This window comes from Ambystoma mexicanum, chromosome 1q (assembly GCF_040938575.1).
Source record: "Ambystoma mexicanum isolate Mex_15411 chromosome 1q, UKY_AmexF1_1, whole genome shotgun sequence".
In the NCBI taxonomy this organism is placed as follows: Eukaryota; Metazoa; Chordata; class Amphibia; order Caudata; family Ambystomatidae; genus Ambystoma; species Ambystoma mexicanum.
The window spans coordinates 327,081,910-327,226,088 of NC_090922.1; positions in this window are offsets into that span (position 1 = coordinate 327,081,910).

Sequence of the window (144,179 nt, forward strand, 5' to 3'; positions counted from 1 at the left end):
GCCCATTGTGCACAGTGCTGACCTGAGATTGACCATTTAGCCCCAAGTGCACAGCGTAGTTCATATCACCAATTTATTTCAACTTATAATTGCATCTCTAAACATTAGTATTCCCTGTGTCATCCTTCTGATATTTTTTTAGATCCCTCTTATTGGCGACCCTACACGTCTGAAATCAATATGAAAACCTTTCTTTTCACCATGAGAGATGGATAGTTAATGCTTAACCAACCCTGCCAGAAACTGCCTGCCGCCCAAGTTAAGGGCCTGAGCGAAATGAGAGTCCCATAATGGGGGCAAACGTGGCTTTACCTGCAGGGTCGGCTTACCGCTGATGTGTATATTGCCATTAGCACCTGTGCATAAGGACAAGTGGATGATAAAGGGAGGAAAAAAAAACATATTAGCCGCACCTGCTATGTGGTGTGTGAGAGAGGGAGTCCGTTTTTGGTGTTTACCAATCAACACTGAAATGGACTCTGTCTTCTACATACCGAGTTGCAGGACTGACTGATGGTAATAATGTGTTTTTATTTTTATTTTCTATTAGCCTTTAGCACACATATGTGTTTACTTGTGGGTGCCAAAGGCGTTTGGTAGATGAGGGGAGAGCAAGGGAGACACAGGGCGAGGGGCACGCAGCTCTGGGGAGCTCGGAATGTGGTTTTATACCAGAGAACACTGCCCGCTGTCCTAGCTCCCTGATTGGCTAGCATCCACTCCAAGGGAGTTAATGAGGCAAAATGCCCAAAGGTGGCAGGACGACCCTCTCGGTAATGGCCTGTTGCCCAAGTTAAAGTGCCAGGCAAAGTGAGGGTCCCTTAACGAGGGCTGCGGTGCCGTTACCGACAGGGTCGACCTGCTGATTCGGGACAAATCACCATTAGCACCCATGTAGTTCCCTACACAGGTGCTAATGTTTTTTTTTTTTTAAATGTACCTTTGTTATGCAGCTCAGCACTACACAGTGCCACTGGAAGTGAAGTCTGTGGTCCATGTTGATGACTGTGACGCCATAAAATTAGGAAACGTACTTCGCAGATAGCAGCACTGTGCAACACCACAGCGTGCAATGAAGGTACGTTTCTTTTTTTTTTTTCGTTTACAAAAGAAAGACACAGTTTGCACCCGTGTAGGAAAATAAATGGGTGCTAAATGGTGAAGGGGAGCGGTGAAGGGAATGGGGAGCTAGCTGCCTAGATAGCTTGGAATGGAGGCTTGTACCATTAAGTACAGCCCGCTTTCTGAGCCTCCTGATAGGCCAGGGACCCCTCCCAGGGTGATAATGGCCTTTAGCTAGGACAGCAGGAATCAAGTCTTTGTAAATTACAGACTCCTTGACAAGGATCCTTCTGGAAGCTCCTGCCTCAGATGTATTCCAAAAACCTAATTGGCTGCCAATAAAGGGACACATACACTTTAAACCCCTTAATATGAGTCACAAGGCTTACTATCAATGGGTCCCTTTTTTTTAGAGAAAAAAAAAAACTAAAATGATTCACCCTCACCTTCTCCTTGATCTGCTGATCACAATTTTTAAATAATTCCCAAAAAAACATTATATTAAATGGGGTCAACATTGTTTTTTGCTCCAAATATTTGGAATTCTTTTTCTATTGCTATCAGGAAATGGGAAGATCACGTAACTTTTAGAAACAATCTTAAAGCATACAATTTCATGACTTAATTTCCTTTCGCTGTTCCTCTGAAAGTAGCATGTTGTAATTGTAGATCCAAGGTGCCCTTTGTGCAGAGGTTGTGCAGTTTGGATCCTTTAATAGCATATGCAAGAGGGTGGGCAAAGAAGTCACAACTTCCAGTTGGCCTTGGCCCTGCCGATATTCCAATTCCTCCATGGCCTTCTCCACTCCTCACTCGTGCCCATCTTCCCGCTCCACCCCACTTGGCATAGTCTTTCCACTTGACGTGTACATCCTCTTTGCATTAACTTTTGGGGTCTTCTCCTTTACTTAGGGCTCCACACTCGTACAAGGCTGCTTTCATACCACCTTCAAAATGCACCACTACAATTACCAATCGGGTAACATGCCCCAGTGCTAGTGATGGCACATTATACGGCTCTGCTTGAGCTCGAGGGCGCAAAGCACTGCAGCTGAAGATGGTGTGGATGGTGCTGACATTCAAATAAGATGCACCACAGCAAGCTGTTTAAGCCACTGCTGGGGAGGATGCAGAATAATGCAGCAATGGAGAATGTGGGATAACAGGATGGTGCACAATGACTGCTGCACATGGTGTAAACAGCATCTCCACTTTTCCCAGTGATTGGCATAATATGCCCCTCTGCTTCTGAAGATGTAGTGGACTGTAGTGATGAAGATGGCATCCCGCATCCCTTCCCCGAGCGTGTCCCTGCTCCCTCCCGCCTCCCAACCCGCCCACCGCCCATGATTGGTTACTGGGCTTCCGGGCCCAGGGTCTAGCGACCCGCGCTGCAGGCGCCCACTGCCTCCTAAAAAATCATCGGCAGGTGAGTGCTTGCGGCCCCGACCTCCATTTTGCCCCGCTGACCCCCCTTCCCACCGCATCCCGCATCCCTTCCCCGAGCGTGTCCCTGCTCCTTCCCGCCTCCCAACCCGCCCACCGCCCGTGATTGGTTACTGGGCTTCCGGGCCCAGGGTCTAGCGACCCGCGCTGCAGGCGCCCACTGCCTCCTAAAAAATCATCGGCAGGTGAGTGCTTGCGGCCCCCGACCTCCATTTTGCCCCGCTGACCCCCCTTCCCACCGCATCCCGCATCCCTTCCCCGAGCGTGGCCCTGCTCCCTCCCGCCTCCCAACCCGCCCACCGCCCGTGATTGGTTACTGGGCTTCCGGGCCCAGGGTCTAGCGACCCGCGCTGCAGGCGCCCACTGCCTCCTAAAAAATCATCGGCAGGTGAGTGCTTGCGGCCCCCGACCTCCATTTTGACCCGCTGACCCCCCTTCCCACCGCATCCCGCATCCCTTCTCCGAACGTGTCCCTGCTCCCTCCCGCCTCCCAACCCGCCCACCGCCCGTGATTGGTTACTGGGCTTCCGGGCCCAGGGTCTAGCGACCCGCGCTGCAGGCGCCCACTGCCTCCTAAAAAATCATCGGCAGGTGAGTGCTTGCGGCCCCCGACCTCCATTTTGCCCCGCTGACCCCCCTTCCCACCGCATCCCGCATCCCTTCCCCGAGCGTGTCCCTGCTCCCTCCCACCTCCCAACCCGCCCACCGCCCGTGATTGGTTTCTGGGCTTCCGGGCCCAGGGTCTAGCGACCCGCGCTGCAGGCGCCCACTGCCTCCTAAAAAATCATCGGCAGGTGAGTGCTTGCGGCCCCCGACCTCCATTTTGCCCCGCTGACCCCCCTTCCCACCGCATCCCGCATCCCTTCCCCGAGCGTGTCCCTGCTCCCTCCCGCCTCCCAACCCGCCCACCGCCCGTGATTGGTTACTGGGCTTCCGGGCCCAGGGTCTAGCGACCCGCGCTGCAGGCGCCCACTGCCTCCTAAAAAAAAAAAAAATCATCGGCAGGTGAGTGCTTTCGGCCCCCGACCTCCATTTTGCCCATTTTGCCCGGCAGCCCCCAGCGGCTAAGGGCCCCGAGGCCAAGGGCGACTCCAACAGAGGCAACTCCAGGAAGTGTCAGCAGGTGTCTACAGGGGAAGCCACCTCAGTGACCAGCCGTCAACCAGCGACTACAAGGACCAGTAAGGTAGGAGGGCCGGGGTTGGGAGAGGTACAGCTTTACACCAGATACCTAACCCCGTTGCCCCAAACTGCATTTGATAGAAGGGCCGCCGCGCCCAAATTGCATTGTCTATTCTCCAAACTGCATTGATGGGCTTTTCTCCCACTATACAGGTGTCTCAAACTTAGCAGGGCCGCCGTGCCCAAAGTGTATTGTCTGTTCTCCAAACTGCATTGATAGGCTTTTCTCCCACTATACAGGTGTCTCAAACTTAGCAGGGCCGCCGTACCCAAAGTGTATTGTCTGTTCTCCAAACTGCACTGATGGGCTTTTCTCCCACTATACAGGTGTCTCAAATTTAGCAGGGCCGCCGTGCCCAAAGTGTATTGTCTGTTCTCCAAACTGCACTGATGGGCTTTTCTCCCACTATACAGGTGTCTCAAACTTAGCAGGGCCGCCGTGCCCAAAGTGCATTGTCTGTTCTCCAAACTGCATTGATAGCCCACTCCCACACCGTACGGGTGTCTCAAACCTCGCAGGACCGCCGTGCCCAAATTGCATTGCCTGCTCTCCAAACTGCACTGATAGGCTTTTCTCCCACTATACAGGTGTCTCAAACTCAGCAGGGCCGCCGTGCCCAAAGTGTATTGTCTGTTTCTCCAAACTGCATTGATAGGCCTCTCTCCCACTATACAGGTGTCACTCAAACGTAACGTTAGATGGAATTGTGAAAGTTAGCATGTCCACTCTTAGATGGAAGTGTGAAAGTTAGCATGTCCGCACCTAGATGGAATTGTGAAAGTTAGCATGTCCTCACCTAGATAGAAATGTGAACTATTAGCATGTCCACTCTTAGATGGAATTGTGAATGTTAGCATGTCCGCACCTAGATGGAATTGAGAAATATTAGCATGTCCACTCTTAGATGGAATTGTGAATGTTAGCATGTCCGCACCTAGATGGAATTGAGAAATGTTAGCATGTCCACTCTTAGATGGAATTGTGAATGTTAGCATGTCCGCACCTAGACGGAATTGAGAAATGTTAGCATGTCCACTCTTAGATGGAATTGTGAAAGTTAGCATGTCCACTCTTAGATGGAATTGTGAAAGTTAGCATGTCCGCACCTAGATGGAATTGTGAAAGTTAGCATGTCCGCACCTAGATGGAATTGTGAAAATTAGCATGTCCTCACCTAGATAGAAATGTGAAATATTAGCATGTCCACTCCTAGATGGAATTGTGAATGTTAGCATGTCCGCACCTAGATGGAATTGAGAAATATTAGCATGTCCACTCTTAGATGGAATTGTGAATGTTAGCATGTCCGCACCTAGATGGAATTGAGAAATGTTAGCATGTCCACTCTTAGATGGAATTGTGAATGTTAGCATGTCCGCACCTAGACGGAATTGTGAAATGTTAGCATGTCCACTCTTAGATGGAATTGTGAATGTTAGCATGTCCGCACCTAGACGGAATTGAGAAATGTTAGCATGTCCACTCTTAGATGGAATTGTGAAAGTTAGCATGTCCACTCTTAGATGGAATTGTGAAAGTTAGCATGTCCGCACCTAGACGGAATTGAGAAATGTTAGCATGTCCACTCTTAGATGGAATTGTGAAAGTTAGCATGTCCACTCTTAGATGGAATTGTGAAAGTTAGCATGTCCGCACCTAGATGGAATTGTGAAAGTTAGCATGTCCACTCCTAGATGGAATTGTGAATATTGGCCTGCGCCGCATCTAGATAGAACTGTGAATGTTAGCATGTGAAAGTTGCATTTAGAAAGTGTGCCCTATAGCCTCTCCTTGAATTTTAGAAATGTGCCCAATAGCCTCTCTGGTAAATGGAATTTAGAAGTGTGCCCAAGATCCTCTGTGAAAGTTGCATTTAGAAGTGTGCCCAATACTCACTCTGTGAAACTGCATTAAGAAGTGTGCCCAATAGACACTCTGGAAAGTTGCATTTTGAAGTATGCCCAATAAGCTTGCTGTGAATTTAATAGTGTCCCCAATAACCACTCTGTGAAAGTTGCACTTAGAAGGGTGCCCAATACCCCCTCTGTGAAATTTAGAAGTGTACCCAATTACCCAATAACCTCTGTGAGAGTTACATTTAGAAGTGTGCCCAATAGCCCCTCTGGTAAATTGAATTTAGAAATGTTCCCAATAGCCTCGCTGGAAAATTGATTTTAATAGTGCGCCCAATAGCCTCTCTGTGGAAAACTGAATTTAGATATGGGCCCAATGTCCTCTGTGAAAGCTGCATTTAGAAGTATGCCCATTAGCCACGCTTTGAAAGTTGTATTTAGAAGTACTACCAATAGCATTCTGTGAGAGTTGATTATAGAAGTGTATCCAATAGACACTCTGGAAAGTTGCATTTAGAAGTTTGCCCAATAGCCTCTCTGGAAACTTGAATTTAGAAGTGTGCCCAGTAGATGCTCTGCGAAAATTGCATTTAGAAGTGTACCCAATAGCCTCTGTGAGAGTTACATTTGGAAGTGTGCCAAATAGCCTCTCTGATAAATTGAATTTGGAAGTGTACCCAATAGCCTCTGTGTGGAAAATCGTACTTAGAAGTTTCGCCCAGTAGCCTCTCTGGAAAGTTGCATTTAGAAGTTTGCACATTGAAAAAGCATATAACCCATCATATCACACCACCACGCTTACTCTCTCCTTTACATCACCACTCAACTAGAACACAGTGATACTATGACACCATTCGGTATAACTGTTCTCATACGAACATCCGCCGCTTACTCCACATCATTCTATGTAAACACTGCTGGTCTCACACCCCCAGCCAGGCGTTTTCCTCAGGCCTAACGCAGCCACATCCGTTCCGGATAAATCCTGCCAGAACGAACACATTCTCCTGATCTCTCAACCACCACACCTACCGATAAGAAGCAGCTATTACACAAGTGCCGCACGAGCTGCACACATATCCGGTGCTCACACGCACCTTTTTGACTCTCCCTACTCTCTCTACTGATCTGAACTGCGGTTCCCAAGGGCGTTCAACCTACCAGCGCCTTCAGACCATACCAATGGTATATAAGGCGCTATATAAGTGCAAAATAACATAACATAACATAACTACAATTAATTTGTCTTGGATTCTCTGACACGCTGCTAGAGAGCACAATAGCATATATAACAGTTCATTCAAAGGGACCATGCATAGAGCCTTCTGCAATGAAGGCCCTGAATACCCGCAGCAAAGGTTTACCTGCTACAGGTCAACAGAAGCCTCAGATCTGGCTCAGCACTTCTACTCGTAATTCTAGTGACCAGATCAACTTGTACTGGGGGCATTATCTTCTCAGTACAACCACCCACAATCTGGAACTCACTCCCTGTAAACATTTGCCGCATAGCGGACCACCTCCTCTTCAGGAAAGCACTACAAACATAGCTCTTGCCTTAGTCCTGCTCCCCTTGCATAACTAATTGGATCTTCCTACCCCAGCATGACAAACACCCCTCTCATATGCCTCAAACCACCTACCGAGACCCAACGCCTTCTCTCTGCTTCAAAACCGCCCTCCACACATAACCTTATAATCCATACATCAGCCTTCTTATTTTAACTAATTCAGATCTGGCCTGCTGTGACAAGAGACCTGCAAATTACATTTGAATAGAATCATGCTCTCCTAATATAAGCTATTCTAGCCCATCCCAGAACCCACATGTTACTTGAATTACCATTAATTTACCCCTAACAAGGAACCTCCGATCAAAGTCCAAATACATGACCACCCAGCATCATCGCCGAAGTACTCAGAGAAAATTCAAAAAAGCCAAAAATTGCGATTTGGAGATGTATCGAAACCATGGTCGAACTCAACGTGCACAAAAAGAATGGAACCAGTGCATAGAACAAGTACGAGCATTTGGAGAAACTCCCGACCCTCACCCGAGCCAGCACATCGCCGGCGAAACGAGTTGATGACTGACACAAAAACTTCAAACTCGAAGGTGAAAATGGGTCGCAGAAACGTAATCGCACATGTGCAACACTCCCTTCGGGTGGAATCGAATTCTAAAAGCACTAGAAGATCGGAACCTGAAAGACCCCCAAAAATGGAATCTAAGAAAATAGAAAGCGACTGTATTCTAAGATTGAAAAGCACAAACCCAAATCTGGGCAGAGTGACCATGAACAGAACTAACATCTTAAAAATCCTAATGCAAATTCCAAGCTTAAGACATATTCGAAATCAGGACCTCTGGATGGTGGAGCCAAGCACGTCAGGAAGACTCGATTATTCCTATATACATCTCAATTCCAAGAATATCGAATCTCAATTATTGAAGGAAACTGAAACCCTCCTGCGGTTGGGTTATGAACTAGCGGAAATAAAATGTTTGAATAAACAAACAGATTCCTCACTAGAAGTTGGTAGGGCAACACCCAACCCCAACACTTCTAAACCACCGAAAAGAGACATGCGTGTTCATTATATCAGCAGGATGGAACATATCCGTCCGGTTTATAAGGAGCAAAAAACAGACACGCACAGAACTCAAAAATCCAACCAGGGGGCAAGAAAAAAATCTAACAACGCCCCCGAAGGCGAAGGACGGATGGAACAGCATCAAACACGAAACGAAAGACATCCCTGTTCCCCAAGGAATGCACAAGCACCAAACAAGCATGGTGTAACAGAGGCAAATCAATCAATGCCCTGGTCCTGGTCCAACTCTAAGAGGACCCCGCGAGGTAACCAGTAGCCACGATCAGTGGTTGACGCAACCTATCATCCGTCAATCCATGAAGAACCAACTGATGGGAAAACACCACCAAAGAAGCTTCTAAAACTTGGCTGTTGGAACACAAGGGGCTTTTGGCATTTATCTAAAGCAACCGATGTGAACCTAGGGCATTTCGACATTATGTGTCTCCAAGAAACATGGCTGACCTCCAAACCGCAGCTGGATGGATATGAAATCATCTATATGGCTGCAAAGAAAGGGGCAGCAGGACGCCCGTACGCAGGACTCTTAACCATGGTTGGAGCGGGCTCCGGAGTTGATGTTGTGGAAACTCTCCCGTCACCATATTGGATCCAAGCATCAATCTTAAAATGTAAGACACTTTCCGCTGCTTCAAAAGTGGGTACAATCCTCTTGATAAACGTTTACTGGAACCCTGAGTCGACAACAACTGATGAATTCACCTCAGTCCTCCAGAACCTGATGGGAGAGGCATACGGAAAAAACCTGGATCACAGCACAATCATAAATGGCGATTTTAACGCGAAGTGTGAAGGGATTGGAAATTATCAAAAGCCTATAGACCATAACTCCCTGGCGAGAAAAAGAAGAAAACTCCTTGATGAGCTAATGAAAGCCAGAGACAAGTATAACCTTCACTGGTATCGTAAAGAGACTAATCTTGAGATCCCGTCATGGCAAAGAGGGGAGCAACAAGGGACGATCGACCATACATTTGTCTCAAGAGATCTCCTTCCTGAAATTCACTCTTTCAAGATTGTGCAAACAGCTTTCAGTGACCACAACCTTTTAGTCACAGAAGGTCTAGTGTCCATTGATCAATCTTCAAACTGCTCCTTACCAATAGAGACGTCGGAGAAGGGAAAACGTGTAAAAATCTCTGAAAAAGGCCTCTGTGAGATTGAAGCACGCTATTCTCGAATCGATCACAAGAACCCGCTATCTGCTAAAAGGAACAAGGAGGGTCTAGACTACACTCCTCTACTAACAAAGTTCCAGATGTCATCAGCCAAATTAACCAAACCACAGATTGGTCATCCACATTCATATAACAAAGATCTGGTAGAAAAAAGACGACTCCTTAGGAGACTGAAAAACATTTATCAAACGTCTCTTTCCAACGAAACTTTGGCGAACTGGACAAATGCTGTCAATAAATATAAGAGCTGGCTCATACACCATCGGCATAAACTATACCAGAACGACTCCGAACAGATGTTGCTTCCCATCTGTGGAAATAAGCCGAAGGACTTTTGGAACTTAATCATAGGCTCCGTAAACAAGACCAACGACAACATACAAAATAATGTAGGAGAGGGCCGTTGGATAAACCACTTCTCGGTATTGTTTGCACCGATTCCAACATCGAATATAAATCAAGTGGAAAACAGGCCGAGACCCAAAGCCAAAACTCCCTGGGAAATTCCAGACGACAAGGAATCAATCCTCATTAAATTAAGGAAATTGAACAATTCCAGAGCACCTGGGCCAGATGGCATAAGCAATCTAGAACTAAAAAAACATCTGAAGTTGTGGGCCATCATAATGAGTAAAATTTTCTCAAATTGCAACCTTTCCAATGAAGTTCCATCGTCCTGGAAGAAAGCTAACATCGTTCCAATATTCAAGAGAGATGCTACTGATGACCCTAATCAGTATAGACCAATTGCCCTCCTAGACGTGATGGGGGAGGTCTACGCATCCCTTGTATTAGACTTACTCCAAACCTTGATTCGAGTTAACAATCTTGCGGATCCTTTTCAGAATGGCTTCATAAAGAACTCAGGAACCACTACTAACATCTTGCTACTGAGCGCTTTGAAAGCCAAAGTCTTACAAGGTGGCTTTCCCATCTACGTTGTCTTTATCGACCTGGCCCATGCTTTTGACCAGGTCAATAGACAACGTCTCTGGACAAAACTTGAAGCCAAAGATTGCCCGGATTCAATTCTTGAACCAATAAAAGCACTACATCAAGGAACCTCCATCCGAGTACGTCTCAGCGCCGTGGGGCGCCTATCAGAAGAAATTGAGACTTCAAGAGGCGTAAAGCAGGGCTGTCCTCTGGCGCCTACGCTGTACAATTCTTATATCGCAGACTTCGGTGAATCAAGTGCAGCGATCCGACACTTTCCTCCATCATTAGGAGGCTCTAAGATAGAGCGATTACTCTACGCCGATGACATTATTCTGATGGATCTGACGCCTATTGGCTTAGAGCGCCAAATAGACAACATGGTGGCATTCATGGCAAAGAACAACTTAAGGCTAAACAAAGACAAAACGAAAATCCTCATTCTTGGACAGCCTGCAAAGAAAAAAACAAAAATTCACATGGCACTGTGAGGGGCAAAACCTGGAAACAGTAAAAGCATTTAAATATCTGGGAATTATGATAAGTAATGACAAAGAGGAAAAAACTATGCAAGAAGAACTATGGTCAAAACTGAAGAGCCTAACCGCGCAAGCCAAGGCTGCGGATAGAAAGTACGGTTGCTTCTCGATCGTTCCAACGTTGAGATTCTTCAATGCCAAGGTGGTGCCGGCACCTGATTTATGCCATGGACGCAATGCCATTGGCCCCGGATTTATCTGGGAGAAATATGAAAGCTACTTCTGGCGGTCAGTCCTAGGTCTGGCGAATTCCACCCCTATCGCCTTAATAAGAAGAGAACTGTGTTTACCATCTCTCTTAGTAACAAAAATGAGAGCAAGCCTTATATTGTACCGGAAAGTAATCAACGCGCCTGAAGCAAAAGTTCTGGACCTCATCAGAAAGGAAATCCAGAACGGCGACAATTTTATGCTCTCCATCTGGGAAGAACGAAATCTGACCATCCTAAAGGAACTGGACCTCAACGTGGAGACACTGATCCAAAACCCCAACAAAGTATCGAAAAAAATGCTTGAAGCGGACTGGATTAACACTCAAGAAGTAGCCAATACTTGCTTCTCTGACAGCAAATATTCCAAGTGTTCCAATGAAGCTAGACGCGGTACGAGGCTATCTTCAGAAATTCCCTGATAAGAGGTTAAGCCGGCTGTTCCTGAGGTTTAAATTAAATCAACTGAAAACAAATGAAATCCTGGCTATACACAAGCAAGCTGAAACGAATATCTGTCGCTTCTGCAAAACTGAGAACAAAATAGAAACCACGAAACACTTGATTCTCGAATGCGCAGGTCTGGTGACAGAACAACATCGATTCCTTGCAGATCCACTGAAGAACTACTCTACCTTAGACATGGAAGATCTATGGGCAATGCTGTCCGGTGGTAACAACAGGCGCTTTGTCACCGGAGTGACTTTGTTCTTTAAAGCTCTGAACTTGTAACAAATCGACCAAGCGAAGGGAAGTCCAACCCCCAAAGACATATAATAATCACATCACGTCGAAGTCCCTTCTTCTTCATCTGAGAATCGGGACTGAGGTCAAGTCAAGTAAAGGAACCAAATTAGGATATGAATTCAAGGTCATAAGGACTTTCTATCTTCCTTTTTTGTAAAAATTGTGATACAATTAAAAAAAAAAAATTACCATTAATTTAGGCCATCGTACATAAGCTGTTCCACACAAAGCCATTACCACATGTGGTAAATACTGCATGAAGTAATTATTGATCCCAATGCAGTTCAATGGGACACCAAAATAGGGAATAACTGAAGGGTCTGCTTGACTCCAAATCACAACATGTGTCTCTCAGATGTTGGGAAAATGACTCCCATGGTCCCTCACCATTGGCTGTGCTGGCAAGGAAGTGCTGGAGTTGTAGTCAACATCTGGAGAGGCAAAGGTTGCAGTCCCATGCTCTAAATCAGGGGTCTGCAACCTGTGTGTCTCTAGATGCTATTTACTATGACTCACATGATTTCACACATTTGACTATGCTGGATAGGGCTGAAGGGAATTGTAGTCCAAAACATCTGACAAGCCAAACGTTGCGGAGCCCGCCTCTAAATCCTGCAGACCCTTCATTTTAGCATATGCTTACTGCTTATGGAAACAGTATTTGCATTTGGAATACAGCCAAACTCTTAATGAGGCCCAGAGTTTTAATTATAAGGTTAATTGATGAGATTGGTGACCAGGGCCATTATATGTCCTCTTGGGTCCTGGCCTCCCACACCCAATCACCTACAGCCTCCACCCCTCCCAGCACTTTGCCTTGGTACCCGCTGGCCTTTGTCAGCACCGGCCTGCGCTTATTTATTGGCGGCTGACCACTCCACCTAGTCATTTACAGCTGCTCACTCCCTAGCACTTCCTTCTTGAGACACCTAGCACTTACCCCCTTCCCCCGGCCCCCACATCCTCATGCCTTCTCTCTCTCTGCACTTGCCGGTTCTGAACGCTCACAGGGCCTAGTAGGTCTGCCTCTATCTTTCATTGTTTTATTTGTTCGTCATTCCCATGTCCCCTCCCTGTTACCCTGTGGGCGCTTTGAAACACACTTTGCTTTATGTTTAAGCACCTTACAAATGCACAATAAATAAATAAATACATATTGAATTGTGTTGTGCTTGAAACAACTGTGCATATTTGGCAGAAACAATAATTTGAGGATTCTTTCTGCCTATTTTATCTTAAGACAGTGGAGACAAGAATGCATTTTTCATTGTTTTGCCCAGTCTTCAGCCATATCAAAGACCAGACTACAATTGTGTAAGTGAAACAACAGAGCTGTATGCACTGTCGCTCAGCGCTACTACTTTTGTTATGTGCCAGCTTTAACTTTCCTCCTATGCTAATGTTTTTTTTTTTTTTTTACAAAGGGCCCCGCTATGGAAGAAAAATACTGCCAACTTAATTGGGACCCTTCATAAGATGGGTTTATTACTTATTTAATTGTTTTCATTAACATGAGTTGATTATGATTATTAACTGGTGCTGCCTTTAGTACATGTTGAACATTTGATATCTGATTTATTTTAAATGCACTCTGACTTTATTGGATTGTATAATCCAAATTCAATGGAATGAATATCAATGGATGAGTGAGCTGATTGCTCACAAGTGTTCAGAGGATGAAGATAAGGGGCACTGATTGAAATTGGCCAAACTGAAACGGTTGCGCTCGTCTCACAATTTCTAAATATTGACAGTTGGTGCCCCTATTTGGTCTGTGAGCATTATCTGTGCCATTGGGCATGTAGGGGAGAGGTAAATACCTGCCAGTGATAGACCTGTAATTGCATGCGTTCTTTTCTAGCACAATCACTTACGCTGAAGACTGATGAGTGTCTCTGATTACACAATGTGAGCAAGTCTACAGAAGCAAACTGATGACCTCCACCATCAGATCTGGTGACCACTCGTGTAAATGCTACTGCATTAGTAATGAAATACAATCACAGGTGCAGAGATTATAGATACAGATTAAAACATTTTTGACATCATTCTTTAATATCTTGTACTGTGACTTCTTTACAATTTAAGTGGCGGAATCAGAAGCCAATGCATTTCGGACTTTGTGTCCATTGTCAAGGCTAACTCTACAAATATACACGTTTGCTGTCTTTTCTACAAACACTGTAAACACGTGTCATTGAGTTATACAAGGGCGGTCGCCAGATCTGATAGTGGATATCATCTCTTTAGTTCCATAGTCTAATTTTCCTGAACTGTGCATTCCGGGTCATAGTAGACACCAAATAGCGGTTTTCTTGCAAGTATACTTAATCCCTAAGGCTTAGTGCTGCCCGCTCACACACTGAACAATGTGAGAAATTGACATTTGGCAAGGGTGTAGGAACCCTGGCTTTTTTGCTTTTATTAAATCCATCGCAGAAAGGTAGCCTGCTAAGCAGGCCTCCCTTTCAAAGACTCGATATCAAAAGCATAGAATGCACCTGTGACATGCTGCATCAGTCTCCCGATCTGCAGCACCTGCTCTCCAGTGACAACGAGCAGGCTCAGATGTCCCAGGTAGCCTGCCTACCAGCTGCTGTGGCAGTCAAGTCACTCCAGTGAAGAAGTTGCATTTAAGTTTATATCTCTTTTCTAAATTCCATGATTGCGATAAACCCCACACTTGGTGGCAGGGTAATCTGAAAGTACAAGCCGTGCCCCATGTTTTATGGTGGTGGGCGGTTTCCATAGATATTCAGAGCAACTTCTGATTCACATCATGCATTTGTCAGCACCGTGAGAACAGCTCAGCTGTGGAAGGGTTATGTGAATTCTGGTCAGAATGCCTGTCTGTCACACCAAATGCCCTGACTGACCCACAGGACATTGGGAATGACCTGCTAGTGGAGCAAGAGCTGCCTCTCTGCCCGCTTCACCAGTTGCCAGGCTCTTACTGGATGTGGAGGACTCCTGCAGGTGTTTGCCAGACTTCCCCGTGTTTGGGAGAGTGAGATTAAATCTACAGACTTCCCTCTGGCTATATTATCACAAAAGGGGAAGGAGGTATGTATCTTAACTGTCACTGTTTCACCTTTAGATTGGGAACACTGTTGTTTGGTAGTAGTGTGAGGGCTGAGTAGGCAGTTTAGCCACTGTTCATCCTTTACTCCTGGGGGTAGATGTAATTGCCTGACAGGGACCTCTATTACTGTGATCTTGACTAGAAGGAGGATGCAAGTTCCCAGAATGGCAATCCCCTTAATCGTAAATGAGGGCAGATAAAAAACAATCCCTTGCCCGGAACCATGCAAGAAGTATGGAAGTGATGCCCCACGAATGGCTAGACATTCTAATTTGGTGAAAAGTAATATTGCATACTGTTTGTACCAATTAAAACATTTAGACAAGCCAATCCTGCACTATTTTGACTCTTGCTCAAAAGAAAAGAAGCAAAGAGGTTTTGCCCCGCAGCATATTACATACATAATGTTACACAAGGTGGGAAATGGTGAACATTGATTTTGTGATATGTTTGTGAATTGTAAAGTTTGTGTTACATTCTGTTATCTAATCTCTGTGAATACATGGGTGATTCTTACAATTACAACAATGGGCAAGTGAGTTATAATGATAAACAATGGGTATGGCAGTTTCCCAATAGAAAATGATACAGTAATACCTATAAATATTTAATAACATTTAATATTACATGGTATGCTATATGATATGATAGATATAATATGAAATGATATATTATATGATATGATATAACAGACATATAATACATACATGGCAGCCTGCAATAGCTGTATGAAAGCCTGGAAATAATGTTCTTATTACAGGTTGTCACATTACCTAAAATTATCCTAAGTTATTTCGCTTCAGTTGTGATATTACAATGCCTCCTGCGTGAGCCAGCAGAGAGCATGTCAGCTGTCACTAGGGGTAGCAAGGGAGACCATAGGGGTATTAAGGGAGACCTCAGGGGTCGCGGGTGTGACCTTTGGTGACCCCCAAATGACGTCCCTGTTGTCAATGCCAACAGTTTGGGCTTTTGTGTGACAGGCACTTGCCAGGTGCATCCGTAGTGATATTAACTATCCACTGATGGTAGCAAGCTGAAATTGGTTCGAGTATCCAGTCATCTAATAGCAGATCCTGGCAATTGCCTAATACTGATACACAAGCCAAAACTGTTGGCTTTGCCAATACTTGTTTTTAACAGGACTGCTGTGAAGGACACACGCAAAGTGCTTATAAATCGAGTGGCTGGAGCCAGACCTGGCTAAGACATCTTTATTACTTTAGTAGCAGGTTTACAACTCCAATTAAGCCATTAACTCTCAGAACACTAGCAGGCATTACGAGAATAAAGTTTGATGGTAAGGCTTGAAGAATGAGGAGGTGTTTTGGGTGGGGAGGGGTGGGAATGGCCATAGGGATTTGCATGGCCATGGGCAGTCAATGGGTGGGCAAGTAACTAAACATAACCTACATGTCCCTCCTCTCATGCCATGTCTCCCAATCTGTACTCTAATGCAATAGTTTCAGTAGTTTAGGTTTATAGGTGTCACAACACTTAATAGCCCAATCATAAAACGGTTAATGTTAACACATGAATAGTGGCATCCTAGCGCACTAAGATCCCACGTTTTACTGTCCCAGAAACTTCCTAGAATCTCCACAAAAACACAGATTTCATGTGCAATATTTTTCTTGAGCAATCAGATCTTCCTACAATTTATATTAGAATCGCCTTGTTTACAATTCTTGCATTTCCGTGAACAAGCCCAGCTTCATACGTCACCCTGTTTGATTACTACGAAGGATTTTAGCATATGCATCATTCCACATATTGCTTTAAGGATCTCATTTAAAATGCACCGTGTTAGATTCCAGTGATGTGCCTTGACATGTTCACAAATGTTCCTTCTATTTTAATGTAAGGTCCTGAGAAAATGCATCAAAAACAATATGTTGTCCTGAACTTTAGGACATTCTTTATTTAAACTGTAGCACAAATGTTATAGGAACAGCGGGTCAAGATTAGTGGCTCTGGAAAATATAAGTGTGTCTGGTAGTACTTTATATCTATACTACTTTAGATATCAAAGGCCGGATTTACAAAAAGTGTTTAAAATGGGAAAGTCCAATTGAAAACATTTTTGTAAATCAGGCCCCAAGACATTTTTTAGGGAATGTTTACAAAGTTGCTGGCAGGGTAATTGATGTGAGAGCTCAGTTCCATTGGCCACCAAGAATTTAGGAAACATGGGTGAACTCGCAGAATTGCCTATAAATTAGCAGGCTGTTTCCAAGCAGCTCACAATAACACCGGTATGCAAGCCAATACCAACCCCATAAAACATAAAAAAAGCATGGTTATTTATTTAATTTAATGATAGGACTTTAAGGTATTTCTTCCACTGTCAGAAATAAAGTAAAACAACTTCACAAAGAATATCTAGAGGATGAACTCAGGAGTAGGAAAGCTACCGCAAACAGAAAAACCACACAGAGCAAAGTGATGTTTCAGTATCACGCACTATAAAAAGGAGCAATATGCACATATAGTACATATTTTTATTTTTCTATTAAAATGTTTATTGGTTGAACTTATTAGTAAAATAATAAGACATTTAACCATTCACATTTAAAATCAACAATCAATTGTGGATACATCATCAGAGTTCATTACATGACATCATCCTTTTTCCCAACTTTCATAGTTACCCAGTTCAAATCAATCTTGTGTCCATGATCGTTTTATCTACAAGCTGGTTTATCTAAAGTCATTGTTTCCAATTTTTTTCATGTTTGATGGAATAAGGGCGGCTTCTATAAACTGCAAAATATAGGTCTATTCTCGCTCCCATAACTATCCATTGCCACCATTGGAGATTGAACGATGTTAGCGGATAGGCCTTATGAGATTGCAGGTAAACAACACGCAATCCAGCTAGCCCTGTGCAGGTGCAGGCAGTTACCAAATGATCGAGAGATTCAGGTTCCCCTTAGAGATCACAATGTCTACAGTAAGACTGTTCTTGCGTTATTTGTTTCCTGGCTAACTGCACTTCTTTGGTTGCCTGAATATTCTGTCACACTCTCAATAACAGATCTCTGCAGTGTGGAGAGGGGAACTTTAGTAAGTATTGAGGTGGGTTATTTAAACCCGTTTTCTCCAATTCTAGACACGGTTTTAAATTATCAAGATCTCTTTTTCGAATGGTTTCAATCCAATCTGACTCTCAGAGTTTTACTTTTATGGGATTAGTCATTCTTTCCTCCCTTTCTATGTTGTTCACTGCTAAGATTCTTTCAATCTTATCCCACCATGATCTCAGTGGATTATCAGTCAAATTATCCATTGTATTGAAGATTTCAAATGGAGAATCTTACATTTCGCCATCTTACATATTCTGTAGAGTGCAATGGACTTCCAGAGGGAGATTCACTCTAAAGACTCAAGTCTCAACTCATGTCGGATTGTTGCAATTGCCAGAGAGCCAGGCAGTTTTAGGATCTTTCTCCAGAATAGGCCCTCTAATGGAGCCCATATCTTCCAAGACAGATTTAACATCCCCTCTGACCCACCGTATAGTACATATAATACAATGAAAGTAAGTAGAAACAAGCAGAAGGTAAATAATTACCATTCATTCATGCAGCCCTTAGCCATACTTACATCTTGCAACATGGGTGTATGGGGTGTTTGTAAATGCCACCAAGAAGGAACATCATAAACACAACCTGTGTGGCGATTTGGTGAAACCAGTGAGCTCAGCCTATTTGGCGACACAGGGCTGGAAGCACATGCAAGTTGTGTGAATGCACAAGTATTTAAAAACATCCTTGCCCTGCCCATTCGTGTGCATGAGTAAATGCATCCATTCAGTTCTGCAGATGATGCCCACAAGTGCTATGATGGGAGGTAAGTGGTGTCCGAAAATATAGTGAATGTGTCTGCATATGGGGGCACTCGCAAGACTGAAGATGGGTATGTGGGTATGTTTATTGCTGGCATTGGGCATGCACAATATGGTTCCACAGAACAGGTGTCCATGACAGACTTCTGTACATCCAAGAATGTGCTATTTCGAAAGGCGCCCATTGTGTACCTGTTATATGGTTCTCTGTATGGCATCTGCATACATTGAGGGTGAATGCAGCGCATAGATTTGTACTGTGGGCTTCGGCAAATGCAGCACACAAAGAGCTACTGTGGCAACATGCAAATGCAGCACGTGTGTCCATAGTAGCTATGTTTAAATGCAGCACGTGTGTACTCACATTAGGTTCTTGGATGTGGTGCTTATGACTGACTCAGACAGTCAAAATGTGGTTTAAAGGCAACCCATATGGAGAACTCAAAACCTGCACTCAAAGTCTATATCAATGCGCAGACAATGTGGAGCTTCTCACCTCCTCCTTGCCATCTCTTCTGCACTGGCATCTGCTGCAGTTCGTCCTCCAACGCTCCAGTCGAGATATCCCATGCACAGGCCATCCGCAAGCGGTGTATACTGCAGTGAAGGTCCAATAGGTACAGCAAGGTTGCGACTGCCACCCCTCAGGTATCTGCCAAGCCCATGTCTGTGCATGGTAACCGCAGCTGCCACAAACGCCAGCCCGGGCAAACTGGTAAGCGGCCCTGTATCGGATCAGCGGATGACACTAAGCCCCCTCACGTTCCATCCGCCTCCATATTCCAACGATACCAACAACAATCTGCTTAGCCGCTGCATAGGCCTAAGCCAGCACCGAAACAGGTGGGCATGGGAAGTGTACCACAATTTAGAGAAGAGAAGCCCGCCCAATGTTGTGTGCGTATATGGAAAAGAGACTACTACTCCCAGGATGGATTGTGAGGCAAACTGCTTAGACAAAAAAGCTTTATAAATCGCTTGTTATACATTTGCATGCATGAACTTCTCGGCAGCCAGCATCTTACTCTGCATGTAAAACATGGCCACCAGCCTGGAAGAGTTTAGAGCTCAAAGAGTTCTGAGATGGACAGGAATTTGGGATTAGCCATAGGGATTAACAAGGCTAGGGCAGGGAATGCGAGGAATCAATAGCCAAACAAAACTAATACACTATGGGCCTCATCACGAGTGGGTGGTATCTGGCGGTAAATTCGCTTTGATACTGCACAATGCAAATAGTTACCGCAACTTGGTCCGGTGTTATTAGTGATGGATCCCAAGTTGCGGCAATGCTTTTTGTCCCAATTTTTTCTCGAGTCTGCAGGTCTCTATGGGGCATTTTCAGCGCATTTACCATGGTGCAATGCACCGGAAATGGACGGAATACTGGCGCATTCAATGGCAGCTCAAAGCTGGAGGTGAATGCTCTGACCTTCCCCAAAACTTGGTAACTCGGTAATGCGGCAGTAATAGCATTAGTGATGCATTTTTACCGCTCCACCCAACCCCTGATTAGGCCCTATGTGTCCCTTCTCAAATGCCATCTCCATTGAAAAGCATTACAGACCCTCATTCAGAGCCCTTATTGAAGCTCTTATGTTAAAGCTCTTATTTTATTGACAATAGTTTTGGCCTAAAGGTAGCACTTCAGCACCACCTAGTAGCACAAACTAAAAAGGATATTGAAAGTCACCTTGGAGTTCTGTGATATTATAAAGGAAACTAGGCCAGCAACAAATCTCCTGGGTGACTTGCAATAGCCTTATAATGTGCAGTAGGGCGAAAATATCCCATATATTATGTACAAATGGCTAGTAACAGGAGAGAAATAGTGTTCGGAAAGCAAGGTAAAGAGGCAAACCTCTTAGAGAAGGCATCAAAGCAAGCAAGACTCAAAGCCTTTTTCCTTGTACACTTTATGTTGTCATTTTACTGAAGGGTGACATTCAGTTATCTAGCCCTGCTACCCAAACAACACTGGACCACCAGCACGTGCCCAGTTTGCTTGTGTCTAATATTATTTCAAACAGAAAAAGCAAAGGAGGTGATTAACGGCAAACTATAAACACATGGGCACACACTTTTAACTCCTTGACTTATCAGTAAGCATTTTACAGAAGTGTAATTTCAGGAAAATGGGCCTGTAAAATTGTCATATATCTGAAGAAGGACCAATGTGAAGTTAATAGAAGCATTTTTCTATGAACAGATTTGGCATCAGCAGAGCCATGCACTTATACATTACTCCTGGTCTATATTTAACAGTGAGAAAATAAGACTAGTTAGTGCACAGGACGTGACTTCGGCTTTCTCCTATTTTCCATGCAAAAGAGTGCCCTTTCAGCAGTTGGCATGCATTGCGGAAGTGACCTCAGCCTTACCCTGCAGGCCTTGTGCTGTGTTTCTTTTACCCTGAGCCCTGAGTACAATGAGATAGCCTCTCAAAGATGGCTCACTGTCATCACCACGGTGGCCTCATGCCGCTGTTAAATCATGTGAATATGTGCTGTATAATCACATGTGGGGCTAGAGGCACGTGTCCATCAAAGCATTGATGGCTCTTAAATTGGTTGACATCGCAGACATGTATCCTTAAGTTCGGTGTCCCACGCGCAAATATTATTAGAAAGTGAAAACACAACCAATGCATACAGAGGCAGTTTCAAGTTTTGAAAATAGCATTAATGAATATCCTGCATTGGGTTATTATTGTACCAGGTGGGGCCCTGTAGGTCACTGCCGTGCACACATGACTCCAGAACACTCACTGATGTAGTAAATGGCCACGTCCAGCCTTCTTTATTTCCCCAGATGGTGACGCGGCACACTCCACGTCGGTAGCGCGGTCATGTCACTGAATCCCTCCTTAACCAAAACACGATGCAAAACGATCAACATTAACTTAGTTATCTAAAAGGATAGTGTCATAATGCTGTGTTATACCATCACATAGTCATGTAATCTCGCTGGCAGCCTTCTTGTAGTCCCGGCTGGATACCGTCTCTCTTCCGATGGGTTTTTCCTGATCTTCTCCCTCAGATCTCGCTGACCTCTGGCTACAAGCTCGCCTTGTGTTCCGTTCTTCTTCTTCGTCTTCTTCTCCTTGCTTCATGTCGTCATCTCTCTCTCTATCAGTGCCACTATCCTCTGGCTCATGGCATGTACTTCATGTGGTGCAACCCGCCTTAATCAGCTAGAGTTTCTTGTTACATTCTCCATATCCCTGCAAGCAGTCACCATAGATCCTTTTCTGGGCGTCACAGTTAGGAAAAGTTTGCATACAGTACCCTCTGGGACCACTACACACAACTATGACTACAGGTGTAAGCAAAACAAACCTTTGGTATAAGTCTTTACCACACAGTTTTTGGTAGCGAGCTGAGCAGCCAGGCTTATCTCAAGAGGGAATGTGAGCTTGTAAGGGTGTTACACAAATGTCTACAATGACAAATATTCAGATAGACACTTATACTTAAGGTTTTTTGGTAAAAACATTTATTAATTTATTAAACAATCATTTATAAATCCTTCACTAGAAGAGGCAACCAATATCACACAAAAATTATACTACAGTGCTGATTACTAAGCAGTTGAGCTCCCTTGAAGTAGGAGCAAAATAGCATTGAAGTAGGAGCAAAAAGGCATAAATTAATAAAACGAATATTACAGTTACTCTAAAACAGTGCAAATAGTTTGAGTTCACCACAGGAGTTGATTCAGTGCAATAGGTAGGCCAAAGTCAATGGGCTAGTGTCTTGTATAAGTAAAAACGGTTCTGGTATTTAAAATGGAAAAGTCTTTGCCACGGTTCTTAGAAGTAGTTCATGGAAGAAAGGCTCATATGTCGGGTCACAAGCTGACTAGGCCTGCAAGTGGCCGAAGTTCCATGAACTTTCGCAGTGAGAGGTAAGTTCTCTTGGTCGCGTTTTCACAGTACCTTATATTGAAGAAAAAGATGCAGCTGAAGACGTCGGTTCCTTGCAGTTCCTGCAGATCTCGCTGTTCCTGAGCCTCCTTTGTGGGAACAAGAGGGAGGACGTTGGGGGACACCTGCACTGCACAGGGACTTATCACAAAGCTTGCGAATTGGCAAATCTTTGATTCAGGTTGCTGTTCTTCCAGCACACAAGCTGGTGTCCTTCCCTCTGGTTAATCCTAACCAGCTCCGAGAATGGTATCCAGGTGGCTTACAAGTTGATTGGTCCCACCAACCCAAAGGAATAAGTCGTCCTTGAAGGGGCTTCTCTGTTTAGATCACCTTGGCGATTCGGACCTGCAGCAGGGCTCCACCGGGCAAACCAACGGTCCAGTAGTTGCAGCAGAGAATCGCCTTTTAAACAGTTTTCTCCCATTCCTTCCATCCTAGCTGCCACTCACCCAGCAGGGTGACTGTCCTTGCCGGACAGTCAGGCAGCCAATCACACCAGAGTGCATTTGGGTCTCTTAGGAGACTAAGCACAGGGCACCTCCCTCACTTCCTGCCCACCCCAGAGAATCGGGCGCCGGAGGTGTTCTTCAGTCCTGAAGCCTGCCCAAGGCATAGAAACAAAGGGACAAAACCTGGTTTGGCACGCAGAGACAAAGTTTAGAAGGACCTTTCCAAAAGGAAATTGCGAAAAAAGAAGACCGGGACCTCTTTAAACAAAGGGGGCTTAGGCGCCATCTTGAAAAACATGGCTCCTGCCATTTTTAGATACCGGTGTCCACAGTCGGGGAAAATCATGGTAGTTTGTTGTAAAACCACTGTCACCAGCCATTTCGATAGGAAAGGTAGCATTTGACTGCTACGTGAGTTTCTAGACATAGGGATACTAGGTAACCCCTCCAGCACTCTATTGTACGATAGTGTGTGCTTGGTCTAGGAATTTAAAAAGACTAGTAAAGTCAATTTAACTTTACATTCTCTGGGAAACAGCAGTTTATCCCAGAGAAGGTGTTAAAACTTTGGGGGAGCCTAAAAGGCTTCCCTGTGACACTGCACTGAGGGTGTTTTATGAAACACATGAAAAGATGATGCCTATGGTGTGAAAACATAAATGCAACTATGCCGTCTGATTATGTGTTGGCCAAAGCACACTTGCATCACTTTCGCATCATGAAACAATGTCTCAAGCTGTGAACTTGAAACCATTGCTCGAGGAGCCATTTTGTGTAAAGGGTGCCATTTTCCGTGCTGTTCTGCTCTCTGCTCATCATATATATTCTGGTTTTCAGCTTGAGCACAGTAACCAACCACTGCTTTGAACTTTGAGTTGCTTACATAGTTAGGAATGCCAGGCCGCCAAATGAATTGTTTGTCTTATAATGAGAGAACCTTGAAGCTGCACATGAGCACGACTAATCAGCAAACCCAGGTGCCATCCAGTCTTGTTAGGCCATTATAGCAGGCAGCTAGAAAGAATTATATATGGCTGTATGTGCTCCTCCGTGGGAGCTGTTATTCATTTCTGCTTCAGAACTGTCTGAGCTTAGCACAGAAAGATAACGTTAGCTGGTAAAGCAAGGAATGGCACTTCTTGATAGGGAGTATAAGATGCTTTCCTCCATCCAGATGCACCCAGTTCTCAGATAGTAAATTGTCTTGGCACTGGCCCGAAGAATGTATAATGTTTAATTATAATGAATTACGCAGTAGCCCCTTGAACCCTAGCCTGATGATGTCTGAATGAAGGGGGCAATGCCTTGTAATGCTGTGAAGTTTGCTATATATGTGACTGTTGTACTGATGCTCTCTCTCTCTCTCTCTCCCCTCACGGTGTCCTTACACGTCATGGGGTGCTGAGATCCATTTGATCAAATGCTGTTATTGAATAAATATATTTGACTTCGAATCCTCGTGGCTGGCGTGTCATTAGTATATGGTTGGATGCCTTAATTCTGGTTTTTGATCCGTTAATGGAGTTGTCTAAAACTCCACAACTAAAAGAAATAAACACAGAAAAGAAACAGAATTCAGTCAGTCAAAAAAGTTTATTTGGATGCAAAGATCCATTAAACATAAAAATACAAATAAAACAACATCACATTTTCCCATATTCATATTTTAAAATATTTTCCTTAAAGGTCAGGTACAAAAATCCATAAAATACAATGATAAATCTGTTCATACAGAGACATGACATTAATAAAACCAGTATTCCCTTCCTTAATAAGACAAATAATTAGTTAGTCACTGAGGAAGCACATCCCCTTCTATTCCACCATTACATTAAAAGCTTCCATCTCCCTGGAGCCTCATTAGCCCCTTTCTAAAAATACATTGCTCTTTTTAAAAAAGAGAGCAATGCCCAGGCAGTGTAGATGGTGTCCACACTCAAAAGAAAGATGAGTGCTGCCTTATAGTTACAGCTCTCTGCCTTCTTTAGGGCCAGTAACAATGTGGCTCTACGTATCCCAACATAATCAATACAAAACAATAATACATGTGCCAGATCTTCACATTGGTGTCCACACACCAGGCAACTAGCAAAGTCCGGAAACCCTTTCCATTTTACTGCAGAAGGAGGCAGTCAAACCTTGCCCTTGTGATTAACCACCAGTCTTTTTTATGGGAACCCCAGATTAGGTATGGTTGAAGGACAGAGGGCCTGCTAATCAATGTGTGTAATTGACCGGATTTGATTCCATACTCCAATAGTATTCTTTTCCACATGACAGCCTCACCCAGCACCAATTTATGGCTTTGTTATTAATACACCAGGTGGAAAAAGAGTACCAAGGTTGGCCTCCACAAGGGCTTTGGAAATATAGTCCAGCCAAGGGATTTTTTGACACCCCAACCCCCCTTCCCAATACAGATTGAATGATCAAGTGGCATAGGGAGGCAAATTAATTTGCCCATAACCGGACCCAGAACAAAATCGAGGCCAACGTCCACAGGTCTTCCCGAAACTCCATTCCCAGTTCGCGATGAATTGCAATACTTGCAGAGGAGTTTGGGAGCCCCAACAGTCTCCTGATGAATTTGTTGTCTTTTATTTGCATTTAGTCCGCCTTCTGAAAGCCCCATATTGGGGTGCCATACATTGTAACTGCCATTGTTTGGGCACTGTAAATCTTAGATATCACTTCTAGTGGTTCTCCCCCACACCTTGACATAAAACAAAAAATGCCCCCTATTTTATGACTCATTTTCGTAGATTGTTTAGCCAGATGTGCCTTTCCAGATAAAGCTTCTGAGAAGCTTATCCCCAGGTAATAGAAAACCTTTACCCTGGGTATCACTTCTCCAGCACATAAAATCGGTCTCATAGCCACAGGCCGCTTCCTGCCCATGCACGCCATCACAGCAGATTTTTTGGTGTTGGTTTTTAGACCCAAATCGCACATGAATGTTGTGTATGCATTGATCAGAGTCTGTAAAGCTCTTGGTGTTCTGGCAATCAATACTGTGTCATCAGCATATGCAAGGACAGGGAAGGCCCTTCCCCCAAGACTAAAAAGTCAGCCAAAATGTTGATGAGGACCCCAGAAAGACCATTAATGTGCAGGCAGAAACATATGGGGGCCAACACGCAGCCCTGCCGCACACCACATCCAACACTGAAGCATGCCGTGCAGTGACCCCCCGGTCCACTGCACATGCATGCCTCATTGTCTGTATGTATGTCAACCAACACCCTCAAGATGTCTCCCAAGCAACCCAGTGACCTGAGCACAGCCCAGAGCTTTACCCTGTCTACTTTGTCAAAGGCCGTGCTCAGGCCCATGAACGCTAAATACACCGCCTCACCCTTCCAAAAGACCGAGTTGGCCACTAGGAGGTAAAAATTAAGACTCTGTTCCATAGTACCAACTACTGGCCGAATCCCCAAATAGAATGTCTGATAGAACGGGTTGGTCAGTCAGCCAGGTTTCGATGCGGGCTAACAATACTCTTCCAAAAATTTTGAAGGAAGAGTCCAACAGTGAAATTGGCCTATAAACCCCAGGGCTGGCCATATCCCCCTTTGTAAATATGTGGAGGATCATGGCCCTTTTCCAGGAGCGGAGATAGTTACCGGATTTCATGCAAGCATTAAACCGTTAAAAGTGGTGCCCACAAATCCAAGGGGTCCTGAAACATATCTGCGGGAATCATACCCGGGCCCAGTGCCCGATTATGGGCTTGTTGATGAATAGCCTTCCTGACCTCCTCCACTTCAGATTTTAGGGATGATGCAGCTATATCTACATGCCCCTCAGTTGTAGCAACCCCAAAAAGGCTCCCAAAGTACTTTATCCATGCTCCTTCCTCCACATGGGTCCCGCTACCCGCATGTGTTCCACACCCAGCTGGACCACCCTTCACAAACTCCCAGAATGCCTTCTGGTCCCTTCTTTTAGTGGCATCCAGAAATACTTCCCAGGCCACCCCTTCAATTTCCTTTTTTCTTCGCCTGAGCTCACTCTGATAATGCGCCATCGCCTGAGTTAATGCTCTTCTACTGGATGCTGGGTTCTTCAGGGTCAATATAGTGCTCTCTTTGCCTCTTTACAAGCCTCATCAAACCAACCCTTCTGCAATGTTCTCCCCTTGGCCTTAATTGCTTATGTAAATTTGATAGTTAGAACACCCACTAGTTCTACAAATCTATCAAAAATTACCTTCGCAGGTAGAGTATCCCCCAAAATATCCACCAAAAGGGGTTTGTTCTCCATAATCGATTTGTAGTGCAATTCCTCCTCTGCGATGGTCCCCCATTTGATTCTTCTGGATCCACTCGTCACCCCTTTTATTGGGCAGGGTGCCACGTCCAGTGAGGCCCCAATCCCAACAGACCCACGAGAGACAAGCTGATGATCGCTATTCACATTGGGGATCACCTCAAATCGTGTAATACGTTACCATAGACCCACAGAAATAAAAAAAGTAATCAATTGTTGAGGAGCCCATATGGTTGTTGAAGGTCACCTTGCCCGGAATATCCAGGGCTAGGTGGCTGTTAACTGTACGCAAACCCCATTCCAACAACCACAAGCACATCTGCAATACCTTTGAGCACACTCTCTCAGCACTCATACCAGAACCGGGATATGCACTGACATGTCCTCCAGGGGATCTAGAGCATCCTTAGCCACATCCATCCAAATTATAATATTAAAATCTCCTCCCCAAACGTATAATTCATTTTTATGAATGCCCACAGACAGTAGGTCCTCCATGAACCCCTTCACTTTTGTCAATCTGTCCGCCTCCGAAATGTGTGGACTATTGTAAAAGTTAATGATGCAGATTGAATCCTCCTTCACTGTGGATAAGGAGACTACCTGCAGGAAATCCATCCCTGTGTCAATCACCATGATCCCACATTCTAGGGAGGACTTAATCAGGATGCACAAACCCCAAAACATCTACCTCTCGGCTTCTTCTTAACTGGGATTCCAAAGGAGACAACCCATCGAAATGTGGGGTATCTATCGCCCAGGTTTCCTGTAAAAGTACCACTTCATTTGCTTGGAGTAGTTCGACAATAGACCCATTGCTCATCTTACCCGATGAGCCTGCATGTTCCATGAGAGCAGGCAGAACTCAACCGGTTTGTATGCCAGAACACCTCTGGTTCGGATTGGGACATTCTGTTGCTCTCCCACACCACTTGCCAAGGCTTGGGAACTATCCAGTGCAACCGTCTGTCAATCCAGATCCTCACACGATGTCAGGATCTCAAATTGATTTGCCCGTTCAAAAGCACCAGAGGGGTCCCTTACCTTATCAGTAGAGTTCCCTTTCTTAGATGGAATCCTACTCCAGCCACCCACTATCTGGCAGTCTGGTTCCGGACAAGCTGAGGGATTTCCTTTCCCCTTGCCCTCCTCCCTTACCCTGCTCCCATGGGACTGACCCCACATCCCCTGCCCCCCCCCCCACCCTCACATAGAAATAATCCAGGGGAAGAAGCTTACTAAATAGTTGGCTTCCATTTGGCTTAAGTCCTCGAGCTAGGTTGGAATTTAAAAGGTAATTAGCCACAGTTGCATCCGAAAAGGTCACTACTACACAATCTCCTGACAGATTTTTGGGCCTGCTGCCAACCCAGCCCACTCTTCTGGCCATGCGAATAACCTCTAACAGTGGAGCAGCCTCTCTAGAGACTCGCTCAGCTGCATTCATGCATCTTACAATTTTGTTAGTCATTACATCCATATAGAAATCAAGGGATGTTTGTGAGGATGTGATGGTCACAGGGAGTTTTCCAACTTTAACTGCTTTTACAGTTTTAACATTTGTCGTTTTTTTTTTGCCACCCTCCCTGGGCCTCCACCCCCCTCCCCCCTCCCTGATCTTCCTTCATCCCCAGCTTTTCTTTTTCCCATAATTCAAATCTTAGTGGACTGGATTAAGTTTGGGAATAAAGGTCAGCCTATTAGCACACAATGGAAGCTAGTGGCCAATAAAAAAACAACCAGCAGATAAAAGGAGGAACAGTGGAACAAAAAGATTTTTAAAAAATCTAAAAATCAATGAGATGAAAACTTTCCACAACTATCAATAGCTAACAATTACCCAACCATACCTGAGGGGCTACCATAAAGCCCTACACAGAGAAATGGTGTAAAAACAGTTTGCTAGACACAATAAGCCATACACTAAAATGCTAAAATGCTAGTATGCATATGGTGCAAAAGCACAAAAGTTAATGTACTCATTACCAGTTCTGAAAACTATGGAAAAGTCAATGTGGCAAGTAGAGAAGAAAGGGGGGTGGAGGGGATTGACTCTCAGCCCCCAAACAACTTTCTCCAAAAAGAGGGGGGCGGGTGGACTACTTCGCAGCCCCCACTAATATCAGCATGGGTTGCAAGCTATGAGTGACAAAAAAAATCAAGCTCACAGTCTCAGACACTGCCATGAGAAAAAAGAATAATGTTTCCAATGACCCTGTAGTCCAGTACATCTAGTGCTTTCCAATGAGAGAGTCAGCTCTCAAAGCACATGCCCATACCACAACACCACACAAAAGTGTAAGGCATATGCAATACAGAGGGCGGGGAACGCCCGGCAGTTTAAGGAGCTGCCAGAGTCCGACTCTCCCCCCCACCCTCTGTTAGATCAGTTTTGAGATAAGTGCAGTATGACCCTGAGGAGACTGCTGGGTGTTTACAGTACCTTAAAGAGCCTTGAATAACACGCGGTCCGCGCGTCGTGCCTCCACAACACGCTAAATGCTGAGCCAAATCCAGAGCCCAGTGGAACCAGGAGTCCTCAAAGGAGACACACAATGACTGCAGGCTGCTACCTCTGCGCACCGAAGTGCAAAGGACGAAAAGGACTCAGCAGGACTCCAGGCAGAACTCAACCCGTTTGTCTAGCAGAACACCTCCGGTCGGATTGGGACATTCTGTTGCTCTCCCACACCACTTGCCAAGGCTTGGGAACCATCCGGTGCAACCGTCTGTCAATCCAGATCCTCACACAATGTCAGGATCTCAAATTGATTTGCCAGTTCGAAAGCACCAGAGGGTCCCTTACCTTATCAGTAGAGTTCCCTCTCTTAGATGGAATCCTACTCCAGCCACCCACTATCTGTCAGTCTGGTTCCGGACGAGCTGAGGGATTTCCTTTCCCCTTGCCCTCCTCCCTTACCCTGCTCCCATGGGACTGACCCCACGTCCCCTGCCCCCCTACCCTCACAAAGAAATAATCCAGGGGAAGAAGCTTACTAAATAGTTGGCTTCCAGTTGGCTTAAGTCCTTGAGCTAGCTTGGAATTTAAAAGGTAATTAGCCATAGTTGCATCCAAAAAGGTCACTACTACACAATCTCCTGACAGATTTTTGGGCCTGCTGCCAACCCAGCCCACTCTTCTGGCCATGCGAATAATGGCGGGGTCTATCTTGGGCCCCATCAGGTTAGTGTTAAACCAATGCGATGCCTTGATAATTCGGGAGAGAGTTGATTCATATCCGCCCTTTGGTAGACCGGCCAGGCCATTTATTATCCCCACATATGGAACCGCCTCGGGCGGAAGATTTAGAATTGTCTGATCCCCTACCCCTTCTGGAGGTGCTGTTGCTTGCATGGTTTTAACCATCTCTATGCTGCAATTAGGCCCCCTCCCCACCTTTTTGGCTGTTGGCCCTTCTTCCACTTCTACGTCCACTGTAACTGCAACCGGTGTTTGCTGCTGGCCCTGCTTTTCTACTGCCCTGTCATAGCTCCGAGGGCAGCCTCCCTTTTTTAGCTCACACAAGGTACAAGGCCCAACTTCAACCACCCCTTCCGACCCTCCTTTGGCTAGATCACATAACTTCAGTGATATGGCTCTTATGGAATCATCCATAATAGCTAACGTGTTTAGGACCCCCTTTTTCATCAAGAAGGGCTTCCAACCACTCCTTGTCTCCCTCACATGCTAGGGAGGAGTCCAGAGGCAGACTATCATGAGCCTCAAGTGTTGGGCTACTCACCCTTGAGATGCCCAACAAGGTCAATTCCTGGTCATACTCCCGACCTACTCCTAAACCCTCGATATCCCTCCCCTCCTCCCCAACCCCCAACCTCTTCTCAGGATGCGAGAGTTTGGGGCCAATAGCCCCATTATTTCCTTGACAAATGCCCTCAAACAGAATTAAAAAGTTCAAAGTGCCCAAGTTTAGCAAAAGAGCTGCAGGGCCCTAAGGTAGAGGAAATTAGCACATTTTTGAGAATTCTCCCTAACAACAGTCCATGGGGACACTTTGTATGGTAGGCACAGCTTGTGTGTAATGTGATGGTTTTTCACTAAGACCTCCTCTTCTACTTCAATGCCCGACTGTTGGAGAGATCTTGGTATTCCAGAGGTCTGGGGATTGCTCACCCGTTCCACTCCCAAGGGCCCAACAACCCTTTTCCCCAGAATAACAAATGACTCAGCCAAAGGCCAGTTAGAACTGTAGTGTATTACAAAAACCGACAGAGATCATACAGGACAGTCACAAGTATTTCCAGATTCTCTCCTCCCAAACCCATCTTGAACCTTTTTATGGCAGAGTAACAACACAACATGGGCCCTTCCCCTAAAAACCTATACCATTTTCTGTTTGGGTGCTCGGAGTGGTAGGTAGTATAGATTCCCCTATAAATCTTCGTTAATTGGCCCTATAATGTCAGGTGGCTAGCCTGCCCCTTCTCCATGAAACTATCTATTGCATTTTTGCAGGGTCCCAGGATTACAATTGGCCCTTGCCCCCTGCCATCCATCCCTGGATTTTTTATGTCCCCTGATTGGCTGAAACTTTTCTCCCCAGGCCTGGGACCCAGTTTGATTATCAGCCCTCTCTGCACCTCTTCAAGGTAATGTGAAATTAATATGTGCTCCTAAAGTATCTGTTAACAATAACACTTTTACTCTCCTTGTTGCAACATTGTCCACGTGTCTTTGTGTTGCTTCTCGTCTGGGTGGCTAAGAACAGTTCATCTTCGCACCACGGTTGAATACCTATTGTCTAGCTCATCTGTAGTTATGAGGATTTTATTATGTTTTTCTGCAGGTGGCTCGTTGTCATCTTGGAGTTGGAATGTGCTGATTATCTCTGACCTTGGATGTGAGCTGTGGCCCTCCTGCTCCGTTCAGCTTGGTTCTGCTCTTTTTCATCCCTTGTCGATTGAGGCCTTATGTGGTTTTCATTAGACTCATAATATGATTTCTAGACACTTATATTGTGCTATGTTTTCTATAGGTTAGTCGTACTTGGTTCTATCAGGCTCCTTATGTACTTCTGTAGTTCCATAGCGTTAGTTGCCATAAGCATCTGCAGGCTTGCTCTGTGTCTCTCAGTTGCTTTCTGCACTTGGCTAATGAGAAAATAATAAAAGCTTTGAAAGTTTGTATATGTATCGGTCGTCCACAGAACTGTGTAAGCATGTTCTTCCTGTATACGAGTATGTGTTTGTGTAAAGCTGTGTATGGTTGCAAGTGCACTTTGTGACTAACGCAGGTATGTCATGGTGTCAGTAATGACATCAGCACAGTGGGTTCTCGACACTTAGTCAATGTTGTCCATTATGGCATTTGGGTCCATAATCACTGTTGAGGCACCTGTATCCATGAAGACATTTACTGGATAAGGTTGGAATGGCTGTCTGAGGGAATACCTCTCTGCATACCTGTTAGTCACTGGTGCTCCCGGGGGCTGCCCGAATAATGAGTGGCTTTGTGCATTTTTGACTGTTCGGGCCATCATGTTCATGGAGATGAGGGGGCATTCCTGGTGCCCTCTCGTCACAACCCTACCAGCCTCTTTTCCATTGTTTCTTTGTCATTGTTTGCTTTTTGGGAAGTCTTCATCTTCTCTGAATCTACCACTGGGATCTCTCTGGAGCACTAATCGGAAATGACCAACCGTATCTTGTGGACCATGAGTGCTTCAGTGGGTGACACCCCTGTCACTGAATGTCAGGTAGTTCGGCAGGCCATTAAGAATGTCACCATAGCCGACCCTTCTTGCAGGGCGATGTGGAACACCTTGTTGAGGGTCCTCATAAAGCGTTCCACATCTCCATTCGCTCTGTGCCAGCAGGGCATGATTGAGATGTGTTTGATCCCTTGTGACTCCACAAATCCGTTAAACGGTTAACCCTGGAACGTTGCACCGTTGTCTGACCTGATCGAGTCCTGCAGTCCTTGCCTGTCAAATATGTCTTGCAAAACTGAAATCACGCAATTCGCAGCCGTGGATTGTATGAAATGCACTGAAATTTGGAAAACTCATCTAGTAGCACCATGAAGTGTTTGTCTTGTTGCATTGTTCCAAAGTCTATACTCACCACCTGCCATAGTGACATTGCGCTAGCCAGAGATTCGATGGGAGGTGCTTTTGCGGTATTAGGCCAAAATACCTTTTTTCTAAAAAACGGAAAAGAAGATTGAAAAAACCACCTTGCCTATATAAGTCAGTTTTATAGTCACTGCACACGCATATATGGAATAAGGTACCTCCTATGGTATGTTATACGGATATTGAAAGTTACTAAGGAGTTCTGTGAAAGAATGAGTCTGAAGACTGAGTTCCTTTACATGGTCCTGTAACTTTGCGGTGGCTGGCAATATCCTTTTTCCGTCTGATAGGGGGCATTTTATTCCTTATAATACCTGGGTATACACTGTTGTTCCCTTTAACCCCTAGCCTGTTTCTTAATGTAATGTAAGAGATCTGCCATTGGCTGATACATAAACTTAATGGAGAATCGGCATGAGGAAAAAATACAACTTTTCAAGTTTCAGAGAGATATTGTAAGTGGTTTAAAAAAATGCATCTAAAACGTGTTTGTTTTGGTAAAATAGATATTGAGATGCAGAATTGTGCTTTTATATGTTAATCCCAGCAGTGCATAAAATAAACTTACTACCATAAACAGCTACTTCTCAGTTATGTCTCTAAAGCTTTGCAGAATGACTTTTTGACAAGAACGAGATTCAAGAAGCTTGTCACGGCTATAATTAAATGATGCAGTGACAAATGAAATTCAGTTCTGTGCTGGCTCAAGCAGCAGGCACTATGACATCACAACAACTGTAATAACTGATTACAGAGTTGTGCTGTCATTTTCTTATTACAAGTCAGTAGTGATGTCACAAATATCCTGTAATATATGGGATAAAGTATCCCCTACCATACGTTCTAAGGATATGGAAAGTCACTGAGGAGCTCAATGACCAAACATGGGAATGAGTCCTTTATAATGTCATGGAACTTTTGTGGGTATTTTATTCCTTATACCACATGGCCACACACTGTCATCCCCTTTACTACCTGGCCTCTTGCTTAATCTAATGCAAGAGATATTCAATGTTCTATTTTATATACATAATTTAGAATGTGTTTGGATTTTAAAACGCCAACGTGGAGCTTGTAATGTGTTACAGAAATATAGTTTGAGCAGTGTAACAAAAGGAATTTAAGTAAAACGTTTTCATTTTGTGCTTTGAAATAAGGAAACACGTTCTGATTCTTGCTCATATGTTTAACTGCAGAAGTGCACACATTAAACAATCTACCCTTAACAGTTCTTTGCCAATTACTCGATAAACTGTAACAGAAAACTATTTTCCAAGCACAGAATTTGAAAAGCTTGCCAAGGCTTTAAGTGCAGCAGTGACCGCTGGAGTTCTGCTCTGTGCTGACTCAAGCAGTAGGCATTGTCACATCAAAACTGAAGCGTAATATTTGATTACAGAGCGGTTGTGATGTCATCTTCTAATTACAGGTCAATTGTGATGTGACAGGTAGCCTGCAATAAGAACATTATTTCCAGCCTTTATGCGGATATTGCAGGTGGATATGCATTATACAAACAATATTTAAAGACTTTTACAAGGTCATTGCTGGCTGGCAAGTCCTACAAACATTTATGCAACAAAAAGACAAATAAATATAAACCAGAGAGAGGGCTGAGGGTTCATAAATCCAACGAGACTCCATTTATTCCAGAAGTATCCAACCGTTTCTTAATGGTTGATTAGAGATGCCGTCTTGGGCAGATTCCAGCTCAGTATATTTGAGAGTATCTTGCCACAGTTTTTTCTTCAGTCCCAGTGGTTCTGTCCGTTCCATATTTATCCAATTTACATATCAACCAAAATAACTAAGTTTCGTTATGTGCAAACCCTATGCCAATCAGGAGAAAAGGAACTTAAAGGCAAATATTGCACCATTCATCATACATTTGAACTGCATACCAATACATTAAAGTTTTCTATAAGCTTGGAAAGGCCCGACATGGTGGCTGGTGTTATGGAAGCACCTATGGTGTCTGCAGTAGAGAGAGGTAGTATGAACCGGTATGGGAATGTCGGCCTGCAGGCTGAATTTTCGAACTCAATGAGGCTAACTCCAGTGCACCCTCAGTGGCTCCAGATGTAGGATCCACTATATGTACCCTGATTCACTTCGATAAGGTTAGAGATAGGTTAGAGTGCCCCAGAACCTCTTGTGTGTCTGTCTTAAGGCCTGCCAAGTGAACAGTATGAGTGATAAAAAAGCAGTATAGTAGGAGTATAATTAATTTGTTTTCTGACCTTCAATGTGAGAAGAAGATGAGCCCTGCAGCACCCATTGATGGACGATGGAAAGACTGGGATGGGAACAATAAACTACCATCCATTATGGATACAGGTAGTACCTATATAGGGTCCATCCAATCAGCCGTGCAGGTTTGTACTGTATGTATTGCATCATGTATGACAATGTTTTGCTTTATACGATTCTGCTTGTACTACTTTTCGGCACAACGTTGTTAGCAGCAGAGTACTTTGCTGTTGCTCTCATCTGTGTTTGAGATGAAATATTGTTATCCTTACAAGATCGATGTGGGCCTTTCTTCCCTAGCGGGTTGTATTCTCTCTGGTGTGAGTGTTCAGGGGCGTGCCTTCACTAATACTTGGTCAAACTGTCACCCCTTTATTTACATTTTAATTTCAACCTCTACCTTTAGGGTCGACTCAAATCATACGTTTCCTGCCTTCCGTTTTCAAGTCTGCAAACAACCTTACCTATGGAAAAGCAGCCAATTCCATTTCCACTATTCTTAAAATGTGTGCTTGGAGTAGGTCGTACAGCGCTGGGCAGAGAGAATGTTTAGGAATTATAGGTAAGCTCTGAACATTGATTTAAAGGCTCCACAGCTGGAAAAGACATTATAAAAACTGTGGGGCTAATTTTAATTTAAAAAGTAAATTAGACAGAGCAAATCACCTATGTTTGCAACCCTTTGTGATTTGGTCCAATCCGTGCAATTTGTAACACTTCTAACACCTAGGGCCTGATTCACAGGTATGTGTTATCATGGAAAAGTGCTGTATAGGAGTTGACAGACATTTTTGCATGAAGACATGTATACTGAAGTAATACCGGAGTGGCAGCAATAAACAAAGTCTGTCACTCCTGCAAAGCAGGCATTTACGGCATGGCAACAGCCTTGCCAACTGCCTCCGATGTAAAGGGCTTGCAAGGACTGTGGATTCAGAGGCCAGAATACCCTTCCTGCACCAGCCAAAAGTGGCATTCATTAACAGTACCCTAGGAGGTGTCGTTAAAGAATACACCACACTACTTCCTATTTTAAACATGGCATTTCTCAGATTGCAGCAACACTTTTCTAGTTTAATGAAAGTTAAAGAAAACTTTCTTCAATTAGAAAAGTGGCAGTCTTTTGGGAAATGCTCGCAATGCCACTGGCGCATATATTTCCCCCACAACGGGCCTCATTAGGACCCAGGCGGTAAGGGGTTTACTGCGGCGTAAACAGCGCCGACCCTTACCGCCTGATTCCGAGGTCCCTTAGCGCCATGGAGGATTTAACACCTGCTTTTAGCAGGTGTTAAAATCCATGGCGCTAAGGGACCTTGTTGTTAATTACGCCACCGTAATTTACGGTGGCGTAATTAACGCCTTCCCCACTCCCATTATGCCCTATGGGGCAAAAATGGGAATGGGGAAGGGTAAATGGGGATTGGGGACTTACCGCCCGCCAACCTGGGAATGGGGCGGTAAGTCCGCCAACCACCATGGCGTAAACATAGTTTACGCCATGGTGGTAAAGGTACGACCCAGGCGGTAACTTACCGCCTGGGTCGTAATGAGGCCCAACGTGTGATGTAGCTGCTTTTTGTGCTGGAAAGCACAAAATTTCCCCTCCAAAACTTCCACCCATCTAAGAATGGTGGTGCTGGAAACTGTAGGGGTGAATGTCGACTTTACACTCTATAATTAGCACAAGCTCTGTGCAATTAAACATATATTAAAACAGGCGGAATTGCTTCAACACCTTTGTTTCCCAAAAAGTGCTGGGAAAAGTGTAAGGGCCTGATTCATAGAAACCTTTCTTTTTTTTCTTTTTTTTCTTTGTAATTGTTTATATGCATAAAACCTTTAGAAACATCTCATCAGAACCTAAGTATCCACTCTTTCTCAAATGTAGAGTTTAAGCAAAATTCATAAGTACAATTGACCTTATTGGAAGTCACGAATGAATAAAGTGCAAAGCTCGCAGTTATGCAATATAAATTATGTACAAAAGCAAGTACTGATAAAACTTCCTAACAACAGCAGATGACATTTTTCATTAAAAGATGTAAAATATGTAACATCCATTGTCCTTGCTGGATATACAAGAACATCTTAATGGAAACAGATGTATGGACAAGAACACACGTAAGTTTCATTTCGATAGGCCAAAAGCTAAAACGTGTCTACAAATGATACTTTGAACATGAGATAGATTGATTTCTAGTAAAAAGACATTAGACATAACGATCACAACAAGGGAAATGTACACTGTTATATATTGCTGGGCAAGGGAAGTGAATCACTAATTCTGGTCAGCAACTGAGTAAGTGCTAATATCAAAGAGGTATTCTTCCCCCACATACATCGAGCCCACAGCAATTCTCTAGCGAAGGTAGTAGCACCAATGTTATGTTTGCAGAATAATATCATTCTTGCATTTTCAAAGTGTGAGCAGTAAAGAACTGAGTGCCCGATTCATGGAATTATTTGCATGGAAGATAGGGAGCTTGTACGCGAAATTGCACGTAATCGCCCGTTTGTGGATTCATGGAACACAATGTGCAGGGCTTACCAGGGACTTGCGAGGAATTTGCGTGGTTCAGCACGTCACTGCGACACCACGAACGCCTTGCGCGAGACTCCAAGCGAAGGCCCGTCTGTGTCTGTGCAGTCACCTAAAAAGGGGGCATAATCCGTGTAATGGGGAACAAGTGAAAATATGGACGTGACGAGGGAAGTACCACAGTAAAATCCTCGCAATGCGCAGAAAAATACATGTAAATTGTGAAACATGTCCGCCATGGGATAGCTGGCATAAACATCAATGCGCTCAAAAACAAATGCATAAAAATCCTGCATGATCAAACAATGCATGTATACAGCTACGATGAATGTACTATTTGTCGCAGCAGTGATTGTGGGAACCGTAGGAGGATGAGGATGGCCAGGGCCAGGACTTTTCCACCTAGAGCCAGCCTTTTTGGGATGCCTGATGACCAGGTCTATGGGAAGTATAGGTGTCCACCTCATATCATATTAGACCTGTTCACGGAGTGGGAAGATGACCTTACATCACCCACCCTGTGCTCCCAAGCACTGAGCCCCTTGGAAAATGTGCTCAATGTACTGCATTTTTTGGCCACTGGATCATTTCAGCAGACAACTGCCATAGTTGGGGGCATTTCACAGCCCACGCAGTCACGCTGCCTACACCAGGTGTTGGCAATAATGACTGCAGGCCCCTCAGTCCGCAGGCACATCTACATGCCCAGAACACCTGCAGAAAGGCAGGCCGTGGTCCAGGACTTTTATGGAGTGCTGCACTTCCCTAAAGTGCTTTGTACCATCGATTGCACCCATATGGCTCGATGTCCACCTAAGGATACAGAGCACATATATCGTAATCGCAAGCACTGGCATTCCATCAACGTGCCGGTTGTATGTAATGCTAAGGGCATCATTACTTCTGTATATGCAAACTATTCAGGGTCCACCCATGATAATTTCATATTCAGAATGTCACCCCTACACCAGGCCCTGGAAGCTGGGAGGCATGGCAACACATGGCTCATTGGTGAGTATAAAGGCCCCTGCACATGCATGCATGTTACAAACAGGCAAATACACACCAATGACAAACATTTCCACCTGTACAGTGGACAGTGCCTAACCTCTGAGCACCTACATGATGACGCCAATACGGAACCGTGGCACATCGGCCCAGGTAAGATACAACACAGCCCATATTGCAACTCGGGCCATAGTGGAGCGACATTCTGAGTGCTCAAGTCACGTTTCCGCTCCCTTGACCACTCTAGTGGTGAGTTGCTATATGCCCCACCACTAGTATGTAGGATCATTGTGGCAGCATGTGTCCTGCACAATGTTGCAACACAGTGTGGCATACCTGTTGACATGGTTGTGGCCCCACATCCCCAACCATATGCACACCGCTTGCGCATGGCAGGTCAAAGGGCATGGTGGGAGGCTGCCCGTATCCAGCTTGTGGCTGCATTTTTCACCTAAAATCCAACCTCTGTGGATTGCACACAGCCCTGGCACATTCCAGGTGCCATTCATCTGTGCCCACCGAAACCACCTTGAGAATGTGTCCCTGGAAGTGAAATATTGTGTGCTGTGATTTGTGAGGCCTGAGAACTAAAACTAATATAATTTTGGGTTTCCAAAAGAAGCACATAGAAAAGGGAGTATGCTACTACCACCATGCCAAAGTAGACATGAAATCGCCCATATGTCATGTAAAATCATCACCAGAGTATGCTATGGTATGTAATGTCAAAGGAGATAGATAAATGGCCAATACATAATATAAGTGTCTTAAAGCGCTGAACTATATATGGAACAAGTACAAAAATAACACCTGCTCATAGAGTTCCATAATATTCTGGAAAGGAACAGTAAATGCATACTATACTATACTATCAACAGTGGATGCAACAATGAATCTGTCGGACAGTGAATCATCATAATTTCACAAGTGCATCAATGTGCCATCATGCAGGGACCGAGGACAGGGTGGAACAGACAGAGACCTTACCTGCATGGTGCAATCAGAAGGAGCTAGTGCACAGATGTTCGGAGGGGTGTGGTATAAAGTTCAGGGGTGGTTCAAGTGTAACCAGTCATTGGATGCTCAGGTAAGTGCAGAGAGATGCAACTCTCGCGGGTCATTACCCAAGTGCAGTGATGATGACACTAGTTAATGTCACAGAGTCAACTGCCACACAAATTGCTGGGTTTGACAGGGGCGTGTGAGGCCTTGAGGCATATTGAGCAGACAGTCATGAAGAAGCAAGGACAAAAGGAATGGAGAGAGTGAGAGAGCAGAGGGATTGCTTAGCAGGTTAGAGGGAGAGAGAAGGAAGAGTAGAAGATAAAACACATGGGTAGTTCATGGAAAGTAAGGGAATGAGTCCCCATACACGGGGCAGCAGGACGGGTATCCCAGAGGTTGGGCCCTGCTGATGAGAAAGATCCCCTGGAAAAAATCTCCATCAATAACTGGTTCACCTGAAGAAAGGTCAGAGTAACATGATGAAATGACTCTGGAGGGACATCATTGAGTAATGAACATTAGCAGATAGGGAGTAAGCAGGCCTCACAAATCACAGTGCACAATGAAAAATTCCTATGGCTCAACGCTGTCTGCCATGGCTAGCCAGTGGAGGACAATCAGTGGCAGACAGATGTGGTCCCTGGCCTTGACATCAGGCATAATGCTTGTGCCCTTGTCCCGAATGATTTACACAAGGTGTGGATTACAAGCATGAAGCTGGTACGATGGGCAGTAGCACTAGTGTAGCCAGGAGAGTAACACAGCACATGTAACATTGCACCTCTGCGTGATGTTGTAGAAGTATACATTAATTGTGTACATCAAGAACTGCAAGTCGGACTCCTTCACAATCACATGAATATGTGGCAGTAATGGAAGGGGGTAGTTGAACATCAAGGCAACATTCCTGCCTGGGAATGAGTGTGCATGTCACTAGGAACAGTGCTGAAGAGTACTCTGTCCTCAACATAGCACATTAATCATAATGAAAATGTTCCAATTATGCGTAGCAGTAGGCAAATGTATATGTCAAAGATGCATGGTAAAGGAATGGACACCTGCATGATGCCACAGGTGGCGGCTGAAGTAGGGCAGAAGAAAAAACACAGTTTGGGGTTTTCATGGAATATATTATCAAGAATGACATAAGCAAGTCCACTGTCCGTTCATGGATCATCAAAATGAGGATGGAATGCATGACTGTGTGAAAAGCAGATGAGAAAGCAAGGACAATGAGGTCAGCAGGGCATAATGAATGGATAGATGCCTCCATTCATCATGTGACCCTAGTGACTGTTGCTCCTGACTGATACAATGCACACTGGTGTTCATGTACATCCACAAGAATGCCCTAATGGATGTACATTTTCGTGTGGACCAACTTCACTAGCAGTTTCTCCCGGAAGGCTAGCAAGCTATTCACCAGTTTGTTGGTGATCGGGAAGGTTGTGTATATGTCATATTAACAATGTTGTGCAGAAGTGAGTGCCTGATGGAGGATTGAAACTAAACACTAGTAAAGGAGATTATGCATGGATCAGCAAGAGCATTAGACCTAGAGGAGAAGTTTGCAATGATGTTTCTGTTGGAGCAACTGTACACCAATAGGGATGACACCTTCATGTACTTGTCAACTTGGTTGAGTACTATAGGGGAGACATGAGTGAATGAGGGGAATGAATAATGATGATGGTGAGTGTCAGGGTGCGTCGAAGTGCGGGGGTTGTGTATGAGGTGTCTCTCAGTAGCTGGTTCATTCAGTAACATGTATTATCAAGACATATTTCATGCGAGTGCACAACAAAGGTACTGTGAAGGTGGCCTATGAGAATATACAGTGGATGTCTCCACAATAAATAATCCACTCACCTATTGCTCCTCCTCCAGAAGCCAGATCGATGGCACAAAGTACTCCTTCACACCCACGGAGCATCAAGGGAAGATATAAGACAACAACAATAAGCAAACATATAAAATCCTACAAATCCTAATAATGGTCAAAGTACACTATAAACCACCAGATCATGGTCAATGCAGACTTCATTGTCACTGCATACCTATGGTGTAATGCTGCATCTATTCCAATGCTTCACCACCATGCACCCAGATACTTTGCACTAGAGGCTGCATACACCATGTTGCCACATGCCTGAGAAAAGGAATAAAACCCACTAACAATCCAAAACCTGATGTGTTGTAAGACCAAATAGCCCACTTACGAGCAGACATAGCCACATTTTTGTGGATTCACAATGCTGTAGCACACACTAATAGATGAATCATAAATTCGACCCGGCAAATCTGAGAAACATGCCTAATCCCACAAACCCTCATAGGGATCACATGTGCCACTCATTAGACTTGATATAAATTGAATGACCATGAAAGCCGGACACACAGTTAGAAAGCACAGTTATCATATTCAGTGAACAGTGGCCCCAGCAATCCATCAGATGAACGAGACCATAACCATCATTGGAACCACGCCTGGGTGAGTAATTCAACCCTCGAGCAATTGTGACAGAGCTAAAGGTTAGCAAATTCTGAGTGAACACACACAGTGCCCCACTCCCATGCAAACACGACCAAAGTGTTGGCAAATGCCATGCACTCACCTGTCCATGGAACTCACCTGCCTTGCATATGATGCACACCATCGGGAGATGCTTTACCTAAATGGAATGCAATGCAGAGTAACAGCACAAAGTACATGCACATACATGATCACAATTGACAACAGAAAGAAAATATGCATACAATGCAAAGTGCAGGAGCAACACAGTGTGGCACAGGGTGAATGGCCATTGATATTAATTTGTGCAGGAGTACAGTCTACCACACCAGAGAGAGGGAGAGAGAGAGTGGCTCAGAGAGTGAATAACAAGGAAATGACAGTTCAAGGAGTCTATGGCCTGGTTTACCGATGTACAATGACATGCTGCACAGCACAGTTGGTGCACCCATTGAGATATCCACATAGGTAGCTTACACAGTGACATGAGCTCTAATCAAATTACCACAACGCCATCTGAGCATGCAAATGACATATAAAACAACCGACACATGCAGCAAAAATGCCCAACAATGAAGCATGCCCAACATGCAAGACAGTGCAAACACTTACCAAATAACTGGGTCTGCATCTTGAAAATCCCACATGACCTTCACCAGTAAGTGTGTTTCCTAATTTGCCAAAGGAAGGACAGTGTCTGGTGGAGGGCATGAGGAGTGTGGACTTCGAATGGTGCAGGATGTCTCACCCGGGACAGCAGTCACCGCCACATCACAGATTACTGGAACAACATGGGAGAACATATTAAAACACCCATTGTGCAGTATCATTGACAAGGAACACACGTGCCATGGAACAACAAACCTATAATTACCTGCACATGCCATCCTGTGCACCCCCATGCAAACATGCTAGATGATTTCACTAGGCATGCCTACACGTACACCATTGCACATTTATAGTCCATGTGGAGTTAATGGCACACCTCAATGCCAATCAATACAAAAAATAAAAAACAGCACAACCAGTAAAGGGCAAAACAAAATATGACATACCAACATCTGACAAGAGTGGGTGGAAAAAAATAAAATAAAATGTCCATTCTGGGCCAGGGGGTGGAGGCATCCACCCAGGAGGGGGGACAGGCAGGGTGCACTTCAACACCCACATGGATGTTGAAAAATTAATTCCCTCCATGGGTTCATGGACCGAACGGCTATCTTTGATTGGGAAGGCTGTCGCTGCTGTCACCACCTTCCTGTGTATAATCCGAAGGTGTTAGTGGTAAGGAAGGTAGACCACGTAGAGCCCTGGTCTGGTCCTCCATGGCAGCAGCCAGGTAGGACTCAAATGTATGCATCTGCAACATGAAGCCTCGGAGGTCCGTATGCAATACCTCACAGGATGCATGGAGTTCCTCCGAAATGGTATGACTCAACAGTGGCCCCACCCTCTTCAAGCAGGGATGCCTGCAGAGACCTCAGTTCGGGCCATCGGCTCCTGATGCTAGCCTCCATGCGCAGCCTGTGTGAGCAGCATGTGGACCGCAATGCCTGCAGCTGGTGCTCTACCTGTTTTGCTGGGGGGATCATGGATTTGGATACCCTATACATGCCCTGAGCCAACATCTCATAGGAAGCACCCTGTTGTTGTGCAACACTATACATGGACTGCTCCCACACTGTCTCCCCAGCCGCAACACGTCCACCACGTGTGCAGGCCCCATGCCTCCCTGACCCAAGGGAGCACGGCCCTTGATGTGATGCCGCTGTCTGTGGCTGCAGGAATGCATCCCTCCCTTGGCCAACTGTCCCAGGACCAGAAACCAATAGTTTGGAGCGTGACCCTGCAGCAGTTACCACCACAGATGGACGTGACAAAACTCACTGTTCCGGTGAGGGGACGTGACCCTTTTGCAGATGCATGGGCTACACCAGCTCCAACACTTGATGCACTCACCTTCAACAGTTTAGAGGAATTGACATCCGGCTCGCCACCAGAGCTACTGGTTTCATTGGAGTCGGACTCATACTGAGTCATGCCTGGATGGCCGTAAGGACCAGTGGATTCTCATGGGCTGCCACAACATGTCCTCCACTGGTGCTCTGTTGGGGCTCAGGCTCCCGTTCCTCCTCAACCTCCTCCCCTGCATCCGGTAGCTCATCACCTGAACATGGACATATAAAGACATGAAGATCCATGTAAATTGCATTGCCTACATACATAGGCATCAGAACGCTGTCCTGCAACACATTGCCAAGCATGGTACCATGCCATCATTTACATACACACACTATGTACAAAAAGCTCACATATCATGGAGTATGCAGACTTGCCACTATATCCCATGTCCCTGACCATATAAGCACTGCACACATTGCCAACACACATGTATCTGTGTACGCAAATCCTGCCCCATGGCAAAGCAGCCAGTAGACTGGAATATGCTAATTCTGACACTAAACAAGGATGTGCTGCATGCCATTAGGGTACATGAGAACATGTACACACTTAATCACAGCCAAGTCCACTACAATTACATCTAACACCAGTGTACCACTGGCACAGGGAGAGCAAACAATGTGGAAATGCCGCGAGTGTGGTGTCCCAGGTGTGGGATGTGGTGAGTGATGACATGTGCTGGGAGATTGGAAGAGGGGACAGTGACACACAAGAGTGACAGGACCATGCACCCATGGGGGGTGTTTTGAGTGTGGCAGGTGAACATGGATTACTCCAGACAAATGTTTTACAAGGGGGTCGGTGCCATAGCTGTGGGTGGGACTTACACAGTGTAGTAAAATTTCATGTCACTCATAGCACAATGTCCCGCCCAATGCCAGTGTTCATGTAAGGTATGGGTAGCATGAAACCACCTATGGACATGTGTGGATGGACTTTCTACTACATGCAGTGCATGATGTGTAGCACATGCTTCAGACACAAGCACTTGACTGGCATAGTTCAGTCACTGATATCACTGATGTAAATACCCAGATGACACGCTGTGTTGGCATGCCGGAATTGTCTTTTAGTATCTGACAGTTGTTGATGACTACTGTCCCAAAGCCATGTTCAACCGATGTACAGCACATGCGTTGTATGCACTCTGCAGTACACTAAGCACGGGTCAGTACACCATAACATGGTTCACCCATGGCAGTCATACAAATGCAGGTAGAAGTGCTACACAATCATACACATTTATTTCATCTACATACACATATTCAAGATGCACACGCTTCATCACTCACTGCATGTTTCCTCGTAATCTGGCAGGCCTCCCACGCCTTGCCGCTGATCCACATGAATTAACTCGCTCATGGCCTCTTCATGTGGCATGAGATCCTGCTCCTGTGGTGACCCACCTCCAGTCACCAGAGCAGAAGCAAGGTTGGCACCCAGTTTCGATTTGGTTCAATGGTGGAGGTCATTCCACTGCTTCATGACCTCACGAGCGGTGCGCCTCTCATTTCCCAAGGTGTTGATACCATCCATGGTATCTAAGAGCTGGAACAAGACGGGAAAAGACAGCTCATCCACAATTGTTGTCAGCAACCCATTTTTAGAGGGACTCTTCACTTGAATAGGAGAGTTAGGGAGGAATGACTTGTGCTGTTGATCCTTTGCAACCTTAACCAAGTCAATATTTTCCAAGGGTACACCTACATTATTTATTCTGCCCAGTCCCATTTCAAAAAACATGTTTAGCATTGGCAAACATGATGCATCACATGTCCTGTTATTCTGTATGTCCGGTTGATGGAGCATTATTTCTGTCAGGTCCTGGGAATAAGTAGGTGACTCTGGGATTACCCACTGATGTGACTTGAAGTCCAAGGACAATCTAACACGTTTACCCCACTCATGAGAAATGACAGGAGCCAACATTGGCACATGCAACACTTAGCCCACTTCCTGCGTGACGTCTGCAGAAACCATATCCTGAATGTTTTCCTTGATTCTCGTCAGCGCCTGATGTAATTTTTGCTGTGAACTCTGAAACTATATCACCTACTCTGGGCGTAACAGCGTATATGACTCTGGAGAAAGGATTGTCCAGATGAACCTCTACAGAGGGCTCCTCATTTATTGGCACCCGGTGCCTGGAGATGGCAAATCCTTTTGGAGACTCTGTAGAGCTGTGTTAAAGCCACAATATTGTTGCTGGTCGCTAGACAGACCTTTATTTCCCCTTTGCTCATCCGGAACAATAATGCCCAGGGATGCCTTTGAGGTAGTGGCTCTAGGTGGCCCGGACAGGACCTCGTCAATAGTAGGCTTATTCATCTCAGCCAAGGCCCAGGCTCCCAAAATTCTTAAGGTGGCCACCATGGTTACACAAAAACCAAATGTGTACCTTTATGATCCGGGAATAGAAGAAACGTAGCGATACTCATGGTGCAGGCGGGAGGCAAGACTAAAATGACACCAAACAACTGTGCGGGGTGTTGAATGCACTTACTGCACTAGCACCAGAGATGATTGATGCATGTACAAGGAGCAGTGTCTGCGGGGGACTGTAATTCCACAGTATACAGTAAATCTTACCACAACTTACCAGAGCTGGATGCTGGGCACCTCCTTTGCCCTGTTTGCCCAACTCAAGGCGGTATGTTGGCGAGGGCAGTGAGGGTTGCGTGGAGGACCAGAGGACAACCCCGAAATGCTGCATCCAAGCTGTGTTTAGCGTCTGTAGTTTCTGGCCTGCCCTAGTGGACAACCGCAAATGGTGGGTCATAACTGCCAACAGACCTCCGCATGCTCACTCCAACTCCTACTCCATCTCTCAGTCCTGCTGTGTGAGCCCGGCAGCAGTCCCTGGCAGTGCTCCCAACAAACTCTATCCTCCTTCTGCTTCTGGGTTAGAGGAAAACACCTAGGAAAGATCCAATTTGTACAATAAATAATATTGGACCTTGATTTCAAGGCATTCAAGCCTCCCCATCCTCTCAAAAAGAAAAACAGAGTGTATACCAATGGCTGCCTTCCAGATCAGTAAACAGAACAAAATGCTTCACAAACAAAATGGTTTCCAGTTTTAGCAGCTCCAGTCAACTCATGTTCTGTCTCTTCTCCATGATGTGCCTAGGCCCAGCAAATCATTGCCCCTCTCCCTCAGTCTCCTCTTTTGTCCTTTATTTATAAGTACACTGTGCACGCACAAACAAATCATACATTGCAAAGACTAACTACAATTAAATCAGCATTTTTTAGGCCCTGGACTCCTCCGTCTCTACAATCCACCCTTCTAAAAAGGAAAAAGAAAGGTTTACCAACAATACTATTAGTTCTAATACATATAATTAGTTATTGCCTGTGTTTAGAATAAACAAAAAGTGTGAGGATCACACAACAGACTGAAGACTAAACCCATATTCTTCGTCACAAAATGTAGTCAAATTTACTGCCAGGGTAGCCAAGAGAGAAAACTGGAAGTGGAAGCTGGATACGCTCTAGACTGCTAGCGACCTTTCGACCTTTAAGGCATTTGTTAGTGAGAAATCATTTCAGCAGGCAATGTTGCAGGAATATTTCATTTCACCCATAGCCTTGGTTCAGCAGGTAATGCTTTAGCCAAATGAAGTCTTTAAGTTTACAACTGTTTACGATGGTGAAAAATTAAGTAGTGCTAGAGTAAAAGGTATTTAAAGGTATCCGCAGATTTGATCGAAAAATAAAAGAATGGTAAATGTGTTCGAATTTCGGCTGCATGAAAAAAAAACAGCCAAAAATTTCGAATAAAGTTACCATTCATTGCCTATATAGTGAACAAGGGGAGCAAGGGTTGCGTGGGTGTTAGGAAAAAAAGGACCCTGCAGCGCCGGTTCCCATGCATGAAAGTGCCGGGAACCGGCATCGCAGAGAGATGCAGGAGACGGCGGCACATGCCGCCCACAGGTAAGTAAGGGGGTGGGGAGAATCAGGTTATCAGAAATGTTCGGGGGAGTGAAGACCGAAAGCCATTTCTCCCTCGACCATTTCTAATTCGGTTAATTCATGGTAATCTGCACTGAAACGCTTGCAATAGACATTGTGCAGTCATTTAACTAGCTAATTCCCTGAAGTGCAATGATTGCAAGCATGAACAGCACAGCTGAGGTGGGGCTTTGTGGCTTCTTCCAACCAGACCTGAAGCCACATACAAGTTTGGTAGTCTGTAAAATAATTCTAGTAGTTATTTATTTATTACTTATTGCTTTTTAGTTTTTTATTATCTGTTCACAGATAGGCCCCGATTAAAAATCTTGGAAGATCCAAAATACATTGGCCTTTTGATGCTGTTCCTTCACATCACATTATGACCTAAGTTGAATTGAAGCTGTTATTGGAATTACACATTTACTGGTGTGAATATTGATGGTTCTGCGGTGCAAACTGTCTGTGTGCATGCTATATTATAGCCACTCCAATTTAATGCTCCTGTGATTGTACCCTTGACCCAGAACGCCACTGCGTTAATGGCAGTGCTCCTATTATACATTTCCTGAAATAATGTACTTAATGGTAGTAGACCTTTCACCTTTTACTGTATTGCTAAATTACATGAACTTGGAATGGATGAGAGCATGCGGGGGGTAAATACACTGCTTTACTGCCACAAAGTGGAATACTTACCTCCCAGGGCAATTTTGCCCAATCTCCAACAGAGAACTATGGACTTCAACGATGGGGATACACACAGCCATGCCAGCACTCATAGCCTGGAAGTAATTCCACCAAACGCAGTGGTAGTATTGGTAATCGAGTTGGGTAGTTTTTCTGTGGAGTTACCTCAGAATGATGCACAGAGTCATTTACCCATATGATTCCAGAAATATTGACAACATGTAAATGAATACATGCTTATAGTCTTCATGGCATGTAAGGAAGTTCCAGCCTGATTTAAGGAACACTGACCTGTCTGAGAATCTAACCCAGGGGAGTATCCACCATTGCAAGATTGTGAGGGTGAGGCACGAAAAAAGTCTGGTTAGGCCCCCCTCCAAATGCAGTGCGCGCAATTCCATATGGTCGCAATTGCACACACAAACCGGCCACCCCAGCCCCATCTACTTTTTTTGGTGAAATTAGTGGCAGATGGCATTTTAACAAAACAATAAAATACAACTGCCGCATCATTACAGATGCAGGGAACGCATCTATTAGAGCTCTGTCACTGCGTTCTTGGGCAAAACACATACAAACCTCCTAATTAGCATATGCACCATCAGAAATGACTTCGCAGAAAAGGACATCGCAAGGAGCATCATCAGTCTTTGGTACTTGGAGGAACCATGGAAGTGACTTTAGAATAAGTTGCCATAAGAAAGCCAAGTGGCAAATAACCTTGTGGTGCAAAATATCTACATTGCACGACTGTTAGATGGAGCAACTCTATAGTCAGGCTTTTTAAATATACCAGCACAATATATGAACATAAGCTATGAAGTGATTCACTGACAGAGCTGCAGATAAGACACAGTGTGATTAAATGATCTGCCCAGTATCACACACTTTGATTAAAGTGTGAAACCGGGATGGGGATAATTTAAGCAACTGAGCACATCTTTACAGGTTTAGTTGATATAGGGCCTCATTACACGGTAGGCGGTAAGGGTTTACCGGTACCGGTATTTTACCGGTACCGGTAAATCCTTACCGCCTTACTACGAGGTCCCTTTGCGGGTTGGGGATTTTAACACCTGCTTTTTGCAGGCGGTAAAAACCAACCCACAAAGGGACCCAGGGAGCTAATTACGGTACCACAATTTGCGGTGCCATAATTAGCGCCTTCCCCATTCCCATTATGCCCTATGGGACAAAAATGGGGAAGGGCAATGGTGCAAGGGGGAATTACCGCCCCTCCAACCTTGGAATGGGTCGGTAATTCCCCTTTCCACCAAGGCGGTGCCAGTATTTTACCGGCATGAACCATGGCGCTAATTGCGCCATGGTTCACCGCCTACCGTGTAATGAGGCCCATAGTTATTTATTAAAGTTTCCCTTTGCATTTCATGTGCTTAAATATTACTTTATTTATAGCAATGCCTTTGAAGCAAAGCTCATTAAATAATAAACTATCCGTTCACAATTAACTTTACCCTATATACATCATCAAAGAAATATGTTGAGCAATAAGAGGATGGCTTTAGTTTTATTCTCCACATCCTGCGTGCAAAGTCCCAATAGCATCATGCAGATGAATGTGAGCCTAACAAACCCTTCTTGGGTAAAGCCATAGTCATTATTTCATAAAGCCTGCAGCATTATGCACCCTTCTCACTCCCTCCCATGCACATTTCTAAAGTGACAAACGTCCCTGCTGTTAGTCCCCCCTCCTCCCATCAGTGCTTTATGGCTCATATTCTAATGCTCTGTTTACACAGAGCAACGTGATAGCACCTGCACTGCCATAGCTCCTCGAGACATTGTCCTGGCAGCAGTGCACCACTCCTGTTCAGAAAAGGTAAGGTGTCCTGCTGCTAGGACAATGAGCGTGCTGAGCAGGAATTGCTCAGCACACATTGTCCTCCCAGCGGGACACCTTTCCCGTTGGGCACCCCCATAGAGGTGCCGAAAGGGAGAGGTGTCCCACTGACAAAAGTATGGGTCAGGCTCTCAAAAGAGCCTGTGCGGGGGCAACTTGCCCCCCACTCACGCTCGGTCCGCCACTGACACAGCCCAAGGCTTAATGGGAGTGGTTGGTCCTTTCAGTGAAAGTTTGCTGTTCCCCAATAACATGATATTCCCTCACAGTGAGAACCGTATCGCCAGTAAGTGGCCCTTTAAGGCAACACAATTCTGTCATATGATACAGGTTGCAGGTAACCTCTCCCACAAAGTCCGCTACACCTCCAAAACATGTCACGGTTGTCTAAGCAGTCTCGATCAAATGCTTTGATGATAATCCGGAACTGGAATCTTTCTCCAAAAATGCTTCATAGAGTTCCTGCACAGCAGTTGCACAAACTGCCACTCTCTCCACAGCTGGCTTGAAAAGCTGGTGCCTTATAAAAACCCAGAACAGAATTCAGAATAGACCCCACTAAGCGAATCCAAAGCAGGAGGTAAAGCACTTTGACAATGTGCCAGCTCAGGGAGCAGTAAGCCTAGGAATGCTGCATTAATTCCTCTCCCATGCAGCCGGGTTGAAGGATGATAGGAAATTTGGCAATTGCAAAGTCTCTTCTCTCTTACAAAGACATATTACAAACCTTGAAGAGCTATGAAGTCCCATTGTAGGGCTAAGGCACAGCGAAGGTGTACAGAGGAGACCAGCTACACACAAGGGCAATCAGGGAATTCTAAGATGGCAGAAAGCCTTTATGAAAGTTTGTCTGGGCCTCCTTCACACTCAGTACTTTCATCTGAACTCATTAATGCCAACCAATCCTAGGAGCAAACAAATTTCCAGAGAAAGGTGCAAGCCCCCCCCTGGAGGCCCATCCAGGTACAGGGCCACTATCCTGAAAAGATGCACAACATTTGTCTGCTGGTTTTAGGGGTTTGGAGCAAAGAGTGCCAGGTAATTGAAGTGATTTGGGGAGGTTGGAGGAAGGAGTTTTGGGGAGATTGAAGGAAGAAGCTTGGAGGAGGTTGAATGAAGGTGTCTGGAGGAGGTTGGAAGATAGTGAAAGGCGGAAGATGGAGATTTGAGGAGGAGGAGGAGGTGGAATGAGAGCATCAGGAGGAGGTTATGGAAGTTAAGTGTCAGGAGGTGGAGGGAAAAGGACACCAGAAGGTGGGTGTAGAGGTAAAATATCAGAGGGATTTCAGGTAGAGGAGGCGGAAGTAAAGTGGAGAGCACATCAGGGGGAGCTGGAAGAAGTGAAGCATCAGGACGATTTGGGAGGTGAATAGCATCAGAAGGAGGTGAGGCCTCAGGTGGCGGAGATGTAACCCTTCACCCGGAGAGCTTAGGCAAAGCAGAGAAGTTCTGCCTTCACCAACAGCTGATACAGAAGATGTAAAGATGCCTGGTGCATTTATCCATTAGCAACAGAAGGAAGGTTGAGTACACTAAAAAGCCCAGAGCAACAGGGTATGGGAACCACTGGAAAGCCTTCCACATGAGACTTAGTGAGACAAAATAAATTGGAAGTTACAGGACTTTACAACAATTGTGACTACTTGTCCCCCAAGAATGGATTTCTAATCTTGAGGACTGTTTGTTGCCAGAATTAAGACTATTTGACCACCCGATACCACACGATCTGTGACTGGTATCTTTGTGTGCCACTCAGCGACATGGCAGTCAACAATTGCTGTTTCCGAAACAGGTGCATTCAGGAGACATGTTCCTTTCTACCACAGTTTATAGATGAGTGGACAGTGGAGGTGATTCAAGCTGCTTTATTCCAAGGAGGCAGAGCGGCACCAACAGAGAGACCAAATCTTGTCTTACTCAACCATCTGAGTATGCTGCCAGAGTTAGCAATACACATTCTAATATCCCTCTACACCACTAAATTCATAAGCATACAAACACTCTGACATAGCCACCGCTGCATTAACATACCTGCAGCCCACAGTCCAGCGCACTCACATTTGTATACAACATGCATACACACATATACGTAAACTCAGGAAACCAAAACCCCTCGTCTTGAAAGAATAAAAAGATGAAGGTGTAAAGAGGGATACAAATAGTTGTAAGGAACTCAGAACAGTTATTAGAGCACGGCACAATCCTTGAATCTTCCTGGAGGATGGTAGTGCTGAACCTCTTGCTACGACCTTGCGCACAGAAATTCAGGAGGCATACTCATAGATAACACTTGATTCTCCACGTGCGCAGTTGGCCTTGAGTGCTGCGGACAAAGAGTGCACCCCAAGCCAGTGCCTCTCTAACCCAGGCTTAACTCCACTGTAACGATTTCTCTTTCACCCCTATGGTCCTCATTGTATTAGGTGTTCTGTTATTCATTGGCGCAGCTCTTCTATTCCTTATTTCATACGGGCGAGAACCAAAATCCTCTTGGTAAATAGTAGCATCACTTATGCATATAGTCTTGCAGACTTCCAAATTAACTATGCACTTCACAGTCCATCAACATCCATCCTGCACCTTAACACAGTTTCCCCTGAAGCTATGCCCACCATAGCAGGGATAAATGCCCTTCACAATGTATCCTGCCAACAATGTTTAGTTTGGGCTATTAGATGGCACTTTAGCACTACCTACACAGTGAAATGATAGTTTTAGAGTACAGATAGGGAGAAATGGTGTATGGGGAGGAACACACAGCGCGTCAGTGTTGTTTGGCTATTTTCACAGCCCATGGCTATGCTATTCCCTATGGCCATTTCCACCCAGTACCTGACCCTCCTCGCCCAAAACACGTCCTCATGGGAACTCTTTAAGCTTGCTTTAATCAATCCTTACAATCAAACTTCGCAGTCAAAGTGCCTGCCAGTGTTTGTTCAAAGCTGTCTTCTGAAACAAAATGACTTTATTAGAGCTGTAAACGTGTTGCTGGTGTAATAGAAATGTCTTGATTTATAAGCCCTATGCTTGTACTTCACTGTTTAAAACAAGCAATGGCAAAGCTAACTCTCTGTCTTGCGTGTAAATCCTAGGCATTTGGCAGGCATTGCTATTAGATGGCCAGGTACTCACACACTTTGCACCTGCTACCATCGACAGTTAATACCACTACGGCAGGCCATGACAAGTGCCTTCCCCATGAATACACAAAAGGCCAAATTGTTGGCATTGCCAATGCTCGTTGACCAAGTATCATACCCTGAACAGTGGCACACGGTATTTCTTTTGTGTTCTGCTGTGGCCTTGTCTTGCGTTAGCTTGACCTTACTCTGCATTGATGCATGCACACCATGCCCAGGTCTGCTCTGGTTAACACCAGTAAACACATTTTGCCCCTGACTTTTCTTCTCTGCGTAAGTTCACAAGGGGTGACTCCAGTGACAACATGCAGGGTGGGCCCGTGAGCCCATCCCTCTCCTGTACAGCGAGCATAGCAGTGGCATTTCCTGCAAGGGCCCACTCTGCATACTCCTTAAGCACTGTATTGGACTTTTTCACCAATCCGCTGCCCTGGGTACAATAAATGACACGTCTGTGGTGTTCATTGTTACACTTCTGGGAGAACACTCGCATGTGCCCAGAAATTAATTACTCAACATTTTCACTAGTTAAAACATTTTGAAAACACTGACTTATAAATACCTTTCTCACAATGGCCAATTTAGTAGTACGTTCAAACTTCAATCCTACGTCTGCACATATGGACATATACTGAGTTAGTATAATGGCACAGTGTAATGTGTCCAAAACAAGTAAAGCGACCCTATTAGCAGGCATTACCGGGTGCCGCTATATGCATCAGTGGTGGTAGGATTTGCAGAGATTTGCCAATTTGACAAACACGCAGTGCGTGCCTGGATTCTCTTTAACCTCTCTACCATATGTGCCATGAATCATTCTCCTCGTATGTTCTTCTTCATTAATGCATGGCCTGAATAAGCAGTGGGAACCACAGTGGTTATTTTGTTTCTGATCTGTGAAGGGTGCACACTCTCTCCTCTCATTAAAACTCAATTCTGTTCAAACAGCTGTGAGTGCTATGATAGAAAGCATAAGGTTGATGTTGCCAACACCTTGGGTCAGATTTTTCTCACATACTCTACCATAGATTGCATTTCCCCGTCCGGCTCCATGTCTTTCATGCACTCCTTCTGATTAACTCAACTCTCACCCTTCCAACACTCACAGAACATGTCTTTCCACAGCTTTTTATCTGGCAAGGGTAGTTCTGATAAAGTGTTGCCCAACTCCAGGCCTCGAGGACCGGATCCACGCCAGGTTTTCCGGATGAAAATGAGGGATATTCTGTAAACCCGTCAGGATTCTGGCCCTCGAGGCCCAGAGTTGGACAACCCTATCTGCAAGGAACATGTTGGATGAAAAGTTATAGCCATACATTTTACCAACAATACTTGCCAAGCGTGAGGACACCTCAAATAATTCCCTTCCAGAGAGAATGTTTGAAAGAAACAAGGGGTTGATTGCCCAAATTCAGGTCGTCAACTTTTAAGTGGGGGGCCTTGACCAGGATGTACATTTAATTGTAGGCTACTGCAACTGCATCAATACAACCCCGATCTTTAGTCACTGGCATCCATATTTACTCTGCACTGCTGATAGTGGTTCAAACAATTTCAAGAGTGAGGCTGTAGAAGGTAGACTTTACCCATCTACATACCCAGTCTTCTGATCGTCTCTCCATCGGGGTGGTCACGTCCATCCTTAGGATCGCCCACATTGGCTGAGTGGCATCTGAGAAATTGACTATACATTGTGATCAATATTCACACATCTCCAGGCATGATGACACCTGCTCCTTGCTCTGTTGCCTGGGGGTCTGACTCACCATTCTGAGTAAGCCACCTCTGCACCTGACTCACTCCTTGGATAGCCAGTGGCTCTGGTACTCAATCTCCGGGCAATAGCACAGAGGCGCAAGAAAAAAAGATGGTCAAATGTCAATGATGAATGTTTTGCCACTATACCCCAAAGTCCTGTACTACAGAATTCCGACCGCAGGGATGAAGTGGATGATTCTACTCCAGCATATATAATCCTCCACTTCACCTTGAAAATTCATCAGATTTAGGGCCCGATTCATGGAATTATTTGCACAGTTCAAAGTGACTTTGACCGACTGAAAAATGACTTTGCGCTGCCGGCACAAACCTTCATTCATGGAACTTTGAACCATGCAAATAATTCCATGAACCAGGCCCTCAATGTGGAGGAATTACTGCGGGTGGTAAATCTGATGGAATTCCCATGGAGTCCTAAGAACTCCATAAAAGTGTAGTAACACTGCCGCTACCCCACTAGCAATTCCATGCAACTGATCGTTAGCTTGGGAGAAACCATAGACAAGCATAAAATCATGAAATGCCATACTCAACAATCCTCTGAAAAATAGTAGCTGCAGCGGCAAGCACACAGGGTATCCTTTGTATTGGATGTAATGAAATCGTTGAGCTTGCATGAATCTGGATGAAACTGCACTGGTTGTTAAGCACGCCATGAAGAAAGTGTCCTGCTCAGCCAGGAAATAACAGCGCCCGTAACCTGCACAGAAAAATCTGTTGATGATTGAAAGTCCCTCTTCTTGCACCGCTCACCCAGATTGCTGATTCGGCTTCCTCTCTCAAGCCGCCTTCTTGCATGTTCTGCAGGATGACCACCAACTCCTTCCGGCTGGTCACAGTAGAAGGCATCATGTGTTTGATCTGAGTTGCCTCTCTCTTCAGTTTGATGTTGTGCTTGAAATCCTAAGGCACCCTCGATTTGGGGGTGGTGGCAAACATTTTACTTTTTCTCTTTACGTCCTCCACCCTTTCTTCCCGCAGAACAGTGAATAATTGTTCAGTTGGAACACAGATCCAGTTTTATTCTGAGTTGGCACCATCCCAAAATCTCTGCCTATCCTGAATGCATAAAAGATATCATAAGCTTTTCTGTCTTTGAACTCTAGTTCAGCTCTGCTGTACCCTGTATTATCTAATATTTTAGCATCAGTGTAGTCTCCATGTTCAATGTTGTGGGAACCTTTCCTCGACACATGCAGTGTTCGGTCGGTTTCTGCCGAAGAGAAGATGAAGGTCGCTCCTGCATCAGCATGAAACATAATTATGACTTACCTTTCTGAGACTGTAGAGTGATGTACCTACCCAGGTATCTGCCCTTGTAGGCAGTTCCCATGCTACAGTTCTCCTTGTGCATCATCCTCCCCTTCTTCACCCATGACCACATCCACCCTTGTGAAATGTCTCCTCATGAACACTTTAGAGAAGTAACTCCACCTCTTACAGTCGCAGCAGTCCTTGCCAATGGCTCAACATGATCAACTTAATTGTGGTGAGTCATGGTACCTGGAACCACAATGGTAACACCACCCTTCATGTTATCCTCCATACCATGGTTCATATTTCTCTTCTCTTTCCCTCTGCCTTTCCACATTTCTAACCAGTGAACATTCACCTTCTCTTTCTGGTATACCTTCCGATTCTTTAATTGGCAATGTCAATTTCATCCTCCAGATTAAAGTTGAGGTAGGTGAGGAATCACTCCTTTCTTTACTTGCCATAGCAATGAACCTTGATTTAATCTAGAAATAAATGTTCAGTGAATACTTCAGAATCTCATTGGCCAAGCGCGATTTGTAGTACAGCCGCATGAACGAATTGCTGGTTCAACGTAGTGTTTCTCCACCCTTTATATACTGCTTCTCTGTCGAAATTGTCATTTGCCCTCTTCATCATTCATGCAAAGTTGGCAAATGTTTATATAGCCTCTATACGAAGACATGGTTGCATTAGGCCAGCTTCCAGTAAGGTCTGGAGTTCTGTCTTAAAATGCCAACACATTTTTTGGGGAGTTTTGTGTTCCATTTCTTTCCAGGGTATGAGTGAATTTTCAGGTGATTCCATGAGGTGTAAGGGCAACATCCGATTCTGATTCCCCAACAGGCTTTTGCCAGGTGCCCTTTTCCACAGCTACTCCACAGGTGGTCAGTCTTAAAAATGGGCAATGACATTGCCTTTTTTCATTTCTTTTGTGTTTATAAAACGTGTGAATTCTTACAGACAAGGACCCTCTTGGCTACTTTAAGGCTGCTCTTAAAGTTGATATTTGCAATGAAACAGTTTACCTTCAAATTATATATGGCACTGTAAAATAATGGATGCATGTCAGGCTGGAATAATCAAAGGGAATTTACTGATTTAATGAAATGGTCTTTTTCCAAAATGGACAGCTAGGCAGGTGTGACTTTAGATGGAGAGCAACCCTTTGATACAATTAATTGGCCTTCCTAATGTAAAGCAATATCTTGGCACAGGTGCAGCATATGTATCAATTTGGTGCAATTATTATGTTGATTTCCAAGGCAGGTATTTTTGCTAATGGATCCTACTCGCTTTGAGCTGAACAAATCAGGGGGTTATAGCATTAGAAGATAGGTAAGTACCATATAGAAAAAAAATCAAAATCATTAGACTATCGTGAACACTGGAACACATCTGAAAATGTCTTATTCAGTGTCTTCATTATCAGTAATTTACTGAATGCTCCTTTCATTGAAATAGTTTGTAAAGAGTTTTCCCCAAAATACTTTAAATGCTAACCTAATTTCACGAATTCTAGGGACATATGTCTAGATAATTTGGCATCATTGTACTCCCTTTTGGTTTGTCTTTCAAAAGCCCAGGCAGAGCAGAGAATTCAACCAACTTCAGGCAACATCGCCAGGCAAGCTCTACCTTTTATTCTGTCCACCTGCTCCCAAAACCCCTCTCAGGCAACCTGGCCCAGCCTTTGAAAAGTACTTTGCATTTAGTCCAATGTGGGAAAAGCCATTTTAAGGAGATTGTTTCCATCAGTTAATTCAGTTGAAACAGCAATCTCCTTCTCTCTGATCTGGCAGGTTCTCCTGACTTTCTGTTTTCCCAAAATGATCTCCCACTGAATTTACCTTGCAAGTTACCCCATTCAGCATGATAGGTTGCAGCATTTTTGCACTGGATAGACAATGTGGTAGGTGACCCTTCACTTACTCACAGCCACCAAGATCTTGATCTTTTTTTTTCAATTGCCCCATTGAATTTCCTTTGCCATAAAGGGATGTTTTAGTTGTTAGTAAACCTCCCCTATGAATGTGGAATGAAGAATAAACTGGAATATTAATTTTTCTCATAATTCCTGGTGTGGAGAAGTGATTTTAATAAGAATTGTGTATTCACATGCACAGGAATATTCAGAATCTGGATATATCCTTCAGGCTTTTTTAACCACAAACATAACAAAGTTATTCAAATATGAAAATGTGTGCATAATTCATGAATTTCAATGTAGCACGTGTTTATGGATGAATATATATTTTTGCTTTTCAAATTGGACAGATGGTCTGAAGTTACATCTAGAAATGTATTTCCGACTTGTCTTCAAAACCCATCATTTTGTGCAGCACATTTTGAAATAGGCTTTTGTTACATGTATTCATTTACTTGCATTTCCATTGCATGTGACCTACCCCCAGTATTGCATATATCTGCCGTTATGAAAAAACAACAATATTAACAGGCAGCTTAATGGAACAGACATAAGTTCTTCAGAGACTCGTATTGGTGAGCCAGTTCAGAGGTTAGGGTCTAGGTAAATATCTGCTCATTTGAAGTTGCAAATACTGACTGACATTGTGTTCATCAATACCTTACTACAGTGAGCTTTCTGGTAATCTTTTCAAAATAGGACAATTAAAACTTTGACATTTCAATTCATTTTGACTTGTTTTGCGTCTTTTGAAAACAGGTTCTGTCCTTGGCACACACAGATGTGCCTTTACCTTGGATCAACGTGATGGATAATGGATCTCTGAGTTCCTGGTTTTAATAAAACGGATACTTGTACAGACATCCCTTTGAGAATTCACACTAAGTTGATAATGTCAATGTTATATGTACAAGGAAAATGCTCTTTGTCCATTTTACTGGTAATGGTACTGTAATAAAGTGTAGGTCTATCGACACATCTAACGTCAAATGTCATATGATTTGCACTACACATTTTGTATGTCATTTCCTTGAAAAATATTCTAATACAATTTATAAAGTTGATCAGATTCTCTGTGCAGCACAAAAAAAAGCATATTTGAAATGACATTTTATTTAATTTCTTACTTGCAGCCTACAACATTGAATGCTTCCCTTTCTGTTATTTGTTTACATTTAGTTACATTTAAGTTTAAAGCTACTCTACATTTCTATTATATAATGGAGAACAATACATTTAATCATATAATACCTACAAGTGTTGAGCTCCTACTCTTAAGCAAGGATCGCATTGATGAGCAATATTTTCATCAGGAAGTCTAGAGGGATTCTGAGAGATGTTTTTCAAGATAATTTACATTAATGTCCATATGTTGTCTCGGGCAATTAGAGGATCTATTTGACTAAAACAGAAAATGATATTTGATGCCAAAGTATTGAACTAGTAAACTTGGATAAGTGAGGGGATATTGTGTACATGTGACATATTGATAAACAGCCATACCAATTGAGTTTGTAGATCTAGCCACAAAATGGGAAACATCAGAGAGATCCCAAATAGTATGACAATTATATTCTATGAGCTAATTCCAAAAAAGGGGTATTTTCATGTGAAACCTTGTCTTGACCTGGATTGGTAAGAGGAGTTGTGTTGCTTGCACCACTCTAAAGTGAACTGTGGATGACATGTTTTCTTTGGATGTATGTGTTTATTCCGTATACGAAAATGTCGACTTCTAAAATCACAAATTCAACATGCACATACCGAAATAATCACACACATCACCCCCCGTCCACTATGCCCCCACCCTCCACCCCCTACTATCCATACTTACCTCTGCAGCCGACGTACCTGCTGCTCCTGTGCACAGCTCTATTTCAGCGATGCGAGTTCAGCCTCCCCATTGAGAGACGGAACTTCTGCCAGAGGGTGCCTTTTTTTTCTCTTTTTTAAAACTGTGTTTGTCCCCCGCTTCCCTTTTTAGGGATGTGGGGGACATCCCCGGCACCTCTGAATTCCATTAATATTGAGTAAGAGGAGCAGGGGACACACCTGCAACCCCTGTTCCCCTTACACTCCATTTTGTTTAATGTGTTTTTCGACAGTGCCAAATTCAGCATTTTCTCGCATTCATTTTTTTTATCCGAGCTATCCTCCCCCCCCAATATCGTTTTCTTTGGCTAATGTTACACAATCACTTTCTTTCCTGCTGGATTCATAGGAACATTGTACGTACTGAATAAAACAAGGGTCCGGATGATAAAGTGATTGATTTACAAGCAGGCCAAAGCGTCGCAGAAAGAACATACCTCCTACTGTTAATTAGTGAAAATGATTATGAATCGATGTTCAGGAAATGATTGGAAACATTACAGCTCATAGAAGCTTGTATGTCATTCATTATGGTTTCTTTGAGACCATAATTGAGACCTGGAAATGTGTTAGCTCATGAGTTACACTTAGGACCTCATTTTTCAGAGACCACAAAATGGAACAGAAGTGGGAAAATATGTGTTTTTGCAAATCCGCTCCATTTTTGGACTGGAATCCGCTTTGGGCGTATTGACAGAAAATCCACTCTACATATTTTGCCACTAAATATAGCAAATCCCCTCACAACATCACATTACTGATGTCAGTAAAAGGGCACTGATTCATGCAGATTTTGCCATCTTTTTGCGTGTGAAAAATGCCCGCTGGGTCCGCCTGGGTGCGCATTGTTAAGCTTCCATAAGCCCGTTTGCTTCCCCTACTCTTGTGTAACGAGTTGGTTGATTTTGTTCAATGGAATGGTGGATGTTTTTCTCTTCTCTTTTGTATGTCTGCTACCATGACTATACATGTATGTTTGAACTTCACTTTGTCGTCTGTTCATACTGACTGGGATATGTTTGGTTTATCTAGACAGCTGGTATTTCAATAGGACTGCGGCCCGTGCATTGTTGTTACTGACTGTGTGAAGGCAGACTGCGTATGACATAATTGAACCCTACAGTACATGCGCTGTTTGCTGCACAAGTGCAAAGCAGATTTCTGTGCAAGCTAAAACAAACTGCATTTGACTTTACAAAAGTGCAGTAACCTGCACATGCGCTCTTCATTTCATTGACGTCCCTGACATTCTTTTTTTCTGGAAGAAACCGACCATAATACGAACCTATACGATTTGTCGACCATTGTATAGCTAGATGATCAGAAATCAATTTGATATTTTCATTCATTTCTTTGTAGAAGAAAAACATCCATGTGTTACTTTGTCATTTCCACTCGGCTGATTTTATGCAACATTCTAGTGGAACATGATATGAATACTGCTGCATCTGTTAAGCAAACGTAGCGTGCTTATTTGGCCTTTCCGAGACACCCGATATCATTTGTGAAAGAATAAAGATCCAGAAAAGAGCCCTTTTAAAATAAAGGTTCAGACATTTCCCGGTGTTCATGATAGCCTAATAATGTCTCCTCATAACATTCTGGAAAATGATTACATTTTGTTTTCAATCTTGCCCGTTTTTTGGGTTTGGTGTTGCAGTAAAAAAAATATGGGAAAGTGGCAGTAATTCCATTACCAAATTCGAGTGTGGAGGTCCATACCTAAAATAATCAGCAGATTTACTGCAAGGACTTACTGCTTGCTGTCCATCTGCAGAACCCAATCTATGGACTACACATAGCAATCCAATGTTAATGCCATAGGACTGAGAGACAGAACCGGTCAATGATTTTGGTGGAAAATTGGCAGATTTACAACCGATTTACCACCAAACCAATAATGTTGCCCTCCAAAGGGTACCTTTTTGCTAGCATCATTGTTCGATTTGCTCACCAGAAAACATACTTCTTATTTTAACCCATCAATTTCATTAGACTCCTATTTTTGTAGGATCTCTTTAACTCCCTCATTTCTGGAAAACTCCCTTGCCTTTTGGATTTGTAGCTAACAATTTGCTACAGATTCTGCAAAGTTCTACATGTGCTCTGCTTTTCCTTTCTTTACTCGGCTATATTTTATTACTGCATTTTGGAAAAATGTCTGCAACAATGCTCTTACTCTTCGTTTCCACCCTGCAGTTATGACATGTGATTTGGCTTTCTTTTTTTGGGGGAAACTGAAACAAGCACACACTTAGAGTTAAACTAAATTAACACAATGAACTTCCTTAAATTGTCTTGCACTTGCTGTGATACATCAAGTAAAAAAAAAAAAGATTCCCCACTCTTTCTTTCTTCCCTTGACTACTTCTTCTTTCATAGGTTAAAATTAGGTCCCTTTCACCAACTCACTGCTACATTTGGCAGAAAGTGTACACGTCTCCACAACTAAACCATGTACAAGAATGGAATCCCGACACAAACGGGCACAGAAGTCAAGAAACTCGATCAGGTGAAAGCATGAGCGATTACATCTTATGAATGTTGGGAGAGGATGGGTACCGTGTAGCGGAGCGTGGCCTAGGAGGGAATTTAAATCATGACAGCATGCTAGGAGACAACTGTGAGGCTGTCCAAACATACATGCAGAGCTGTCTTGAAATCAATTAAATGATGCCAAGCTCAAGGCCCATCTGCAGAGGTGGCCCACAAACCAGGTCAACGGTTTGCTGGTAATGGTAAGAAAGGCAATATTTAGCCAACACCACCATTTTTACTGCGAGCCCAATTCAGTGGTGAGCTGGGAAATACCTCTGGTAGTAGTCCAATGAAATACCACCAGAGCTAATACGAGGCGGACTTTCCGAATAGAAATATGCCAATGTTTACATCCAGGTGGAGGTATACATTTTAGTATTGTCCACAAAGTATCTTCAGCTTCTTTCACTGTATAGATGACAAGCACCAGTGTGTCCATTCATTACCGGGAACACACAGATTTTCAATGGGGCGTTTACAAAAGGGGGAGAAGGTGGTGCATCTCTGATACACCCCCATCTACATCTCATAAATGTAACGCAGAAAGTATAGTGCATGACTCTTTTGTGCATTAAGAAATGCAGAGTATTGGTATTACCACGTCAGTGCATTATTAATTTCCGCTATAAATAGAACGGTGGAAATGAATGAAAACAAATAAGATAAATGTTGGAATTGGTATTACTGGATTAACATTTCTGATACGACTGAGCCAAGTGGATTTGTATTAATACTACCAGTGGAGATGGTTATGCCCTACAGCATTATTCCTTTTAATAAATCCACCTAACACTTACTGATGAGGGGCTTAGTCTACTTTCAGTGACATCTGACAATATGTATTAAACTTAACCTAGAGCAAAGGGTATCGTCATTTTGTTTCCAGCTAGTGAGATTGTTAAGGCCTGTCCCCCAAGGCTGCCTGACTTTATCAATCCCCAGCCTGCTGCTGACATCACACAACCAAGAGCATAGCATTCTGGTCTCCAAGGAGAGACGATGCAGGAGTAATATGTGAGGGGTGATATGTTCTCTAGAAGCAAGTTGGTGAAGCGTTGATGGGAGGGCAATGAGGAGTTCTGTGCCCACCCCTGAGCTCCCTGTTAACCTCTTTATCCAGCTTGAAATAAAGTTCAAGTCTACGTGGACTAACAAAGCTGGTCTCGCTGCACAGTATGTGGGAGGAACATAACAATGGTAACAAGCTGGCTTTGGGGTGTCCCCCAGAACCAACTCTGTTGTTGGTGAGAACTGTCACAAAGTGTATACACAACATTTCAACAACTCAATCTTGCGAGTTGCACAGGCCAAAGCCTGAAAACCAAGGGTCCTCCGACAGTGCCCTGCAGAGACTCAAACTAGAATTCATGAGACCAGACTGCAAGTATCCAAAGCAAAATAGAATAGGTTCAGAGCCACAACAAACATGAGGGGCTCTAAAGGCTCACAGGGAACCACAAGCAAACCCTCCCAAAACTGTCCCTTCTACAACCAGTCTGGGTGAATATGCCTGAGAGAGAGAAGCGTAAGCACTGTTTACCTTTGAAACTGTGTGCCGGTTATTGCCAAAAGCACCTGCTGACCTTAGATTCCATTTTAACTTAGAGACTATGTGAGGCAAGATTCACACTGATTGGGCATTCAGATGCTCCAATCAATGGCCCCAAGTGAAGGCAGGGCCTTAAAGGGGGTCTATAATCCTACCCGGGTGCTAAGGCTATTAGCATTCATTTATGGGGAGCAGGCGTCCAAGCAAGTCCTTATTTCCCAAATTAAATGAAAGGCGTTGTGAAGGTACTGGTGCATTTTCATAGAGACACAGTACTGCACACTGAACAGGCAGGAGATGCACTGTGGAGGAAGGAATCGTTCACCACTGTACGACTAGTGGGGGGGCAGAGGTGGGGAATGGTGAAGAGGAGTGTGAAGGTGTCAGCAAGATCCTTGGGGCAGAGGGGAGTGAAGGCAGACCATGCTTGTGTGGTGCACTGTGGGATTGAGAGCGGAGGGCATGCGATTCTGCTGTATGTATCTGTTTTCAAATGTTATCTATCTTATTGATGAACGATGTGTTAATATCATTGCATTGTCCTGCAGACTCGGGGATTACAGGGTTGACCAGTGAGTTTAAGCAGCGTTTGACTGCTATGAAGAGACCTCTACTCCTGTTAACGGCCCCTGAGATAGTTGGTGAGTAATTTGCAGTTTTGGTTTTGATTATGAAAGACCGAGGCATACTGTACGAGTCCTTGAGGGTTAACAGTTCTTCATTCCTTTGTCGTTCACCCCAGGATTTTTTGAGTGACTGGGTAGCACGCTCATTTATGGTTAGTTGCTCTATGTATTGAGGGCAGAGGGTTTGACCCTGATGTGACGTAGTTTAAAGGGGGCATTTATATTAATAAGTTGCATTCTGGTTTGGTTGAGAATTGATATGAGAGCTTGAATGTTGAAGGCCTTGGCATTGATTAGAGTTGTGCTCTAGTATTTTCCAAGGCATGTCTTTAAGGGATCAACTCAAAGACACGATGGACTTACCCGGTCTATTGTTGGATGGTAGGGCATGGGTATGGAGGACGGGGATGGCAGCATAATCTGCCAGTCAAGTAGGATAGGACTACGACATTGTACTAGGGGAGGCTCCAGAGACAAAGATGAGTAAGTTGCCTTTGATGTGGATGGGGTTTAGTATGTGTTGTTCCATGTCCAGGGAATCAGCGAGTTGTTGGACTGAGTCCCTGATGCTTTTAGTGGCTTTGGTCCCTTACTGACTGTAGTCACCAAGAAAGGTTTTTGTTGAATTGCGACTGTTGCTGAGGTGTTGTCGGTAGAAATATCTTTGAGGCATGACCCACATCTGTGCGGTTGGCTGCAGATAAGATGGAATGTAGTGGTCTGTTTATGCGATCTTGAAAGGGGGAATGACAGAATATTTAAGAGGTTCATCACTGTTTTGCTGAGCGTGGTACAGATCCAGTTTTAATTATGGATAACTGCCACACCTCCCCCCGCCTTCCCTATGTGTTCAACAGTGTGGATGCCGTACCGGGGTGGGATTATGATGTCAAAGACGTGGATAAAGTTGGAGGAACCAAAGTTCTATGAACAACATGGCACTGAGTGTGGAGATGAGGTAAGTGATGGCTGACAACAGGGTGTGTGCTGATGACCAGTAGGCTGAGAAAGAAGTGGGGTGATGAAGATGGTGTGTTAATGAGGTGGATGTGGGTGGGAATGAGAGGATGTGTGGTGTGTTGGTGCAGCAAGTGTTTGTGAGTTTGTGTATTCATGACTGTGGGAGTGAACTGTGGCTGTATTATGTGCATTGTAATGTCTGCCTGATGTTGGAGAGGACAGGATTCTGCCCCTTGGTCCTGTCTAAGTCTTAATAGGCACACACAGCCAATGTCCTTATGTTCATCATTAGCTGAGGACACTGGCAATGTGGACACTTAGAGAAGGCTGTATATAAGTAGCACAGGTGATTGACTGCTGTTCTATAGGATGTGGAGTTGGTCACAATTTGTCATGAAAAGCTGAAAGAGGTGGACCTGGTTACCTAACCAAAGACACACCTCTGATCTGCTGGAAGAGCATGGCAAGGGAAGGAAAGAAAACAAGCCTTTCAGTAGTTAACTTTTGTCTGGAAAAGATGAAGGAGGTGGAGCTAGTCACTGAATGGCACAGACAACTGGAGGGGTTACAACAGGGTTAGAGGAGAAACCAGCTGGGACAGCGCTGCAAGATAAGGAATAAAACAAGCCCTAAGTAGTCACTTTTTGGTGGGAAAAGCCATAGGCATTGGGGCTGGTCACGTGCCCAGGGGAAATCCACTGAGCCTGGTGGAAGAGCACTGCAAGGGAAGGGGAAACAAACTCAAATAGTTACAGTTTGGCTGGAAAAGCTGGTAGAGGCAGAACTACTCAGCATTTGGTGTGAAATGATGGAGGAGGAAGAGTTGGTCACATGACCAGAGACATTCCACTAAGTCTGGTGGAAGTCCATACCATGGAAACAGATACATTGTTGCACAAAGCCATAGCTTCTGTCGGTCTAGAATAAATACAATTAACAGGGCATGTGCTGGTCGGCAGACAGGCAAGTGCTGACAAACTCCAAGACACCCCGGAGATGCCCAATGTTCTGGGTCCCTCCCTCTTTTTATCTAATCCCAGGAAGCAAATGGTGAAATAGAAGTGCTGGAAGCAGGGATTCAGGAAGTACATATTATCTGGGTAAGGTCCTTCATGTGGTGTGAAACAAACGATGCTCTATCATAACACTCCCTGAAACATAGGGGACAAAGAATGGACAAATGCAAACCTGACATTCCCAGAGGTGTGGAATGCAAATGCATTTGAGAAGAGCATTACACATCCTGACCATTATTTTCTACTCAAGACCAACAAAATACTACAATGCTGCTGAAGAGAAGTCTACAGAGAATAACTTAGGTTTCATGAACAGGTGGCATCCTCCTCAGTTGGAGAGAGCAATCAAAATTGGGGATTGTGTTGAATACAAAAAACTGTTGAGAAGGTTCTTGTGATCAATGTGGCCAGTACAACCTGCCAGGAATGTGAGACAGTGGAAACATTGGTCCCAACCATTTTTAGGTTTGCAATATGATGGTGGAATATGATGCCTGAACCCAAAAAGGTGGGTAGGAACTTAAAACAGTGCAAAGACTGTTATCAAAGAGATGGTTAATGCATCAAAATGGGTCAAAAGGGGTCAGACTCCTGGTTGTGGTTCGGGATACAAATGGGTCAGTGAGTGCATAAATCTCATAAATCTGAACAAGAACATAGTTACAGAATGTTTTCCCAAAATTCAACCAGGACCCAATACGCATTACAACCTTCCTGACATCAATCTGTCTTTTGTGATGCAAAGTAATGCTAATTTGTTTCATTACAGCTGCCAGTACCTTCCAGAAACTAATGCTCAGAATGTTTAGCAAGGAACAAGATGTTATCAGGTTGAAATCCTGATATGGGGTTCAAACAAGGATGTACTTGACAAAGTGGGCCAGGGATGTGCTGTGTAAGTTATAAAAAGTTGCTTTGACAACCAGTGTACAAAAAGGAAATATAAACAAAACATCGGAGATTGTTTTTGTCATGAGTTGTCGCAAAGTGGATGATACAGTGGCAACTATAACCAACATGCCCTAATCACAAACTAAGGCAGAAATAGGTCCCATCCTTGTCTAATAGAATTTTATGCACATTTTGAGGAAAAGTTCATTATTTAGGTAAAGGCCTTGTGTAGGATAATAATGAGGAGTGTGAAATTTGAGTGGATGGATGCATGTATGTAAGAGTTCTCAAATACTGAAGAGAAAATAGCCAGGTTTTATGTCCTGTCTAACTTTGAAGAGCGTTTCAGTTTATGGTATTTACAGATACAAGTGAAACTAGACAGGTTTTTGTATAAATACAAAACCTGAATGGAATAGACAAAACGCCCAGCATTTTTGTCTAGAACCTGAGAGGGGTAAAATCACACTACTATATCATAAAGATGGAAGATGTTCCCATAGTGTTAGTGGCTGGGTGATTTAAAGTATATGTATGGGGAGATTTTAAGATTATAGCTGATCATAAACATAGTGGTTATTTTTGATTGCAAGGAGATTGCCGGTGTATGACGAAGAATTGTCAGGTACGTGAATGGTATACAGTGATTTTAATCTTTGGTTAAGCTCAATGTAGTAGCAGACACCCTGCCATGAGTTCCAATTGAGCATAATCAGGGCACTAAGAGGAAAGGAAAGAACGTAGATGAAGAATTTGCTGAATCCAGGAGGGATGAATGAACAGTGTTTCTAGGACGATGAGGGTCTCCAGGTGGCCAAATGGTTCACCATAAATGGCCAGCCAGTAAATGATGAAGATGATGATTGTCAGGCCTTTAAAAAAGTAAACAATGAATCACCTTGTGATGGGAAGAAATTGATAAGTGGGCGTAGAGTTATAATCCAAGAAGAATTCAACCACATTATGTTAACACTTTCCCACCAAGAAAACCTCGGGGTATCAAACACCAAAGGCATAGTGTAGGCACGGGTAGTATAGCTCAGTGGCAATGCGCTCGTTTTGGAAGCAAGACGAATCCCGGGTCCGCGCTTAGAAGCCTCTTCGGTATTAAGTGTGTTATAAATACTTAATTATACTTATAGTGTGGGGTTACACCTGGTGGCATAAAATGGGGAGATAGAGAAACATATAGAAAGGTGTGTTGATTTCATGAAAATTGGGAAACTGGTGCCAAAAGTCCATCCATGACATGCTCAAGATGCCCACCTTACCATGGCTGAAAGGGACATTGGATCTTGGATCGAACTATCTGCCAGAGAGGGATTCATAGTGGTAATAGCGCACTTATACCAAAAAGTGGCCCGAGGTGTGTGTAATAAAAGACAGTCATTCAAAGGCAGGCATGAAGTTCCTTCTGGATGGATGGCTTCCCATCAAAACTCATATTGTACAATGGAGTAAGGGAATGGCGTAACATTTTCCAGCACATCACTGTACCAGCTGAACACCAATGGGCGGATTCAATGTTCTATTGAATCCGAGCCACAAGGGATGGGATGGTCCAACCACACCCAATGAGTTCTACAGAGGATCAATGGACTCTGATTCCCTTGGCTCATCACCCCTGCTGATATATGGTATCTATGTTTCCCCTTAGAACAAACATGACTTGCAACAATTGAAAAAGAACTTAAAAAAAAGAATGTCAAGTCACAGCCACCCTGGGCTTCAAAAGTACTAATCAAAGAGCTAGTGTATGTTCCAAAACTGAGTCTTTAGTGGGCCAAGCTTATTTTCCAAACAGTGAACATTCAGTTGTGTGAGCAGTGAAACTTCAAAGGAACAAACATATATGTACAAAACAGTGAACATTCACTGTACAAACATATTTCCTGAACTCTGAATGTTCAGTGGAATGGTCATATTTACAAACAATTCAAGTTTGGTGGAATAACCAGTTTTTTTAAACTGTACATGTTTTGGGAAACATAAATATCATATAAACTGGGTGGCTTGATGGAAGGAACATGTTCCCTGAACTTAAAGTGTGTGATGGATTGAGTGTACCAGAGCAAACATAGTGAAGCAAGCAGGTAACTGGGAAAGAAAGAGGTCAATTATGATTTGCCAAATATGAATGGGGTAACAATCATGGCATTCAAAGCCCAATAAAAACGTAGTAAGTGTTGAAGGTGAAAAAGTATTTGTATTTATTTTATTTATATTGCGCAGAGGCATCTGGGCGCATTTCTTCAAGAGTACATGGTTACAGCGAACAAGCAGTACAAATATTGCAAGGTGGCGAAGGCTGCCTAAAATACATGATGAAATGTACAGGTAAACAAGAATACAGTCATAGAGGTGGAAGAATTACATATAGTGCAACATTGGTATGGAAAAGGTTACAAGCAAATACAGAGATAAGTAATAGATAAGTAACAGTGGTTGTAGGTATATTTCACCAAATTACAGTAGGCCATTAATTTAGTGGCCATGGAGAGGCCTAGGAGAACTGCAAAGGAGAAAGCCAAGCTGAGAACCCAAACTCATGGAAAGACATAAAGAACAATGCGTAGAGCCAGAGGCCATGGAGAAGATTGAAGGGAGGCATTGTTCAGAACAAGAAGGACTTGGGCGGAAGACCAGAATACTGAGTATCTCCTGTTTTTTGTTTTAAACTAGGGATTGACTCATACAGAGTTGGTTTCATCACTATTTCTGTTGATCAGATTTGTGAAAATGTCTTTGAATGCATAGGTTTAACATAGGACCATAACACTTGGCTGTGTTTAGTAGAATAGAATGTCTCACTCTAGATACAGTGTCAAATTGGATTCACTCTACAGGAGTGCATGGATGAGTCGGGGTGAAATGGCCATCTCAGCCCTCACACTTCTACATACCAAAACCCAACTCAATCATAAAGGTAAAGCAGGGACATTTAAGACAGCGCTATGACTCCTTCACCGTTTGCAGTAACATGGGCAAAGGGAAGGCTATGCTCTTGAGGGGGGTGTGTAGGTAAAATAGTAGTGACCCAAAAAACACAGTATCACAGTCCAAAATGAATGGAATGTCAATCAAGGTCCTATAAAAATAGATAGACTTTAGTTAAACATACCATCTGAAATAGACAAATAGAAAATACTGTACAAAAGCCCTCCCCGAAGGTAGAACAGACAAGATGCAACAGACTGAGGAAAGTAAAACTCTGAGCATGCTTCCAGAAGTCATAGGTAAGTAATTACCCACACAAGGGATATGTTGTTCAAAACAAGTGCGGTTGTGACCTAACCAGACTCTTTGATCCAAGTGGACCAAGGGGCAGTTTGGGGTCAACAGTACTTGGATTCAGGTATTGGTGGGTTTACGAGTGAACCTGTGTCGAATGTTGATGTGAGCTGATCAAGCTCAGTTCGGCACATTGTATCATCTGGGCCCAAGCAACAAGTGGAAGTCGATAAGGGGTGAATGTGGTAACTCTGTGCAGTCGATTGGTGGTTCTCAACGTTGCAGGTTAGGGCAATCACAGGATATCTTCACAGTTGGACCAGGCCGAGCTGGGCATTAGCCCCTGGGATGGGTTGAGGAGTGACGCTCCAGCGCTTCAGTCAGCGAGCAACAGTTATTGAAGTGGTGATTTTGGGGGCATCAATGTGCAGGTCGATGAAGCAGTAATTTGAGGGCTAGCTGGGTCAAGCCATGATTGAAACCCCAGGTCAGAGTCAGCCTATCACTCACCAGTGATTCAGATCAGGTCCTGGTGTCGAGCAGTTGATTCGGGCCTCGCAATAACAGGCTTGGCTAGGGCACGATGCAGTGTCAAACTCATTAGAAGTGCAATAGTTTGGATCGGTAGACAGGCGCAATAGCTAGTGCCGACATCTTACCTCTCATTCAAGGTGCAATGAATATATATTCACTGGTTTGGTGCGGTAGAGCAGGGAGCTTCAGCTGGTCTTGCCTTCCGTCACTGTGAGGCTCACTTAGGGGGACTCGAGGAAAGGTTGTTTCCATTCCGGGTCTTTTCGCCGAGCTCTAGGAGACTCCTGTGCAGAGTGGTATGTCCTGGTCCATAGCAAAGGGTACTCCTGATGTCCACTGGGAGTGGGTAGGGGGCAGATCTTCGTTCTGCCTTGGAATGCTCCTTCGTCACCTCAGGCTGAGGGATTTGGAAAGTACAACTTTTCCAAACAAATTCCAGTGAGTTCTTCCAGAGCAAATTTGCAGGTCTTGAGAGGATCTGAGAGGATGTGAAAGAATCTGAAGACAGGGTGGTAGACCCCTTCTCTTAAAGGCACAAGTCCCCATTTGATTGGAATAAAGCTAGCGTGCATTGGAAATCCAATCGCTGCTCTGGAACAGAGTGGACTTTGCCCTTTTGATGTCACACTCAAAGTGCTTTGCTACAGAGGGAGTGGAAAGGACAGGAAAGAAAAAGAGAGGCAGAGAGAAATAAGATGGTGGAAGTATCCTTGACTAGAGCACTCCAACCTATTCTAATTCCTCCCCTTCCCTTCCCTCTAATAACTATGGCCCTTAGAGATCCAGCACCTTGGTGTGAGGCTTCTCCTTTTGAATGGGTGTGCTCCTTTGAGGCCCAGTCTTCCAGGTTTCTATCCTGCCATTTGGCAGTCTCCAATCGGCTAACCAGAATACACATCAACTGCCAAAGCAGAGCTGACTCATAGGAGCTGGCACATGTGCAATTTCAATTTGAATGTGGTGTCCAAGATCATATGTAGTACCATGCATCATGCCCAAGCTTAGGCAAAGCTTTTTCTTAGAGTTTACCCTGCTACCAGTATGGATTAATTATGATCATCATAGTTTTGTTACGGGGGGCATACCTTAAATGCTACCCCTGTGCTGCAGGGATTTGGCTGTCAGTGCAGCTGTTGAGTGGGAATCTTTTGACCTTTGAACAAGCCCTATGCCATGAGCAGAGCAGGTGCTGCGGATCAGGCTACCACATTATTCTTTTGGGATGGAGTTGACGAAAAGGGGAATCTGGTTAACAGATTACCCTTTTGTTGATGGAATTACCTGCATCATGTCATGCATTAATGAAAACATTTCTAAGAAGCCAGGGCTTTGTGCCAGATGGCAATTCATCACAGACAAGATTAGGTTTGAGACTTTTTTGCTGGCAGGACGTAATACCTGTGCTGTCTGGAACACAAGAAGATAGTGTTGTTTATTCCTTGACGCACATTTACTGAGTAAATCCTTATTAGCAAATGGAAATTGTTATTGACGTCATGTAGGCCAATCAGAATAGTCTGAGTGCAGTCAATATCTACAAGTACTGACTACATTCTGAGCATTCTGTCTTCAAAAGAAGACTAGGAAGTGATAGTGTGATGTTAAAGGCCAGAGCCGAGCAAGGTCATTTAAAGAGGGTCCCCAGGCTGATGACACCTGATCCGGCACGCCAGAGATGGTGTTAAGCCATAAGCACCCCTGGTTACCACAGCAGTAACCCCGGATTCTAAAAATAAAAAAGGATTTTCCTTCCTTCAACGGGACGCCACGTGTGTCCCATTGAAGGAAGGAAAATCATTAACAAAGATGGCCGCCATGCAAACAGAAGGCGGAGATCCATATTGTAAGAGGATTCAATTCAACACTACAGCTAAGTCAATGCCTAGTCTGGGATACTGAATGGAAACCCTTATTGATATATCTTTATGTCCAGTTCATGAGTTCTGGTTGACTACCCCTATATAACACCCCTCTCTTAGAATCCCCCTGACCCCACTGAGCCAAGAAGTAGTTCTGTTTTGCAAGTTTAAAATGTTTATTTGAGAAATAAAACAAAATATAGATACCACGCTTTTATAGTAAATTAATAATCGATATCGCCCTTATAAATATAATGTTAATCAACAATGGGTAATCTGACACTAGCACACTTCTTTATAATCAATGAGGAGTGGGTGTAGGATGGATAAGGCAGCAAAAATACTTTTATGATTTTAAGGGAAAAGCAATGAGGAATAAAATGCAGTACAGAAATACTTGATATGATTTTAGCAAAAGATAAGATAATCACTTTTTCTCTGGCAATTCACCCCCCTCCCCTATGCAATGTAAGAAATGGAAGGAGATGGAAAGAGGAGCACACAGTTCTCAGGAATGCAATCAAATACAATACGAAATTCAGTTCCCCCCCAGCAGGCTTAGAGAAAACCGGTATGAGTTTTAAAACACAGGCCCAAGTGCTTTGAATGTGGTGGCAATGAAGTGAGAAATATGCTGAAATGCTTTTAATTCCCTTTAGGAGGTCCAGGGTGAGTGAGAGATACTTGGGATGAGTTCAGGCTCACTTTAACAATGATTCAGAGATGGTGATTAAGAGGCAAACAAATTTTTTGCAAGGAAAGAAATGACTGCTGATGGTTACACGTGGCTGGATTTTTAACCAAATCGCAAATCGCGGTAAAATTCGCGAGTGCGTGAATCGTGATTGCGGAAAAAGTATAAGGAGTAGGAAGTCGGTTCTAGGCTTGTTGGAAAGCTTAGATTCTAAGCTTTCAGAGGAAAGTTAAACCAAGTTCCAAATGGTTCCAGAGATATGAACGATTTTGTAAAGGTCGTTTTTCGGATTTAAAGTAAACTCAAAATGACAGGTGACAGCTTTGCAGCTGCAGAATTGACAAATGACAGTGGTGCAGCTTTACAAATGACAGGTGACAGTTAGGAGGCAGTTCTACTTAGGTTAAATAGATTGAATTATATTACTTTAAACTAAGAGATTTGGTTTTGCCCCGTCCTAGCTGTACTCACAATATATTTGGAAGGACTGGGTCTCGTCATAGATCTGATCAATCAGGCTAGCGGCACTTCACAGCGATCTGGTCTCTGGGTCTGCGGTTCTGCACGGTCTGGTCTGGTCGGGTCTGGCACTGGTCTGGTCTGTCCGGATACAGCAGTCTCTGCACGGCTCCTGGATCTCTGCACTGGTCCTGGCAAAAGTTCTTGGCAAGGGATTCAAGCAGCTCGCCCGGCTATGAGTAGCTTGCAATGATTTGAGGCCTGCTGCAGAGAACTCAGCTCGTGGTTTTAGGCCTCTGATTTAGGTTCTAAAGTATAAGTTCTAGGTTCTGGAGTATTTAGCTGGAGTCAGTTTGGAACTGGTATCTTCTGGATGTTGTGTGGTCCGGCAAAACGCTCCGCAGCAACTGGATTTGAATGTCTCTACCTGTCCCAGCAGTCTCTTTTTATGTGTTTTGAAAATGGGTGTGTGCCTGGGCCTAGCTAAGCCTGCCCCTCTCTACTTGTCATTGGCCCAATTCTCCCCTCTACCATGATTGGGGGAAGGAAATGTGAGTCAGAGTGATGCTGTAGGTTTTATGGGTCAGAGGATCCTCCCCTTGTCAATTTGCCCACAAATCTATATTTGATTCAAATACATCCTTCCCAGATATACAATTTGTTGAAATTACATGTGCACATTTTATATTCCTTATGGTCCATGCTTGTCCGCCTCTGATCTTCCTGGGGGCTTGCATTCAAAAATGACAACATTTTGTGCTTTTTAACTGGTTTTGCAATATCGGACATTTACCCAAATTTACACACATGTGCGCAAGGAGTATGGACATGAATTGATGAAGTGTCAGATTTTTAACATGCAGACATTTGGAGTGAGACCCTATTTTCCGCTAGCAACCCCCCAGAATACACCACAGGGTCCTAACGCATCTCAAAATGTTCACAGAAAAATCACAAAAATAATGATATTACTTATATAATTCTGACAAGTCCGCACTATGAGTTATCTATCTTTTTAAAATTATGCTCTGGCCCAGATGGGTGTGGTTTAGGTTCCAAAGCACATGGGGGAAGCTTCTGCCTGTCCCCGCCTCCAGCTCAGGTGGCTCCCAGAGGCACTTCTCCTCCCACTTCTCCCAAGAGGAAGCCACTTTTACGACGCCCCCAATATAACATTTGCCTGAGTCCAGGACAGGCCTTTGTTCACCTCCCTGTAGTCCCCAGCTGCTCCACCCCTAATCTAATCAGAGAGGTGACAACTCCTTTTGGCAAGGAGAAGAGTGGCTGAGCAGGTTTTAACTCCTGTGGGGGTAGATGCCAGGCAGAATTCAGTTTCATTAAGCCAGGTTTCAGCTAAAATGTCACTTTTTGTTCCCCAGTTTAAGTCAATACAATTTTTACATATGCAGCTAGAATGCTGATTCTAAGTTCAAACTATGACATTTTAACAGTTACAAACTATGTGACACTCAAAAGTAGGTCACTCAGTTAATTTAAACATTTCAATTTTGGTGGTTTTAATCCAGTTTCAGTTAGGCTGCTGACATGCATAGCTCAGCCAGTTTTGTTATGAACATTGTTTTGGGCTCTTCATCTTCCCAGATTTTGTATGCACACATACTTCATTCTGCCAGATGTCCGCTGGTGTTCAGTGAGATTTTTGGAAGTGTTGCAATGTTTGAAAATAGGCATTTTGAGCTGGCATTCAGAGAAACCAAAGGTAAATTTAAAGCATTTTTGAGCTAACAGGCGCTGCTGTTTTGCCTTTGGCACCCATTCCACTCATGGCACCCTGGCCCATCATGCTCGCACTGGTGGGTGGCAAGTTAGACAGCCATTTTGGTGTACGCACAAACTGCGTGGTTCTCCTTGATTCTGGCGAACATGTGGGCTTTTTGGCCATCTTGGATTTGCTAAGCCCACAGCACCAAATGTTGCAGCATGATAGCTCAAACGTGTGTCAGGACACCCAACAAGGCCCCCCCACGCGACTGCACTTTGAATTTGAGTCGATGGGGAGTCGGGTGCACAGAAGGTTTTGACCCACGCACTGGTATGTCCGCATATTCTTCTTCCAATTCTGCAAACGGCACAGTTCAGCATCTTTTCCTCCATCCGGTACTGATCGATCGGTTCTCCTCGCCGGTCCTGATGGGAATATTGGGCGGTACCCCGGGCCCCTTGGGTCTCTGCTCCCGGTCTCCGGATCGTCCTCCTTGGCCAGTCTCCAGGTTTTCTTTCTCCTAGGACGACAAAGGAAAAGCGGCAATACCTATTCATGGACATTTCTTCCCCACCATTGATATAGTGGGGTGGCATATATATTTTAGAACTCAACAGATATGAACATGCACATTTTTTTAAATTAAGCGACAGGAACACATAAACTTGAGAAACACAGAATTTGATAGGCTATATGTAGGATATTTTAGGGTTGGAATTGAATTACTCTGGAGCGGTACCCTCTGGGATTACAGAGGACTCCTCCAGTTGCTGCAAAGTGTACCTGGGATGGCAACACTTCAACTGGTTTATGTGGACCCACTTGTCTTCCCCCTCTGCCAAACCGCCTTTGGGGATGTGGATCTTGTAGGCCACAGGGGAGATCTTGTCTATAATCTCAAAGGGTCCCTTCCATGTAGGCAAAAATTTGCGCTGTCTTGCCTGGTTTCTTTGGAAGTTGTATAAATAGACCCGGTCCCCCACCTGATATTCCTTCCTGGAAGTTTTCAGGTCATAGTGGGTCTTCATACTCTCAGCTGATCTTTCTAGATTCCGCTGAGCATAGGCAAAAGCATGTTGAAGGTGTTTCCTTAAATTCTCCACATACTCATGAGTTGTGGAGGCATTTATCAAAGTTTGCTCTTGGGTTCTGTAGAGCAAATGCTGGGGAAGCACCATCTTGCGTCCAGTCATCAACTCAAATGGCGACATTTTGGTTGCAGATGAAGGGGTAGATCTGATGGCCATTAGGACCAGAGGTAATCGGATATCCCATCTTGGCCCAGAATCTGCCACAAACTTTTTTAAGATGCTCACAATGGTTCGGTTATATCTCTCCACTGCTCCAGAAGAAGCTGGCCTGTAAGCAATGTGTAGCTTCCTTTTAACCCCCAGTATCTCCCACATCTTTGTCATTACTTCACTGGTGAAGTGGCTACCCCTGTCTGACTCAATCCTTTGAGGTAGACCAAAACGGGAAAAGATGTGGTTAATCATCAGGGCAGCTGCTGTTTCTGCCTTGCAATTTGGGGCTGGGAGACATTCCACCCACTAGGTAAACAAGCATGTCACTGTCAACATGTACTTATTCCCCCTAGCAGAGCAAATCACGGGGCCTACAAAGTCAATTTGCAAATCTGACCATGGGAGTGTCATTCCCCTCTTTTGGAGAGGTGCCCGGTGTGTGAGGGATGTTGGCTGAAATTGTGCACACACAAGGCACCCCTTCAAGTATTGGTCGAGGTCCTGCCCCATGTGTGGCCAGTATGCAACCTCTCTTAAGATTTCCAGTGTTGTGTGAAACCCCCTATGACCGGCGGTGGCCGCATCATGGGCGTGACTTAACATCAGGCTTCGGAATGAGGTAGGAACCACCCACTGATCATGGCCAGCTTGGGATTTCCTTACCAACAAACCGTCTTGGATTCGGAACATTTTTGGACATTTCATCAACACTCTTAGGTCCTCTTTCCCAATGTAATCGGTATCCGTCAGGGGAAAGTTCTCAGGGTCCTCAAGGTGTTGGTAAAACTTACCAATAATTGGATCCCCCTTCCGAGCTGTAATCAAATCAGCATCACGGGTCTCCTTGCTCCATTGGGCAGTTGAAAGATCATTGTGAGCATTTGTCTGGGACCTAGTGATAGCAGTGACCTGGATTTCCCCCAACAGGGACTCTATTTCGATTAGATCCGCTTGGAAGGCCCCGGTTTTGGCCAGCTGATCAGCTAAGTCATTTCCAGTTTTGTCTGGTCCCTCTACTTTGGAATGACCCTTGATCTTTTTCCAGTAGATGGTCATCCCATTCGATGTGACCAGATCATCAATGTTTTGGATTAACTTCCCATGTTTCAAGGGTTTATTAGCACATAACATGCCTCTGGTTTTCCAATTAACCAGGTGCTCCACGAACCCGTTCCGTACATAATCCGAATGTGTGATTATGACCAGTTCGTGGAGTTGATGTTGGACAGCAGTGAGGATGGCCTGATGCACAGCCATCAATTCTGCCACCTGACTATTTCGGGGACCAATTTTGTATCCAGCGGAGGGTTCTGGGAACTCCTTCACCCATGCATTCCCTACGCCAGCCACCAGTTCTTTCTCCCCGTCGTTGTCAACATGGTAAGAGCATCCATCCACATAGACAGTGGGCATTCCCTCACACTTGTCTTCTTCAAAGACTTTGTGTGGGGAATTAAGGTATGCCTCCATGTTGTCCTTGATTTTTAGGCTTTCGTCCTCGAGACAGTTTTCTCTGGCACAATCATGGAAGTCAGCCAGACCTTGCGCGAGGGGACTCTTTTTGTTTTGGCCATATCTGACCTCCACAGGAAAGCCTTGCATTGACAGAATCCAGGAAGTAATTCGGGAATTACTCACATTTCCGGCCCGGATTCTGTCACTTTGGAGATATTGCAGAGGCTGGTGTGGAGTCTCCACTATGATGTGTTCCCCCTGGATAAACGGGCGGTAATTCTTCAATGCCCACACCGTTGCCAGGAGTGCCTTCTCACAATCGTTGAATTTTTCCTCCACAGAGGATAAAGTTTTGCTCGCATAGGAGATTACTTTATTGACTTTGTCATGCTTTTGGTATAATACTGTCGTCAAGCACGAATTAGAGAACCCCGTCTCCAGGAAGAACTCCTTGTTTCTGACAGGGTAAGCTAGGCAAGGCGCTTGTGAGAGGCTTCTTTTGAGTTGTCTTACTGCCTCGGATTGTTCTGGACCCCATTCCCACTTGACCCCTCCTTTCAGGAGATGAATCAGGGGTCTAGTGATCTCTGCGTAGCCCTCAATGAACTTTCTGCTGTAATTAGTCAGTCCAAGGAGGCTCCTTAGTTCCCGCAGAGTTGTGGGGTCTTTCAGTTTCTGGAGTGCTTCCACTTTCTTTTCTTGGGGACAGAGACCCTGAGGAGTAATCTCATGCCCCAAGAAATTAACACGGGTTCTACACCACTGTGCTTTCTGAAAGGAAAGTTTTGCTCCGGCGGCCCTCAACTGTGTCAGAACATAACAGATCTCTGCTATGTGTTCCTCCACAGATGAACTTTTGATGAGGACATCATCTACATAAGCCAGGTTACCCCTCGCACCCAGGTCGGGCATGGCCTTATGTAGGAAAATGTTGAATTCATTGCCGGAGTTGAGGTATCCGAAGGGAGTCCGGGTCCATGTGTACTGCTGGCCCCCAAAGGTAAAAGCCAGTTTGTATTGGTCCTCCCTACTGGCAGGCACGGTCCAGTATCCATTGGTCAGGTCTATTGTTGTGAATACCTGTGACCCCTGAATCTGGGCCAGCCCTTGGTCAATGTAGGGCAGAGGCCATCGGGAAGTATGGACCCGTTTGTTGACCTCCCTGAGGTCGGCACAGAGTCTCCACTGGCCGTTTGGCTTCAATATTCCCAGCACCGGGTTATTGAAGGTGCTGTGAACTGGACGGATTATTGCCCGAACTCAAGGTTCTTAATTATTTTAGTAAGGGACTCCATGGATGTAAGAGGCAAGCGATATTACTTCACAAACACTGGAGTCATTCCAGGGTCCGTGGGGATTGTTGTTGTGTGGATGTCGGTGCGGCCACAGTCATATGAGTCTACCGCAAAGAGATCTTGGAAATCCAAGAAAACTTGTTTCAACTTTTGCTTTTGTTCCAGAGTGACACAGGCATCAGCTAGGTTGACTCTCTCTTCCACCATCTGCCTGAAGCCTGGAAAGACTTCTGGTTTGGCTATCTCAGCGGCCTCCTCCAGCTGGGTGGAGAAGTCCCTGGTCAGAGTGCTGATTTGGACTGGAGGCCTCAGGTGGGAAAGGCAACCCTCATGGACCTGGAAAATCACCTCATCCCTCCTGAAGTCACAAGTCACATCTTCCTTACCATAGGGGCAGGAAGTGTACACCAGGAAGTTCCCCCCATGCCGGGTAAAAATCCTGTCTGGTGTTGTATTGTCATCACTGTCACTGTCAAAGCAGTCCTTGGGGATTGGTCCTAACAGTTCATTTCCTAAATCGATGGAAAAATGTCGGTCATCAACCGCCATTCCAAAAATGGTGCCTGCGGCTAGAGTAATACTCTTTAAGTCGCTGTTATCCACCTCTATTAGAATGGTGTCATGTTCTATGTTGACTAATGGAGTTGGGTTTACCTCCAACCCTTGCTGTTGGAGCGAAGCGTTTAGATGTATTTAAGCATCAGGGTTTTTGAAATGTTGTCCTCTTTTAACTTTCACTTCCAGGGAGAATTGTCGGGTCCTTTCTGGGATGGTGACTTCCTCTTTAATCTGAATTTCAACTGCATAAGGTAGCAATTGAGCTGACCTAAATGCTTTGTCTGGATCATCAAAGCCCATGGGATTATCCGCTAATTGGGACCAAGCTTTGAAGTTTATTAGGTCCAAACTAATGGCAAAGCGATTGAGAATGTCACTGCCTAAGTAAAAGGCGGCAGTGACGTCTCGCACGACCCAACAATTATGGACTATGCTCTTGTTGCCAATGGAGATTTTGAGCATACACCTGCTTGGCAGGAGATGTTTGGAATTAGGTGCTTCCAGGTCCATTTCCCATTTGTCTATCAGTTTGAATGTGAATGTGGGAATGGCTGGATCTTTTGGGAGTTGGCGGAACATGGCTTCGCTGATGAAGCTCTTACCGTTGTTCACGCACACTCGAGCGAGAACAGAGTCCTTCCCATCATTTAACTGAACAGGGATGAACAACTGCTCTCCAATTTGCTGAATATCAGCCAGGCTCTGAGCTGATTTCACATCTTTCTGGACTATAGGAGTGGGAGTTTCTGATTGTGGATTAGTAAAGAATTTCAGGGTGTTTCCTTCCAGTGTGGAATACCACCTTAAACTGGAAGGAAGGTTGATTTTCATAAATAGAAAGGACCCCCCATCACCAGTCTATTGTCCTACTGCTATTACTGTCACGTCTGGAGTTTGGTTGTTCTGGAAGTGAAATTCTACTTGGTCAGATTTTTGTTTAACCATGTGGCAGGTGCCGTTTAAACTAACATGGTTGACACTCTGTTTTAATTTTATTGGTCGGCTAGTCTGGGTCCAGAGGACCTTGTTTACACAATCTATTAGGGGTGACAACCTTCTCAGGAGGTTATTCCCTAGTAAACAAGGGGTGCCCTCTGGAGTCACTACTATGACCGGGTGTTTCACCTTGTGTCGCCCAATTTTAATGTCCAAGTCTGCAGTCCCCTCAACGGGAATCTCCTTCCCGTCAAAGTTCTGCAGTTGTCCAGGAAGAGAGGTGAGAGGAATACGGTAATTCTCCCCCCTTCCTGCATTTAGTTCCTCAAAGGCCCTTTTGGACAGAAGGGTAGCTTGGGATCCAGTGTCCACCAGTGCCAAAATTGTACCCTGCCCCTGTACTTGTACCGGGGCATAGTATCTTCCCTCCTTCTCCTCAAGGGGGCACAGATAATGCACATTTTTGGACAACTGGTGGGCTAATTTTCGGGTTTTGGACATTGCTAGCGAAGAGATTTGGGCAGAATTCTGTGGAGAGCCTTGGGAATCTGAAAGAAAAAGTTGGCAACTGGAGATCAGAGCCATTGTGGGTTTACCTGGTTCCGGTTCTGGGCCGCCCCCCCCTTTTGGAGGCAGTCACCAGGATGGGTTTGAACCAGGGGATTTCGGTATTGTCGGTTCTGGGATGAGATGATGGGCGGCGGTAGCTCAGTCTCCACATCTCCCCAGTCTGGATTGAAATCCCTTGGGACCCATTTTTCCTTGGGAGGAGTTCCCCCGTCTCTGAAGGAGAAGATCCTTTACCCAGGATCCTCTGAGGATCCCTCTCCCTCAAATTGGAAGATCTGTACCTCCTCTACAAACTGGGCCTGTTTGGGTCCTTTGTTTCTCCTACCCCCCTCTGCTCCTTGGGAGGCAGGCTTTCAGGGGCAGGAGATTTTGTTTCCGGTTCCTGGTTTTCCAGGGGCTGTTTACAAGTTGGGAAGGAAGCTTCCTCCAAGGCTTTACACCCCCCTTCCCCTTGTGCCTCCTCCCTGGGAACCGGTGGGTTATCGGGGTGCTGCCCCCGTCATTGTTCTGGAGCACCAGGTCCCGAGTTTGGGGCATTCTGCGGTGGCATGCTCATCTGAGGGGTCTGTTGAGCCCTCAGTATGTGACCCAGATCTCGTGCCATATTTTGGACCTGGGGCTCAAGTTGTGAAACCCGCTCATGCTGATACGGGGCTCTATTTTCTCCCCTGGGCTGATCCCGGGAAGGGTAGCTATCCCTTCTCTGGTAGCACCCCTGGTTGGGAAGATTTTGGTACCCCTCCACCCTTGGCCTCCCCTCTACCGGATTAGGTTGTCTGGGCTCAGGGAATTGGGGAAAGAAGGATGGATGATTTTGGGGCTGGAAATTGGGTGGATACCTGGGGAAAAAGTTCTGCCCAGGATTTGGAGAATTTCTGGCCTCCTGTGGGAAGTTGGGAGGGAAGTTCCCTGGGTTAGGTGCTTGGCCGGATCCCCCCCCCTTGGGCTGGAGGAGTCCACACATAACCCAGGATTGGTCGGTTTCCCTTATAGCGGGGACTTACATAGTCAGGGGAGCGGGGGACCCCATTTGTGGGACTACCTCCTCGACTCCCTGTCTGTGAATTATTTGGTTAGGCCCCCCCCCATCTCCAAATCTAATCTTTTCTCATGAAAATCTCTCACGAGCTGGGTCATTATATATTTAGGGAGAGCATGGAAAAATGTATTGACAAACTCTTTGCTGTCTGTGCGCACCCTTCTGGTGGTCTGCGCAAAAGCACGTTTTAATTCTTGCACAAACTCTTGTGGGGCCTGATCCTCCCCACATTGCAAATTGTAGGCTGCCTTGCGAGCCTCTTGAGGATTTCTGTGAACAGAATTTTTTTTCAAGATGGCCGCCTTATAGGTGGACCATCTTAAATGATTTTGGTCCTCCAGCCCCGCAAAGAAACTGGAGTATTCTGGGGAGAATGTCCATTTGACGTACTGGATGCAGCTACTGCTGTCCTTCAAATGGAAAGTCTCCATCATTTGCTCATAGAGCTCCAAGTGTTCCCAAACGGAATACTTGGCGTTCTTATGATAAGGCATGATGACACTCCTTATTGCCTTTATTTTCTTCAATGTGTCCTTAAGCAAGGCCCTTTTTGCCTTATTGGCCTTTTTGGTTCGGGTAACCCTGCACAATTCATTCTCTGACTCAGAGGCACTGCTCCCAGAGGTTCCTGTCTGATCTTCCAGGTTTTCCCGGATTCTGCGAGCCTGGGAATGGCTGGCAGAATGTGGGGACCTGGTCTCCTGTGTCCTGCGCATTTCAGAGGAGTCTTCAGATTCCTCCTTGCTGCCAGGATTTGATGGGTACCCCCCCACTGACCTAACTGGGCAGAAGTTTTCAGGATGCCCTTAATGGGCCTACTCTCCTGGGGTTCCCCACTCAATTGCACTGTGCTTGGGTGCCCATACCCGGTTGCCCACCCATCCATTCCTGGGAGGTACTGGCCTATGAGCCCCATACTTCTAGCTGGATAGTAATCTGCCATCCCTGTGGCCCTGTGCTCATGTGCGCGAGGGGACATGGGGGTGGCAGAGTCCAGGGACTGGGAGAGATGAAGGCCTCTGATACTAGGGCTCCTGAGGTTATGCTCAGGAGTTTCTCTTTCCCAGCGAACCTCATCTCTATCCGCCCCTGCTTCCTGTTGCAATGCAAGGGCCTGCGCTTTCAGTTCCTCAGTTAAGGCCTTACTCGACTCTATCAGTCTCTCCTGCATCGCTACCTGTTGCTGGAGCTTATCATTGTGCTGACAGAGAGCCTCATTTTCTCTCTGTGCCTCCTGATTGGTCCTGGAGTACTGGCCAGTCTCTGCTGCAGGAGGGTTACCACCTGAGCTGTGTCCCTATTGGCCTGCTCCTTTCTTGCCAGAGCATCCTCCACCCTCCTGGTGTGCTCTAACAAGTTCTGGTGTTCTTTTTGGAGGTCACCCAGTCCCTGGAGGGCCAGGTGATTTTCTTCCATTTTCCTTTTTAAGTGGCAGACTTCCTGGCCTAAGGTGTCCCTTTCCTGACTAAGAGCCTGCATCTGTGCCGCCAGGTCTTCTTTTTGCCTTTGGAAGGCACCAGCTTTCTGGTGCTCCTGATCAAACTCTGCCTGGGTATCCAGGTCTTTCAGAATCAATGTATTGCTTTCCTCTTTCTCTCTGTCTAATCGAATTTACAGGGTGGCTACCTGTTCTGTGCATGCCCTGTTGAAGTCCAGTTGTTGCTCCAGCTTTTTCTGGCTCTGCAGAAGGGAGTCCAAACCTTCTTAGTACTCCTTCTGCAAGGCCAGAAATCTGGTATCCTGGTCAGCATTCTCCTGTTGCAGTCTATCCATGTACTCTTTTATTTTAATGATATACTGCCTACTATCATTTTCTGACTCCTGGCTCCTCTGCAGCCTCTGCTCAGAAGAGACCAGGTCAGATTGGGCCTTTTCTAACGCCAGCTGTTGCCTATTTGCCAGATCTTGGCCTTCAGCACATTTGTCCTGCATGGCTCCCATATATAGATACAAATATGCTGCTATCCTGGCAATCTTATTATGTTCATCTTTGGCTTTAGGGGCCATATATAGTTCACTCAGGGCCACATGTAGGGGACCCTGATCTCCCCATATATCAGACCCTGTTTCAGTGACCTGTTGCGCGATTGCCTGCAACCAGACCGTTTGGTCCTGATGAGTCCACTCACCTCTCACAAATAGCTTATGTAAGAAGTGCTCTCTGGCTATTTTGATGTCTACCAGTGTCGTCATTCTGGAATTTGAGTTCCTTCCTGACTTACAGAAGTTTGTATTTTATTTTTGCAAAACAGACCGTTTCCTTAGAGCGTTCCTTTGAGGAGTGCTTTACAGCGTAACACAGCGTGGTGATCCGACCGGATATGCGTATCTGGTCAGCTGGCACACTGTATTAATCTGCACAAATGGTAAATCTAACCCAGAATATCCCGGACGAGCCCCCACTTTGTAAGAGGATTCAATTCAACACTACAGCTAAGTCAATGCCTAGTCTGGGATACTGAATGGAAACCCTTATTAATATATCTTTATGTCCAGTTCATGAGTTCTGGATGACTACCCCTATATAACACCCCTCTCTTAGAATCCCCCTGACCCCACTGAGCCAAGAAGTAGTTCTGTTTTGCAAGTTTAAAAGGTTTATTTGAGAAATAAAACAAAATATAGATACCACGCTTTTATAGTAAATTAATAATCGATATCGCCCTTATAAATATAATGTTAATCAACAATGGGTAATCTGACACTAGCACACTTCTTTATAATCAATGAGGAGTGGGTGTAGGATGGATAAGGCAGCAAAAATACTTTTATGATTTCAAGGGAAAAGCAATGAGGAATAAAATGCAGTACAGAATTACTTGATATGATTTTAGCAAAAGATAAGATAATCACTTTTTCTCTGGCAATTCACCCCCTCCCCTATGCAATGTAAGAAATGGAAGGAGATGGAAAGAGGAGCACACAGTTCTCAGGAATGCAATCAAATACAATACGAAATTCAGTTCCCCCCCAGCAAGCTTAGAGAAAACCGGTATGAGTTTTAAAACACAGGCCCAAGTGCTTTGAATGTGGTGGCAATGAAGTGAGAAATATGCTGAAATGCTTTTAATTCCTGTTAGGAGGTTCAGGGTGAGTGAGAGATACTTGGGATGAGTTCAAGTTCACTTTAGCAATGATTCAGAGATGGTGATTAAGAGGCAAACGAATTTTTAGTAAGGAAAGAAATGACTGCTGATGGTTACATGTGGCTGGATTTTTAACCAAATCGCAAATCGTGGTAAAATTCGCGAGTGCGTGAATCGTGATTGCGGAAAGAGTATAAGGAGTAGGAAGTCGGTCCTAGGCTAGTTGGAAAGCTTAGATTCTAAGCTTTCAGAGGAAAGTTAAACCAAGTTCCAAATGGTTCCAGAGATATGAACGATTTTGTAAAGGTCGTTTTTCGGATTTAAAGTAAACTCAAAATGACAGGTGACATCTTTGCAGCTGCAGAATTGACAAATGACAGTGGTGCAGCTTTACAAATGACAGGTGACAGTTAGGAGGCAGTTCTACTTAGGTTAAATAGATTGAATTATATTACTTTAAACTAAGAGATTTGGTTTTGCCCCGTCCTAGCTGTACTCACAATATATTTGGAAGGACTGGGTCTGGTCACGGATCTGATCAATCAGGCTAGCAGCACTTCACAGCGATCTGGTCTCTGGGTCTGCAGTTCTGCACGGTCTGGTCTGGTCGGGTCTGGCACTGGTCTGGTCTGTCCAGATACAGCGGTCTCTACATGGCTCCTGGATCTCTGCACTGGTCCTGGCAAAAGTTCTTGGCAAGGGATTCAAGCAGCTCGCCCGGCTGTGAGTAGCTTGCAATGATTTGAGGCCTGCTGCAGAGAACTCAGCTTGTGGTTTTAGGCCTCTGATTTAGGTTCTAAAGTATAAGTTCTAGGTTCTGGAGTATGTAGCTGGAGTCAGTCTGGAACTGGTATCTTCTGGAAGTTGTGTGGTCCGGCAAAACGCTCCGCAGCAACTGGATTTGAATGTCTCTACCTGTCCCAGCAGTCTCTTTTTATGTGTTTTGAAAATGGGTGTGTGCCTGGGCCTAGCTAAGCCTGCCCCTCTCTACTTGTCATTGGCCCAATTCTCCCCTCTCCCATGATTGGGGGAAGGAAATGTGAGTCAGAGTGATGCTGTAGGTTTTATGGGTCAGAGGATCCTCCCCTGGTCAATTTGCCCACAAATCTATATTTGATTCAAATACATCCTTCCCAGATATACAATTTGTTGAAATTACATGTGCACATTATATATTCCTTATGGTCCATGCTTGTCCGCCTCTGATCTTCCTGAGGGCTTGCATTAAAAAAAATTGGCGCTTTTTAACTGGTTTTGCAATATCGGACATTTACCCAAATTTACACACATGTGCGCAAGGAGTATGGACATGAATTGATGAAGTGTCAGATTTTTAACATGCAGACATTTGGAGTGAGACCCTATTTTTCGCTAGCAAGCCCCCAGAATACACCACAGGGTCCTAACGCATCTCAACATGTTCACAGAAAAATCACAAAAATAATGCCCACCACCCACCACCCCCAAAACACCTACTTGCCCCCCCTTCTCCTTCTCACCAGTTTCCACTAAAGAAGTGGAAAGCATCATTAAGGGCCTCAAGCCCTCTAGATGCCAAGGGGACTCATGCCCAGCTCCCATCATCCAAGAAGGCGCCAACACTCTGGCCCCCTTCATAACAGCCCTCATCAATGCATCCTTCAAATCAAGCTCAGTGCCCAGTAGCCTCAAGGAGGCCTGGGTCATGCCACTTCTAAAAAAACCTAATCTAGACCCCAATAACCCAACTAATTACAGGCCAATCACCACCGTTCCCTACATCCTAAAGATCCTAGACAGAGTGGCCTACCTGCAAATACAGAAGCACCTGGAAGACAACAACCTCCTGGGTCTCAGACAATCCGGCTTCAGGCCAAGGCATGGAACAGAGTCAGCCCTACTGGACCTAAAAATCCAGATGGACGAGGCAAAGGACAAGGGTAATCTAGCCATTCTCCTACTGCTAGATCTATCAGCTGCCTTCGACCTCGTCGACCATCAGATCCTCACAGAACATCTGATGACCTCAGCGGCCTTCTCTAACCAGGCGACTGCCTGGATCCAGTCCTTCCTAACCAACCGAACCACCCGAGTCTTCTCCCCAGGGGCATCAGCACTCCCTGTCCCCATCACCTGCGGCGTTCCTCAAGGCTCGTGCGTCTCGCCGACCCTATACAATATCTTCACAAAGCTATTGTTTGACCGCCTAGATAATCTAGGTGTCACTTACACAAACTATGCTGACGATACCCAGGTTCTCATCACCCTATCAGGGTGCTACGACGAGGACTCCACCAAAATCAACAACCTTTATTTAGAGATCCAAGCCTGGATGGCAGAGCACGGCCTATGCCTCAACGATGAGAAAACTGAGCTCCTCATTGTCGGCTCCCAACCCCGGCTAAACAAACTAGACCCCCGTTACGCGTCCTTCAACATAGACGGTAACCTAATCACAGTAGCCAAAGAAATTAAAACCCTTGGGGTTTATCTAGACTCTACTCTCTCGCTCAAAAGACAGGTGAACGCAACTGCCTCTTCAACCGCTTACACCAATAAGCTCATCAACGCCTGCAAACCTTTCCTATCACCTTCTAGCTGCATCACACTAGCCAGAGCGTTAGTGCTCTCAAAAATTGACTACTGCAACACCCTCTTACTTGGCTCATCAGAACACAACCTGAACAAACTACAGGTACTTCAAAATAATGCCATCAGAGCAGCCCTCAGTATCCCACGAAACGCCCACATCTCCAGCTTCAGACAAGATGCTCACTGGCTCCCAGTACGAGACAGAATCTCCCTCAGATCCCTCGTCATCGTCCATAAATGCCGCTCTAACGACGCACCCAAATACCTGGCAGACAAGTTCCACAATCACACCTCAACTAGACCAACTAGAACTCCATACGCACACTGCCTCTCTGTTCCCAAATTCTCCCTAAAAAAAGCAGGCGGCGCCAGCTTCCCGGTCCTAGCTGCCAAACTATGGAATGCTTTGCCACCATACCTTAGAGCAGAACCCTCATTTTGGACTTTTAGAGCCAAAACAAAAACATGGCTTTCCAACAAAAATGCCGTTTAATGCACGTTCTCTCTGCTTGCCTTTGTTGACCACCTGTAACCCGGTCTACTAAGCCGTTGTTGTTTTTTCACAATCTGTACTGTATATTTTTGCCATGCTGTAACTGTTTTTAAGTCTCCGGCGCCCAGCTACCCCAGGGTTCGGTGCGCGGTACAAATAAATAAACTAAACTAAACTAAACTAATGATATTACTTATATAATTCTGACAAGTCCGCACTATGAGTTATCTATCTTTTTAAAATTATGCTCTGGCCCAGATGGGTGTGGTTTAGGTTCCAAAGCACATGGGGGAAGCTTCTGCCTGTCCCCGCCTCCAGCTCGGGTGGCTCCCAGAGGCACTTCTCCTCCCACTTCTCCCAAGACGAAGCCACTTTTACGACGCCCCCAATATAACATTTGCCTGAGTCCAGGACAGGCCTTTGTTCACCTCCCTGTAGTCCCCAGCTGCTCCACCCCTAATCTAATCAGAGAGGTGACAACTCCTTTTGGCAAGGGGAAGAGTGGCTGAGCAGGTTTTACCTCCTGTGGGGGTAGATGTCAGGCAGAATTCAATTTCATTAAGCCAGGTTTCAGCTAAAATGTCACTTTTTGTTCCCCAGTTTAAGTCAATACAATTTTTACATATGCAGCTAGAATGCTGATTCTAAGTTCAAACTATGACATTTTAACAGTTACAAACTATGTGACACTCAAAAGTAGGTCACTCAGTTAATTTAAACATTTCGATTTTGGTGGTTTTAATCCAGTTTCAGTTAGGCTGCTGACATGCATAGCTCAGCCAGTTTTGTTATGAACATTGTTTTGGGCTCTTCATCTTCCCAGATTTTGTATGCACACATACTTCATTCTGCCAGATGTCCGCTGGTGTTCAGTGAGATTTTTGGAAGTGTTGCAATGTTTGAAAATAGGCGTTTTGAGCTGGCATTCAGAGAAACCAAAGGTAATTTTAAAGCGTTTTTGAGCTAACAGGCGCTGCTGTTTTGCCTTTGGCACCCATTCCACTCATGGCACCCTGGCCCATCATGCTCGCACTGGTGGGTGGCAAGTTAGACAGCCATTTTGGTGTAAGCACAAACTGCGTGGTTCTCCTGGATTCTGGCGCACATGTGGGCTTTTTGGCCATCTTGGATTTGCTAAGCCCACAGCACCAAATGTTGCAGCATGATAGCTCAAACGTGGGTCAGGACACCCAACAATATGAAGCCCCTCTTCCCTCCCTATGGTGGCTGTTGGGAGCAGAACAGAGTGTCGCTGCAGCCAAAATAAGGTAAGTTGGGGGTGTATTAAACAATAAATAAATAAGCTGGCACGGAGGGTGGAGGGAAGATGGTGGCTGGGGAAGCAGGCCAACAGGCAGCATGGCTGGCACCCCGCACCAGGGTGCTAATGCACTTTCAAGCCAGTCCTGTTATGTCACTGCAACATCATATTTAATATACCAAAGCAAAAGTTAAAACATGGGAAAATGCTTTCAATTTCTTATGGAGAACATGTTTAATTTTACACGACTCCTAATGTAAGCTCTTGTTAAACTCTCTCCAGTTTAACCACGGTTCCAAGTGTAATGCTTAACATATGAAGAGAACCTTGTTATATAAATCCTACAAAATATAACCACATTTAATGTATTGAGTTTGTCAATTTACTTTCTCATTATTAAACTACATTTTTTTACTTTACCACCAAAACTCATAAACATGGTTTGCCAGTACCACTATGTGCTAATAGCCTCATAGACCTCGGAGGGGGTCAATATCGCTTGGTATACTGATCCTTTTGTATGGGATACTGACACTTCCCGACTTATGGCCCTCGGCTTCACCTCAGGCCACAATTTGGTGGCAGTTCATTATCCCATGATAATGAACCCTCCTGAGGTCTATGGGCCTCATTATAAGTTTACTGGTCCAGAAACAAGAGTGCCATTAGGCTCACTGGCACCCTTGTTTCTGGATCAGCAAACTATGATTCTGCCTGCCGGAGCCGCTGTGCCCGACAAGTCTGACCCTGCCGAGTGCAGCATACCCTGGTAGGCAGACCGGTCACAGAAGCACTGGCACCATTAGCAACAATGCCAGGGCTTTCGTGGCCCCACTCCCATTTTACCAGTGCCTGAATTCCCGGGTCACCGCACTTGGAATCTCCCGGTGGCACCCGGAGGTCATGCGCGGTAAAATTTTACGAGTCCAGCAGCAATCACCCAGTAACACCGGCAGGGTTACCGCTGGACTCGTAATGAGGCCATATATTATTTTAAAATCATGTTCCTAGTTGTTTGTCCAACCCATAACCTAAAGCAGTTAATAAAGAGGCTTTAAATTAGACTTCTGACTCTTTTGCATCTTTGGTTGTCGTTCCTGCATCAGGCCTTAATCACAGTGAGCCAAGTGGCAATCAGCAACTGTGGGTACTGGGGCTGAGCAGTGATGGATTGTGTGTTTCAGTATATGTATATCATGAAAAACTCTCCCTTTGGTGATCTGTAGCATCAAAAGGCCATTATCAAATAGTGCCGTGGACGGCAAGGGCCAAGGATACTAATGTGAACAATGATGATGTATGGAGATTAATTCCTGAGAGTGAAAGCCAAACAGATGTTTCATCAATTGGATTCTTTGAAAGCTGTGATCAGACAATCCAGGGACATGGTACAAAACAAACTTCCAAGGCATGTGGCAAAAGGAGGTACGACTTTAAAAGTAAAAGAGAACATTGAAAATGTATGTTTCTGGATGAAGGGAGAATGTGCAATAAAGAGCACAAAGAAAGATTTATGCAATAATGGCGCTGTTCCAAAAATTGATGTAGAGGCAGCACAAAGGAGCCATGGCCCATTGAACACAGCTAGCTGCATTGTTATGGAAGGTTGTGATTTAAATAGAATTACAACGTATTTCAAGAGAAATGAGGTGTGTCAGGGGCTGCCAACCAATTCCTCCTGATTTCATTGTGTCCCAGCTTTGTGCTGACATCACACCACTGACAGCTCAGCATTCTCATCTCCATGGAGTGAGGTGCAGAAGTGGGATGTGACGAGAGTGATATTCTCTAAAGGTCCATTGTTGGAAAGTTCATTGTTGACTTGAGGTAGCTGTTGACTTGAGGTCATTGTTGACCTGTCTAGCATGCTTGGACTTAAGTTGGGATCTACATAAAGTAACAATGCAGACTTCACCTTTTATTCTGCGACATTTCACGTGGGAGAAGCATAATAGAGAACCTCTATAAAAATAAACTAGTTTTGACCTTTACCAGAATCCCATATTTAGGGACAATGAGGCAGGTTTGATTCTAGGTTTAGCGGGATGATACCACCAATATAATCCTTGTTCCCAAGCCATGAAACCAAGCAAAGCTTCTTCTACCCTTTTTTTCCTAACAGCCATTTTAGGAAGCCAGCACGTGGGGATCCAATTGAGGGCACTGTTAATGCTAGATGGTTGTGAGGCACAACCAGGCGTACATGTCAGGAAACCCATCATAGCACAGCATTGCAAGGCCAAAAAGCCAAGCTCTGCTGAGGGCAACATCCCCAATGCTATATGCGATGATGACAATAAAGGGGCACCACCTGGCCACGGAATGCATGTTGGGCGGGGGGTATGGTTCTGTTATATCCTCTGCAGGTCCCCCACCTCAAAGAGAGGCTATGACTTGCAAAGAGCACTGGGATAGCAATTACAATCATTGACAGTTTTCACCAAATCGGTTGGCAGAACTGGCACCATAGATGGTTCTTAGTTGAAAGCAGGTGTGATGCAGGCCACACACAGGCAGGCCCGAATCTCTATAATGTTGCAGCTAGCCTACCGACTACCCAATGCCACTTGATTCATGAGCAGGCAGAGATCATCACATGTGTAGTAAGTCGTGTGTACAGTTTGTGGTCGGTGCCTTCGACCATGGTCTGGGGGTATGACAAGTTAGCAAAATCCAGATTCTCACCAAGTTTGAGCACATGCCAATGGCGAGAGTGGCGATGGAGTGGTCTGCTGTGGTCCCTGTTGCCAAATGGAGTCTTGTTCCCAGTTTCATTGAGGTGGTGGTCCAGTGGAATCTCCAGCAACCCAACCCCTTCAAATACTGAACACATGCGCAAAGCGCGGCACAAGAGTGGCAGTCAAGTGGTTTACTGTTGTCCGCTGCAGGACCGGGAGGAAGCGGGTAAGAGAACTGTGACTTACAACTTGCTGGACATTTGCTCCACCTTCCTCATTTGTGCCTGTGATTCACTTTTGCTTGAGGCCGATCTTTACTTTGACACTTCTGCGGAGGTAGTGTAACAATCACGAGATCTATTACTCACAATTCTGTTTTCAGGACTGTTTCTTCCAATGGTGATCCAATCACACGCACAAACTGAAGTGAATGGTGTGTCTCCCCTAGGGCGCTAAGAGGCCAATAAATGGACTCTGAGCATCCCGCGGGCGGCACCCTCGGCAAACCCGGAAGATGGACAGAGTTGGACCCTAGTGTATGATGGTCTTTTCTTTAAAGCTGGTCCGACGGAGGTTGAAGAATGAGTTGATTCTTTCCGGATGCAGCGTAGAAGGTAGATGACCGTAAGCAGATCCGCAGAAACAACCAGCGGAAGGTAGCAGCTGCATCTAGGTGCGGAATAGGGGAAAAGGATGCAGCTGCAAAGGGTAACCGCTACAAAGGAGGAAGGCAGGAGCGGGAAAGGCACTGGGAGGAGGTAATCAAGCACTTGAAACCGCAAGAACGAAGGAGAAAAGAAGGATGTAACCAAGAAATGGAAACAGCGGACAAGGGTCCAGAAGGAAGAAAGGGCAGAAAGAATGCTTTCAGTGCAAGTGTGAAGCAGTAGCAAGAATTAAGCGGAGCAAAGTAGCGACGCACCTTACCTGGCTGCCTGCAATCCCCATATAGGATCGGGTAGGTGTTTGCCACCGCCATCTTGGGCAGGACTAGATCAGTCTTTTGTCTTCACATTAAGGGAGCCAAATAGGCACCATCTTGGGGTGTGCCTCCAATAGCTGGTTGGGTGCTTTTTCCATTGGACCCACAGAGATCTTTGGGATCCTCTAAAAGGTAGCCTTTTGGTCCCCACAGTATGTGTCGAATATTACTGGCCCACTTGCAATTGCACACTAACAATTTTGTAATATTGAGCGGACCTCTCTTTTGGGGCCATTATGAAAAGCACAGCCAACCGTAAGTATGGCTTTCAAAGGGCTGTGGTGCGGACCGCCAAGAGACAGAGAAGTCCTGAACTCACAATTAAACCTTCAAAAATGCGCTGTCTGAATAACGTAGCTGGGACACAAACTGCCATCACAGTTTTTAAAATCTATTGCCTTCTGCTTCTGGCTCGTCTATTCAAACCAATACCTCCCCTCAGTGACCCTCCAACCCAATCATCTCACCAACGATAGACAATAATCATTCCTTGTTGAATATGTGTATAGGTCTTCAGAGGAAATCTATGAGAATTTTTAACAGTGCTGCTTTACCATCAGAATGCCCTGAAAATCTAGCTTACAATAATTTATCTAATTCTCTGGATCTGCAGAGATTACAATCATCACTGGAAGTGCCAATATTAACACTGTCATCTGATGCTCAGGTCTGTGTGAAAGTGAGTCAGACAGTGATAGTGAATCTGACCCTTCTCCCGTCCATACTTGGTCAGCTATTACCAGGTACACATCTACCATGCTAACTCTAAATGCAATATCTGCCAGCATTGAAGCCCTCTTGGTCCTATGCTCAACTCTTGCAAGCACGAGAGACTAAGCAGGCCTTGACCGTCATTGTTGATATGACAAGGGAGAAATCCCCTCAGCCTTTACAATCAGCCGAAAATCAAAAATATAAAGGAGGCTAATCATGCGCCTCATTGAAATGAAGGGAATTTGGCACAGGCAACTCGGTCCGACACCAACCTCAATGCTGTTATCTTGCGATGCACGCAATAATATAGAAGAAAGTGACTGGGACTATGAAGAGCCCTCGCTATCTCCACGATCCAATGATCAAGAATCCGCACGTGCTTTGACCACACTCCCCCAACCTCCAGCGGCAAAGAGAAAACAAATGATGATGGCTAAAGGGAAGTAGGCGGTAACAAAAACCAAATCATTGTGCCAGCCTGGGCATACTATACTATCTCGCTCAGGCTCTGGTCCTTTCCAAGTTGCCAGCTCCAAGTCTCTAGTATATCATACCACCTCTGATGACACAGTCAGACCCATACTCCTTTGCAGCCCTATGAATAACTGGCTATCTGCCTTGGTGCCTCCAGGATTCACAGTCTCATCTATTACGGCTCTCACCATTATTCCATTTATTGACACAGAGAGCCAATCATCATCTTTACAGACTACAGTTACCCAACAAGGCAGTACATTCACTTCAAATCAAGCCGTATCTTCACCTGCAGCTATCTCAACACAAGAAAAGGTAACTGCTTCACTGCCCCCTATCAAAAACATAATTGTGAATCACAATGTTGGATCTCTTGGCAAATGGGCCGAGATTGAACAGCTACATCCCACAAATAACAGTCAATTACTAAACAGGAGAATTCTCTGGGAAATGTTCTCGCAGATTGTCTGCTTTAACCCTGCATGTTCTTCCAAAATCACATACTTAGAGTTACCTAAGTTTGGCAACCCCTCAAATTGGGTATTCCTTGAATTTACAGCTCCTTTAATGGTGGCTTTATCAAAATATGGTGCAGAAGAAGTGGAACTCTTGGGTTTCTGATTGACAGTCTACAGGAAACAGCCTATGCTTAAACAAGATGAGATCTCCTATTTACCGCCATTCGTTGTTTCACAGAGGAACATAACATCTAACCCAGCATTTAGCCATCAGGCAGAACTCTCTCTGTTATTGGCCTCCCGCTTTTATGCTTCTAACAACCCGGCATATAAGAAACTGATTGTTCAGTGACTATGTGAGGATGTGATCACTAGAGATGCCTGATGGCAAGAGCGCACTTCTACTCTCTTTTGACTTACATGCAACACGCATGACCACAATTCTATCAACAACCAACCATTGGAAATTACCAGAATCATTTCATCTGACATCTTAGTCCTACAGGAAACGTGGCTCACTACTAATCTTCATATAGATGGATAAAGTATTTTCTGCTATCCGGCCTGGTCCTCAGGTAGAGGTAATTTTAGAATCCTGGCTCTCATCAAACACATGGGATATTGAACAACTCATAGCTAATTTAGAACAATTAATAACTGGACAGGGCTCTAGCACATTTGGGGAAAAGTGGGATCAAACTCGGGTAACCTCTAATTCATTGTAAAAAGGTACTAAAAAGTTATTATACTGTAGGGCCAGGACCCAGGTCAGAGGACAGTCACATCTTTCTCCTATTGAGAAACAGTCAATTCTTCTCTCCATATAAATTGGCTGAGACAGCACACATTCTCACTAAATAGAATTCAATGGCTCTCCATGTTTCGCATACATGGGCTCAACGATAATCATAGGTATTGGTCACACTGTAGATTACATTTGACTCGCCAAGCTCCAATTGAATTAAACCCTATATCGGAATCTCAATGGATGGAGCCTATTTCAAGGTTATTCTTATCAGACGGGGAGGAACTTCGCTTCAACACTAGTTATCTACCCTCTGCTCGATTCTTTGGTGAAAGCTGTGATGTTGAGGACATAACTATCATCATTAGTACGCTAAAACTTCATGTGCGCCTGGCCCAGATGACATGGCCAACATAACTTTGAAAATGAACCCAACCTTCCGCGTGAAGGCTCTAGTGGAATTATTCCATCAAATCGAGCTTACTGGACAGGTCCCTGATAGCTTGTTAAAATCTATACTCATACCAGTATACAAAAAAGGGGCAAGGCACCACCCTTTGAACTATAGGCACTTGGGGCCTCATTACGAACCAGGCGGTAGCCGTGCCCTTATTAAGGGCACAGCTGCCGCCGGTAATTATTTTTTACTGGGTCCCAGACAAGGGCAATAACCGGGTTATTCCGACCTTGGCGGACCTGGTAATTGTCCTTTTCTGAGACCTGGTAAAAATGAATACCCATTCCCATTGAGCCCTATAGCCCCTATAGGGCTCAATGGGAATGGGGAGCATGCTAACAAAGGGCCCGTTAATGACGAGCCCGATGTTAGCATGCTGGGCCGCTCGCGGGACCCGCTAAGAACATCTGGTAAAACCAGGCGTCCTGAGCGGGTCCCGCAAGCAGACCTAGTAATGAGGCAGCATGGGGTTAACGGCGCTGGCAGCTCTACCGGCACCATTAACCCCAATCTACCAAGGTCGTAATGAGGCCCTTGGTCATGCTGGACTCTAGTATACAAATATTCTCTACAGTTCTCCTTAAAAAGCATAATCATTGGGCCATGGTGGGTGATCTCCTGAAACCCTTTCAAACTGGCTTCAGGAAATTGCATGGAACATTGGACAACATTTCTACAATTCAAACCCACACGGATGACACTACTGACCATTCTGGCACCAATCTTTATTGCTGTCTGATTGACTTCAGTAAAGCTTTCGACATGGTATCACAACCACTTATTTGGGCAAAGCTGTCCTCTTGGGGCATTGACTTGCATTTGCTACACTTCTTAAAGTGCTTATAAACCAATAGGATGGTCACTGTGCATCTTAGTCAAGAGTGAGCCATCACCAATCTGGTGAAGGCCAATGTGGGGTTAAAACAGGGGTGCATAATCCCGCCCCTGCTTTTCAATCTTTACATAGCGGAAATGCCCAATTATGTGGAAAAGGCGAGATACTTTGCACCCAAGATAAATGGTCTTTCCATTACCTGGCTCACTATGCCGATGACATTATACTTTTTGATCAAACCCATATTGGCCTACAGCGCTCCGTAGATGTGTTGACCATTTTTGCCCAAGACAATCACATGATTATGAACACTAGTAAAACTAAACTCATGTGCTTGGGCGGCACCCTACCAAAAAACCCAAGATTCATATGAAAATTGATAGTCATAGATATGTATATGTATTTGGGATTTCTGCTGAAGTTGAATCCATCCCCCTCTTTTATAAGAGACTACGAGGGTCATTACGAGGTGGGCAGTAAGGGATACCCTTTGCCTACCGCCCATCTCGTAATGACCCCTTATGTAACCACCAAGATTTGGAAGAAATGGCTGGCTATCAAGCATTATGTTGATCAAAAAGGGGGAAATAACCTGGAAGGTCTCTTGACCATTTATTGTACCAGTCTTATTTCATCTATACTATATGGACTACAGGTGCCTCCCTGGTCCCTGACAAAATGGCTTGATGGGTTTGATGCAAAAATATTGCTTTCCATGATGAACCTCCTGTCCTCAGTACCCATTGAAGCATTGAGGATAGAACTTTTGGCGTACAGTCTCTTTCATCCACTGGCTTGCTCAGCGCACCCACCTCTACATCAGACTAACTTTGTCGACTTGTGAAACCAGTACACTGTGTAATATCTTGTGCTTCGTCACAATAGATCATAAGAGCCCTCTTTTAACCGAGAACTAGCATGCTTGGTATATTTTCTTTTGACTATACTCTCCATGCCGTTGGCTTTTGTTGTGTAACATACCAATCACACAAAAAGTCCTAAAATCAAAAAACAAGAGTCTGGGACAGAGTATGCAGCATGGACAAGCTGGCAATGTAGAAATGCTATATTCAATACTCCACACAAGGCTTTAAACCCAACTCTGTGGTGTTGGATGTGTTTTGGGATTATACCTATTACTTCGTGTTATTTCTTATTATGGTGGTATTTGGTGGTATTTTTATAATAAAAATATCTTAGCGGTATATTGTGGTAACTTGGGGTATTTCCATAGTGGTGAGACTAACTTTTATAATATTGTTTAAGAATTGTTTTTTACCAGGGTCACTAACAACAAACAGGAAACTGCACTTGGTACACTGTGAATGAAAGATCTGTGCTTCCTCGTGGTATCTTATGTACAATACTACAATATACCCTTTTGGCTGAGTTTCAACAATTGTAAAGCAGGCAAATGGAAATACTGCACATTCATTCAATCTCTCTAGCTAAACCATTTACAGCAGTTACTTCACTTTGAGATATTTCTTACTGTGCACACGTCTCTTTGTGCAGATCGAATAAAATGGCTGACTGCAGCTAAAAGGCAATAAGACTACCAGTTACGTTAAAATGTACTATTTTATCATAACAGATACAAATGCAATTTACACAGAGTAACAGCTATGCCATCATTGTGTTTCACAGTGCAAATATGTTACAATAACTTTCCGTAATTGGCTGTCCCCAGTCTTACCAACTGTCCTTGTAACGTAGAACTTTGCAAGAGAAATACACTTTGACAAAAAGGAAAACAAACACAGCAATGGCATTCAACATAAATGCAGGCTTAGATGCACATTAAAAATAAACAGCACTTAGTATGAATTGTTCTATTTCATCTTGACTAACTGATCCCATTCAACACAGCAGCTCCTTACTTAACTCATATTCACCTAGAATGTCGATGATGTCTCTGAGTCAGTTTAGCATGGAAACCCTCATCAGTCTTTCAGCCTGTCTCACCCAGGGTCGCTCAGATAAGAACTGCTCCAGCATCAGACGGCCTCCAGCACAGAATTTCCTCTGCCTGGTCAGCCTCCTTCACCTCGTCTGCCAGTGCCCGAAGATGTCTGAATCTCTACTCCCACTCACAGCCTTTTTTAAAAGATCTCCCTGTCAATCAAGCAAAATACTTCCCCTTGACCAGATCCACCCACATCAAAGGATTTCTTCTGTGTGTTTTCCTCATTGTGCTAACTGCATTAAAAAGAAACATGTAAACATGTTCTTGCGCTTCCTGCTTCAAACAATGGGCTGTGTTAGTAGAACGGATCTTCACATTTTTCAGCTTAACACACAAACTCAGCCCGCACGTTTACTTTCCCATTTTAAAGAGCCACGTGCATTTTCCAATTTGCGTTCAGGCTATTTCAACAAAGACTAATTTGCACTAAATGTTTTAAGGGATTCAGTTATATGTTAACTGGGGTTGGGTTAGTATGTTAATATTTATTAGCATCAGGTTTAGTGCAGCTCAGTCTATTGAAATATTATCCTGAAATAGCATGCAATTGTAAACATGTGTGAAGTAACCTAGGTGGGGTCCTTCCACTACACAGCATGCAGGAACCAGGTAAGTTACTTATAGTTTATTGGGCCCAGTCGTACAGGTAAATTCATCAGTACATTGGAAGAATACACACTGGCCCATCCACCCAGCTTGCTCTATATTTCCATCTGACATCTTGGAATCCCCACACTCTAAGATCCACACTCCACACCAACATTCCATGCACTGGAGATTCCACAGTGCCAGAACATTACACCAGCACATTACAACACTTTTTCCCCTGTCAATTAACCCAAACACACTAAAAGAATGCTGAACCAAAACTGTGAGCCAAAAGCCACACTGCTGCAACCCATAAACCAGAACACAGTTCCTGAAAACACAAGATGCACCTAACAACTTGCAAATCAACATATATCGACAGCACACAATTGCTCAGCAAAGGCACGGTGCACTGCAACTACGGCAATACCCTGAACAACACTTGCAGCTAAGACAATTCGGAAACCTAGCACAACTCCTAAACAGGCAGATTGTAAACCAACACATGTTACAACAGATAAAGGTGATGTGCACCAACACCCAATGTGCACCAACACCCAACATAACCCTCCTCCAGGGATGGATCACCACCCATATGACTAACACCGCTTGCGCTAACTGTTGCATGCCTCCACAGAACACAACCCATATGCAACACAGCATAAGTAGACAATCCACCCCCACCAATACAGAAGGTAAAACTTCCATAAACAGTGTACATGTGCCAATTAACAGTTTATGAAACACAATACATCCTACCGCCTCCACTCTAACCAACATCGTAACTGCAAACCGCAGTTAACCCCAGCTGCAACCAACAGCTAAAATACCAGCTGAAACCAACAACACAGCCTACAAAGCGCAGTCAACACCAGCTGAAACCGCAGTCAACCCCAGCTGTAACCAACAGCTAAAATACCCACTGAAACAAACAGCACAAACTGCAAATGCAGTCAACCTCAACTTCAATACCAACACTCCTTCACTGACTGCAACCAACAGCTCTAAACTACCCAACACCAACACCATAATGCACCTCACAGACAGCCCGCTGTACGCAAAGCCCTAAAATGCTCTCTACCAACACCACCATGCATCTGACATGGCACCCCACTTTAGCCCACAGCCCTCAAATGCTCTTCACCAGCACCACCATACACCTAACATGGCACCCTGCTCTAGCCAACAGCCCTTAAGTACCTTTCAACACCACCACCCTAAATGCTCAGAACAAGCTCATCCTGCACCAAAAGTGACCTGCTGTACCAACAACCCTAAACATTCCATCCAACACCATGCACATCACATGGTACCCTGCTGAAATCAACAGCCCTGAACACATTGCATCACCCTCTTGACATGCACCTCACGTAACCCAATGCCAAACTCAACTGCGACCAATAGTTGAACACACCTGCAACCAACAGTTGAACAAACCCAACAGTACCCTGCACCTCCCTCTCACAGCCCAATACCAAACCACAACTGTAAAAGATAGTTGAACAATACCAAAAATACCATGCACCTCACACGGTCCCTGATGCCCTGATTGTAACCAACAGTCAACCAGTAGCATACACCTCACAGAGTCCCTGATTCCCCGACTGTAACCAACAGTCAAAAACTTTGCTGTAACCAACAGCCCCCAATTTCTACTGTAACCAACAGCAAACTCACTGACTGTAACCAAAAGTTGAACAATCCCAACAGTACCATGGACCTCACATGGCCCAATACCAAACCAAAACTGTAACCAACAGTTGAACAATACACAAATGTACCATGCACCTCACACAGTCCATGATTCCCAGATTGTAACCAACAGTGAACTGGTATCATGTACCTCACACAGTCCCTGATTCCCCAAACAGTAAAGACCCTTGCTGTAAACAACAGCCCCCAATTCCTGCTGTAACCAAAAGCAACCTACTGACTAACCATCAATCAAAACCCTGAATGTAACCAACATCCCCAATTCCTGCTGTAACCCACAGCAACAAAGACTGACTGTAACCAACAGCCAACACACCAACTACACACACACAACACACACACACACACACACTTCCTCCCCGACTGAAACCACCGTCATACACTCCAACACCTCCATCCACCAGGTAAAACAATCACAAAACAACATTAACAAATAGATAGATGCAGGACACCTTAGGAATGCTGAAATAACCTAAACCACCCACACCTGCATGTTCAAAATGCACACCTGTAAAAGAAACAGTTAACATGTACAGAAAAATAACAACACTAAAGTCCCACTTAATGAAGAACCTTCCCCCACACCCACTTGTCCAAATAGCACCAACAAGGTACAACCCTGTAACTGTCCCAGGTAAGTTCACTGTATGCATTGAACCAGCACAAGGTGTCCCACCAAATGACACCCCACACCCACAAGTCCAGATTCCCCCTAGAAAGGAAAATACATGTTAGCAAATACATGTTAAAGCAAAAGAAAAACTGAGCACCAATACCACAAAACAAAACATAATGGACACTATTGGGGTACCGGGCCACCACATGTACCCTCATACTCATGCTACTGGCCCTCAACAACGTCAACCCATGTCCATCCCACTATGTCCACCCCAAACCAAAAGCAGTAACCCAGATGCCACATCACCAAGCACCACAACAACAAAATTACCGGCCTCCCCAACACCTACCCGTATCAGTCTTCTGTCAAAGTGAGGGCCTTCATCCGTATTTAAAAACCCCAAAGATCAGGGTCAAACACCCTCAAGTGCTCCACAACGCTGCAACACTTGCCACAAAATACTTCTTGGAACTGCACCCCCTTTGCGCAGATGGCACACCTTTTATCATCCATAGTAACTCCAAGAAAACAGCATTTCCTCTTCCCATCCACAGGGCCATAATCCGCACCACCGCCCAACACAGAAACCGCACGATGTCTCTTAGCTCCATTTTCCTTATTGCCCTTCCCTAAAGCAACGCCAGGAGCAACCAACCGTTCCTGCTACTGACCCTGCTGCCTCTGTCGATGTGCCCAGCGAGCAAGCCACTCCTGCTACTGGTCCTGCTGCCTCTGTAGGTGTGCCATGTGACCCTTGTCCCTCCATTGCTGCTCTTCTCCAATCCGGAACAAGAAGATCAATCTTGGAACCCACGCTGCACTCCAAATTGACTTTGCATTCCAGCTCCCTCTGCTGGAAGGCCCCCTCTACCACCATCAACGTCATCATTGCTACGCCTGCTCCAAAGAAGAAACACCAATGCCACTTGTATCAGCCTCCTTCCCCCCAGATCTGTTGTTGCTGTGACACCTGGCCCACAGCAAAATAAATTCCTTCCACGGAATGGCCAACGGCAACATTGACCCTTAAAAGACACTCTGCTCCCCTGTCCTTCACCTGCGCCACCCAGCACAGGCAATGTATCCAACTTGGACATAGTTGGAAATCCTCCCACACCGCAGATTTTTGCACTCCAGTCCCCCAAGGTTGCCACCACAGACTCCACTGCACTGCCTCCTCACCAACGTCCTATGCGCCACCCGGCCATGATAGATCCTCTGCTGATCAGCTGTCAACGCTGCCTGGCCTGCAGCTCCCTCCCGTTACACAGCCGACACCGGCATCCTATTGATGTGCCACCTGGCCTCCCATTACACAGCCGACACCGGGAACCTATGGCTGCGTCACCCGGCCCACAGCTGCTCCAGCCAACTTTGCTCTCCAGTCCCCCATGGCACCGCCACGGGCTCCACTGTACTGTCTCCTCACCAACGCCCAAAGCACCACCCGGCCTGGATGTGTCCTCTGCTGGTCAGATGTCAGCGCCGCCCGGCCTGCAGCTCCCTCCTGTCACGGGCCTTCCATCACCAAAGCCATCAACGGAATCCTATTGCTGCTCCCTCCACCTGGCCCACAGCTACTCCAGCCCCTGTCATGCCCTTGGACTAAGGACACACTCCTCCAGGGCCTATATCTGCTCTGCTGTCTGCCTGACAATACCTCTGGCGCTGCTTCAAACACTGTTACTGATCCAGCCCCCTGCTATGCCCCTTGGACTAAGGGCACACTCCTCTGGTGCCTACTTCCGTACTGTTGTCCACTTGAGAACGGCTCCTCACATTGTCCGTCATGTGAGGTACCCTAAGCAGGGTTGCTGGTGGATGCGAACCACTGGGGGCAGTGTCTTCTGCCGGATGCTCCCCCACAGCAGCTCATGGTGCTGGCAAAAAGATTCTCGTTGTCAGTGAAGTAACTTAGGTGGGGTCCTTTCACCACACAGCACACAGGAACCAGGTAACTTACTTATAGTTTATTGGGCCCAGTTACGAAGGTAAATTCATCAGTACATTGGAAGAATACACACTGGCCCATCCACCGAGCTTGCTCTCTATCTCCAACTGACACTTTAGAATCACCACACTCAGAGATCCACACTCCACACCAATATTCCACCCACTGGAGATTCCACAGCGCCAGAACATAACACCAGCAGATTACAACAATGTGCTCTGTGCATTGGCATTTATCTAATTCTGCCTGAGACTCACATTCTTGAGTCCAGAAATTAATTTCACCCCCTCACCCCCTATTGCAGTTCAAAACCCACTTACATGTGGATGCTAAAACGACAAGCTACATGTGCATGCTAAAATCCAGAGCCCGCCAGTTACTCCTACAGTGGTAAATTATCTTACAAAGCCTTGTGATACGGATTTAAGAAGGTTCATAATAAATGTACGTTTCAATTTATTACCAACACTGGAGTATTGGGGCTTGGCCATACATTCCAATTGACCAAAAAGCTTGACGTATTTGTGGCAGGGAAACAGAAACAGATCCCCACATATTGACTATGTGCCCATGTATTTGAAGAGGTATGGAACATTTGCACAAAGAAGAGATTGTATTGTGAAGGACCAATACTGGAACACTATACAGTACTACATCCCTGATTGTTACTGCTTCTGCCTTTCATGTATGGAAGGCAGTACAGAAAGCAATAGTATGAAATGATTCAATACTACATATCATTGATTTGAATATCTATAAAATGTAAATAATTTTACATGAGTTGATTGTATTAATTCTAATTTTCTCGATTACAAGTGTAACTACATTTGCAAATTTGAGTCGTTAGCGTAATTTAATGTATCTCTGTTTTAATGTGCTTAAGGTTTTTTTATTGAAAGGAATGCACAATAAAGAAAAGAAAAAGTAAGTGGTGTCCCATGGTGTCCTATGCCCCAGATCTAAAACAAAATTTAGGTTCACAATCACTGACAAGTTGAACAATTGTGTTACATTTCATAAAACCATCTCTAACACCACATCTCATAACATGGAGCAGTAAACTGTTATGTTATGTTATTTGGCATTTACATAGCACACTATATATCATTGGTATGATCTCAAAGCGCTTGTAGGTTGAATACACTTGGGGTCCAAAGTCCACGTCAGTCGAGAGAGTAGGGTAGAATACAGTGCTTGGGTGCACTTAATATGTGTGCAGCCAGTGTGATTTGCATGATGGTTTCTGCATCCCAACACTAGGTGTGGTGGTAGTGAGAGATCAGTCGAATGAGTGCTGTCAGGTGGTTGGTATCTGAGACTGCATTCTGGCGGCATTAGGCCTGTGTAGGACATTTATGAGTGTAGCTAGGCCGATTTTTTTTGTGGGGTATAGCTGCGTTCTAGCAGGTTGTTGAGGTGCTCATGGAGAATTGGTCGTATGTGTGCAGCCAGGGCGAAATTGATCGAGGGGCATAGCTGTGATCTATTGTTTGTTGGTCTAAAGTGGAGAGTGAGTATAGTGGGAGAGGTGAGTGTCTGGAGTGGACGGTGTACTCTTTGGAGTCCACTGGTCCTGGTTACCTTCTGAGTTAGGATGAGGTGGCAGTGATCATTCTCATGTTTCCTGGTAGAGGTACTCAGAGATAGATTCACAGGTTGGGCCAAAGTAGGTTAGAATTTGCACGATCAGAGGGTCATTATTCTCGAGACAGCATTATGTGTCAGAGAGCCTATTTTCCGTGTCCCTGGATGTGGTTTATGGTGGGTTACTTGGTAGGATTTGCTATTGGTCATAGGTCACGATATATCTTGCTGTAGCATAGTCCTAGCGAAGCAGTGGTGTTAAGGGTCAGGCAGGACTGTGGGACTTACTCGGGAATGTGGGACTTGCTTGGGTACACTGGAGGCATGGCATGTGGATGCCCCAGAATAGTGATCCTTGAATGCACAACTGTGAATGTGAGAAGGAACTAACATTTCTTTGCATGTTACACTCTAAATTTAACGCAAAAACAGTCTGATCGTGTTTTCCCTAGTGCCATTTTTTTTTAGATAATACAGATTAGGCCAAAACCTGTTTGCTGCATTCCATATCCCCTAAGCATCATAACTCAGTAAAGTACAATTGTTAAATTGTTAGCACCAGTGAACATATTAGATCATCTGAAGACTGTGTTTGAAGGAGTAGACTCATAACGTTTCTTTTGTACATAAAACATGATTCATTTAGTAAATAAAATCATATTTGGAAAATATACTGCATGGAAATCTTCCACCTTTCACGCCAAATATTGACATATTTACCACAACTGAATTGCTGGTTGGGGTTTTTCTGCCAAAATTCCTGTGGACTCCAAAAATGGAAACTAAAAATAAACATACCGCCACTCATAATCCAGTGGTAAATCGACAGGGCTGAGCGGCCATGACGGTAATGTATTTTGGCAGTAATTCGGCATATGTACCGCCGAATTATTGCCAAACTCGGGATGAGGATCAACATCTGATATTGCTCTTGGGCTCTCATCTACCAGTCAATGCTGCTTTTTTAAAAACGAATACACGCCTTCAGTCGCTGCCTTCCCAGGGTGCGTGCATTTGCCTTATGAAAAGGGCACATTTCATTGCCCTGAGCCAACCCTGCTGCAGAAGCCTGGGGAGCACGCTGTGTGACCTGCGTGATTGCGCAAGCACGTTTAGTTCCGTCAACGCCATTCCCATCCCTCCCCATAGGCGAATGGCACTCCCGTGCGCTGATGCAGAGACTGTGCTGGCAGTGCCAAGTTTCCACCAGCTCAGATTTATGAGCATATGTGTAAAGAATGCGCACCTGATCAAATGATACCTTTCTTTTTCTCGACTAATTAGCATGGAAGATAAGTCGTTTAGAAACCCACCGAACATGCGCGGATTCCTGCGTCTTGTGCTGAAATTCAATCTAATTGAAGGGCGTAGGCTTTTTGGAAAATGAGTAAAAGTGAACAGGGAGTAAATCATATATTCATAAAGTTGCTTTTGTTATGGATACTTAGTAGCATTATTATCTACAGCTGTCATGGACATCATATTTCATCTGAGTCATAGTATAAACAATTACATGAGATCAAATGAGAGGGCACAAACAGGAGTTAGAATGGCAATTTATCATCAGAAGCATCAATTACGTTGCATACAGCGCATGACCTGTGTTATTCAATCTTAAAAACCTGACACATATACCTGCGATCCTGCCTGGCCATCTTCACCCTCTCTTATGACCATGCTGCCCAGCAATAAATAATGTTAAAGCATCTAACATGCATTTGTGATATTTAGAATATAGAATGATTCAATGGGGCCCGGAGTTGTTCTCCCGAGTTAACCCACCCATTATCATATGCAAGGCATTTTATGTCATTGTTTTGTTATAAGGCGTGGATTGGAGATTCGAACCTCCGTTGTTTTGTATGGTCCTGCTTCCAAGACTAGCACTTTGCCACTGTGCTATGCAGAATATGCATTGTCTTGCTTATCCACCGTCTGTCCACAAGGCAGATACCTTGCTCTACTGCAGCCCATTTGGTTACATCTCTAATCAAAATAGTAACATGTGGGATTGCTCCTCTCTCCATGACTTTCTCCAACAGCAAGCCATAGCAAGTCATTTCAAGATTTTCACACATGTGTTTTTGGCAGGGAGTATCCTTAGAAGGTACAGCTGATTGGTTGGTTCCAAACACCACCTCAGGAAATCTGCTATGCACTTCACAACCAGTGGCGTAACACAAAATGCGGGGCCCCCCTCCGAGCCATGCTGAGGGGGCCCCCCCATCTCGGCAACAACTCGCGGTCATGCCACACTCTGGGCCGGCCCAGATTATCACGCTTGCACAATACGCATGAACGTGCTGCTGAAGGGTATGCCGCACACTGTACTAGGAGAAAGATATAAATATGTGTTTTAATGCAATATACAGCACACTTTCTGAGAATAAATGGCCAAAAAGCCAGAGTGTTTGCAATCGTTTTGTAGGGTAACACCAATCCAATATATGCAAGTCACCAACGGTGCACAGGAACATTAATGCTTTGCTATTAAAAATGCCATGCCACATTGAAAACATGTCCCACTGGCTGCACAATGTAGACCAGTGTAGACGTGTTATGAAATTACAGTAAAGCATGCCAGGCCACATTTATACAGACCTAGACTGGATGCACAAAAATGCCACTCGAAGCAATAACACTCATCAAGAAGAGAGCACACATTGAAGCCCGGGTCTCTGCTGCCTCGAACAACACGGCCAAACTCTTTAAAATCTTCATGGAACTGGTCAATCCTGTTGCGGTCTCCACCTCTCCGGTTCCCTCCCAGGCCCTCTGTATGGCCCTGGCCTCTCACTTCTCAGCTAAAACTCAGGACATCCTGTCCACTATCTCCTCTTCCTATCCCTCTTCCTCTCTCGGCCCCCCTTTGGCCATATCTACCTCTCCTCCTCCTTTCTCCTCTTTCTCTCTAGCAACACCTGACAAGGTTTCTAGACAAGTCCGATCCATGAAAGTGTCGTCCAAACAGGTGCTCCCCTGCTGCTCCAGCACGATCAAGGGCCATATTGACACCCTTGCTGCACCTTGGACAATTTTTGTAATCACTCTTTCACCACTGTAACGTTCCCCTCTCCCCTTAAGCACTCCCTTGTGCACCCACTCCTCAAGAAGCAGTCTGCCGATCCTACCTGTCCGGCAAACTATCGCCCAATCTCCATCACAACTTTCCTGGGTAAACTCTTGGAAAAAAGCTGGCCATCTCCCAGCTTACTCTCCACGTTGAATCTGTTGGTTGTCTCCATGACCATAAGTCTAGCTCCAGAGCTGCCAGAGGCACAGAAACATCTCTCCTGAATACCTGTGATGATCTGCTCTCTAACCTTGATTCCAGCATTCCTTCTGTCCTAATCCTCCGTGATCTTTCCTCGACTTTCGACACAGTCAACCACGCCATACTGATCAATCGACTACGTGAGAACCTGGGCATCACGGAACAGGGTCTGGAGTGGCTGACTTCCTTCCTCTTGGACTGCCCCTCCCAGGTCCAACTTGGTCCCTTTTTTTTCCATCACCTCTCTCTCTATTACTGTGGCATTCCCCAGGGCTCTATCCTCTCACCCTGGTTTTTCAACCTCTAGTTGGCCCCTTTGGCCCACCTGATCTCTACCTTATACTCAAACTTTCAGTGTTATGCGAATGGCACTCAGCTTTCCTTCAGGCTCCTCTCATCTCTTCCTCATTCCTGACTGTCTATCCGTGATTCAGGATTGGTGGACCTCCAACGATATCGACATTAGTGCCATTAAGATGGAGATCCTTCTCATTGGGACCACTGCCCCTGCCTTCCCTCTCTCACTCTGGCCACCCACCTTGGGCCCACTTCCTTCGCCTTCCTGCGAGGCAAAAAACCTTTTGTGTCATCTTCAACTCTACTCTCTCTTTCTCTCCTCGCATCTCGGATGTCGCCAAGAGGTCCCACTACCTACCAGCTGCTCCTCCTCAAAGGGACTCTTCCCTTTCTTACTTTGCCCCAGAAGCTCACTGTCTCCAGAGCTCTGTTTCTCTCTAGGCTGGACTACTGCAACTGCCTCTTTCTCAAGCTGCCTTCCTCTACTCTCCGCCCTCTGCAACTTATCCAGAGCAGGACAGCGAGACTTGTCCTTGGCCACAAGCCCAGGGATCATATCTCTACAGCCTGAAATCTCTCCACTGGCTCTCGGTGGTTGCAAGAATAAAGTTCAAGGCCCTTTGCATTGTCCACAAGGCTTTCTGGGGTCGGGCCACACTACAACCAACGCTCTCTTCCAAAATACCTTTTTCCGCTAGCCCTTTCGCCGGCTACCTCCAACTCTCTAAGGGCTAGATGCTTCTTCAGACAGAGAGTGGAGGTGGTAGATCTCTCTCCTCTGCCGATGCCTCCCTCTGGAATGGCCTCCCTGCCCCTCTCAAACTTTAGTGGACCACCTAATGTCCGGAAGCAGCTCAAAACTTTCCTCTTCTCCTCTGCTTTTGCTCTCTCCCTCCCCTGTTGACCTACCTGACCTATCTGTCTGCTGTACGGACTGGTTGCTTGGCTACCCTCAGAGTCTCACTGAGTCCAGGCTCTTTCTTGATCAGTCATCCTTGCACTGCCGATGGCCTACCATGCACATAGGGACTGTAACTGTAACCCTGCAGTCCCTGTTCTCCTTGCACTACCCAGAGCTGCACTGTCCTGGCTGCACTTACTCAGAGCATTACACCCCTGTTTTCCCCGCCCTTCTTCCTTGCACTCCCTCCTACCTTTCCCCTTGCATTTCTCATTCTCGCACTTGCACGATTTGAATGACACAAGGCCTAGTAAGATCATTTGTCAAGTTACTCCCTCTGTCTTCACTCCATTGCTTGTTGCGCCAAGACTCACTTGTGTACAGGCGTGTTATAATAGACTTCTATCATATAATTTTATCACAGATGCTCAACAAAAATATACAATGCTGCAGAAAGAAATGGCTAGACTGGCAGCACCCAAATGCCAATCTAGCCAGGTAATTACACTTAGCAGGACTGCTTCATCAGAAATGCGCAGTTAAAAAAAAGTCATACCAAATTGAGGAATAACTAGACTGGCTGCACCAAAATGCCCCTCTAGCCACTAATACCACATATCATGCCTGCTTAGCCTGGACATGGACAACCATTATGATTTATCGCACAATCCCACCTCCCACACATGCCCTCTCCCTCCCATGCTCTACCCCAACCTCCAAAAGCAGCTCCTTAGCCCAGAATTACCTTAACGTCCCTACTCCTTGTCCCAGAGCTTACGTTTGAGGCTCCTGGCCTCATAGGTAAGTACTGGGATGAGAAAGAGTGGGATTAGGAGTAATGAAGATACAAGTAGCTAAGTCAGGCATTGCCTCCATGTACCTCTGCCGCATCCCAGTGCTTCTGTATGAGGCAAGTACTGCCTCATACACAATTACAGGGACAAGGAAGAATAGGGCTAGGGGTAATGACGATTACCAATAAGTAATTAAGGCATTAAACACAAGTAGGGTCTTAACAATATTCAGTTGACTGGGCTACAGCACTCGCCCCCAGTAATTTTGGGCTATGTTGACTCAACCTGGCTGACCTTCAGAGCAGTTGCCGGACAGAACAGGACACCGATGATAAACGGTACCTGGGTTAACAAGGGCCAAGCAGTTACTAACGTAAAGCATTTCACTATTAGTACCTGCATTCAAATGCCAAATCTTTTAGGCAATTGAAATTGTGATGTGTGTTTAGCACTTTCATGGCAGGGAAGTGATTGGAAGTGAACAGGAGACCGTTCATTCTCACAACAGTTCATAAGTGGGTGCTTTCACACTTAAAGGAGAGAGTTAACTGCTTGTAACATTGAAGCTGCACTAGAATAGTCTCATTAAAATGCGTAAAGAAGTTAGATGCCCCCACACAAAGAAGTTTGCCTCCCCACCACCCGTGAAGCTAGCGCCTCACCCAACATTTGAAGCATCAGCCGCCTGAAACGTAGGTTTTGTTGCACCCCTGAGCACAAGCACAAACACCGTTCACCATATACACACATGCACACCAGCCATCCTTACATTTAAGTGTGCACTTTTTCACCATGCAGGCACACCCAGGCAGCCACCCACACATTTAAGTGTGCACCCTTTAACCGTACACGCACACACGCACACCCAGTCACCCAGACATTTGTGTGCACCCTTTCACCATACACTCACAGACCCACGTCATGGGGTTGAGGGGAGCCCTATTACTTCAAAAACAAATTGGGCCTCAGTATAAGTTTGCCGGTCCGGTAACAACGGTACCGGTAAGCTTGCTGGTACTGTTGTTACCGGACCAGCAAACTATGAGATCTGCTCGAGGGTGCCTTCCGGCCCGCCAGGTCTGAATGGTGCCGGTGCATCCGATCTCCTCATTCCCATTGAACCCTATTGGGGTCAAATGGGAGTGGGGAGCATTTTTTTCCGCCGCCCGCAAATGGGCAATTACCAGGTCTTGCGGGGCCGTAATGACCCGGTATTTGCCCATTCGCGGATGCTAGAAAAAAGCGCATGTTTGGCGGCAGCCTGGCGGTTTTGCCGGCAAGGCTACAGCCAAACTTGTAATGAGGCTGATTGTTTCTTTTTGAAGTCACTCAGACTTCATAAAGACATTATTTCTGTTACAGAAATAATTTCTTTATGAAGGCAAAGTGATTTAAAAAATAAATTTAAAAAAAAGATTTCGAAAAAAATATTTTTTTTCATTTTTTTTCAAGTGGGGCCCCCTCCCAGGACATGTGCTAGCGGGCCCCCCTCCCGCACCGCAGGGGCCCCTGTTACGCCAGTGTTCACAACCCGTGCCCAAAATGCAGCTATTCCAGAGCACATCCACCACATCTATAGAAAATCTGCTTGGTAATATTTACATTTCCAATAGGCTGGGACTCCCATCTAGAAATCATGCACAGTGACCTGTATGTGCTCCAATTAAACGTTTATATTGAAGCAGCTTGAAGCGGAAAATTCTAGAGACTTTTATCATTGAAGATGTGCCTTTCACCACGCAGTCTCCATCAATGAGATCCACATTTATTCCTCACCCTGAGCAGAGCCTTGGCCATTCCAACTTTATACATTTGTTAAAATCTCCTCCTCATCCCGATTTTGAAATCTAACGTTGACATTGTAGAGATTATGTTTGTTCTTGTGCACTTCATCACGCAAGCATCTTCCCTTTGTTATTGTTCCAGGGAGCGATGTTCGCATGACCACAGTGACGGTTTGAGAACGGAGGCAGAGGGAGAGACTTTAATGGCGGGCTCGTCGAAATAAAACTTAAGAGTAATTACAATACTCACTGTGTCGGCAAATCCTTTCAATGGCGACGAGGTGAGCCCCGTGCGAGGCCGCTACAGAAGGGAGCTGCACACCAAGACAAACACGTGTCATCACCGTGCGTTCAGCCATCGGTGGGCTCCAGAGTGTCCCGTCCTCCCGATGCATGAGACACGCTGCCTAAAGCATCAGCGGACCGCGCATACAAGAGGAATAAAGCTTTGAAGCTGTGACGGATCAAAGCCGCTCACCCTCTCTTCATCGTAGCAAGCAAAGAAAAGGTGAGGAGGGGCAGAGGGAGAGCGGAGGAGTGCTTATATGAATGTACAAAGGGGGCGGTCCACTCAAGTGTGTGCAGGAAGTGAAATTCAACTCCCAGTCAGGCTGATACATCACATCCCATTAGTACAGCCCGTAAGACAGGGAAAACTGCCAACCAGCCTGGGAGGTAAACAAACCAATCTAATACACGACACTAAGGGAGTGTCACAAAATAGCTGTCTCAAGCCGGAAAAGAGTGAAGAAAAAAGGGCACACATAGACACAGATGGTGTAGGAGTGAAAAGAGGAATTCTGACAATATCTCAAGTTGTGCATACTGGATTATCAGTCACAGTGTAGGCAGTTGTGATTTGACAACTTAAATATGGCTGCAGCTAGCATGGCCCCACCTCCACCTTTCCTTGCTGAGCCAGGGGCTCCACCTATAAGGTGGGATAGATGGAAAACAATCTTTGATACTTACCTGGTGGCAATTGGTGGGGACAAATTTGCTGCAACAAGAAAAGAAGCAATACTCCTGCACAATGTAGGCACTGAAGGTCGCAGTGTCTATGATGGATTGCCTCAACCTCCACAAGAGGGTCAAGGAGAGATAAACCAATATACTCTGGCTGAAAGGAAGTTAAAAATTCACTTTGAGGCAAAGAAAAACATAACATTTGAAAGACACAAGTTTTTTCAGAGGGTACAAGATTCCCACGAGCCTGTGGAAAACTTTATTGCGGCCTTAAGATCTCTGAGTCATACATGTGAGTTCGGCCCATTAACTGATTCACTTATAGGTGACCAGTTAGTACGTTGTACCAACAACATGAAGATACAGGACAGATTGCTGACCAAAGATGTGTCTCTAGAAGTGGCGGTGGAGACTGCCAGAGGCATGAAGTAGACTCACAAGTACATGTCCACCATGAAGGGTGATAAAGAAGAAGGTGAAGTGGCAGCAGTGAGGGGATTCAAGAAAATGAATGTGAACAGCGGTTAAATGCTAGAAATGTGGTAGCAATCGCCATATTTCCACAAGTGTATTTTGTCCTGCAAGGAACATTTTTTGTTTGAAATGCAAGAAGAAGGGACATTTTGCAAGAGTCTGTCGAGAATCAGGCCAAGTACAAAGTATTGAGTCAGAAGCAAGAATTCCAGAACAAGAAGAGAACTCAGTAGTTGTCCAGGGAACTCAGACCAAACATGTGCTGGACATATCAGAGCTATCCAACAAGGAAAGTGCGCCAACCGATGTATTTTTGATGAATGGTAGAGTAGTAACATTGAAGGTAGATAGTTATCCGCCCTGGACTTTGATGTCAAGAAGAACATATGAAGGATGTTTGCAAGGCAAACTCAGTGAATTAAAGGAGCAAACAATAGAGCTGTATGCATATGGCAATGTAAAGATCAAGATATTAGGGAAATTTCAAGCTGCTATCAAATACAAGGGTAGGAGTTGTGACTCAGAGGTATATGTGACACAAGAAGGTTTGTCCCTTTTGGGGTGGGGCGAAAAACGTAAACTGGGAATTAGGATACAAGCAAGTGCGGAGGAACCAGTCTCAGTTGCAAAGATCAAAAACAAATGGGAGAAAGAATTTCCTATGGTGTTTCAGGGAGAGTTGGGGATGCTGAAGGGTTTTGAGCATGAGATTCGTTTAAAAGCAGGGGCAATTCCAAAGGTGCATAAACTGAGACCAATACCTCATGATTTGAGGGGGAAACTAAAAACAGAAATTGAAACATTGTTGCAGAAAGGGATCATAGAAGAGAGTGAAAGCTCTGAATGGTTGTCACCAGTGGTGGTGGCGGCAAAACCGAATGGGGACATAAGGCTTTGTGTAGACATGAGGGACATCAATAGGAACATTCTTGTAGACAGACATCCCTTGCCAATAATTGGTGACAAGTTGTCAACTCTCAAAGATGCCAAGGTGTTCTCTGTGATTGCCCTTTCTCAAGCATATCACCAGATTCCTTTGAAGGAGGATTGCCAACATCTCACGGCATTCATAATGTGTTTCGGTACTTTTAAGTATTGTAGAATGCCGTTCGGCCTTGCCTCCGCTGTAGCTGTTTTCCGAAGGTTGAGGGACACAGTTATGGAAGGAGTAAAGAATATTGTGGTATTCCAAGATGACATGCTTATCTATGCAAGTTCTATAGCTGAACATGATGTGATTCTGAATCAAGTGTTGAGCAGATTGTCTGAGACCGGGTTGACGGTGAGGAGAGATAAATGTAAGATTGCAGTTGGACGAGTGGAGTATCTGGGACATGAGATTGATGAGTTTGGCGTGAGACCGAAGAGATGTTTAGTGGAGGCAGTAAAAGATGCACGAGTACGACAGATAAATACCAATTGAGGTCTTTTTTAGGTCTTGCCGAATACTACCATAGATTTGTAAAAGACTTTGCCATGGTGTCCACTCCCATAAGAATGATTCTCAAAAAAGGGTCCAAGTTTGATTGGACTCTGGAGTGTGGTGTAGCTTTTGAAAATATTAAAGAAGCAATCAGTAAGCACCCTCTATGGGAAGGTTTGATTCAATGGATAAAACAGTGTTGGTGGTGGATGCTAGCATGTTGGGACTGGGAGCAGCCTTAGTGCAATATGACAAAGAGAACAAAGAAAGAGTTATTGCATTTGCATCAAGGGCTTTGAGGGGGGTGGAGCCTAAGTACTCAGTTATTGAGAGGGAGACGTTAGCCATGTTCTGGGCCACAATACACTTTAAATATTATTCGTGGGGTAGGCGTTTTGTTGTTCGCTCAGATCATAAACCACTAGTGCAGTTGTTTGAGAGTGGGAGATGGGCCTTGGGTTCACCTAGGATAAGTCGGTGGGGCTTAGGTCTCCAAGGATATAACTTTGATTTGAGTTTTCTGCCAGGGAAACAGAATGTAGTGGCAGATTGCCTTTCTAGGATGCCTATCAGTGAAACTGAGAACGTTAAGGATATGGAAGTGGATGAATCGGTAGTGGCAGAAGTGAAAGAAGCTGTGATCAGGGGAAGTGGTTGCAAGAAGAAGGTTCTGATGAAGAACTTAAGTTAATTAAAGAGTGGACGGTGAAGGGATGGCCCCAAAAGAAGAATTTGGATAGGAGGTTTGATATTTGGTGGGAGGTCAAGGAGGAGTTAAACATATACAAGGACAGACTGAGGAGGGGACGGTGTATGGTTCCTCCAGAGTCAATCAGACCGTGTCTAATTGAACTGGCCCATGAGGGACACCCAGGGGAAGGGGCAATGAAGAGAAAACTCCGTCAGAGCTATTGGTAGTCACGTATTGACAAGATGGCTGAGAGATGGGTGAAAGACTGCATGGTTTGTCAAACCAGTGACAAAACATAAGTAGTACGGGAGACCCATTTAGTTCCCAATGTTGTTCCAGATCAACCATGGTCCAAAGTTGCAGTGGACATCATGGGTCCCATTATGGGTTTGGGAGGTGGTTTGAGATTTTTGTTTTTGCTGGTTGATTTCCATTCGAAATGGATCGAATGGGAAGCGGTCAAGGTTGTCACGGCTAGAGAACTAATTGTATTTCTGGAGAAAATATTCCTTAGAGAGGGTGTGCCCACTGAGCTTGTCTCGGATAATGGGGTTCAAGTTGTTTCGGAAGCAATGAGGAAGTTCCTTAACAGTTATGGCATAAGATATATCAAAACAGCGTTGTGCCACCCTAGGGACAATGGCCTTGTGGAGAGGGTAAACCGATGGTTGAAAGAAGGTCTGCAATTGGCTATGAGAGCGAAACAGCCATGGAGGGAGCTATTAAACATGTTGACCTGGAATTACGTAACTACCCCACATTCAGTGGCTAAGGTCTCGCCTTTCACATCTCTGAAAGGAAGGGAGCCAGGGACTAGATTGTGTCCGGGATGGTTAGTGATGGTCAAAGTGGTTCAAGTAGATAGGGAACAGATCATGAAACTTATCAGCGTGGGGGGGGGCATGGCCTGGCAGCCCTGGAGTAGGCTGTGACTCCATTGTGCTCTGCGATCCGGCAATTGATTTTCTGTAGCGCACGATACCAGCCAACAAACTCTTACATAAAAGCAACAATATGGGCGTCTGAAGGTGACGGGAAGGAGATGCATCTACCCGCGAGTGAAATTGACATGAAATGTGGGAGATCTGATACATTGTATCACGGCCTGAATGTGGTCGTACGAAGATAAAATGGCGGCCGCGACAGAAAAAAGGGACCCGCTAGACCAGCTGGCAAGTTTGAAGAACGGGCGGCTGGAGTGCCGATAGAGGGCAGAGAAGATGAGCGGAGGCTGGGTTGAAGCTGCGCTGACAAGCGAAAGCAGCGGAGCTCTGAGGACGGTGCAGGCGGAGGCATGGAGAAGCGCTGCAGGAGGAACGCGTGGCGGCGGATTGCCGAGGCGAAGACACAGCTGCATACCTGGCCCCTTATGGTGGTGAGGAGCTGCCGGGAGGGGTTGCTGGGGCGCATCCAGCAGTGATACCGGCACTGCGTGCGCATGAATAGTGTGCGCGGCTGCCGGTGTCAATTACTTGCAAATAAGGGAAGAGGTGATGGCTCACGGACCGCATCTGCGTGCTGGGGTAAAGAAACTGCAGAGTATAATTCGGGCACCCGAAAATACAGTGCCTGCTGGAAGCGTGCTCGACCAGTGACTAACGAGGCACGGATTAGAGGCTAAACTAATAAGCAGTGCAGTGTGTGTGGTGAGCTGTGTTGTGCTGACTTGAGCAGATGTGCTATGTGCCACTCCCTAGTGGGCTGGCAGCATAACGCCAGGCAGTGTAAGATGGGGAGACCCTGCACATTGCAAGGCCTCTGAAGAAGGCACCGGGACCCCAATACCGCACCAATATGTACTGGGAGTGACAACGTGTGGCAGAGCCAGTGAGGAGGTGAGGACCCACGGACCGTGACCGTAGGCCGGGTTCAGGGCACTGAAAAGCGCTACCTGGGCACCGGACTGGACGATTCCGGCGGGGCATGAGCACAGTCAGCAGATAATGGAACAAGAAAGGGGGCCTAGGCAGTGAGCAGCGCAGTACACGCTGCAGGCCGTGCTGTGCGCACTTGGGCGGAATAGTGCTGTGCCGTTCCCCTATGGGCTGGCAGCGCAGCGCCAAGCAATGTAAGATGGGGAGACCCTACACATTGCAAGGCCTTTAAAGGAGGCACCCAGACCCCGGTATTGCGCCCAGGGTGACTTAGCACTGCCGCTGTGGGGCTGGGTGGATTGCACCCCTTCAAGGACCCAATACGGACTGTGAGTGGAGGCCCTGTGAAAATTGGAGCGTGTGGGAAATAATAAATGCGTGCTGGGGTGGTCTGGAAGTCGGCCTGGGCAAAGGTGCAGGCAGCAACGACGCAGATGACTTGGATGAGCAGCACTTGCTAATGTTAATGAAGATACGTGGCAGTGCACAACCCACCTGAAATCTAAGTGCAGCGCATGCTGCTGCATACTGCAGCTTCCTGAAGGATACGTGCCTGGGCCCGGATTGCCCGGGTGTCACTGCGGAGCCGCAGGAACAGACTCCGAGCAACACAAGGGGGACCGGAACTGAACACGCAGACAGGACCGCACTATGTTGGTTAAAGGACTCAGGGCTAAAAGCAAACAATCCACAATGGACGCCTTTGCTAGGACGCCACGAACTCTGGCTGCCCAGGTGTCGGGCCCAGCAGCAGACTCTGCGGGGGACACTCCAGGGGGTGAAAATCACCAGGTCCTCGCGGCGATAACTGAGCTGCGAAACACATGGGGGACAGCAATGGCGGACCTACGAACGGCCTTAGAAAACAAGATTGATGCGGTGGGAATTGAAGTTACCCTGCTGCGACAACATGTCAGGGCATTGGCAGAAAGAACAAGGGGACTGGAGATCGCAGTGAAAACGAATACAGAAACTAGTACGAACCATGCTAAGGAGGTCCACATATTGAAGCAGCAAGTTGCTAACCTGGAAAATTGAGCAGAGGAAGCAGAGGGAAGAGCGAGAAAGAACAACATCCGAGTGGTCGGCTTGCCAGTGGGGGAAGAGGGCCAGGACCCCACGGACTATGTGGAGAATATGATCCTGCAAGGAGTAGGAGCGGACAAGTTGCCACAAGGGTTTACTCTCGAATGAGCACATCGGGCCCTGACGAGAAAGCCACGACCCGGGGCCCCTCCTCGGGTGATAATTGCAAAAATACTAAACTACAAAGACAGGGAAAAAATCCTGGAATTTTTTCGCAAAGGTGGGACGATTGAAATTGCATCTACTAATATTACGGCATACCCTGACTACACAATGTTGGTGCAAAGGCAGAGATACAGCTATGTGGCAGTCAGGAGGAGACTGCGCGTGGCTGGGATCAGATACATGTTGTTGTACCCTGCAAGGCTAAAAGTCTTCCATAAGAGTAAAGCGTTCTTTTTTGAAACCCCGGAGGATGCGACGGCATGGCTGGACCTGCAGGGCTGCCCAGATCGAGAGGATGAACAAGACCATGGGAAGAGCGACAAGTGAGAAGGATGCAGCGAAATCATTGGGGTGCGGAGAAGAGGAGAGCCCATTATGTTATGTCTCGGTATCCAAACTGCATAATGTCACTTTTGGACCTATTGATCCTGTTGGACTGGAATATAGATAATAGTAAGTACAGAATTGACTGGGATACACTAGCGATAATAAATAGGAGCAGTAGAATGGAGGCAGTCTGCCCCCCAAGAATTAGTAGTAAGACAGCCGCTAGGGCTGCTTGAACCTGCTGAGCCGCGAGTACGGGCTATTGCCAGAAAGGGCTAGATGCAGGGGTGCCTGAGATCCAGGGATGGAGCTGGGCAACAGTTGGGTAGGGTGTTGTTGTGATGGGACAGGGAGGTTGGGAGTTTGTTGTGTTAAGGGTGTTTGGGGTGTTTGTAGCTAGGGGAAGTTTAAAGGAAGAACAAGCCTATATAAACGGAGATGGAAGTGGTATCTGGACCGCACTAGTGGGAGGGGAAAGGTAACTCTAATGAACCATGGGGGACCTTAAAATAATTATGTGGAATGTCAGGGGCCTCAACAGTTATCTAAAGAGGAATAAGGTTATGTTGTACCTGCGCAGACAAAAGATAGACATTGCATTATTGCAGGAGACTCACCTGATGTGGGAAAAGATGGAGATGATTGCGAAGAAATGGAAAAGGGTGGTGGCGGGCTCGACATATTCTGCATATGCTAGAGGAGTGCTTACTTGGGTGGCGCTGCATGTCCCGTTTCAACTGTTGCAGGAAAAGGCGGAAACAGATGGAAGGATGGTTATACTGAGGGGATTGGTGGAGAATAGGGAGATAAATATTGTAAATATGTATGCCCCCAATCAGAATACGGCAGCATATTTCAGAACCCTGTGTACTAACCTTAGCATGTATATGGGGAGGGCGGTAATCTGGGGTGGGGATTTTAACTGTCTACTAAACCCCAAAGTAGATAGATCAGACGGGAAGATTGATAGACCCGCCCCAGCGGCTAAAGCGTTGCAGACACTACTAGACGACTTTGGTCTGGCAGATGTGTGGAGAACGAGACACCCCCAAGAAAAGCAAAACTCGCACGATTCTGCTCTGCAGCGGCTACACACGGGACTGGACTATGTCTTTGCCACGTCGGAGGTACTCACTGAGATTATTCAGGCGGAATATAAAGCGAGGGTCCTTTCGGACCACTCGCCCCTCATTCTCGGGTGGCAATACTGCCCCCCGAGGGCAAGGATCCTGACATGACACCTCCGGGAAGAGGCACTAAAGGACCCCTGTTTTAGGGAAGACATAAAGGAAGAGATTATAAACTACTTTGAGATAAATACGGGTAGTGTGGACTCGGCAAGCTCATTATGGGAAGCCTTCAAGGTGGTAGTGCGAGGTGTAGCCATAGCGAAATCAAAGGGCCTGCAGGGTAGGATCTTGGCGGACCGACAGGAAACAGAACAGGAACTAGAAAAGGCATTGAAGGGGGGAGGCGACATGGAGAGTGGCAGGGAATTGATACTTACGCTGCAACATAGATGTGCGGAGCAATGGGGAAGATTGTGCAACCTTAGCTATAAAAAATATATACAGAGACAGCACGCGGGAGGGGATAAAACAGGGAGTCTTCTGGCATGGTTGTATAAGAGCGAAGCACCCAGGCCCCCGATTAGAATGATAACGAGAGAAGATGGTAGTGTAGTGGAAACCCAAGAGGGAGTTAATCAGGAGTTTGCTGATTATTATAGGTTACTATATGGAGATAACGAGAGAAGTAGCCATGGGGAGATAGCGAAAACACTGGAGGACATAGGACTGCCCAAGATAAGTGCTGAGGAAAGAGAGGAGCTAGAGGCACCGATTACTCTGGAGGAGTTGGGAGAAGTGGTGAGGCAGCTGCCTCCCAGTAAGACTCCAGGGGCGGACGGGCTCCCAAGTGAATTTTATAAAGTATATAGGGAGGAAGTGCTCCCCCCAATGTTAGAAATGTTAAATGAAGCATTTGAGGTGGGACGGCTGCCGGAGTCACTTAGAGAGGCGATCATAATACCGCTCCCCAAACCCAACAAGCCCGGACATAGCTGTGGCTCCTACAGACCCCTGTCGATGTTGAACCAAATAGACTGCGGAGAGTCATTAGCAAGCTAATACACCCCGACCAAACAGGCTATGTCCCGAATAGAAATATAACTCATAATCACAGACGGCTCCAACGGGTTGTTGAATGGAGAAGTAAAAACGAAGGTGAAATGACAATTGTGTCTCTGGACGCCGTAATGGCTTTCGATTCAGTCAAGTGGCCATGGTTGCTGGCGGCCCTGGCAAGCTGTGGTATGGGGCCTGGATACATCAGGTGGGCGAAGATGCTATATAGTGAACCGCTGGCCAGAGTCAAAACAGGATCAGTAATATCAGTAATATCCGAGAGATGGCAACTCAGTAGAGGCACCAGACTAGGGTGCCCATGGTCCCCAATGCTCTACATACTAGCCCTAGAACCCCTAGCAATATACCTTAGGCAACAATACGATACTATAGGTATCGAGATAGGAGGGGAACGACACTTAATCTCCTTATATGCAGAGGACCTGCTGCTGTACTTGAAGCACCCGGAACAAAATCTCCAATACATCCTGGAAGTGATGGACAGATATGCGGGGTTGTCGGGTATAGCGGTGAATCCTCAAAAATCCAGTATTTTCCTGCTGGGCAGTTATAAGGGTATCCCTGTGAGACGGTTGCCAGTGTTACAAACACCATGGGCAGTTGATACTTTCCGGTATCTTGGGATAGATGTGTACCACACAATGGAAGAAGAGCACAAACACAATACCGAGGTAGCCATTGAGAGAATTAAGAAGTGTTTGCAATTCTGGCTGAAGTTGCCCTTAGCAATGATGGGACGGGGGGCAATGCTTAAGATGGTGGTACTACCTAGGCTCCTACACTATTTTGGGAATATTCCATACCTGATACCCAAAAAGTTTTTCACTAAACTGAACAGCATATGTAGGGATTTCCTGTGGCATGGTACTCGAAATAGGTTGGCACTATGGAAGCTGCAGAACCTTTATGAAGCAGGGGGGGTAAAACTGCCTAATTATGAGGTTTATTATTTAGCGAGCCAGCTGCAATATATTGCCAAATGGCTCGCAGATGAACAGACCCCCGAATCTAGGTTGTATGGACAGGATTGTGCCCCGTTTTACTTGAAACAGATGATCTGGCTGCCCAAGTCAGAAATGGAAGAGCGCCCTAAAATGATGATGCTGGGTTGGAAGATCTGGCGCCGGGCATGCCAGATGATGGAAAACCCATTTCCATGCTCCCCACAGGTACCACTAGTTGCGCTGGTAGGGGGAGATAGGCAGCTGAGGATGATAATCAGGAACCACTGGGAGTCGGTGGGGCTGGTGACGATGGGAGATATCTGGCGAGAGGGGACCATCATTGATTTCGAAGTGCTGGGGGAGGAAATGGGGTTGCACACGGGCCAGTATATCACGTACCACAGGATGGTGCAGAGAATCAGAAGAACATGGCCCAAATGGTACTGGAAGAAGAACCAGATGCTGGCATAGATACAATTTATGACACAATGGAGGGGGGGCATGAGATCTCCAGACTGCATGAGATGATGATGTCCAAAGTTGGGAAAGAACTAACACAACTAAGACTAGACTGGGAAGCGGAAGTAGGAACCTCGATAGAGGACGGGATGTGGAAATGTGCCCTGGGGTACCACAAGAAGGTGTCAAGAAATGCGAGGCTAAAACAGATACAACTATATATCACGCACAGGGCATATATGACACCCCAGAGAATATCTAGATTTGAAAATGCTGGGAGACAAGCATGTCCCAAATGCAACGAAGAAAATGCTAGTATGGTACACATGGTTTGGTCATGGCCGGTAATTGAGCGCTTCTGGGGTGAAATAGCACAGAAATTAGCGGAAAAGGGGGTCATAATGGTTATTGATACGGCTTAGGCATGCCTGCTAGGGGGGTTCCCTAGATTGCAGAAACTTAGGCATGTTAGTAAATTGAAAGATCTAGCATACGTGCTTGCAAAAAGAAGGATCGCCATGGGATAGAAGACATGTCACAGGCTACGGGTGGAGGTATGGTGGAAGGAGTTGCAGAAATGGGCAGAGGCAGAAACCATGGTATGGCAAGAAGCAAGCGCTGTAGGGGGAGAGGAGGAGGCGGAAACCCTGACGGCATGGACATCCTTAATAGCAGAATTGTTTGGAATTCTACAGGACCTGACAGAATCCGCTGAAAGTGAGACCCAACCACACGTGGCAGATACAGAGGGCGTGGAACAAATAGGCTTGCAAGGGAGGTTGGGATAAGGGGAGCAGTGACCGAAATTGTGTTAGGAATAATTGAGCTGTTGATATTTGTACTGCATGTTTGGTTTGTATTGTTTTTGTTGAATAAACCAATTAAAACATTTTAAAAAACAACTTAGCAGCGTGAGCCAGGAGAAAAGTGAAGACTGGTTCGATGCTCGTGAAAAAGTAAAGGAATGTGAATGGAAAGTAGGAGAAATGGTGTACGTAAAAAACCCCAGTGAGTGAAGGAGTGGAGAAGGAAAGAGAGTTAAATAAAAGCGGAGGTGGGGGTGAGAGTAGGTATGGAAGTAATAGATTCAGTTGTCTCCAAAGGATGAGGTCCAAGCCTGTCTGGATGAAGGACTATATGTCTTAAGATTTCAAGATTTTAAATCTTCATGTGTGTAATCCTCATGTGTGGGGGTCTCATGAAATATATTGTTTTCTATACATGTAGTATTTTCAATTGTGTTATCAACATTTCTTTCATATATGTTGATATGTGTTATTAGTAATTGTTTTCAGATTTGTTAAAAGGTTATTTCTTGAATTTGTTTCTATTTCACATATAATTATTTGAGAGTTTTCAATGTTATATTGATTCTCCTAAGGGGGAAGATATGTAGAGATTATATTTGTTCTTGTGCAAGTCGTCACGCGAGCATCTTCCCTTTGTTATTGTTCCAGGGAGCGATGTTCGTGTGACGACAGTGACGGTTTGAGAACGGAGGGAGAGACTTTAATGGCGCGCTCGTCGAAATAAAACTTAACAGTAATTACAATACTCACTATGTCGGCAAATCCTTTCAGACATCTTGATCAATTGCTGCTGTGGAAAACCTGTACCGGCCTGATATGGGACCGCTACCCCATTTGCATAGTCTAGGAGGTGTATTGAACTATTAGAGCTGTGAACTTGCATGATCTGAACGTACCATGCCTTGAAGATCGGCTATCTTTTCCTCCCTGTCTCCCCTCCTGTATGGTGGCGCCTCTATGCTCTGGGAAAAACTGCAGAATCGTTGTCAGACCTATTTGTTGTTACCTCCACTGTTAATTGTATTATAGGCACTTACTCTGCCTGGGCAGACGGGTTATAGTTCAGAAACTCGGGGGCTCTGAATGAATGTTGTTTTTTCCTCCTGTTCCCTCCTTGAGCGCCTTGAAACATTTGTCTTGATAGGCGCTTTAAAAAATAAACATTACCATACCATACCATACAGTATTTACTCTTGATATAACAAGACACTCATGTGCCTGTATGCCGCATATTGCCCATTCTATTTTCTCTACTAACACTATGGTTGTGTTGCTGAGTGCCAACCCTACCATCATCTATAACAAAAAACACCTTACTGACCGAAATATCCTACTATTCCCTACCATTTTGGAAATTTGAATCTGAACAGCCCATGTCATGTAAATAATCAAGCACAACCAGGCTTCCTAATCTGAGCAGATCAATGCAATTTCTGCATGTGCTTTAGGGTAAACAAGTTGTTTCAGCATATTGCTGTCTTGCTCTTCCTGTCTGACTGAAGACCATGATACCAATAACTGCATTACTACATCCTGTTAGTAAATCCTATGGTCTCATACCACAATCCTGCACAGCGCCCAGTGCATTTTCAATGATTCCAGTGCTATTCTTGGGACCTTGTGGCCTCATAATAATTGTAGTAACAAACTGTCCAAACTGTGAAGAAAATCTCAGGTATCGGTTTTGGAATCACCAGAAACATATGTAGTATTGTCCTTGATACCATAATAATTGTGTTAGTAGTTATTCTACCCATCAGTAATATTTGGAAACCCATATAATTCTTCAATATCGTTAATAGTCTATTTTCATTAGGGCCATTTTGTAATTAACCTAACTACCAGGCATTTGAAATTCCACCAGGTAAACAGTGTTCATAATTGCAATTAAACCCTGCCCAACATGCAAACATGTCAGGCAGGCTTCATTTGTAAGTGTGAACGCTGCCTACCATGGAAGCCCTTTTGCGTTTTTTGGCTTACTGGATTATCTGTCCATGGCTCACAGATAAAGCCACTAGAGGTGTTTGGGTCTCCTTCACACATTCCAGGTATAAGCAAAGCTTCTAAGCTCGGTTTAGGTTCTGCCATGGAAGGGTTACATCTTCAGACTTTTCCAGGCGTTACAGAAGGGACTTGTCCCTGCCCTTACCCATGTGATCCTCAGTATAAACTGTCCACCTCCTTCACCACTTGGGATAGCTTCTTCAGTCCTTTGAGCCCCACCTCTTTCCTCACATTTCTATTTCCTTCTCTTTAACCTTCTTCACTCTTTGGGCTCCACCTTAGCATCACCCTCCTAGTTGTCTACACCTTCAGATATTTCTACCTCTTCCTTCGTCTTTGCCCTTCACTTCTCTGGGCACTACCCCGCTCTTGGTGATGTTTTGCCACCTGCGCCTGATGCGGCTCCTTCTGCACCTGAAGTTGTCTCCCTCCTTCTAATGTTTCACCTCTCCTTTCTCCTGGTGTTCTCTTCCCACCTCCTCCTGACATTTTACGTCCTTCTTGTGCTGATGTTCTCATTTCACCTCCTCTTCCACCTCTAATCTCTAACCTCCTCCAGATGTCTTCATCCAGACCTCCTTCAAACACCTTCCTCTATCCTCTTCCAAACTCATTCATTTCTTCATTATCTTTATTTCGAACGTAAAGAAAGTACACCAGAAAAGAACAAAAGGAACATTAAATTAGAACATCATAAATCACCACTAAACAATGTTAGAAATATCAATAAAACAAGAGCAGTTTTAAAAGCATTCATTAAAATTGCAGTGCTTTCTTAATGCTACCACATGTTAAGTAAGAAAGTACAAGGCAAATGCAACCCATCTGTCTGGGACAGCTATGACATAGTTGTTGGCATCTGTAATTTGTCTGAAGTTACTACCCTTTAAATCCAGCACTAGATATTTCCCCCTTAAAGAGTTAAATATGGAGCAGAAAAATAGAAAGTGTGCCAAGTCCTCAACACAAATGCAATCACCTGTACACATTGTTGGCCTTATATGTGTTTGTTTACATTCAGGAAGACCAATGTTCTTTTGATCACAAAAGAAATCACAATAGATAAGAAATCAGATTTGACAGCAAACAGTGAACGTCTTACAATGAGGAGAGTTTGAGGAACATTCTCACCAGTTTGTGGCGGGGACAAAAGGGAACAGTCACAGGGACAATACAAAAGTGGATATACATACATTAATAACAACCAACTTTGGACATTTTTAAGTGCAGATAGGCGGTACTACCAACTCTGTTCCCGGTGTTCCCATGATGGGTGAAGTGCTAGAGTGGAGGCAGAGGAAGTGAGGAACAGAAGCAGGTTAGAGGCGAGGGAAAAATGTTAGCTAGCAGGCAGATGAGAGGTAGATAAATAGGGTAACTCAGAGGCATGCAGGTAGGCTTTTAGTTTCGGTTTGAACAAATCTTTGTGGACTGTTTTTCGGATGTTGGTGGAAGAGAATTCCATGCAAGTGGAGCAAGAAGAGAGAAAGAGCGGAAGTGAGTGGAAGCACAGGGAGGGTGAAGAGCCACAAGGGAAGTTGAGGAGGAAGATAGGCGATTATGAGAAGATTTGTACAGTTGGACAGAGGAGGATCGATACAGTGGTGCCTTACTGTAGATAGATTTGTGAACTTGGAGAAGAAATGTAATTGTCAGCCATCTAGCCTAGTGATGGTAAGGAAGCAGGTGTGAAGTGAGGGCATACAAGGAGAGTCCCAAGAGAGTAGATAAGTTAATGATCTTGTCGAGAGGACGAAAAGCCTAGTTGGGGTGACCAAAGAGGATGCTAATATAGTAGTCCAGGTTAGAGAAGACAAGAGTTGTTAAGAGATTCTTGGCAGTGTTGAAAGGAAGGAGATACCTGATTTTAATAATATTTATGAGTTTGAGGCGAGCTGCTGTTGCAGCTTTGGAAATTAAAGTAGAGAAGGTGTGAGAAGGGTCATATATGATGCTGAGGTATCTAGATGAAGAAGAGTAAGATAGAGCATCATGTGGGAACTGGACAGGCAGAGGAGGAGATGAGAGAGAGATTTTGGAAGGGAAGAACATCACCTCTGTTTTGTTAGACCTTAACATCAGAGAGTATGAAGCCATCCGATATTTAACGGCAGAGACACAGTTTGAAATGTTCATAGAAAGATCAGAGGAGAGTTCAGAAAAAGTGAAGAAGATTTGGGTTTTGTCGGTGAAGAGTTTGTACGAGAACCCAAAGGGGGGGATTAGTGTCCCAAGAGCAGAGGTGCAGAGTGTAAAGAGGAGCGGACCCATGACAGAGCTTTGTGGAACAAAAACAGTTAGAGTAGTGAGTTGAGAGGTGTGGTTGCTCCAAGAGACAGAGAATTTGTGAGTTCCAAGGTAGGAATGAATCCAGACAAGGGATTCATTGCAAATCCCAAGAAGAACGAGAGTATAAAGGAGATCATAGTGATTTACAGGTCAAAGAGAGCAGACAGGTCAAAGAGAATTAGGATAAAGGATATGTTGGAGTGCTTAGCAGAGGCGATGACGTTTGACACATTCATGAGTGCCGTTTCCTTGGTGTGAAATGAAGCAGAAACCTCAGGTAGGGGTCTCGAAGGTTGTGGATGTCTAAGAAATTGGTAAGATGTTTGAACACAACCCTTTTGAGCAATTTAGAGTAGTGCAGAAGGAGAGACACAGTGAAAGTTAGCCAGTAAGTTTGGGTCAGCCCCTTGCTTTTTTAGGAGAGGGATGACCATGGCTATTTTGAAAACAGAGGGAAAACAAGCAGACTCAAAGGACAGGTTGAAGATTTCAGCGAGGTGAGAGGCCACTAAAAGGGCAATTGGCTTCACTAGCTGAGGAACAATAGGGTCAGATGGGGCCCAAGAGGGGTTAGCCTTCATTAGTAGAGATAGTACTTTGTCTGTATTAGTGGGACTAAAGTGATATATAGAGGCAGAGGATGATAGTAGAGTAGGCGTAGTGTAGAATGTAGGAGGTGGGAGTGTACTGAACGTCAGGAGAAGTCTCTAATTTTGGATATTTCTGCATCAAAGTAGTCATATAGGTCATTAGCTGTGAGAGTGAAGTTGATAATCATAGGCTTAGGAGAAGTGAGGAGTTAGGGTGCTCTGTATGCGGCGAGGATGATTAAAGTCAGAGTCAATGAGGGTTAGGTAGAATTCCCATTTTCCACTGGATCAGGAGTGGACTTGAGAAAGTTTAGGGCAAAGAGGTAGAGGTTCAAGTCATCATGCGAGAGGGTGTGCCTTCATTTGTGCAGTAGCCAACTCATTTCTCTGCGGAGACAGCATATGAATGGGATGACCCATGGTTGAGGATGCTGAGACTTAGGGATGGAAAGTAAGCAGTGGCAAGTGAGAGGAGAATGAGTTATATAGTAGGGATTGGAAGCTGGAGAAGGCAGTGTTGGTGGAAGAGGCATTGGGTATGAAGGAGGAATGTGAGAACTGTAGGTCGAAGAGAAAGGGGGAATGGTAGTAGGTTTCCTTTTCCTTTTAGCAATTGGTGAAGCAAGTTGTGAGGAAATGTCAGGGGCGGAAAGGAGATGGTGGTGGAAATGATTGAGTTATCAGATATAGATGGTGTGACATTAGTATTAGTGGCTGAGAGAGATGTTGAGATGAATACAAAATCCAAAGAGTTACCTCCTGTGCGGGTGGGTAGGTAATGAAAAGTACGGAGAACATGGTCACTAAGAAAAGACTGAAGTTCAGATTTCTAAGAAGTGGTTCGAGAGGTAAGGTTAATTTCACCTAAGAGAAGTAGTGATGTTTAGTGGAGAGATAATCAAAGAGTTGCCCCAGGATAATCAAAGAATGGTCCAGGAGGGTCATAGATGGAGATGAAGTGACGCAGGGCAATAATAGAGATGGTGAATTCAAAATAGGTAAGTGAAGACATGCCATTAGAGATTTGTGAGGCATTGAGGTGGGAAGAGAGTAGGTGTCCAGTGCCTCCACCTCTGCAAGTCACTCGGGGAGAATGAATGAAAGATAGTTTGGAATCATGTAGGGCCCCCAGAACGGCAGTGGCAGATGGAGAAATCCAGTTTTCAGTGATAGCAAGAAGGTCTAGGGGAGGAGAGCTTGAGTGAAAGTAGTCAGTGATAAAGGCAGAGTAGAGAAGTTGAGTCTCAACGGAAGAGCTGCAAGGTGCATAGGTGTTAGAAGAGGTATAGCTAGCTTGATGGCTTTATTTGTTGGATGGAGGTGGAAGAGATATGGAGTAGTGGGAGTTTTGAGGTGTGAGCTTTCAACTAGGGATAGGAAAGGAGGAAGTTATAGCATGATTGGAGAAAGCGTAAGGAGAGGTGAGCTGGAGGAGCACGAGGAGGAGCAGGAGTGAATTAATTATGGGTGAGTAGCACAGTGTTGAGAGACAGTATGACAGTACAGTATTTAGGAAGCTTGGGGTACTCTCGTGATTAGCAAGAAGAAAGGCAAAAGCTCATAGGCTAAGAGGCAAAGAGGCTGGTCAATGGCTGGCCTTTACCCTTTACTGTTCCACCCTAGACTGGGATGCTCCTGGGTGGATGCCACTAGGAAGTTCAGAAGGGATGACACACGCTCTTGTCACCTGATTGCCTAGTCCATCAGTGGTTGGTCTGTCTAATATTGTCCCTGGTGTTGGTGAGGTGAGGCAATTTCTTCCTGATTGGCATTCCCAGAGGAGCCCCTTGTGGTGTTTGGCTGAAGAAGGGGTTGATTACATTTGCAGTATCTTATCACAGAAACCAGTTGGAAGCAATTGGTCCTGATGTCAAATAGCACAGCCTTCTGATGTGGATTGCTAAACTAATTCAAATAACCTTTTAAAGTGCAGCATAAACAAAGTTCCAAATACTGATGGATTGTGTTTTTTCTTTGTTCAGCAATGAGCTTTTGTTCATTCTTCAATTAGGCATATTTTATTGTTTGAGTTTTAAGTCTATGGCAGCTGCAATAACTGAATATGAAAAATTACTGGGAGTGACCTAAAGTGGCTAATTATTTTTAAACGTAAGGCAGCCTAGAACTTTGGCAGGCATCTTTTGAGGCCAACATATCTTCGATGATTGCTTGACAAACATAAGCCTAGAAAACTAAATAGTATGATTCACTGCCTTAATTAAAGGCATTCTTCCACTGTGGTGACCTTCACATGCTAAGTTCGACTTGTTAATTTTCAAGCAGAGATCATAATATAGTCCATATAACTATTAACAAGTGCTTGTAAGGATAGTTGTGTGCAGGCTATTAAGACAATATAATCCATACATGCTAGGACATAGATGTTCTGGACAGCAATTTTAAGGCCTGACCACACCCTAAATGCTAGACCGCATGGTTCAGTTCTGGAACAGAACCATGTGTGGGCATCCATGTTGTGACACTGCCATTGTGAGCTCCAGCTCTCCCTTCTGCCATATGAGCCTGGCGCCAAAGGCGCCAGTACTCACTCCAAGAGAGTCTTGGGGGACATGATTGGGCCCTTGGGGCCATGAAGGGACTCCTCCCCCCCCAGGCACTCCCCCCCAAAGCCCCTCTCAGGGTGGTTCTTCTGTCTGGCTTGGTGGGATAATCACGATGGAAACGTATTAAAAGTATTAAACGTGGTTCATGGATGTAATCACAGGGTTCCCATGTCCTGTCTTGCGGACCATATCCCTTCCAGTTCACTAGATAGTATAGTTTTGTTCTGACATACTTTGAGTCCAGTATGTTCTTGACCTCAAATTCCGGTTCTCCATTGACCATTACTGGTTCGGGTGGTGTGGTTACCCGTGTTCCAGGCTAAACTGGTTTAAGAGAGATACATGGAACACAGGGTGCATTTGCATGTTGGTCGGCAGGGCCAGTTTAACTGCAGCTGGGTTTGTAATAGATTCAATGATGAAAGGTCCTAGGTATCGTGGGCGAAATGTCTGGGTCCCTTTTATAGGTGCATGCTTTGATGCTAACCAAACTTTGTCTCCCACCTGGTAGTTGGGAGCCCTTTCATGACGCTGGTCTGCGTATTTCTTTGGCAGTCTTTGGCTTGACGTAAATGTACGACGGCTCTTGTGAAGGCCTGAGAAATGATGGTATGTACGTTTTTGATGGCCGGGATTTCCAGAGCCGTGGGAACGTCCAGTTCGGACGTGCGTGGGTGTCTGCCGTATATAGTATAAAATGGGGTCTGGCCAGTACTGCTGTGCTGGGAATTATTATAAGCATACTCGGCAATCCACAACAAGTCTTTCCAATTCCCTTCCACTTGATGGAGCATACAGCGCAAGTACTGTTCGAGTGTTTGGTTCGTTCTTTCCGTTTGGCCATCCGTTTGGGGGTGATGGCTAGTGGATAGTCTAATGTCAATTTGAGCCATTGAACAACATTTTCTCCAGAAGTTGGATACGAATTGGGTACCTCAATATGAGATCAGTACTGACGGGAACCCATGGAGCCTTACGATGTGTTCAAGGAATGTCTTCGCCAGGCTAGATACACTTGGGAGACCTTTAAATGGCAAGAAGTGGGCCATTTTAGAAAACAAGTCTACAACCGCTAGAAAGGTATTGTATCCTTGACTGGATGGTAGGTCGGTGGTAAAGTCAAGAGATAATGTATGCCAGGGTACTGGTGGAATTTCCAATGGTCTGAGGAGTCAAGCTGGTTTCTGCTTAGATGACTTATTTTGTGCACAAATACCGCAGGAGAAAATGAATTGGATGATGTCTTTACACTACGTGGGCCACCAGTAGCTTCGTTTCACTTTGGATAGAGTCTTAGCAATTCCAGGGTGGCCTTCAATGAGGGAGTCATGATATCCTGAGATGTCCTGTTCCTGAAGCTCTTTCTTGGGCAAGAATAGACAGTCCCTGAAGTATGGTAGTTGGTCCTTAACTGCATAGTGTTCTCCCCACGAATCTCATTCTTGTAACAATTCAGGAGTCATCACATGTCGGATTCCTTGCAGTAATTCGTCTTGAGTCATCGTGGTTGTAATGCCCAGGAGTTTGTCACTCGGGATGATGGCCACAGGATTGGGGGTCGTGTATACCAGTTCATCTGTACCCAATGCACGAAAGGGCATCGGCTTTTCCATTTTTGACCCCGGGTCGAAACGTGATTACGCAATCATACTCCACAAAGAAAAGGGCCCAGCGTAGTTGTCGTGAGGATTGAGCCTTCACACTTTTTAAGTATTGTAGATTTCGATGGTCAGTATCACAGTGCCTGGCACCTAACAGAAAATGTCGCTAGGCCTTGAAGGCTGATTTTATGGCCAGGGGCTCTTTGTCCTTGATGGCATAATTGCGTTCAGGTGGTGAAAACCTACGCAACCAGAAGGCTACTGGATGTAACTGGCCGTTTGTGGGTCCCTTTGCAATAGAACAGCACCCATCATCATACTGGAGGTGTCTGTTTCTACCACATACGGAAGATTTGGGCGAGGGTGTCGTAAGATCGGAGCGGAAGTGAATCTCACTTGGGTTCTTGAAAGGCCTTTTCTGCCTCTTCTGTCCACTGGAACTTCTTGTTGCACTTCCTCAATAAAGATGTGATTGGATGTACTATTTGAGAAAATCCCGGGATGAATCGGCGGTAACAATTTGCAAAGCCCAACATGCTCTGGATCCCTTTGAATGAACTTGGGGCTGGCCAGTTTAGAATGGCATCAACCTTGTGCACATCCATTTGGATTCCCTTTGGAGTGAGGATGAACCCAAGGAACTCTACCTCGGTGACGTGAAATGTACATTTTTCGAGTTTGGCATAGAGGTGATATTGGCGGACCTTGCTAAGGACGGAACGAACATGCTTGACATGGTCCTGTTTTGAGGGCGAATATACTAGGATATCGTCTATGTAGACCAGGGCACAGAAATGCAGCGCGGGCATTGCAAAGGCCAAATGACATCACCTGGTATTCATATAAGCCATATTTGGTACAAAACGCGGTCTTCTATTCGTTCCCCTTTTCAATTCGGACAAGATGGTATGCCCCTCTAAGGTCCAATTTCGTGTAGATTTGGGCGTCTTTGACTTAGTCTAACAATTCCGGAATAAGGGGCAATGGGTAACGATTTTTAACGGTGATTTGGTTCAGTGCACGATAATCAATGCAAGTCCTCAAATCTCCTTCCTTCTTCGGCACAAAAAATAGGGGAGATGCTGCAGATGACTTCGAGGGGCGGATAAAACCGTTAGCCAGATATTGTTCTAAGTAGGACTTCAAATGTTCATTCTCTGGTTCTGTAAGCGCCTAGATTTGACCACAAGAGATTTGTGCACCAGGTACCAGATCGATCTGGCAATCGTAGGGTATGTGTGGTGGCAAGGTGTTAGCTTGTTCCTTTTATATCTTGATAGTCTTGATATTCGCTTGGTAGTGTACCGATCACACCTAGGGCAATTGCTGCTTTTTCCTGGACAGACGAGCTTGTGTTCATTGACTTCCTTCCATTATAATAGCAAGTGCATGTACAGCCTTCGGAAAAGACCAATTCCCTTGTACGCCAATTGATATGTGGATTGTGTGCAACCAACCATGGCATCCCTAGGATCAACCGGAACTGGGGTGCCTTGATGAGATCAAAAGCAATAGATTCCCGGTGGCCGTACTGACATAGGAGGGTTAGAATTGTTGTGCATTTAGATACTGGGCCGGAAGCAATTTCTGTACCGTCTACAGTGGTCACAGTCTCGGTGGTTGATTTAGGGCAGAGAGAAAGCCCCATCTTTGCTGCAAGATCCTGGTCCATGTAATTCCCAACGGCTCCGCTGTCGATGTATGCTTCTACTGTATGCATCTTAGACGGCTGTTGATGGTTGATTAGGATCACAGGCAACGCAAAATGGGAGGTCTGTAGTTGACTTTCTTCGCTCGACAAATGGACCCCTACATTTTCCGGGCTTGGTAGTTTTCCGACTCCTCACTTGGTTTGTCTTTATCCGTGGCTCCTATGGTCCTCCTTGGTGGCTTTACTTTACACCCCTTGAGGAAATTACCTGCGTTTCTGCAGTATAGACATAGCTGTTCGTCCCCCCTCTTGTCCCTTTCAGATTTGGTTAAAGAGGGTCTTACCCCTCCTAGTTGCATTGGTTCCACGGAACTGTCTGCCCCTCGTGGAACATGGTCCTTAAAGCGCACAAACATAGGGCGAGTGTCTGGCCTGTTCCGATCTGCTCTTCGGTCTTGCAACCTGTGATTAAGTTGAGCTCGGCACAGTCTTTTGGTGGATCCACTACTTGGGCAACAACATCCTTTAGCTCCCCCCTTAGGCCCTGGTGAAATAGCGTGGCTCTCTTTTCCTCCGCCACCCTGCTTCGACCACGAGCCTGTTGAAGGTTGCTATATATGTCAATAGGTCTTGGTTTCCTTGACGGACGTACAGGAGTTTGTTGTCTAGTGCCTGTCCATGAGTACGACGGGCAAAGAGATTTTCCATCTCCTGCTGGGATCCCCCAAAGTCACGTAGCAGTGGGTCATCCCGACTAACGAAAAGTACAGACCCGTCTGCAGCACTGCCACTCAAATAAGACAACACGAAGGCCACCCGTGATTGATCATTAGGAAAGGCCCCGGGTCTGCAAAGAAAATGGAGGTGACACTGGTTCATGAAGGTTGCATACTTCCTAGGATCCCCTGTGAAACGCTCAGGTGGGGCTAAAGGAACTTCTCCAGGGAGGGTAATCTGCACCGGATTGATCAGCGGTGCTGACTTCGATGGAATGGTCCCAGGCAAGGGGCTTGTCCAGCCTGTGATTGAAGGAGTTGTCTACTTAAATCATCAGTGCGTTCTTTGGCCACTATTAATTCTCTCCTGCCTGGCTGAATGAACCTCAGCGCGTAACTGCCCCAGCACCTGAGCCAACTGGTCAGTTTCTGAGGTTTCCATGCTTGACGCCTGGGTGGATTGTGGTTGTGAGGCTTTGCGTTCTGTAATGCTCACCTGGTATCCACAGGGACGTCACCCAATCTGGCTGGACTGCTTCCGACCTGGACCCATTTCCTCAGGTCCTTGTTCTGCTGAGGACCTAGTCTGGAACACAGGAGTTTTGTTTTTAGCTTATAGTCTCTTTTTCCCAGAACCCACCTCCCTTGTGGACCCAATGACCCCTTAGTGCTTTCCTCACCTTGGTTTTTGATATGGTGCGCTCTCCGTCCTGCTGTTCTGTGCAGGGGTGCGTCGTGGATGGGCGCGTCGCAACCGAGTTGCTTCACTGGTGCGGGCCTGTGAGTCCAGACCTGCTGCGACTCAGTTTTTCAGGTAAGTCTGTTGTTTTGATAGCTTGTCCTTAATTGTAATTGCCCCTGTTAATGTCTTACCTTCTCTCTTAGGTGCAGAAGGAGTTCTGAAGATGGCGTGCTGGCTGGGGCTGTATTTGAGATGGTAAGTGAAAGCGCAGAGCGTGGCGCTATGTGCTTTTCTTGTGGTGTGCTAACCTGTGTTGTCCCTCTCTTGCAGGCCGCCGCGATGTTCCAGGTGATAAGCTGCTGAGAGGATGCGGAGCAGTGAGTAGATGTTGCTTGAATTGCTGTAGAGTAATTATGTGTGTTAATCAGCCTTGCCTTTTCTCTTGCAGGTTGTTGGAAGGCCGGAATGGGCTTGAACCAGCAGCAAGTTCAACTCAGGTAAGCATGAGCCTTCCGAATGTTGTTTAAATGTGAAGAATAAACGCTTACTAATACTGCTTTTCTATTTTCCCCAGGTTGCGGCTTCCAGGAGAGAGAGCGAGCGTTCGCCGAGATGCTGGATGTTTGGGACACTGGAGCGGATGACAGGAGCTGGGCTCGCTAACAGGTAAGAGTAACTAATGGTCTTCTTCTTCTTCTTGCAGGTGTTGGCCCGGAATGCTGAGGAAGATCCGACAAACCATGGTGAACGTCATGCTGCGAGAGCAGAACAACGTGAAGTGTCTTCTCCAGCTTGGGCGTGGCTTATATAGCCTGCTGGTATCCCAGGTGCCTTCAGGCCTGACCACACCCTAAATGCTAGACCGCATGCTTCAGTTCTGGAACTGAACCATCTGGGGGCATCCATGTTGTGACACTGCCATTGTGAGCTCCAGCTCTCCCTTCTGCCATATGAGCCAGAGAGTCTTGGGGGACATGATTGGTTCCTTGGGGCCATGAAGGGACACCGTGGTGCGGTCCAGGGGCCCCCGACTGCCAGGGCCAGGGGCAGTGGTCATGACACTGACACAGGACTGGACATGTATCCACAATAGGGCAGCCTACAGAAAGACTTGATGTGTTCCATTCAATTGATTACACCAGACCCACCGGAGGAACCGAGGGTCTGGGTGACCATAGGTGACTAAAATATTTTTTTCTTAATAAATGGGTGACGCAATTCTGTGTTAAAGATGGAAGGTTCCCAATATCAGGAATTACATTGAACACACAAGGATTTTCTGGGGCGACAACTACTGTTCCTTTTACAGACGCTTTACCTATTACTTTTGGAGAACATGACATGTCCATGTCATTATTATATTCCCGCAAGACACCAGTTAACACATTGGGGCTAGACTTGATGAGACAATTAAATATGACAATATAATTTACTGACCAGGGGGTAATATGTTCTACTCCAGGGATTCATTATGTGAATGCACAAACATTCACAACAGCATTTTATTTTCAGGAAGCACAAAGAGAAGTAACATTAAATCCATAAGTATTTCTTTATGTGGTACGTATATTGCTCGAATGGCTTCCAAGAAAACAGGATAGAGTATTGTGGTTACCCATAGATTTTTTGTTTTGACAAGAACTACCCACGGATGTGGAGGAAGGGCGGATAATTAGAATTGAGTTAGAAGCAGCAAAAGTGAGGGAAGACAGAGTAATTTTACACAGAGTTGACGTGGAAGGGGAAATTGGAGAACAGTGATAGCTCTTGACGAAGGACATTGATTGACGGACATACCAGAGGAAAGCTTATTTACAGATGAAGACTCAGATGACAAAGTGATGTTAAATATAAGTCTTGCATATCAGTTAAAAATTGAAAATAGGGAGATACCTCAGAGAATGTCATTAGTAAAAAATGGACTGGCATTACACACCAAGCACATTATGGGCCAGAAATCAATATGACATTGGTCTATTAAAACGAGTTGAGGCAGTCAAAATTAAATTGAAGCAGTGAGCTATATTACCACAAGTAAGACAATATCCCATGTCAAAAGAAGCAGACAAAGGTATCTATGACACTATTGATGCCTTAGTGTGACAAGGGATGTTAGTGCCTTCAGAATCCCTATGCAACGGGCTGCGTACCCAGTGAAAAAAGTGACAGGGGGTTGTGGAGATATATTCAGGACTTATGCCCCCTGAACAATATTGTTGAGTCAGAGTTCCCATTAGTTCCAAAATCCAGCCACAATATTATGTAACATCCCAGCCAAAGCTAAATATTTGACAGTGATTGATGTAACCCCTTAAGATCTAAGGACGAGTATGCTCATCCTTTTTTAATAGATTTGCGTAATATTAAAGAATGCTTTCTTTTCCATCATCTTACATGAGGAGTCCCATTATTTGACCTTGTTCACTTACTGCAGGATTAAACTAAAACATACTCGGTTACCCCAGGGGTTTTGGGAATCCCGCTGGTTTTTTAACTGAGTGCTGCAGATGGACTTGGGAAATGTACAACTTGACAGCACAGTAACACAATAATGTAGATGACATTTTAGTGTGCAGCAACACGAAGGAAGAGTGCATGAGAGACTCAGTAAAGTTGGTGACAATATTAGCCAAGAAAGGGTACAAAGTTGACAAAGAAAAAATGCAATATTGCCAGGACGAAACACTGTAAATAGGCCAAATAGTATCAAAAGAAGGAAGGAAGTTGACACCTGATAGAGCAGAAGCAATAATGAAGACACCCAAAACAGAGACCGTGAATGGGTAACAACAATTTATAGGACTTTGCAATGATTGCAGGATGTGGGTTTTTGACTACAGCACATATGTAAGGCCACTTCTAAGAGGACTGAAAGGGGCACAGAAAGATAGCAGTGCCGTAGCCTGAACAGGTGAGATGATAGACACCTTTGATGAATTAAAGCTAGCAATTAGCACAGCTTCATGTTAGGGATCCCTGAATACAATGAAGAATTGTTCTTATTCTCCAATTCAAATGGAGTAGTGATGACAGCTGTCCTCTGAAAGAAAACTATCATGGGACACAAATCATTAGCATTTTATAGTGGGATTTTAGATCCAGTCATGAGAGGTCATTATCCATGTAAACTTTCATTGACGGCAGCAGCCTTTGCGATTGGGAAATCTGCCAGTTTAACTATAGGATGCACAGTGACATTATATGTTGAGCATGCCCTATTTGCCAAACTTCAAAAGCCCAAAAGCACATTGAGCACACAGAGAGTTTCCAGTTATAAAGTCATTATATTAAACCCATCAACAAGAAATGTGAGGTGTCGAGCAGCCATATTTATAGCAGAACCAGTAAAGGAAGGCGATAACATGCATGATTGCTCTAGGTACACCAAATACTATGATGAAATACCACATCTCAAGGATAATGCCCTAGAAGGGGAGATAATTCTCTTCATTGACATGTCATTGTCAATAGACCAGAGCACTGGCAAACCAGATAGTGGGACAGCAGCAGTGAAAGCAAAAGAGAATGACAGCTTTGAGACTATGAAAAATTTTAGATTACCCACACATTTTGCAGCACAAGCTGCAGAATTGGTAGCGTGATTTTGGCAATCGAAGCACATGAAGAAGAGGTGGTAACAGTCTATTACGACTCTGCCTATGTGACATCAACAGTACACTCAGGACTGTCATATTGGAAAAGGATGGGATTCCTGCATGCAGATGGCACAACATTGCAGCATGCACTGCCATTGGACAGGCTCATAGATGCACTTCAACTCCCATCAGCCATCACCGTGGTGAAATACTCAGCGCACACTCGAGGTATGGATATGATTTTTCATGACAACGAGGCTGCTGTACTTAAAGCAAAAATAGCAGCATATTTTCCTGAAATTGCTGACATTGTGACTGCACCAAACAAATGTACACGTACACACAACATGGTGATGAAGGAGTGTTTGAATACGCTACCCATGGCACAAATTGCTGAATTACAGGGAAAGGGACCACCAGAAGGGCAAGAGTTATGGAAATGAAGAAGGCAGGACAGCACCGGGAAACCAGTTATGCTCCTAGGGCTGCTTACAGTAGCACTATACCAATTGCATTACCCAGCACACACATCAAGAGATTGTCTTGTAGTACTAATGTCAGAGGACTGGTTTGTCCTGAATTTGACAGAACATGTCGCTAGTTTTGTTGCAAATTCATTAACATGCCAAAAGTTCACTGCTGGGCATACTCTGCGAACAGTGAGAAGAGCAATACTCCATCCTACCAGACCATTTCACTATTTGCATATTGACTAGGTAGATATGCTCCAAATTTGTAATAGCTACAGCTACAAGCTAGTCGTCGAATGTCCCTTTTCCCGATGGATCGAAGCAGGTCCATGCACACATCCGAATGCCACATGTGCTCTGAAGTTCCTCGTACCAGGGATATTTCCAAAATGGGCAGTGTGCGAAGTGCTCCAGTCTGATAATGGACAACACTTTGTAAATGAGATGTTTGAGCACACTAATATCCTGATGTGTATGAAGCATACATTCACATCACCTTGTCACCCACAAGAAAACAACATTGGCCTCCTAAAGGTGTGAATTGACAAACTAAAAGAGACATTGAAAAAAGGTTGGCTCCATTGCCTTCCTCTAGCCTTATTTGCATTATGCAATCATCCCGACTTTGACCATCACCTGAATCCATATGAGCTGGTCACTGAGTGCCGAATAAAGACACTGCTTGCTCCTCCCAATCAAGCGCAAACGGATGCAGAGAATGCTGTTATTGTGTTAGGGAATGATGTGCACGATTATTTGACAGCTATGATGGAATCTCTGAAATGTATGTCTCGACAGGTACGAATGCAGCATGGGGTTCAAAGTAGACTAATGAAGTTCATCCAGATGTTCTACTGAAACCACTAGTACTGTTTCCATGGGATAAGGTCCTGTGAACGAACTTTTCATGACCGTGGCAAAAGCCCCGCTTCGAGGGACCATTAATAGTGGAGATGATTAAACAGACTGCAGTGAAAGTTCAAGGTAGGCGTGCCTGGTTGCATCTTGGTGACGTCAAACTCTACAGAGGAGAGACCCTCTGTCCACCAACATTAAGCACGGAGTTGAAGAGGATGTGAGAAGAGTTCAAACGAGGCTTATGACGATGACCAATCAGCAGCAAGAAGAATAAAAAACATTGTTTCTTCTATCGATACATAGACAAGTCAGTTCAACATTCCTTCATGACCAAATATATTGAAGAGTCGGCCCATGTGACTAACAATTTGTGTTATAAGCACATGACTAAAGTGGTGAGAGCGATGTCTGATGAGAGTTGTTTTGTGTGTTCCCTCATCCCCTACTCCATGGGCTCCTCCAGAATGTTTATAGCCGCAGAAGTACCCACAAAAACATCACATTGCATCACACACCTTGCACTATCTATGACCCAAGGACAGTTTCATGGACAGACAACCTCTATAGAGTGGGTGTCGAAAGCAAAGTTTCCATGAGAGGATAGTTATATAAATCAAAAGAACACCATGATAAAAGCTAATTCACAACAAAACGTGGTAAAATACTTGCCAGTGGACTTGAATGTGTGAGGGATTAAAATAGAAGAACATACAATTCTGCAGTGTAATGATGCACAAGGAGAAGAAATACCTAGGCTTTGGAACAGAGGACAGTTACAAATAAAAGGACACATACTTATGGCAGAAGGATTGGTGAAGGATTGATTGGTTGATTGGTTGAAAAGCATTAGCACTGCTAGATAGGCCTGAATACTAATAAATAATTCCTCGAGGAATGGCCCAAACATACCAAATTGCTTACCTGGGTAGAAGATGGAAGAGGACCAGTACCCATAATGCCCTTGAAAGATGCTACCATCTGCTTCAAAAATAATGGCACAGTGCGTATTGGAACAAACCCAATGTGTGAGCTTATTTTCGACGTGCCAGGCATAAAAGCAGGAATAGCCGTGATAATGGACCACTATTGGGCCTGTGGTTCCAAAGCCTACATGAAAATCACCCAAATTGGGAGGCCTTTGCTGCTTGGTAATCATAAGTGCACCAGCCATGGTAGTACCCCAGAGTGAGGTG